Source organism: Arachis hypogaea, chromosome 14 (genome assembly GCF_003086295.3).
Source record: "Arachis hypogaea cultivar Tifrunner chromosome 14, arahy.Tifrunner.gnm2.J5K5, whole genome shotgun sequence".
Classification (NCBI taxonomy): Eukaryota; Viridiplantae; Streptophyta; class Magnoliopsida; order Fabales; family Fabaceae; genus Arachis; species Arachis hypogaea.
In genome coordinates this window covers 12,031,538-12,175,716 of record NC_092049.1, presented here as the reverse complement: position 1 = coordinate 12,175,716, position 144,179 = coordinate 12,031,538, and the positions used below count along the sequence as shown (strand labels likewise).

Genomic DNA, 144,179 nt, shown 5'->3' with positions numbered 1-144,179 from the left:
TCTTTTCTTTTTAAATATATTCCTATATTCTTAGTCACCACAAAATATTCCTATATTCTTGAGTGCTATGCTATACAATGTCTATTTTTGAAACATCATTCTATGATTTATTTATTTTTTTATATAATAAAATTAAGTAGATAGTGGGCGCTTCAGTGTTTTTAATTAAATACTTGGCCGGAGCATATTATCCATGTGATCAACTAAGAATTTATGCAACCAAGTTGGGTTGGTCTAGTGGTTAGCTCACTAGTCCGCTTAAGCAAGTGTCGGGGATTCGAATCCTGCATTGTGCATGCAGCAATCCATTGGCCAGCGGCAAACTCTTAAATGGGGTTTAGTATCACGACGAATTAGTCCTTGACCTGCCGGGTTGGGGGATACCGTGGGAAACCAAAAAACTAAGAATTTATGCTCATTTTACTACTAACTAAATACTTGGCCGGAGCATATTACCAAAAAAAAAAAGCAGTAAAATATATTAATATACAAGTGGTTCTTTATTATATTTTCATTATATTATATACAAGGCAGCACGTTACTTGATGCACATGCACAATTAAATGCGAATGCAAAGAATAAATGCACGGTTTGCAAATTGTGTCAAAAGAGTAAGGTTAAGTTTGGATAAATAAATTAATTAAGTTTTTTTTTTTAAAAAATAGTTTAAATAATAAATGATTATATTAAAAGTAATTTATAAATAAGTTATTTTATATATAGATTTTTAATTTTAAAAGTTTTTATTTTATAAAAATGTGGTAAAAAAGAGTAGTATTATGAGAGAAGTTATTTTTTTTTAACTTTTCTATAAGCTCTTAAATAGCTTTTTAATACTACTATTTTTTTATTTTTATAAGTCAAAAGCTCAAAAAAATTATTTTTGAATCTTTTCAAACGGACCTAAGTCCTTATATAGCCAAAACACCATAAATAATAAAAAAATATATGTTTAATAATTTATTTTATTATATAAAAATTGAATTTCTGTTTTTAACGATGGAGGTGATATGACATGTTCTTGAGGTATTTTTTAATTTATTTTATTTAATTCTTTAAAATAAATTAATTATAATTAATTAAATATATGAATTAATTAATTTAGTTAGATATTTAAATCTCACAATTTATTATAATTTGTATGATTGATTAATTATAATTAATTATAATTATTCTCCACATACAAGTCATTTTTTGATACAAGTTATTTATATTCACGCACGCACGTTACTTTTTCGTGCCATTACTTCTTCGTGCCGTTACTGTACGTTCTTCTTTTTCTTCTCTTTCGTTATCGTTGTCACCAACACCACCTCCTCCTCCACTGGAATTTCTTCTCCTCCTTCTTTTTTCTCTTTCTCCTCCATCATCAGTTATCTCGTTATCGAAGATAATGAATAATTCAAGTTCAGATTGTCAATTGAACCAGAACGAAAAATGATTATTGTTTTGAATCCAATCAAGTGGCTGAGGTGTGGTTCGATTCTAGTTAATTTTTTCGTTAGTACGTAGTTTATGATTTTGTAGGTGAATAATGTTTCATCGTTGATGGTTTGAATTGAATGTAATGTAAAAGTTCTGCATTAAAGGAAATATTTTCTTTATTTGCAACAAATTTGGGTGTAACACGAAGATATTTGAGTATATTTTTTAAGAATTTTCGGTGTATGTAAGCTGATAAGTTCTGCATAATTCAAAACTCTTCTTTTCCCTCCTCCTCATCTTCTGCTGCTTCTTCTTCTTCTTTTTCATCATCATCATCGTCATCTTCTTCTTTTTTTCTTATTCATCTTTTTTTTTTCTTGTTTTATCTTCTCAAATTTCTTCTTGTTTTACTCTTTTAACAAGAATAAAAACAAAAAAATCAAACAAAGAAGAAGAAGATTTTTTAGTGTTTGTGTGTGTGTGTTTTTTTTTTTAGTTTGTGTTTAATATAATAATATGTAAATATATATTCTTTTATTCTATTATATAAAAATCGGATTTCTACACTTAATAATAAAACTGACGTGACATGCTTTTAAGAATCTTTTTCGATTTATTTCTTTTAACTCATTAAATTCAATTCATTATAATAAATTAATTATATCAACTATTTGATTTAGTTAGATATTTAAGTATCACACAATTCATTTTTATCAATTAATTAATTGTAATTCAAATTGAGTGATTAATTTGTTAAGAAATTATTATTTCCTAATTTATTTATGGACAATACATATATTAATTATAATTTCAAATTAAGTTATTTCACATAAATGACTTATATAATGGACATCCTATTTATTATCATAAATATTGAATTAAATAAGTTATTATTATTTTTTATTTGAAATTAAATGAGAATAAAACTAAAGATACTATTTTATTTGAATTTTAGGGTTTAATAGGTGTTACATTCAAATATAAATAGCGACTTCTGGGTTTTAGTCTCCAACACATCAAAATTGTCTCCGTAGTTCTTATCCCATCAAAGAAGTTGCGATTTAGCCTTATCAAAAATACAGAAGGCTATATTTAAAGAAGATAAAAAAAAAAATTAAAACTCTCTCGATTATACTCACGATTTTAGATATACTTTTACACTCTCAACTATTTTTTTTAATAATTTAACATGAATGATTTTGAGGTTAAAGAATCCTAAAATTTTTTAACATATTTAACTATGCCTTTTTCTTCTTAAATAAATTCAAATTTCCATTTTTTTTTTGAGATAGTTCTTATATTGCATCAAGCAAGAATGAGAGAATGTGCATAAATATATAATGTAACACCGAATCACCGTTCAAATAGTGTATACAAACCTGAATGATGGATGTTACATTTATGTATATATATATATATATATATATATATATATAAAAGAATGGTTGTAATCATAATATTCAGAATTTAATAAAATTGATTGTTATTGCTTCTTATATATGATTCAAATGGAATAAAAATACATTAATTTTATACTAACATAACATATTTTTAGTGATATTTTTTATTAATTCAACTTAACAAATTTTGAATAATTAATTCTAGTAATAAGTTCTAACAATTATTTAATTTAATATAAAAGATATTATACTAATAGTAATACAAATTATTTTTAATTATATTATATGTAATATTTTAATGTAGTAATTAAAAAAAATTATAATAATTATTTTTGTTATTCATCAATCTCAATTTTTTTTCGTTGATATGAAATTGATTTGTTATATATTTTTGTTGTTACATATTTGATAGCTTTGTAATGATGATTTTCTTTTTAAATAATTTCTTTTACGTTCAATTAAAATTATAAAAGATTAATTAAATTATTATTTATTAAATTTTTAATCATTTAAATTTCTTGAATTAAGCAAACTAATCATATAATTTTTTATTCAACTATTTTATATGTATACAAAAAATCATTTACTAAATTAGTCACCCATATAAAATACATACATATCAGAATATAAAATACATATTAAAAATAAATTTAATAACATATATATTTATGTATAAATACATGCTAACTAATTATTTGTATATACATACATAGTATTTTTGTTTTTTATTTTATTTTTACCATGATGATTACTTCGAATATTACTTAAATTTTATGTTTTTTATTGATCGTTATTAGTATATTTTTTAGTATATTTTAATTATTATTTATTTACATTGTAAATTTCTGTAACAACTATCATTTGTAAAATTTAAACAAAAAATATATTATTCTTTTTGGTTAGGTGTGGCAAAACTTTTCAAGACAGAGAATTATTGTTGGGACTGTTTGAAATAGAGATTGAAAGGCAGGAATTTTTTTTTTTGTGAAGATGGAGGATGAAATTTTTCAGAAACAACTGTAGATTTGGACGGGGATCCTCATCCTATTAAATTTTACTTAATTTATAATTTTAGACAAGATGTATTTGTAGGTTATTTTAATATTTTATATTTTTTAAATTTTTAAAAAAATCATTAGAATTTTTGGAAAAATTATCAAAAGGAGATATAGAATAGGGTCTTGCGAGAACTACGAGAAACATAAGAGAATGGAAATAAGGGTAATGTTCTCCCACACAGGAATTAAGGACAAGGATAGGAAGAAGGTCAAGATTCAGGGACGAAGAGTTCGGAGGCATTTCCACCCCAGTTTCCGCTCTATTTCGCTAACATCTAACCCTACTTTTGGTACAAAATTTATGGTTATTTTAGTTTTTCTTTTGTTGCAAAGTATATTGTCATTTTATTTTAAGGATAAATCACAAAAAATGCATCTGAATAATTTTGTCGCTGACAAAAATGCACTCAAATTTTTTTATCGACAAAAATGCCCTCAAATAATTCAAAATCGCGATAAAAATACCTAATATTAAATATGTATTCTCAAAAAATATTTTAGAGATTGAATTTTGATGCGATTTTTTGAAAGTATGATTAAAAAAATGAGATGTTTTATCCTTAAAATTTGGTGATTTTTCACTAAGTATATATTTTTTTGTGATTTATTTGTCCACAACCAATAATACTTTTAAAAAACACAAAAAAAATACATAATTAGCAAAAAATTACCAAATTTTAAAAATAAAAATATCTCATTTTTTTAATCTTGCTTGCAAAAAAGACATCAAAATCAATCTCTAAAGCATTTTTTGAGAAATAAATATTTAATGTTAGTTATTTTTGTCATATTTTTAAATTGTTTGAATGTATTTTTGTCGATAGAAAAATTCGAGTGTATTTTTATCCGCGACAAAATTATTCGAGTGCATTTTTGGTAGTTTACCCTTACTTTAATTAAAAATTATACACATATGAAGGAGTTGTTAATATTATTTTGTACTACTTGAATTTACCATCTCATATTATATTATAGGTTGAAATAGTAAGTAAGACTAACATTTTATTTGGAAAAAAAATCTACTCAATTTAATGTACACATAGTGATAATTTGTTAATTTATTTTTTAATTAAATTTTTTAAATCATAATTTTTTTTTATAAAATTAAAAGCTTAAAGTAAAATATAAAAGATATAATTTTAATAAATATGGTACATAAATACTAAAATTAAATTTTAATTTAAATTAATTAAATATATTTATAATTTTATTATGAAAAAAAATAAATATAAAAATTATTTTTCTCAAAAATGAAAACATAATTTGCTCAAAACAATGAGCTATATGGACTAATTCATTATACTGTGAATATGAAAACCAAATCAAAATTAAGTATTTCTATATAACTTAAAAAAATTTTAGTTAAACTTTTGATAATTTTGGGAATTAAAATAAGTCAACTCGTAAATAAAAGTGACAAAAAAAACTTGCAAAAATAAATATTCTAAAATCACAAAATATAACTTATTTTAATAATTATATATATAATTTATCGTAATACTTAATAATATTTATAATTTAAATTAAATTTAATCTTTCTGTACAAGGCACAGAAAAATAAACTAGTCTGACTTATAAAAAAAAGTGTGAATTATTTTTTTAATTTAATTAATACAATTAATTTTTTATAATAATTTTCTTTGATTTAAAAAATTAATTCTAAATTGATGTGAATCACATCTCAAAAAATTCATCCTCATTGTTACATTATTCATAATTTTACAATCTTTCTCTTAAATGAAAATTCCAAATTTAATCTCTCTATTTATTCAATATCATAAACATAAAAAATTATTGGTTTATGACTTCTAAAATAAATAATAAATAATAAAAATTAAATCAGCATCAATTCTTGATTATAAATGTTATGTGTTAAAAATTATAGATATTATTATATATATGAAATTATAGATATTAAATTAAAAAATTTTAACAATTTTAGTGTACAGTTTTTATTTTTACATACATAATATTATAAAATAAAAAAATAAAATAAAATAAAATAAAATTAATAAACAAATTTTTAAAATTAATTATTAACTCATCATATTAAAATCAATAAATAAACACACGTATGAATATAAAATAAAAAATATTAAATAATTAAAATTAGAGTAAAAGACAAATCCGTCCCTAACCTTTTTTTCTGCGGACATTTTCGTCCCCGAGGTTTGGAAAATACTTTAATGTCCCTGACCCTCCGAAAAGTGGACATATTTACCCCTCCGTTAGAGTTGCTCCGTTTGCCCTGACGGAAAATGGTGACGTGGCTCCCGTGGCGCTGACCTGGCCGTTACGGGCTGCCACGTGGGATGGACTTTTGAAAAGAGGACGTATTAGTCCTTTCACACCAAAACGTGTAGCTTTTTAAAACAGGACATATTAGTCCTCTCACACCAAAACGACGCCGTTTCTCCCCCACCCCCAATCTATGAAATCCTTGAGCCCTACTCCTTCGAATTCAGTGTGAAGGTGAAGCGGGTAAAGGAAGAAAGGGAGAATTTCGACCCATGGCATCCGACGGAGCTCGACCACAAGTCTGACGGCCAGACCATCGAGTGGCTCCTTTGCCAGGCCGAGCCCTCAATCATCGCCGCCACCGGAACCGGAACCACTCCCGCCAGCTTCTCCTCCGTTTCCGTCTCCGTACGCGGCGGTGCTGGCTCTCTCTCTTCTCCTTCCTCAACCTCCGCATCGTCTTCGCTCGACCACAAGCCCTTGCTCACTCCCACTCCCTTCATACTCGGCAAGTGCATACGCACTGACGACGACGTCTCCGTGAGTCCTGTCGTGGGGTCCTTAGTGATTGCTATTTCAGATAAAACTGAGATTTTTTCTATGTGCTGCTTCTAAACTTTTGCCTTTTTGTAAATTGATATCTCTGTGCTCCAAAGTTAAATTATTTCCAGTTGATGGTAAAGTTACTGGCTTTGTGGTGAAGTTGCTTTCATAAAGTTAGGGAATTTAGTGTTTGTTGAGGAGGATTTGGATTTTGGGGAGAATGAAATCAAGTTTAGTTGTGAAAGGGAGGCTTTAGGTGAGGTGTGTATTTAGATGAGAAAGGTATTGGATCCTCTCACTGGAAATTGGCACTCTATCGCCAGCATATGAACCAATATGGCATCTTATGATGCAACAGTTCTCAACGGGAAGCTTCTCGTCAAGGAAGGCATGTAATCAGTGGACCGGAGAGTTTATCTGATCTCACTCCTTCAAGCTCTCAGGTGCTGTTTGCATAATTTTTCTTATTCTCTCAGATTCATTTTCTCCATATGCAATTTCTGATAAGTTGTTGATTCTATTTGAGAGTGTAGCAATTTTTCCAGAATTATAAGGAGTTCTTACATGTTCTTCATAAATTGCACAATCTGGACTGGTTGAATTGTGAACTGAGCCTGTGAAATTGAATTTGTGCTCTGTTGTTGGTGAATATGTCGCTGAATTGCTTGTTGAATCTGAATTTGCTTAGACTCTTGCCTCTCATTTTTCTTGAAATTTCGCTGATGTTGCTGCGATTTGTTACTCTGTTGATTCTTTGTTTATATGTTTTGGATGCATTGCTGATGATTCTGGAATTGCAGAACTGGAAGTGCTGAATTTTCTGCTTCTGGATTTAGTGAAGTATTGTTGATTGGAAATGCAGAAGGGGATTAAAGTGTGTTTGGAGGGGTGGGGGAGAAACAGCGTCGTTTTGGGGTGAGAGGACTAATATGTCCTGTTTTGAAAAGCTACACGTTTTGGTGTGAAAGGACTAATACGTCCTCTTTTCAAAAGTCCATCCCACGTGGCAGCCCGTAACGGCCAAGTCAGCGCCACGGGAGCCACGTCACCGTTTTCCGTCAGGGCAAACGGAGCAACTCTAACGGAGGGGTAAATATGTCCACTTTTTTGGAGGATCAGGGACATTAAAGTATTTTCCAAACCTCGGGGACAAAAATGTCCGCAGAAAAAAAGGTCAGGGACGGATTTGTCCTTTACTCTTAAAATTATGACTCATTGGCACACATGTGAAAACATTTAAAATATACAATAGATACATATCACTACACCAAATTTGGCAAATAGCAGCGGTTATGTATAGGATTAGCAGCGGTTTTTAACCGCTGCCAAACGGATAGCAGAGGTTGATAAATCTGCTGAAAGATATGTGCGGCTAAACCCTTAGCAGCGGTTATTAGTAACCGCTGGTACAACCGCTGCTAAATGATATTTTACAGCGGCATTATTTTGCAGCGGTTTCATCCACTACTAAATCGTGAAAATATGATTTAAGGGAGATTGCAGCGGTAACCGCTGCAAAATGCCATACGTTTACTAATCCTGTTATGAATATAGCAGTGGATTTAAAACCGCTGCCAAATGTCGAGTAACACTTTTTTAAAAAAAAACTAGAATTTATAATAAAATATGACAACTCTTTTATTCTTTATATGTTCATCTACTCAATTGCGTTAATTTATTAAAATAACCAACCGCCAATCCAAAAACAACACACGAAACGAAACATAATTAATTTTGCAAAGGTGAATCATTATAATGATAATTTGCATTCAGTGCATCCATTACTGTAAACTACAAATAAAGTCAACAAGATAAAAAACTACAAATAAATATCTCAAAAGTCATTATGAAAGTAAACAATAAAAGAGTATTCCGATTCCAACACTGATAAGTCAAATCATTAGTGCCCACACATCATCTTGCATGGGATGAGGTTGGTGCACTTCTCAAAGAATCCAAATCCGCAGCTATTTTAGGTGGCAAATTACCTCCTTGTTGCTGGATTACGTATGTCAACAAATTTTCCATTGTCTGTATTTTTGCCTTCCCTTCAGCTGCCTCTGTCTCTATTCTCTGTCTCTTTGCCTTTTTCTCTGCTGCTGCCGCCTTGAGTTCTGCTGCCTCCGCCTTGAGTTCTGCTGCCTCCGCCTTGAGTTTCACAATTTTCATCTGATACTCCTCAATCTGTACACCGTAGTCCGACTGCTCTGGAATGTTACAAAAATACCGACTCGGACATGTACCAATACCGAGTCCACGAACTCTTCCTAGGTGCTCCTTTCCAAGCACTTGTGCAAGGAAATCATTCTGTGAAAATTCCTTGCTAGAGGGGTCTTGGCTCTCAATAAGTTCAATTGCTTCCTGCAAACATGTGAGGTCCGGATTTACACTAATCTAAATTCAATGATAGTAATTGCAAAGGAAAATTTGAAAAAGTAATGAACATGATTTACCCCAACCAAACGCGCTTTTTCATTCATATACTTTCCATTCTTTTTTTTTATGACTCATGGTCCATCCCTCTCCTCTCCCAATAGGCCTTCCCTGTCGTTGCTCCTATAACAATCATCAACACAAATTTGTATTAAAGACAACACTGTATTACCAGAAACACGTCAATATTCTTGAACTGAAGTTAAATTAATTACTTCTTTGTGTCTCTTTCTTGCCATCATTTTAGAACCTCTGGTATGTGTGTATTGTTGCTTTGAACGATTAACGGCATTTTTTCTACACTTCTCCTACATACAAAATGAAGAAAAATAAATGTTATCGGGATAAATTGCTACACTGTTAATGATTTTATAAATCAGCCTTGAGCGTACAACTTCAGGAAACAAAAAATGATTTGGTGATGAACTTTTGGGTAGTAGTATTTCCACTATCACAATAAATTCAGCATATTTAGTAGTAATTCATTACCATTTAAAATCGCATACAATGAAATTTCAACTACATATTTGTTACCTTCGTGTCCTCATCCAACCGATATTGAAGAAACTTTTTCCAGTGATTTGCCTCTATTCCTGCTGGCTTACGCTTGATATTTTGCTCAAAAGTTAGTTCTTCGTCATAAACCTTATGGAACAAATGATTTCTTGAATTCCTCCAGCAACTTCCTATTCTTTGTAAAATTCCCGCTTTATCCACCCTCTTTTATCGTCCTCATAGTGAAATACTCGCTACAAGTAGTTCAGATCAAAAGACAACATATAATAATTAACCACCTCAAACAGACTAATGTATTATCAAAAGACATACTTTATGACATCAACAATTCTCGACAACAAAATTCACAGAAGTCAACTACAAGAAACCTAACATGCACTATCCTTCTCTAATTTACCAGACTAAAACAAATAAAATAGAAAACCAAAGAAATCCACCTACTAACGGAGAGTTGCATCACAAAAAAATAGCATCCCCACAGCTAGGAAACAATGAAATAATCTCTCAAGAAAAAATTAAAACCACATAAACATTCAAAATTTCAAAGTTAGGACGGTAACATAATCAACTTGTGCAAATGTGTTCCAAATTTATTTTTCTCAGACATTTTTATCTAACCGAAAATCATAAATAATAGCTAGTCACTCTCTAATTAATAGCAATAGAAGCAGCTTTAACATTCTCATGAGGTTTATAAGTTTTATCATTATTATTGTTATTATTATTACTATAATTATTAGTTACATTGCTATACACGAAGGATCAGATTAATTGGGGATTAAGCTGTATAATTATATAGTGCAATTTAAACTATACAAAAAATTCCTTCGAAATTTATCGAATATTCTATAAAAATTCGTATGGTCGATATCATGTGTGTGCGTCTTAATCTTTCCTTCTATTGTTCATTTAATATGTAAAAAAATTGCAATTTACACTGAGCATTGGTAGCGTCTTACTTTATCAAACAAAAGAGTAAACATTACCTTAACCTGGTCATACGCATGCTCCTTGGAAGCCTTGCTCATTGTCTTCCAACTCTTTGCACAAATTAGTAATTGTTGAAAATCAGACCGCAATGTCCCCAAGAACCCGCTCAATAAGCCCGCTGCCTGACCAACTTGTTGCAACTCTCTGTTATGGTGTAGAACGATCTTCTTTCCAGGAGGAAGTGCTAATGCCTCCTTAACAGTCAGCTCCATAGAAGAGATCACAGCACTTTCTAACAGCAATGAACAAACTTCAAATGTTAGTTTACTAAGAGAATATAATGCATGGAGAAGAATCATTACATTTACTAAGAAGCAAGTATCAGAAGAATACCTATGACATCAACAACCCAATAATCAGTGTCTTTTTTTTTTGCTGTTGGCATTGCCTTGACGTTCAACTTTATGTGCGGCAAATATGTTGTCTAGATGGTCATCGAATGACTCGATCTCATCCGCCTCCGAGTCATAGTCTTCATCTTCTGAATGGTCATCTACACCTTCATGTGAATCCGGTGGATGCTTTCTATTTTTCGCAGGAGCTCGAGCGTCCCCAATGTCACTTGACGAAGCTAGCCGTGTTTCATTGCGAGGTAGTCGAAACGGTATGGCGTTAACACGGGATTGTCAAGCACCGTTGCCGAAACGCGGAGGTGGAGGGGCGCTTGCACGTCGCTGTGCACTTGAAGTATCTGCTCCCGTATCATGCGTTCCATCCGTTTGCTAAAAACAAAGCAGTTTGAACATCAATTTATTTTATTCGAATTTCCCACAAATTATATTGAAGAAGTGTATATACTACAAGGCAAATGAACATTTTAAATAACTGGTGCATTAAATAACTCACCGGAGTAGCGTGGGTTTGACTATTAGGGCCAGCTATAGTTCCGAATGCATTACTAACGGTGTACCGAGGTTTCCTTGGCATTTGATTATTTCTTTACACAACACAAGGTCCTTAGAGAACCAACAATAGAACGCCAATGAAAAACCAAATAGTGCACAATGACTATACCAATTATATCAATCAAGTTTCAAACAACATTTAAGACATTATATAGCAATTTTGTTGCTGAATAATAATAAATAAATGAAATTAAATAATCATGAAAAGTTTGTTATCAACTTTCAAAGGTGCTAATAAAGGAGACAAACTATGTGGTGTTAAAGATGACATGGCAACAATTTTTCATCCCCAACAAACATTTGTCTAAGTAAAATGAGAAATTAATGTAACCTTGATTAAATCAAAGCAAATCGAGCATTAGAGAATTTGTTAAATAGTAACATCTGAGATGTAAATATCTATCGTATTAAAAAGGGTTCGAATTCTGGGTTAAACTGAGGGAGAGTGTGTATGTTCTGTAAGACCAAAAAAAAAGAAAGAGAGACAAATAGATAAAAGACATTAATAGATAAAAATAAATAGATAAATAAATGGGAAAGGAGAAATTGGGCCACAAAAGTGTTTGCCTCAAGTTAATTCGAAGATGAATGAAGAATTTTGAGAAGTTGGGCCCAAGTGTTTTCGCTCCAAAATCAAATAATTAACCAAATTAATCAAACTTAGTAAAATTAAACAGGAAAATGGACCAGAATCTGGAAGAATAGAACTAGAACAGGGCAAAAAGAAAGGGGACAGGGGTGCTGCAGCGGCGGTGGATGAAGGACGCTGATACAGGCGGCAGGCGCCGGTGTGCTGGAACTGTCTCGGAACTCTGTGGAAAGAAGAGAATCAAGGGCTCCTGCTTGTAGTGCTTGTGTTATAACTGCTTGTTCTGCTAGTGCTGGAACTCGGTTAAAAGAAGATAAAAAATTTTTGAAGGCACAATTTGGAGAATAAAAATGATAACAACGTGACCTAGTGCTTATCTTTGTTGTTTGGAACTATGTTGCAGTAACAACAGAAAAATATTACGAAAAAGAGCTAATGAAAAAGACGAAAATCTGTTACATAGAAAAAATCATCATCAAACTAATCATGAATTGCAGAAAGATATAAATTAATTACATAAGAGTGAAAAAGGAACAATGATAGAAAATTTATTCACCTTAGGTGACCGGGCAGAAATTATAGAACCAAAAATTACGGTTTCAGAATCACTACAACCCTTTGGTTAAATTTAAGAGCCTTATTCTCAATGATTAAAAGGACATGATTATTGTGCAGAGGAATAAGCTCAGTTTTCGTGCAAAATCTATCTGAAATAAGAATTATAAAGTGGTTCGGGGTGAAGGAGGCGCAGAGTAGGTTATGAAGAGGGGAGACACTGACTGCTAAAATATTGGGTGGTTTTTGAAATCCTAACAACTTCATCTCAATCAGATTTTCTGGCTTTTACTTAACTAGCTTATTTGATTTCAAATTTTGCTAAAATGTTGGGTGGTTTTTTGAAATCCTAACAACTTCATCTCAATCAGATTTTTCGGCTTTTACTTAACTAACTTATTTGATTTCAAATTTAAATTTTTTTGTTATTTGAGTTGAGTAGCCCGTTTCTCCTACTACTTAATTTAACATTTTATTTAATTAATTTATCCTTCTATTTAATTATTTGTAACTGAAAAAAAGCCTTCTGTTCAAAAATAGACTGTAAATCCAGAGAATATAGGCAAATTCGTTTTTTCTTTTACTTATCTTCAAAACAGACTTGATAATAACTTATATTTTAAATGAGTTTGGTCGACTATATAATAACAGATTTCACTTAAGTATACTTTTAAACTCATTATCTCCACTCTTCTTCTTTTTAAATTTTGGGTGCCAACAACAATCGTCTGTGGGTTTTATCAATTTCCAACTACACATTTGTCCAGCTACCACCATTTTCACTGTTAGACTCTAATCTCCTTTCCAATTGTCAAAATCAAGGTTTCGTTGTACTTAATTTTTCAAGTAATTCAAAATCTCAGTACTAGAGTTATTTAACTAATTTTTTTCATTCGTATGACAATATTGCTTGTTTTATCCTATTAGCTCCGGTTTCGTCTTTAAGAGTAATTGCTATGCTCCAAACTAAATCTTTAAACTCTATCCTCCGAAACTCGTTAGTTATTAAGTGCTTCACCTAATTTTTTAAATAGGTTTCTAAAATCTCTCCTACACAATAAGAAAAGTCCAAATGTATTTAAATTTATCGCATTGTGTCAAAGTTTTTATTGCCAAAAAGCTTTAACAGGGAAAGCTTTATTGCAATAATGCTAGTCGGTGTGCAGGTCCTCAGAGAGCTAATCAGTACAAATATTCAATTAAAAAGAAATACAACACAGCAACAACACAACAAAGAATCAAAAGAACATTTAAAACACAACAACAACACAACACCAATAGGAATATTGAAAACAAAGCATCAACGAAAGAAATATCTAACAATCAGCATTATCGGGTGCTCTAAATCGAACGTGTATGCTTAGATTGCCAAAGGGCAAGTCCCTAACGAAGGAAACTTCAATAACAACTTAAATCCAAATTCACAATCCCTTTAAATTTAAGCAGCAAGCAACTTCAGAACTAAAGCAAGCTTAACAAGGTTCAGCAATGAACTAAAGCAGTAATTTTTAGAAAGATTAACTAAGAAAAATCAACAAATCATACAATGAATCAATCCAAAAAAAACTATAATACACAACAGGAGCAGATTTAACTAATGATTTAAAATTTCAATCTCAATAGCACTGACAGCATCCAAAAATTGAACAAATATTCTAGGAAAGACTGATAAGACTGCAGATTATTACTTCAAATTAGGTTTTTACCTAAGGTTAATGAAAGACAGATAAGACTGCAGATTTGGCGGCGACGGAACAGTGGCTGGGGTGGAACAGTCGAACAGAACTGGCGCCGATAGGAAGACACTCGTGACAACAACTGGCTCTGGTGGTGGTTGCGATGTTGACGGCTGTCATTGCCGATGACAACGATCACAGAGGCGGCGTTCACGACGAGCTAATAGAAGGTGAATACAAGACTGGCGGCGGCTACAGGTGACGATGGTTGGTGGGGATTCGCGACGAGCAGATACGGTGAGGAAGAGAAGATTGGCGGCGGCTGGGGGAGCTGACAGTGGCTAGTGGGGCGTTGCCTGGGGGCTAATGTTGGCGGCGGTCTTTTCTCCCCTAGGTTAAGCAAACTAGGGATTTTGTTTTCTATGTGAGAGTGAGACAGATGGGAGAGAGGGTCGGGTGTTTTGGGGGGTGGGGTTTTCAATTTTTTTTAGAGAACCGGTCTTTTGATAAACCCGACCGGTTTAGTCGGTTCACCTAATTATCTTATATTATTGGTGTATAATATAATCATCTTAAATTAATTTTTGTGATAAAACTGTTTGGAAAAATTTTGTTGAATTTCATAAATTTTTTGGACATTATTTTATATTTACTAACTATTTTACATCTTTTTGATACACATTTCAGACTATTTTTTTTGGCATCATTGACCTATAAACATAAGGTGCGTAATTATTTATGTATTTTTGTTGTATTATTTGGAGTATTTTAGAGTTATTATTTCCCTTTTTTGTTTGTCGTAATACTATTCTCGATGTGTGTTCTAATTATTTATTTTTATGAAATTGTCATTTATTAATGAATATCGATATTATTTGACATATTGAATTAATGTTCAACTTATTGGTTTCTAATTATACCTGTTAATTCTTTATTATAAAAATTGTAAGACTTAATTAAAATAGTTTGGCTCAACTTTTTAGGTCTTTGATGTGTTCCTCCGCTGAGTACCAATTAATAGTCATTGTATTGATGATTTGTAATTTATCCCAGAAAAAATTTATGGTTTGTTTACATCAGTTTCTATCCCCTAATATTAGTACCAAACTAGTGTATGTTCCCGTACAATGTACGGGATCATTAAAAAAAATAAAAAAATTTTTATTAAAAGAGGATAAACACAAAATATTATTATAATTAATATTATAAAAATCTTCAAACACATTCAAAGTAACAATATATGAATATTTCGTAATTTATCTACTAAATGCGGTAGTACTAGACATAATGAAATCATATTTTTATAATTATATTTAAAGATAACTAAAAAATTAAAAATAAATACACAACACAAACTAGAGCATCAAATAAAAAAAAATTGTCAAGTAAAAAATAAAATAAAGAGAAGAATTAAGATAAGTCAAATAAGGTAAAATAAATACTGTGTGAAGTAAATAAAAAATGTATTGTAATAGAAGATTAATATAACTAATGAATATAACACATAAATGAGAAAAATTTACATAGGATCTCATTGAAAAACTTTCAAGAAAATTTTTTCCAAGAACAAACTAGTAATCAACTTTTATTAAAATATTTTAAAATGTATTTAACAAAAATAGTTCTATTAATCAACTTTTTGAAAGAGACCATCGATTTATGCACGCACCGAATTCTACTATGTATGCCAACACAGAATGAGTGGTATGGTAATAGTGTGTCATTTTTATTTCAGTAATTTACCTTTTATTTGTTTTATGCTTAAAATATTAAAAAGATTCTAAAATAATACTCTAAAATAGGGAGTACTTTTGAACTTAGTTAAAATTAAAGTTAAGTACCTTAATTGGTTCTTGACATGGCCAGACCTTCGAAATAGTTGTCCCTAATGATATTGTCGGCTTGTAATTTCTCTTGAGGCTTATTTTTTTCTTTTATTTTGAATTTATCCATCTTAAGTTACTAAAAAAAATTATTAACAAATATATGAAATTATATATTATCCAAATAATTAAGTTTAAAATTTTAAAAATTTAAATTATATTTATTTAAATTTTAAATATTTAAAAATTATAATTATTTAAATTTTATATAACTTGAGTAAAATATGTTATTAGTAATAAAAATTTAGGAGACTAATTTAAATAAATATATATAAATATACGTATTAGCAATTTAAAATATTATCAATTATGTACTAAATATTCGAATGACTTACTTAAAGTAAAAAATTAAAGTTTAACTAGAATATAAATTCTATTTAATTCAAATTATATTATATTAGATTAAAATAATTTGAAAAATAAATTTAAAATAGCACGGTGTACAAATCAATCATTTGCATAAAATTAAATTAGGTGGAACGGTTTAAACCAAATCAATATCATCCAAATTGTTTAAAATTATATTATTTTTATATTTTGAATAAGTTCAAAATGTACTACAAAATATATCCAAATTGGCGTACATTTCATCGTCGTTGTATACCTGTAATTATGTGCGTTTTTTGGTGTACAATAGATATGGACAAAACCTGGATTCTTAAGCCACGAGATAGCATAAAATATAGACGAGGACTTAATAAGTTCCTAGACTTTGCATTTGCAAATGCATCGTCAGATAACATGATAAAGTGTCCATACCCTCAATGTGGGTTTCAATTTATGCAAACATGAGAGGATGCGTACGACCACCTGTTGATAAAGCCTTTTCCCCTGGATATACTTTGTAGTTGCGTCATGGTGAAAAACCAACTGAGGAGAGATCTACTTGCACACCGATACTTGAGAAAGTTAATACCGAGGTGAATCCATATCTTCAAATGGTGCATGAGGCATTTAACTTCACAATGCCTCCTGGAGGTGAGGAGACCACAATAGGGGATCCTGTAGAAGACGATGATCTGGAGTTCCCGTTCTTGTACGATGGTCCAAGTCGCGAGACACAGAATTTTGCCGATCTTTTTGCGGATGGAGCGGAAGAATTATATCCCGGCTGCTCGAAATAATCAAAGTTGTCTTTTCTGGTGAAACTTTATCACATTAAGTGTATGTGCGGGGTGAATGACAAGGTTATGTCGATGATCTTGGACTTATTGCGGGATGCATTCGAGCAAGCCAAACTCCCATCCACTTTCTATGAAGCAAAGAAAACTATACGAAAGTTGGGGATTGAATACAAAAAGGTTGATGAATGCCCGAATGATTCCATGTTGTATCAGGGTGATGATGAAGACGCGACCAAATGCAAGCAGTGTGGGACTTCACGATGGAAGCAAAAAATGTGAAAGGATTCCGTTACGAAACTCAAAATACCAGTCAGGAAGAACGGAAAGCCTCTCCCAGCAAAAACTCTGTTACTTTCCTCTTATATCACGACTGCAACGGTTATTCATGTGTAGCAATACTTCAACTGACATGGTATGACATAAAGAGTCTGATAATAATGATGGGTACTTGAGGCATCCAAGGGACGCTGAAGCATGTAAAGAATTTGATGCAAAGTATCCATGTTTTTCCAACAATCCTCGCAATGTTCGTTTAGCTTTAGCTAGTGACGGATTTAATCCTTTCGGAAATATGAGTACGAAGTATTCTATTTGGCCTATGATTCTTATTCCGTACAATCTTCCTCCATGGCTTTGCATGAAACAAACATCTTTTATCCTATCTATGATTATTCTCGGTCCTAAAATGCCGGGTAATGACATAGATGTATATTTAGAGCCCTTGGTGGATGAGTTGAAGCAATTGTGGGATGGTGTTGAAACTTATGATGCTAATAAGAGGACCCCTTTCAAGATACGTGCGGCGCTAATGTAGACTATTAGCGATTTTTCGGGGTTAGAAAATTTATCTGGATGGAACACGTACAGTGGGTTAGCATGTCCGAACTGTAATGTGGACGCTAAGCCTCAGCGACTAACATTCAGTCGAAAATGGTGTTACATGGGACATCACCGCTTCTTGACTCAGAGCCATAAGTATAGACTAGGCCGTAGTTGATTTGACGGACAAGCTGAAAGCAGGGATCCACCGAAGAAGTATTCTGGAACAGATGTCTTAAGGCAGCAGTGTAACATGCAAGTATCGTTTGGGAAGAAATCAACTCTGACGCCAAAAGAAGACGCATTGGTGAAGATGCAGATCAAGATGACTCGTATTGGAAAAAGAGGAGTGTGTTCTTTGATCTCCCGTACTGGAAGGATCACATGTTGCGTCATAACCTTGACGTGATGCACATAGAGAAAAACATTTGTGACAATGTGGTCTTCACTATCTTAAACGATAGCATCAAATCAAAAGATAATCTTAAAGCTCGCAAAGATTTACAAAGTATGGGCATAAGGTATGAATTGTGGCCGGACGAAGGTGGTAAATATCCTTCAGCAATCTTCACAATGTCGAATCCACAAAAGGATGTATTTCTGAAGACTCTACAGAACGTGGTCTTTCCAGATGGTTACTCGAGCAATATTGCTCGTTGTGTTGACATCTGGCAACGCAAGTTGCATGGTTGAAGAGTCACGACTGCCACATTCTAATGGAACAATTACTTCCAATTTTGGTGAAGAATGCATTTCCAAGTCTGGTATCGAATGTGATTGCGAATTTGTCCTCATTTTTCCGAGAACTCTGTGGAAAAGCTATAAATCCTATGCAGCTTGGTGCCCTTCAAAATCATGTTGTGCAAACTCTGTGTCAGATGGAAATGATATTTCATCCATCCTTCTTCACTGTCATGGTTCACCTTATGGTGCACCTCGTTGATGAACTAAGACTTGGTGGCCTGGTACATTATCGGTGGATGTATCCAATAGAAAGGTTAGCGTGCTAATAAACGCATTTAAGAATTCTTTTTCCAATTTTCTTACGTATATACTAAACGTTATGGTATTTATGTAAAAGGTACTTGGGACGATTGAAGCAATACGTGCGTAACAGGGCACAAGCTGAAGGCTCAATTGCGGAGGGCTATTTATCCGAGGAGATTTTGACATTCTGCTCCAGATATTTGGATAATACTGAGACTAGAATCAACCGTCCAGCGCGAGTTGACGATCAACCAGTTGATATTACAAACAATACAGGATGTACTATGTTTCCTGAAATTGAAAAGGCTTCAGGGGCTGTATCACATGTTGCACTGACCCCAATGGAAAGAGATCAGGCACATCGTCATGTGCTAGTCAATTGCGAGACCGTCGCTCCATTTATTGAGTAAGTATGCACATGTAATCATTAAGCACGATTATAACCAATTTCAAACACTTAGTCATTGGACTAATTTCTTGTTATGTCATAAAGTAAATTTAGGTCAGAAACCAAGTGAAAATTACGGGATCAAACAAGGTCGCACTCTAAGATAGACCGTGTTGTGCATGCAGAATTTCCTCGCCGGTTCAAACATGAGGTTCGTTGAAATTTAAGATGACCAATTTATTTCTGCCCTAGAATTATTTCTTGTAAATTCCAATTTTTAATACGAACAAACTCTAATTTATGGTGCTAGGTTCCAATGGACAGTACCATACATTCGAAAGAAATGAAGTTGCTGGCATGTGGTCCCATGCTTCAGGCAAGACGGTTTGGGACATACAACGTCAATGGGTACAAGTTTAGAACTATCACAAAGGAAAACGGGTTAAAAACATAGAATAGTGGAGTTTATGTCTCATCCAATACAAGAAGTTATGCCAACATGCGTGACAACAGAGTGGCTGTTGATAGTGTTCCATATTATGGAAAAATTGTGGACATCATCGAACTGAACTACAGCAGCCATTTCACAGTGGTTTTGTTCAAATGTATTTGGGCTGATACAACTACGAGCAGAGGAATCAAAGAAGACCATTTGGGCCTTGCTCGTCCAATTCACACCGGTAATCGAGAAGAGGATGAACCGTACATATTGGCATCAGAAGCTCATCTCGTGTACTATGTACGTGATGAAGTAGACCAAGAATGGAGTGTAGTGGTTCATGTAAAACCACGAGACTTGTTTGACATGGGAGGAGAGAATGAGGATGTTGAAGCTACTTTTTCTCCTCAGCCCGGGTTGAACATGTCAGCAGCAGGTGACATCAGTGATTTACAGTTGACAAGGGAAGATGATATAGAAGACCCAGTAGCAGATGTTTCTGATAACATAGATTATGTGGCATAGTGAAAATATGACAAAACATGTGCAGCATTTTTAGAGTACCTGTGTGTGCTTGATAAGTTTAACAGTATTTATGATGTACGCAATTTACTGGTTACATTACTATCTGTGATTTCATATTTGAATTAAGTTTTTATTTCAATTTGATTTTCATGAATACCACCAGTTCCTCATCATCATTGTTATTGTTCTTAACATCCAATAAAGAAAATTATGACATCGAGTAAATTATCTTGAATTACAATATTGTTATCATTGACAAATATAGTTAATATAAAATGGTGTTGTAACAGGAGAAATGAAATCGGAGGATTTCTCATCATGCTGTGCAGGCACAACGTTCGCTAACAAAATGGCTATGGCCTCTCCATTCTCTTCATTGGAACATGCAATTACGGTTGCCAGAGACATATGGTCCCGTAAGTTGAATGTTAGGTCTTGGTTGGAGGCTTTATCAGGTCGATCTTGTTCTAATGAATACTTGAAAATGGTGAACGAAGCTACTGTGCATGTATGTTCATTAGCCGTACCCTTAAACACTTGAGTTAAACATTATTTGAAAAATAAGAATTTTAAGTTGCTATATGCTTATGACATTTAACCAGTGATAGTTATTCCGTTAATACTAAAATTTGTAGGAACTTCATGAATGGGGATCAAGGTACGAGGAGAAATTTGGCTATGTTTTGTGACATTTGTAGCTGGTAGGACATCTGAAGACATACTTGCTGAATTAAAGGTTGGAAATAAATTTCTACCACAGTAAGTGAATTACAGAGACACAATATGTTTTACAAAATAGACCATCAACTATACATTTTATTATGATGCAGATGCGCTTTAATAACTCGCATGGTGTTGAGTTGGAGATTGCTTCAAAAGAGGAATTGAAGTATATATAACGTGCTATTAGAGAGCTTCTTTCCAAGAAATCTGTCCAAACTACTAACGAAGGAGACGGTAATAGTTAATTTTGTATTTATTAATTTTGAAAGTCCTCTTCCCATAATTCCAAAATTTTCTTTCCTTAATAACTAGAATGACTTGGAAGTTATCATTATCTTTTAACTAGATTTATATGTTGTTGGTTGCATGTTCATATATTCAGTGTCAGCTGAATATTCAGGCGAAATAGTTGTTGACACTCTAGATGGAGCAGACACTGATTCAGAAGATGATTTAGATGCTATCTCCTCCGGTGGATATGACATCTCCAGGGATGTTGAGCTTAATAGGGTTCCAGAAGAAGACAATGAAATTTTAAACACCCAACACAGAGAAGATGCCGTACATGCTGCAAAAAGGGGTTTCAATCTGAACAAGATGCCATGGTTGGGAGATGACTTATCAGATCCGTTATCACGTCACTGCAGCACTTTTTTGACAGAGTATTTCTGGCCAGGTCAATACGATGTTGATGAGAAATTTTGACTCAAAACTTGTTTGTCTACTTTAGTAATTCTGATTTTTATGCTCCATTGAACTTTGTTTTGAGTTAGTGAATTCGGACGTTTACTTGATTTTTATGTTACCAGTTATGGTTAAATACAAACTCAAAATGGCTGATACTACAAGAGAAAACATGATTCGTAAATTCGGTTTTAGTTATTCATGTATAAATTTATTTTTTATGTAACAAAAAATTGAAAATTTATTTAATGCATTAATTAAGTTGCAGTATCTGAACCTTATTTTTTCATTAAAAAAATAGCGATGATTAGAACAGTTATAAGAAGGCAATAATGTTTATACAAAAGAAATTCAAGTTAAAAAAAATATTGCAGCGGTTGGAAAAAAACCGCTACAAAACGAGTATCAATGTATTCAACAACCGGACATTTAGCAGGGGTTACAGAAAAACCGCTACAAAATGAGATTATTTAGCAGCGTCCCCTCAAACCGCTACAAGAACCGCTACAAAACGGGTACATTTTGCAGCGGTTACAGGAAAAACGCTGCAAAATATGATCATTTGGTAGCGTCTCCTAAAACCGCCACAAGAACTGCTGGCAAATTGTATTTAGCAGCGGTTTAATAAAACCGCTACTAAATAACCACCGCTATCTGCCGGTTTTCTTGTAGTGATAATTTAAAATTTAATAATATTAATTGTAGAAATTTATTAATTATAAACATTACATGTATTAAATTATATATGAAAATATTAAATCTCTACATGCAAGCAAAATACTTAACTAAGTCTAACCAAGTTGTTATAACAACTTTTCAAATTACGCGCCTCTTTCTCCTTCTTCTTCTCTGTTTCCTTCTTCTTCTCCTCCTCCTCCTCCTTCTTTTTCTTTATCGTCATCACCAATAACACCAACATTTTGCAAACATCTTTATTAGTTCTGATTTTTTCTGATGTCATCATTAAATAATTTTGATTTATTTTTTAACTTATTTTAACTCATTTGTGTGTTAATTGAGACTCACATAATGCTGCTAATAGGGGTGTACGCGAATCGAATCGGATCGGCTCGAATATCATGTATATCCGCATAATTGAACCTTCTCTTTTTAATCATATTTTTATATAAAAAATTGAATAAAAATGTTTCTTTCACACTTTTAAACCTATTTATTCCTAAAATATTGTTAATCAAACTTTTTCTAAATAATAAAAATAAAATAATACAATATATGAATAATAAATACTAACTAAAATATACAAACAAGAAAATATAATGCCAAATATATATTTATTTATTTTTAATTATTATTGTGCGGATCTGCAGATCCGTGGATCGGATACGCGGATGCAGAGCAGATATCCGCGATCCGATCCTTAAAGGATGCGGATCGGATCGGATCCGCAATTTTCGGATCGGATGCGGATGTTTACCACGGATTTATGGATATAATTCGATCCATGAACACCCCTAGCTGCTGATAAGTATTGACCAACTTTTTTATTCCTTAAATAATTTGAGTTCTTTTTTTAGTTTAACTGAGATTCATTTAGATCCAAAAATGAATTCGATGTGTTTTTGTTAATGATAGAGTCTTTTTAATTATTTGTTCAAATCTGAACTAATTTCGGTTTATTTGTGTGCTAATTAAGGTTCACTTGATGTTGCTGATAAGTATTGACCAAATTTTTTATTCCTTAAATAATTTCGGTTCATTTATTAGTTTAATTGAAGTTCATTTGGATCCAGAAATGAATTTGATGTGCTTTTGTTGATGATTGAGTTTTTTTACTACTCGTTCAAATTTAAACTAATTGAATGGAATGGAGTGGAATAATCTAATGCAATTGAATAAAGTGATAATGAATAATTTCATTCTTCTTTGCTAAAAAATTTTGTCAATACTTATCAGCAACATCAAGTGAACCTCAATTAAAACAAACACATCGAATTCATTTTTGGATACAAATGAACCTCAAATAAACTAGGAAATGAACTAAAATTACTTAAGGAATAAAAAATTTTGTCAATACTTATTAGCAGCATCATGTGAACCTCAATTAACACACAAATGAATCGAAATTAGTTCAGTTTAGACAAGCAGTCAAAATGACTCAATCATAAACAAAAACACATACAATTTATTTTTGGATTCAAATGAACCTCAATTAAATTAAGAAATAAATTGAAATTACTTAAGGAATAAAAAATTTGGTCAATACTTATCAGCAGCATCAAGTGAACCTCAATTAATTCACAAATGAAACGAAATTAGTTCAATTTTGAGCAAAATGTTAAAAAGACTCAATTATCAACAAAACACATCGAATTCATTTTTGGATCCAAATGAACCTCAATTAAAAGGAGAAAAAGGAAAAATGCAGCAATAACAGCAACAATAATAAAAGAATGACGATTGAGAGAAAACATGCGAAGAAGAAGGAAGAAGAAGAAGAAGGAATGCGAAAACGAAGAAAGAGGAAAGCGAAGAAAAAGAAGGAAGAACACGAAGAAGAAAGAACGTGAAGACGAAGACGAAAAAAGATATGTTTTGCGTTATTGAAACGCACGTGTACGCTGATGTGATGAAAGTAATTTTTGTTGAATTTGGGTCAACTTGGTTAAATTTAGTTACCAAAATCACTAGAATATATAACTGGACTAATATAAAAATTATAAATATTAACAACCATTCGTATTAAAATCAAATTCAAATGCTTGTGAATGAGAAAAAACTAATGAAAGAATTATCGACACATGAAAGGAACTGTAAATGAAATAAATAATAAAAAAAATTGAAAAATAACACCCAATGAAGTTTTAAAAACAAATCATAAAGGCTCTGATTTTGAAAAAAAAAATTACATGTAAAAAAGGATTGAGCTATTAGACAAATTAAGTTGGACGCTGAATTTTTACTTTGGAATTTGACATATAGCTAAAAGTGAAAATATAATTCAAGTTTTGGAGTTACTGGAGTCTGGAGGCCAAGTAAAATGCAAAGAACCAATGAGAGTTTTAACTATAAATGAATATAATAAATTAAAAATATTTGATAATAAAAAAAATTAACTAAAAAAAGTCATAACTTATCTTATTTAATATTTATTAATTATTATAATAATTAATGAATATTAAATAAGATAAATTTTGACTATTTCTTTTATTTCTCTATCATTAATTTTTATTTTAGTTATAAAATGATTTACATAATCAATTATAATTAAATATGGATAAAAATAAAGAAAAAGAGAAATAAACGTATATTCACTAAAAAAAAGAATAAAATAATATTAATAACAATTATATGATATTAATCCAATTAATGACAACCATTATTGTATGCGGGTGAAGTATATGTTTATAAATATATGCAAGTGATATAAATAAAACTAAAGTTAAAAATTTTGGCAGTTTTAGGGTGAAAATTTTTATTTTTCAAACATTTTCAAAATATTGCATGGTAGAGACTAGAGACTATAAAATCAAAGAAAAAAGTTTGGAACCAAAATATTTTAGTCATAATTCGTGAAAACTTTTTTAAATTGTTTTTATTTAAATAAATTAGTTATATTTTAATTTTTTATTTCACTCTCTTATCACTCCCTTAATGACTTCTACATATTAATCATATTATTTATAATAACATTTTTAATTATTAGATATTAACCGAATCATATATTAATGTACCCTTTTACAATTTGATATTTGTAACCCCCGGTTAAATTAGTAGATAATTAGTCAATAAATTAGTTTTTAATAAGGAATATTAGAAATGTGAATATTATATCAAATTAGGAAAGAGCTCATAGAAAAGAGAATTTTGACACTAATTTCGAAAAAAAAACGGTCTAAAATTGGACCGAACAGGCCAAACCGATTGAACCGAGTCCGAATCGACCTGTCGGTCCAACCGGACCAACATATTAAAAGAGCCGAAATCCCCTTTCTTCTTCATTTCACTGCAATAGCGTGAAATGCTTCCAGGGAAGAGAGAAAGCTCCCACCGAAACCCTCACGTTAACTTCCGTACGCCGTAACTTCTCCGTCCGAGCTCCAATCGCCGCACCGTTTGCGGCCACGAGTTCACCGCGTCGAGCTCTACATTTCTACCAGAATAATTTTATAAGTAACTCATTATTTCACACTCATCCTTCATTTTCCCCAATTTTCGAGTTTTGAGAAGGGGTGTTGAATTTCTTTGATTTTTGATGTTTTAGGATCCAATTAGCTTGAGAAAAATGTTCACTCTTACTTATGTGAAGCTTGCATAAGGTGAAAATATGATAATTCTATTTTAATTTCATTGGATTTGAGCTTTGAGTATTAAATTAGATATATATGTGTTATAAATGTGTATTAGGATGTGAATAAATAATTGGAGCTCGAAATTGTGAATACTAGAATTTGGAGGAAGCGGATTAGTTGAGGTTTTGAGGGCTGTGTTTTTTTAGAAAAATTGTCTTGGAATAATACTTGAGAATCGACTAAGGTATGGTTTAGGTTTCTTACATTTAATATATAATGTTCTGTAAAAACTTAGGCTAGATGACCATAGGATAAGTTGGAATGCAGGTGTATATTTAATGTTTAGTAATGGGTTGATGAATATGCTTGGTTTGGTTTGGTGATTTGTTTGTAAGAGGATACTGGTTGCTAGTTGGATCTTTGAAAGGATATGTGATTGAATTATTGATTATATGGCTATATTTTGGTTTGGTTGAATGATGATTGATGAAAAGATATGGAGCTTGTTGATGATTATTGTTGGCAATTTGGATTGGTGGTAATAGGTTTGAAAATAATTGGAATGGAAATTTCGAATGAAAAATGAGGTATTTTGTGTTAAAAGCCTAGGATTTGTGAACTATGATTCTTAGTTGAATTTTAGTTGTTGGATTTGAATATTGTATGAGTATAATTGTTGATCTGAGGTAGATTTATTGTGGTGATTGTTATGATGATGAGGAAGAGTATGTTGAATTGAAAAGAAAGCAGGTTTGGACCCGAAAAGGGTGGCAAAGTCCGAGTTTTAGAGGAGATGCTGCCGAAATTTTATAAAAATTAGAGATTTTGTTTATATGATTATTTAAAAAGATTTAGACTCAAATGTTATATGGTTTGATTTAGAGTTATTAAGAAAATGAGCATGTTTTAAGTTTGATTTATTTAGAAAAGAATGAATTATGTCTTGAATTGGAACTATTGATGGACGGAATAGGAGGTGTGATAATGAAAGATAAGGATTGAATATGATTGATGTATGATGATGAATGAGATGCGATTGAGAATGATGTGGATGTTGATGAATTATAATTGAATTATTTATATGGCTTGAATAATTTAATGATCTGAGATACGAGGTTCCCTGGATTAAGTGCCGTGGCTTGCCACCACGTGTACCAGGTTGAAAACTCGATACTCTGTTGACCCTATGACGTAAGTGTAACCAGGCACTATATAAATTCCCGGGAATGTTACCCCATTGAGCAATATTGATTATTTGAGAAAAAGCTATGCATAGACTCTTGGGGATGCACGTCGTCGGACAGTCTAAGGACAATTCAGACTTGTCAGGTTGGCTGGATAACCGACAGATGAGCCTCATCAGCCATAGGATAGGCATGCATCATCTGCATATTACTTGAATTACTTGCTTGTACATTAATTGGGTATGCCTATATGTACTTGCCATGCTAAATGTGTATTTGTTACTTGCAGTAACTGTAACCTTCTTGTGTTTGTCTTTATTTGTCTATTTGTCTGTGAAAATGCATGATGGAGTTGGAGGTATGGAGGAATGGCAGTATGGGACTTAGATTTAAGGTTAAGTTAAGTTAGGTTTAAATATTCTTAGAAAACTACCTTTTATGGCTTCTATTTAATACTTTAGGCTCTATAATCTGAGTGTCGGCGTTCTAGGATTACCTCTGGCATTCCCAGGACCTTATATATTATGTGTGTGGCACCTTTACCATACTGAGAACCTCCGGTTCTCATTCCATACTATGTTGTTGTTTTTCAGATGCAGGTCGAGAGGCATCTCGTTAGGCGTCTGGACTCTTGAAGCGGAGTGGTTACTGGGTTATTTTGTTATGCTATGATGTATATATATGTACTTAGCTTTCTCTCCACATAACTTATTCTTTTTGATCCTCCTAGAGGTGTATGGAGAGACAGGGTTTTGTTTATGTACATTTGGGTTTTGGATATGTATATATATGTATATATGTGTGTATATTCTCCGGCCAGTCTTGACTTCGCAGGCCGAGTCAGGAGCTCGTTATTTTGTATCTTTGACTCTCTGTTCCTGTTTTGGGTTACTTTACACTTGACAGCGGTAGCTTTCTTAGCACGCAAGTTAACTCGTTTCTCGAACGTTGCGCTTTTATTTCGCGATTTCTATTTCCTCTATTCTTCAAGGCTCCTAGCATATTATAATTCTTCTGCTATTATATATATACGTTTTATTTTAGAGGTCGTAATACCACACCACTTCTGTTTTACGACTTAAGCGTAAAGCTCTGTGTGGTAGGGTGTTACATTATGGTATCAGAGCAGTTCGTTCCTATAGAGCCTGAAAGACGGACTGATTGTACTTCTGTGCATTCTCTGTGTATGTGTTTATGTGCTATTAGGATATCTGACTGATATATATGGCATAAACATTTGTGAGCATGCATTTGGAACTTAAAGCATTAGACCTGCGATATTAAGACTGATCAACTTAATATCACTTGTTTAGTGTGTATAAGGACCAGATGTCGACTCTCGGACGCGGTCGCGGGCGAGGTAGAGGTAGGACAGGCACCGTTACTCCTGTCCCCACAGGGATTGATCCAGTAGACTTTATGGCTGTCCTAGGAAATATGGCTGCAGCTATGCAGGCGACAACTGAGGCACTGGGTAATCAGATAAACCAGGGTAATCACGGGAACAACAATGATGAGGAGCAATGGGTTGAATTAGAAACTTATCAACTGCAAGGTGAGGTTCAGTATTGGTGACAAGGGACACGATGTATCCTGCAGGCAGGTGGCGCTATGATAGTCGGGAGATTGGTTATTTAAGAATCTTATTTTGCTTGATTGTTCTGAGAAGTCAGTACAGTTTATGCCGGAAATGTCAGAAGCGTCGGTTGTGGTGAATAGTTACTATTTGAACTCTGTGATAGTAAACTGTTCTGGAACTAAATGTCAGGGTATTATGTTATTAACTGCGGGAGTATCAGGTGATGATCAGAGTTTAGAGCAGATTCCCGTTGTATGTGAATTTCCAGATGATATTAATGAATTTCCACCTAACCGGGAAGTGGAATTTGCAATTGAGTTGGTGCCTAGAGCCGGTCCGATTTCAATTACTCCTTACAGGATGTCACCTTTAGAAATGGCTGAACTGAAAGCTCAGCTGAAAGATCTATTGGGTAAGCATTTTATCCGACCAAGTGTTTCTCCGTGGGGAGCGCCAGTGTTATTGGTAAAGAAGAAGGATGGGAGTATGCGCTTGTGTGTTGATTATCGGCAGTTGAATAAGATCACTGTGAAGAACAAATATCCGTTGCTTAGAATCGACGATCTAATGGATCAGTTATAGGGGGCCGGTGTGTTTTCTAAGATTGACCTACGATACGGATATCATCAGATAAAGGTTAGAGACGAGGATATTTCGAAGACTGTTTTCAGGACACGTTATGGTCATTATGAGTATACAGTGATATCTTTTGGGTTAACTAATGCCCCGGCAGTATTTATGGATTATATGAACAGGATTTTCTGACCGTATTTGAACAAGTTTGTTATTGTCTTCATTGATGATATTCTTGTTTATTCTAAGTCTGAAGAGGAACATGCTGATCACTTACGAACTGTATTGCAAATTCTGAGAGACAGAAAGTTATATGCTAAGTTGTCTAAATGTGAGTTCTAGAAGAGTGAAGTGAAGTTCCTCGGTCACGTGGTGAGTAAGCAGGGAATAACTGTGGATCCTGCTAAGGTGGAAGCAGTAGTGAATTGGGAGCGACCAAATTCAGTGACAGAGATCGAGAGTTTTCTAGGTTTGGCGGGATATTATCATAGATTCATTAAAGGATTTTCACAGCTCGCTTTACCTTTAACTAAGTTGACTAGGAAGGATATGCCTTTTATCTAGACTCCGGAGTGTGAGGAAATTTTTCAAGCATTGAAGCACAGGTTGACTGCTGCACCCGTGTTAGTACTACCTGAACCAAGTGAACCGTTTGAAGTGTACGGTGATGCATCACTGAAGGGTTTGGGGTGCGTTCTAATGCAGCACCAGAATGTTGTAGCATATGCCTCACGGCAATTAAGGCCGCATGAGATGAACTATCCGACACATGATTTGGAACTTGTTGCTGTTGTGTTTGCTTTAAAGATTTGGAGGCACTACATCTATGGCGTTAAGTTTCTTGTTTTCTCAAACCATAAGAGTTTGAAGTATCTTTTTTTGCAGAAAGAGTTGAATATGCGACAGAGGAGGTGGATGGAACTCCTGAAAGATTATGATTTTGAATTGAATTATCATCCAGAAAAAGCGAATGTTGTGGCGGACGCTTTGAGTTGGAAGTCTTTATATGCAGCTTGGATGATGCTATAGGAGGAAGAGTTATTGAAGGCATTTCAAGGTTTGAATTTGGGAGTTAGAGAAGAATTTGGAATTCTATGTTTGATTCATTTGCAGATTTCAAGTGATTTTAAATCAGAACTTCTGAAGGCTCATCGAGACAGTGAAGCGTTACGTAAGGTATTACCAGCAGTCGAACAGGGAAAACAGTAGAGAGTGTCAGAAGGACAGGATGGTTTGTAGAAGTTCAAGAACCGGATTGTTGTGCCAGATATTAGAGACCTGCGACAGAGAATTTTGAAGGAAGCTCATAAGAGCGGGTTTTCAATCCATCCAGGGAGCATTAAAATGTACCAACATTTGAAAGCGATGTTCTGGTGGCCAGGTATAAAGAATGATGTGGCATTGCATGTATCTAAATGTTTAACGTGTCAGAAGGTTAAGATTGAGCATCAGAGACCATCAGGGACCCTTCAGCCTTTGGAGATTCCACAATGGAAATGGGAGAGTATTGCAATGGATTTTGTGATAGGTTTGCCTAGAACCCAGTCTGGTTGTGATGCTATTTGGGTGGTTGTGGATCGACTGATAAAATCAGCTCACTTTCTTCCTATCCAAATAAGTTGCACAATGAAGGAATTGGCTCGAATGTATATCAAAGAGATTGTCAGGTTGCATGGTGTGCCTTCTACTATCATATCTAACAGAGATCCTCACTTTACATCAAGATTCTGGGGAGCTTTTCAACGTGCATTTGGGACTCAATTAAGCTTGAGTACTGCGTATCACCCTCAGACAGATGGTCAATCAGAGAGAACTATTCAGACCATGGAAGATATGCTAAGGGCTTGTGTTTTGGACCAGCCGGCGAGCTGGGACCGGTATATGCCATTAGTAGAGTTTGCTTATAATAATAGCTATCATGCGAGCATCAGAATGGCTCCATATGAAGCTCTGTATGGCAAAAAATGTCAATCTCCGCTGTGTTGGTATGAAACTGGAGAAAGGAGTTTATTAGGGCCTGAGATGATAGCTGAAACGACTGAACAGATAAAGAAAATTCGTAGTCGAATGCTTATAGCCCAAAGCCACCAAAAGAGATATGCTGATCAGAGGCAAAAGCCTTTGGAGTTCGAAGAAGGAGAACATGTCTTTCTAAAAGTTACACCAACCACTGGAGTGGGAAGAACCATTAAGACCAAGAAACTGAATTCCCGTTATATTGGACCGTTTGAGATCCTGAAGAGAATTGGGCCAGTGGCTTATAGAATTGCCTTACCGCCGTATCTTTCGAATTTGCACGATGTGTTTCATGTATCGCAGCTTCGGAAATATACTCCTAATGCAAGTCATGTTCTAAAATTAGAACCAATCCAAGTAAGAGAAGATCTAACACTCCCAGTAATTCCGGTGAGAATTGATGACATCAGTATTAAACGATTACGCAGAAGGGAAGTATCATTGGTAAAAGTAGCTTGGAGTCGAGCTGGTATCGAGGAACATACCTGGGAGCTCGAATCAGATATGCAAAAGGACTATCCACATCTCTTTTCAGGTAACTAGATTTGAATTTTGAGGGCAAAATTCTTTGTTAGGTGGGTAGGATGTAAACCCCGGTTAAATTAGTAGATAATTAGTCAATAAATTAGTTTTTAATAAGGAATATTAGAAATGTGAATATTATATCAAATTAGGAAAGAGCTCATCGAAAAGAGAATTTTGACATTAATTTTGAAAAAAAAAACGGTCCAAAAATTGAACCGAACAGGCCAAACCGGTTGAACTGGACCTGAACCGGCCTGTCGGTCCAACCGGACCAACATATTAAAAGAGCCGAAATCCCCTTTCTTCTTCATTTCACTGCAATAGCGTGAAATGCTTCCAGGGAAGAGAGAAAGGTCCCGCCGAAACCCTCACGTTAACTTCCGTACGCCGTAACTTCTCCGTCCGAGCTCCAATCGCCGCACCGTTTACGGCCACGCGTTCACCGCGTTGAGCTCTACATTTCTACCAGAACAATTTCATAGGTAACTCATTATTTCACACTCAGCCTTCATTTCCCCCAATTTTCGAGTTTTGAGAAGGGGTGTTGAATTTCTTTGATTTTTGATGTTTTAGGATCCAATTAGCTTGAGAAAAACATTCACTCTTGCTTATGTGAAGCTTGGGTAAGGTGAGAATATGATAATTCTATTTTAATTTCATTGGATTTGAGCTTTGAGTATTAAATTGGATATATATGTGTTATAAATGTGTATTAGATTGTGAATAAATAATTGGAGCTCAAAATTGTGAATACTGGAACTTGGAGGAAGCAGATTAGTTGAGGTTTTGAGGGCTGTGTTCTTTTAGAAAAATTGTCTTGGAATAATACTTGGGAATCGGCTAAGGTATGGTTTAGGTTTCTTACATTTAATATATAATATTCTGTGAAAACTTAGGCTAGATGACCATAGGATAAGTTGGAATGCAGGTGTATATTTAATGTTTAGTAATTGGTTGATGAATATGCTTGGTTTGGTTTGGTGATTTGTTTGTAAGAGGATACTGGTTGCTAGTTGGATCTTTGAAAGGATATGTGATTGAATTGTTGATTATATGGCTATATTTTGGTTTGGTTGAATGATGATTGATGAAAAGATATGGAGCTTGTTGATGATTATTGTTGGCAATTTGGATTGGTGGTAATAGGTTTGAAAATAATTGGAATGGAAATTTCGAATGAAAAATGAGGTATTTTGTGTTAAAAGCCTAGGATTTGTGAACTATGATTCTTAGTTGAATTTTAGTTGTTGGATTTGAATATTATTGTATGAGTATAATTGTTGATCTGAGGTAGATTTATTGTGGTGATTGTTATGATGATGAGGAAGGGTATGTTGAATTGAAAAGAAAGCAGGTTTGGACCCGAAAAGGGTGGCAAAGTCCGAGTTTTAGAGGAGATGCTGCCGAAATTTTATAAAAATTAGAGATTTTGTTTATATGATTATTTAAAAAGATTTAGACTCAAATGTTATATGGTTTGATTTAGAGTTATTAAGAAAATGAGCATGTTTTAAGTTTGATTTATTTAGAAAAGAATGAATTATGTCTTGAATTGGAACTATTGATGGACGGAATGGGAGGTGTGATAATGAAAGATAAGGATTGAATATGATTGATGTATGATGATGAATGAGATGCGATTGAGAATGATGTGGATGTTGATGAATTATAATTGAATTATTTATATGGCTTGAATAATTTAATGATTTGAGATACGAGGTTCCCTGGATTAAGTGCCGTGGCTTGCCACCACGTGTACCAGGTTGAAAACTCGATACTCTGTTGACCCTACGACGTAAGTGTAACCGGGCACTATATAAATTCCCGGGAATGTTACCCCATTGAGCAATATTGATTATTTGAGAAAAAGCTATGCATAGACTCTTGGGATGCACGTCGGGGGACAGTCTAAGGACAATTCAAACTTGTCGGGTTGGCTGGATAACCGACAGATGAGCCTCATCAGCCATAGGACAGGCATGCATCATTTGCATATTACTTGAATTACTTGCTTGTACATTAATTGGGTATGCCTATATGTACTTGCCATGCTAAATGTGTATTTGTTACTTGTAGTAACTGTAACCTTCTTGTGTTTGTCTTTATTTATCTATTTGTCTGTGAAAATGCATGATGGAGTTGGAGGTATGGAGAAATAGCAGTATGGGACTTAGATTTAAGGTTAAGTTAAGTTAGGTTGAAATATTCTTAGAAAACTACCTTTTATGGCTTCTATTTAATACTTTAGGCTCTATAATCTGAGTGTCGGCGTTCTAGGATTGCCTCTGGCATTCCCAGGACCTTATATATTATGTGTGTGGCACCTTTACCATACTGAGAACCTCCGGTTCTCATTCCATACTATGTTGTTGTTTTTCAGATGCAGGTCGAGAGGCATCTCGTTAGGCGTCTAGACTCTTGAAGCGGAGTGGTTACTGGGTTATTTTGTTATGCTATGATGTATATATATGTACTTAGCTTTCTCTCTACATAACTTATTCTTTTTGATCCTCCTAGAGGTGTATGGAGAGACAGGGTTTTGTTTATGTACATTTGGGTTTTGGATATGTATATATATGTATATATGTGTGTATATTCTCCGGCCAGTCTTGACTTCGCAGACCGAGTCAGGATCTCGTTATTTTGTATCTTTGACTCTCTGTTCCTATTTTGGGTTACTTTACACTTGACAGCGGTAGCTTTCTTAGCACGCAAGTTAACTCGTTTCTCGAGCGTTGCGCTTTTATTTCGCGATTTCTATTTCCTCTATTCTTCAAGGCTCCTAACATATTATAATTCTTCTGCTATTATATATATACGTTTTATTTTAGAGACCGTAATACCACACCACCTCTATTTTACGACTTAAGCGTAAAACTCTGTGTGATAGAATGTTACAATATTCATATTTATGATTATCATAGATAATAATAATAAAAAAAATTGTAATAATAATAATTTTTAATTGATGTTAATTGTAATAATTGCTATGACCACTAATTTATTGTATCACTTTATTATCATTAGAGGCAATCTATGTAACGTATAAGTATAAGACTTCTATGATCAAGAGGGAAAAAGCAGGACTTTAGTACATCTGAAGTACAATCCGGAACTTCGATATTTAAGAGCAAAAAATACGAGTTTAGTGCAATTGAAACTTTTTGAGTTTGAGTTCGTTTGGGATAGACCAAAGAAATTCACAACCAATCCTAATTATCATTTCAAATAGTATGGCATTTGAATTTGACTTTAACACGATGTTTATGTTAGAAATAGTTAAAGAATTTGAACAATAGACAGACTCACCCGGCGAGGTTATTTACAGTCAACCAATTTTTAAGAATATAAAAAATCACAATAAAAATAATGATATATGAGATATTATTTGTAGGTTCGTGATTATGCCATTCATAAATACTGCACATAACATCCATAATTACATGCAATTAACATCTAAAAATTAAATTAATGTTTATTAGTTATTACATTCATACACATATCATTTTTTAGTTATTGCATAATACATAACATCCATAATTTCATATTAATAATATTTATAATTTCGTACTCATAACATTCATAATTTCATATATATGAAGTCATAATTAATAAAACTTTAAAATTAATATTACCAAATTTTAAATTATGTACCTTATTGTATTCTTCAAATTATCTCATATGTGCACTACTAATAGATCATGATTTTAATTATTTTAATATTTTTTATTTAATATGTATGCTTATTTATTGATTTTAATATGATGAGTTAATTAATAATTATTTTAAAAAATTTATTTTTTAATTTTTGTTTATATTTTATATTTTATTTTTTAATAGTCTATATATAAAATATAAATTGTATAGTAGAAGTTGTTAAAATTTTTTAATTTAACATCTATAATTTTATAAGTATAACATCTATAATTTTAAACACATAATTTTTATAATCAATAAATTGGTACTAATTTATTATTTATTATTTTATTTTGCAAGTTAAAAACTAATAATTTTAGACGTTTCTGATTATCAATAAATAGAGACTAATCAAATTTAAGATACTTTTATTTTTATAAAATGTATTGAGATAATTTGATATTTTTTAGGATTAAAATTTGAAAATATCATAATTTAAAATTTTTATTTGAGAAAAAAAATATAAAATTATGAATGTTTATATAATAAATTATGAATGTTTATATAATAAAATTATGAATGTTTATAAAATATCATAATTTTAAATATAATAAATATATAATTATAAATATTATATATATAAAATTATAAATATATTATATAAAATAATTTTAAACATTATTTTTTTAGTATTATGTATGTTTATATAAAGATAAATCCTATAATACTTATAATTTAATCTCTAATTTTTACTTAATTTATTTTTTATAATATATTTTAAATTTTTAATAATTATTTATTTTTATATTTTAAAAATTAAAATTAATTTTTAATATTTTATAATAAATTAAATAAATATTTTTAAACACTATAACAATCACCTTACGTAAATTGGTGTTGGAGAGATATAATTATTATCAAACAATTTTAATGATTGTTGATTGATCTTTCTGACAAAGGGCAGCATCGAAGCAGGCATAGGTTTAGTTATTGCCATGTTTGAGATAGCAGAAGGGACAACTGTACTAACATGTTAATATGTACGGGCCATTGGGATTCTGCCCATTCTAGCTGCAACCAAAACTAAATAAACCACCACCCCTATGCTCTTACACTAATTTATATAAGGTGAATGCTATGATGCTTAAAAAGTGGTGTTTATTTACTAAAAAAGATTAAAAATAATATTTAATTTAAAAGATATAATAATAAATAATTTTTAAAAAATCAAAATTTACTGCAAAAGATAAATTAGGCAAAATTTAGACACCAATTCATAAGCATCATAAAATTGGCCTTTATATAAATATGGTATTAGATAAGTATGTTATGATCCTTAAAGTCTAAATCAAAATTAAATTTTTATTCAATTTTATTTGTAATTTAAAATTATTTTTAATATTAAAATTATTTTTAAAATTGTCTTTTTAATAATTTTATTCTTATCTCACTAATCCTATCCTCTTATCTCTCATATCTCAATTTTATTTTTATTTTCATTAACCTAATTAGATTAATCATCACACATACACATTCAAATGAAAAAATAGAGGGAATAAAAATTTGGTGTAAAAAGAAAAAGAAAAAGAGAGGAGAAGAAGAAACGACCCCGATAGGTCAAGGGTCATCGCTGTCGACGCAATAGATATAGAAAGGGAGTAGGAGCAACAACGACCGTAATTTTAGATCTTCTTTTTCTCCATAATCTCCACTGTTGTTATCGATTTTATCGCTACATTAAATGCAGGTAGATTCTCTAACTGTCCAAACATGTTTGTCTTTACAACAGCCGGTAGTAGAGGCTGTGAATTGTTTCCATTGCCGTCGTCGTAATATAGCTCAAAGGCAGCACATCTTTCATGATTGACGTCATCGTTAAGGCCACCAGAAAGAGAAAAGAGGAAGCGAACTGTCTCTCTCTGCCTCGTGTGGTCTCTCTCTGTCTTTGTTGTCTTGTCTTTCTCTCTAGCGGTGGCAACGATTCCTTCATAAGCCAGCGCCGTGCTATCATTCTCCTGCTTTTTTCTTTTTCTTCTCCCCCGTCACTACATCTCTCTATGTCCTAATTTCTTTCTTTCTTTTTTTTTTTAAAAAAAAAAAAGAAAAAAAATATTATGTGTTATTTTTATTGCTGAATTTGATGTTGTTGTTGTTGAATCTGAATGATGTGTTATTATTAGTGATGGATGAAATTGATAATTATTTGTATTTAAATACTGAATTATTATTGTTGAATGTTATGTTCTTGAATTTGATTGTTGGTATTTGGTGGGAGTAAGAAAGTGGTGATGGTGGTAAGAGTGGTGGTAATAGATGATGAGATTGGAATCAGAACAAATACAGAGACATTTTTGTTCATAAAAAGTCGAAAGAGCAATTTTAATACCAAATAAAATGTTAAGGATGATTTCGAATTAAAAAAAGGTTAGGAACTAGAGCATAAAAGTTTCTAGAAAAAAATATAAAATAACATAAATCAGTCAGTCCATCACCACTTTATTATGATCTAACTCTTTCTTCATTCTCCATCTTCCCCCCGAAATTCTCATTTCGCACAGTAACATCACAACTATATATATTCTCCTTCTTATTCTTTTAATTCAAAATAAAAAACTTCTCATCTTAAACTCATTCTTATCCTCTTCTAATAGAATAACAACTAGTATAGTAATAAAACTAAGAAAAAAGACATGACAAATTTTAGATTTTAGAGATAAAAGATCGTGAGAGGTGAAAATGAAAAAGAACTTAGGGTTCTAGTGCCTTCTTATCAGTGAAATAGGCTTTAGATTCGGGTTGGATTTTAAATTGGATAGCAAAATCAAACTCTGAACTGATTTTTTACCAGAAACGTAGAGTCATCAGCATAATCACGATTTCGACGAATCTGCGATTTTTTTCGACGTTTTTGTATAGAAACAACTCCACCAACTCAAACAATAAAAATGTGATGAAAGGAAGGAATAACTCGTGCTTTGTCTACTTAGTTATAATTACTTAATTTTCTTAAATGCACATTCTTACAAACTCATTACACCACAGGCAAAAGATTGTGATGGCCAATTAGCGGCAATTATGTAACTGCCGTTAAATAGAATGATTGCAACTATTTAACTAGTGTAAATTCTAAATGTATAGCATAATATGATAAATTGGCAGCAATTTTTAGGATAACTTAATTTTTTTAAAATGTATTTATACTCTTTAAATGCATTGGTCTTAAATGTGAAAGGAATGTATTATATATTTCTAAATTGAATGTTTGGATAATTTTTTCTTCTTGATGAGTTAGAATTTTTAAATTAAGTTATAGACTCATCACTCGTTTAATTAATTGTTAAAGTATATGAGTTTATTTTAAGAAAGTTAATTAAACACGTTAAACATGCTTAGTTTTAAGTTCTAGTTAAGTTATGGTGGCTAAATTTTAATTGAATTTTTTAAAACAAACATGCTTTATATATATATATATATATATATATATATATATATACCAATTTCTATTTATGATATATTATATTGACTAGAAATGTAACACTGAAACTTTAAGTCTTGTGGGGGAAAACAATAACAAAAATGTACTCAATTCCACTATAATATAAACTCCTTTACTTGTGTATGATGACAAATTAAAAGGCAAAAGCGAGCTAAGGTTAGTTATAAAAGGAAAATAATACATGAACACACACATGGCTTAATTTTCTTGAACTTGAATTGCACTTAAAGGAGGGTAACATAGGATCTCTAAATAATCCCCAAAATAAAGGCCAAATGGATTGATCAAGTTCCATTATCTATCTACCACTCGGAAGTAAAGTCATTTAAATAGCACATGGGAATGGGCCACGTGTCCCTAGAGCCAAGGGCCTATACCTATTATTCCTGTTTTTCAGTTAATGCGGATCAAGAAGTTGGAAAAAATAACAAGATTATATTTATTTATTTATAAATTATACAAGTGATGAAAGGATTAAACCCGCATGCAAGGGATCTTATTTTGCAACCCCCAATGTGCATCTTGCATATATGAATTATTAATTATTATGAAGTAGTAACTAAGATCCTCATTATCTTCATAAATTGAACATGTCTATACAGTTTCCATTTGAAACGGGTCTGTATTGTCTTTTGCTTGCTCTACTTTAATTTTCTTAAGTTTCTATTCATGCTGATAAATTGCCTGGAAAGTAAACATTATTTATATATAATAGGGTAAAGTACTAAATTGGTCTCCTAGGTTTGGGCGTAATTCTGTTTTGGTCTTTAAGGTTTAAAGTGTTCTATTTGAATCCAAAAGAATTTCATTTAGCATCAATTTAGTCCTATAGTGAGGTCAAAATTAAATAATTAACAAAATGTCCTACATAACAACAGTACAAAAACAAAATCGATAATCTGGAGAACAAGTACAAGCTTCAGAGGCATAAAATCAACCATTGATACATCAATACATTTATTTATTATTTTTTAATGTATTGATGCATCAATGGTTGATTTTGTGCCTCTGGAACTTGTACTTGTTCTCCAGATTATCGATTTTGTTCTTTAACTGTTGTTATGTAGCACATTTTGTTAATTATTTAATTTTGACCTCATTGTAGGACTAAATTGATGTTAAATGAAACTTTTTTGAATTCAAATAGAACACTTTATACCTTAAGGACCAAAATAGGATTACGCCCAAATCTAGAGGAACAATTTAGTACTTTACCCTATATAATATATGTGTAAGTGTGAATATATTAGTAACGAAATGGCGTTATTAGACTCTATTCAAATAATGATCTAACGCTTATTATAACTTTTAATTTTGTGACTGACACAAGTATATTTAAGAAAGTTTTGACCTTGACCAATTATTAGACTCAATAATGTAGTCAGTTTAATTACTTATATAAATATAACATTAATAAATTTAAAATACTAGCTAGCTAGATCCAATAGTTTAAAGGAATTAAAAGGGTGCTGTATTAAGGTGCATTTTACTGTTGTGACTATGCTTTCGGTATCTGTAGCTCACTATGCTAATATAACTATTACTATTGAAATAGACGATGATGGTTTGAATGTTTCATTTTACAATCATGATTAGGAGACAATAAAAAATCAATTAAAATAATTTAAATTTATTTTATTTAATATTTATTATTTTTTTAATCTTCTTAACATTACAATTATTTTTATTTGACTCCTTTAATAAGTAGAGTATTTTTTACTTGGTTAAAAATAATGATAAATTAATTATTACAACTTTCAGTTGCGTCAAATCATTTTACGATTCGATACTTGTTTTATAGTAATTATCTAGGTTTAATCTTTTAGAAAGGATAGAAAATTTCAATCAATCGTAATTTTCGAGTCAAATGGGACGATAATCAAATCAATATACGTATAAAAGATACGAAAATTAAGATAAAATAACATACCTCAAGATAGATATTCTACCTGATATTTATAGTGTATTCAAATATAATAAAAAATTTGTACCAGATCTTCGCTAAATTTAACAGAATGTAATATAATTTAAATATTTAGTATTTTTGGACGGTAACATATACAATATTATTTTTTCATTTTTTTTCTATTTATGATGATTTAATCATACATATGTGAGTTTACCTATTTTATTACTGTGATAGAATTTTTTTTGGTTGTTCACAGTATCTTCTAGTCTGATGGGGCAATGACTAATTCGTCGCAGATCAGAGTTCCATTTAAGGGTCTGTTACTGGCCAATGAGTTGTTGCATACACAAGACGAAATTCGAACTCCGACACTTGCTTAAGCGAGGGAATGAGCTGATCACTCGATCAACCCAAGTTAGTTACTGTGATAGAATTTTTAATACACCATTATAATTCATTTGATAAATCATGATTAATAAAATTAAAGAAATTCAAACAATTGTTACATATTCACCATATATAAGTATAATAACCATGAAAGCCCAGGCTATATGAATTAATTATAAAGATGTGAGGGGAATATTTTCTGTAGATATTGTGGTGTATCTACTAATAATATACGTACACATACACAGTGCAAATGGTATTCCATGGCGTGCATATAAAATTGAACAGCTAAGCCTATGATGTAGGCACTGTGGTTGCTGGTCGGGTGCAAGCTAAGAACCCCACACCCTATCACATAATATATAATGTATAAAGTCATTTTGTCCTCTTCTTATTGGCTTTCATTTCTTTTTTATTCTATGTAATTGCACCTCACTAATTGTATCTACGATTAACAATACCCATATCTTGATCATTTAGCTAGCAAAAGTAGTGGGTGGGAAAGTGATTCAAAATTTTCAAGTGGACCCCTACTTTGACCTCAGCTTGTTTTAAACTTTTAATTAAGTGGTCGTGCTTCACTACATATGCACATATTAAAATGTGAAAAAAATTTATTTACACAGTAAAAATAATTATTATAAGGTGAAAACTCAGGTGCAGTCGACTTCACGTGAAGTTGATAGGTGAGAACATTAGATTAAAATTTAGTCAAATTAGTCAAATCATCTAACGCTCTCAGATATCAACTTCACATGAAGTCGACTGCACATGAGTTTCTACCTTATTATAAATTTATTTTTAATGTGTATTTTATATTTTAATATATATTTTATTTTAATAATTAATTTTAATAGTTAATTTTAATATATACTTAATATATATAATTATATAATATATTGATTACTGATTCAAGAAAAAATGTGAGAAATTTAAAAAATAATTATAATTAATAAAAAAGTGATATTTAAAATAAAAATAAACATAGAAATTAATTTTTAATTAGTTAATATTATTTATTTTTTAATTGTAAATTTATTTATTTAATATTTATTTTTTTAAAAGAATTAAAATTTAAAAATAAATTATTTAAATTTTAAAATTTAAAATTTAAAATTAAAAAGTAACGAAAAAAATACAAGAACCAACTTTTAAATAATCAATCTATAAGGTTAAAGTTGCCAATGAGTAATAGCTCAAATGGCATAATCTTTCCATACTCAATTAAGAGGTTGCGGATTTGAGTCTCATATCTTTGGTAAAAAATAAATAAATAAATAAATACATCTATAAGGTTAGAGCTAAAATTTAGAATTTATAGTGTAAAATTTAAGATTAGAAAAAGTGAGCCGAAACAATTTGGCTCCCTAATTAAACTCAAACGTAATTTTAGAAAGTTAGCAGATATTGATTGCGAAAATTTGGCTCCTTACATAAATTATTTTTATTGAAGATGAAAATTAAAAAAATGCAAATCAATAAAAAGAGAGGTGGGATGCACGATCATAGCCGTCCAACAACACACATAGTGGGATTAATTTAATTAATTAATTAATGACGGTAATCAGCTAGCATGAAGGGTTGGCATTTTAAGAGTCACTTGTTTAAATTAAATTAATGAGAGGGGTGCTTCACATACATGTGGCGTGGTAGTGGCAAGACAAAAACGAATGTGGTTTTATAATGCTCTAAGAATCCCAGTTCACTTTTGTTGTTTTCTGCTGCTCAAGAACGTGACCAACCCAATCCACTTTAATAATCGCTATTATAACTTGAATAATATTAATTATTTAATTGGGTGAATAAGGTAGAATATGACGTTTGGTTATATCAATTAGGGGTGCACAGACCCGGCCCGGTCCGAAGGACCGGCCCGGTCCCGAACACTTTTGGAGCTAATTTGGTGTGATTTCATCGGGTTTAGGGTCGGATAAGGGTCTCAAAAATAGACTCGGTCATTATTTTGGGTCGGGTCCGGGCCATAGTTCGGGTCACCCGAAGTCGGTCCGGTGGCCCGGTCATCATACACAATTAATATTTTGTGTTATTAGTGATGGATCATGACTATTCTTATGTGGAATTTAAATATTGTAAATCTTAATATTTTGTGTTATTAGTCATTATAAGACTATAAGTTAATGTTTTATGTTTAGAATGCATAATATTGTGTTATTTGTATGAATTTAAATATTTGGTATTATTAGACAATATTAGTATTGATTGTGGTTATGCTTTAATTTTGAAGAAGGGTTGGTTCTTGTTATATTTTTCTAAGTGAATTTTACCATGTTAAATAATGGTTGGAGTCTTGAAAATTTGGATATTTTTACATGCTAGCTTACAAGAAGGTATCAACGTAATGTAATGTTAACGGCCCAATTTTCACCCAGTTTTCACCCGGTATAATTGTGGCCCGAAAGTGTATTGGTTTTATCGGGTCTAGGGCTGGATTCGGATCTAATAAATAGACCCAGTGTATATTTCGGGTCGGATCTGTGTCACATCAAACCCGGCTTCACCCGGCCCATGTGCACCCCTAATATCAATTCATTACTAGCTTAAAGATGCACACTTCAAAACACTTTAGAATAAAAGTTGGATGCACAATATTAATAATAATAATAAATTAAAGAAGCTACGCAGTGGTGAACCAAAATATATATGATGCTCACTTGAAAATTTCCAAATTACATGCTACTATGATTATGATGTATCCGCAGAAATTAACTATGCGATTGCGATGTATGAAACATAATAACCACGGGTGCAGTACATTATTCAATTTGAACTTTATTTTTATAAGAAAATTAACTAATTTAATTTGGTTGATATGTGATTATGTTTCCCAACACATGTTTTAAGGAGTGTACACGAAAATTCAGGCCAGATTCAACAATCCGTGCTTAAAACCTAATTTGGGTACTCTCTGTTTTTATTTTAATTGTGTTTAACAATAATTATCTGAGTTATATACTTATATATTTATCCTTAGAGGAATTTGTTTGGACAGACCAAGTGTGTTAGGTCTAGTTGGGGATGTTTGAATCGTAAAAAATTGGATTCTCAATATATTTTAACACAGGAATTTAGATCCACAACATATAAATTTTAGTGTATAACACACAAATTTTAGTATACAGTAAAATTTTTTTAAAAAATTATATATTTAAAATATTGACATCTAATCAATAAAATATGCACAACACATAAATTTTAATATACAATATAAAAATTTTGTGCATATCATAGAATTTTTTATGTGTAATATAAAATTTTTGGAAGATTACATATTTAAAATATTGACTCACTTAACTAACAAAATACATTTGCAACAAAATTTGTATTATGTACAAAAATTTATGTGCTATATACAAAAATATGTGTGTTATGCATAAAAATTTGTGTTATATTAATAAATTTGTATTATATACGAAATTTTATGTGTTATGTTTTAAAAATTTGTGTATTATATCAATAAATTTTTGTACTATCCAACAAAAATTTGTGTATCACAAAAATAAAAAAATAATAATATATACACATTTTTTTTATTGGATTTTATTGAATTTTATACCAATTTAATTAGATTTAATTATAAAAAAAATTATACACGTGGCACAAATAAATAAAAGGCCCTTTAGATTCTAACCAAAAGAAAAAAAAAAGGCTCCTTATTAGATAGATAGAAAAAGATAAGGGAGCAATGGTGTTGTCTTACCTATATATATGTGGTAGATTCTCAAAATGTCTCATCAAACATAAGAGGTCGGTGATTCTCTCTATGATCATTGGCCCTTTGAAGAAAAACTTCAAAATTATTATAAAAAGTAAAAACAAAACCAAGGGCCAGTTCTTTGTCCCCACAACATGGCCACATCATAGTTTAATTTTTCACACATGAAAACAAAATAACATAGTAGTGGTGGTGGAAGGGGAGGAAATTAAATTAAATTAAATATATTATAGAAACGTTTAGAAACCTATGCCTTCTTTGTCTAAAGTGAAATTGATAAAATAAAATAAGAGCCTTCAAAAGTGTCTTATCATGTTTTGTATCATTTTATCAACTAGACAAGATGATTCTTTCAGCATTATCTTTAATTTGAACCTGTTATTACTTATATATTTATAGTTAGATACACCTAAACCCAATGCAAGACCTAATTAACTTTTGGAACCAAATAACCGGCATACACATTAATATGACCCTTTACATGAAGTTACTAATAAGCCAAGAGATTTATATATATATAATATATGCTAAGTTTTGTATTTAGGGTTTTCTCACAATTTATTAATGATTGTCCATTATCACTCCGACATGTTATATTAGAGTATCTCTAGCTAGTTAATTGCATCCCACAATCTCATCATAATCACTTTTAGATGTTTGATTTTACCCCGCAAAAAGCCGTCCTTAGTCTCCATATGTGGATTGTTTAACTAATTAATTTGGCTCTTAAAATATTATTTAATTACACTCCTAATATATATATACCTATATCATCTATCATATCTAGCTTATGAGCTAGCCAGCTCTATCATTCATCAATAATGCTTTATATATCATCAAGTTGTGACCTCACAATATGATGAAAAGTGACCATGCTTTTAATTAGAGTAATAATGATAAAACAATCAAAAGTGGCTCAAATTTATTATTTATTATATATTATTAATTTTATAACCAAAATATATTATGTATCATTCTTTTGTTACGATTGAAATCAAATTTTTTTTTGCAAGATTAAAAATTTTTCTTTTTCTCATTCTCCTCTCCTTTAGGGTGCTCTCTCTCTCATTCTTTCGTTCTTATTTTATCTCTCTTATATATTATTATCAATGATTAATTATAAATTTAACAATTAAAATGTATGATATGACATTTTTTAATTATAATTAAAATTAGAATTGAAATATAACTGTATGATATTACTAATTTATTAACAAATAAAATATATCACATGATACTCTCTCATTAAAATTGAGATAAAATATTTTTCTCTAAATTTAGTAAATTTTCTTCTTCCATTCTCTTATTTATCCCTCTCTCCTTCTCTGTTTTTCTTGCTCTACTCTTCCCATTTTATAGATAACTTATAATTTATATTTTATATTACTAATTTGACAAGCTAAATGTCTCATAAGATATTCTTTCATTACAATTAAAATAAAATATTTTCTTCCAAAATTAACAAATTCCTTCTCTCTTTCTTATTTTTTATCTTTCTCTCATTCTCTTTCTCTTTCATTCTCTATCTCCCTCTCCCTTACTATTTTATAGAAAATAAAATTAATAAAATAATATAATTTAAATAAATTCATAAAATTATAAAAAATATTATTATATACATAATTTTATTTATTTTTTATTTATTTTTAAAATTTTATTATTTATCTTTTTAATTTATATTTATATTTATATTTTTTTAAATATTTATTACATATAATTTGGAGAGAATACTAATATTGTAATTAATAATTAGAATCATTATTCAATTATGTAAAAAAATGATTTTAAATTAATTTTATAACTATTAATGTAATTTTTTATACTAATATCTAATTATATATAATATTATTTTTAAGTAACAAGTATAAAAATTAATTATTTTTATTTATACAACAGACTTAACATCTAATTAAATATAAAAGTATATACATTAAACTTTTTTAAGTTTTTTAATATCTATAAAATTAATTATTAGTATAAAAAATTAAATTCTTTTACATGAAAATAATAACTAAAAAAATTATTATTTAATTTTTTTATTTACAAACAGTCAGTCTTTTTAGTTGATAAACATTTTTATCTTTTGCTATCTTTTTATAAAATAGTTTAATTTTATAAATTTTTTTATACCATAATTTATAATATCAAAATAAAATTAATATAATTTTAAAAGATTTATATTTTTATAATATTATTATTAACAAAAATACTAGTTAAAGTAATAAGGACTTAACCAAAAATAGAGAGAGAAATTAAAAATTTTAGGGATAGATGTGAAGTCAGCTCAGTTTGACTTTGAATATGGAGTAATAATAAGTGGACCTAAGTGCTCTCAATAGCATAAACACATACATTCACTCACTCAACACGCGCAGGATCTAATGTTCAATCGATAATAATTAAGATCAAAAGAATTTTTATTGATGAAAATTGATATACTTCGAATATTTATTATTCCTCGGCTCCATTCCATTGTCTTTATTATCAGTTACTATTTAGTAGTATAGAGTATAGACGTAGTATTATATATAAATGTGACGATATAAATTAAATAAATAATAAACTTGCTTAATGGCGGTTACTAAGGCTATATTTGGTTGGAAGGAAAGAAATAGAGAAGAAGGAAATAGAAAAGAAAGAAAAAAAAGGAAAAAAATTGAGTGAATTTTTATTTTTTTTAGATGTGTTTGGATGGAAAGAAAATAAGAAGAAAAGAAATGTTATAAAAAGATAATTTTACCTTTATATTAGAAAATATATTGAAAAAGTGAAGGGGTAGTATTGGAAGTAGAGAGAGAAACATTAGTTTTCTCTCCATTTTCTTTCCAATGTTGGAGAGAAAAAAAATTAGTGGGCCCACCAGTTTTTTCCATCCATTTTCTTTCCTCTCTAATTTTCCTTCTCAACCAAACAAAGGAAAATAATCATTTTCCTTCCCATTTTCTTTCCTCCCTTTTCTTTCCTTCCATTTTCCTCTCAAACAAACATAGTGTAAGGGAGTTTGTAGTGCGATTCCGATGGGTTTTGAGTCAAAAATTTATCTGATTTGAATACTAATTTGATTTGTGATGTAGTTTGGATTAGATAAATTTTTTTAAAAAATTTTGATCCAATCCGATATAATTTTAAGCAGTTTGAATTGGATATATTTACAGTTTTGTAAATTAAAAAAATTAAATATATATAACAAATCTTAAAATCAAATTTTAAATAATCAACAATGACATAACAAGTCTCAATAATATTTTAAAAATTAATGATAACATAACAATAAAAATAAAATTATAGGTTAGTTAAAATAAATAAATAAATCATATTTTGAACATAAAATATTTATTAAATAATAATAATACATGAATAATATAAAAATGGATAACAAATTGAACAAGTTATAAATATAATTATAAATATAATAATAAAATAATAACATTATAAGTTTATAACACATTGCACGATTTTGATTGGATTTGATCGGTTATGAAAAATAAATCTGAAATCCGATCTGATCCAGCGGTTTGTAAAAAATAGAATCCAATCAAATCTAAATTAATGCGATTTTAATTGATCTTCAGTTTGAATTGGATTGAATAAACGGTTTAATTTAGATCGATTTAGATTTAAACCCTCCTGGCCATTACTCCTCCCGCAGATGAAAGTATATATATTTTAAAAATTTAATAAGGGAGTTATTTTTTGGACAAACATCAGTTAATTTTTTTTACTAAATTTTAAAATCTAAACTTTAATTAAATTCTAACTTTAAATCTTAAATTTTTTGGACAAAAAAAAAAAAAATAGTTTTACAATAAAACAAAAAAAATGCTAACATAGGCTACTTAAAAAGTGATTTCTTATATTCTTCGTACGATGACATAATTAATTAATCTAAATTCCCGATGATGACGTGTAAATAAAAGGATTACTATGTAAGTTGTTTATCATTTTATCATTGCTATCACCATGACTTGGCATGCACATGTTCACAATTGTAATTAAGATTTATACTAATATATGCATAACACAAAGAACAAGCTAAGCAGAAGAAAATGACAAAATTATCTTTTTTCTTTTTTAGAGAAAAACAAAGAGGATGAAAGAGACTAATAGTATTATTTCATAAACATGATTTTGATACTAATTGAACACTTGCCTTGCTTACTTTGCGTATGGATGCAAGTTTCATAGCGTTTAATTAGAAAATGTATATTAAGTTATTAACAATTACAACGGTGCATTCCTTCCATGAATTTGTCTATGAATGCAGTTTTTGTCTACGGTATGCAAAATCTTGAGAGTGACACTAAAAAAAATGGTGATAAATAATTGTAAAAGCAAAAGAAATGGTTTAGTTTTAATTAATTTATGATGTTGTCTATTTGGATAATCATATTTTCATATTAATTTAATTTCTCTTCTAATAAAATTTTGATTATCATAAATACGTTTCAAAATTTTTGCATAAATTTGTAGTAGTAAATCATAATGAGAAATAGTAAATAAGTATTGTTGTGATTAAATTTTAACTAAATTTCTAAACAAATTACTGGTTTTATTTTTTTAATAGTAGATGTATAAAAGTTTTATGAAACACATTAACTTTTTATAAATACATAAAAAATTTTAATAAAAATACAATTTTTTAAAAAATATATAAATTATTAATAAAAACACAGAAATTTTATATATATAACAAAATATAAAGAAGTAAAAAAAAGAACACATTGAAAACGAAAAAATACAACAATAACATAATTCTTTAATCTATCTCAGTTTTTGTAATTTTTTAAGACACTTAATTAAATAAAATTTAGTTAAATAATAACTTATACACTTCACACTATTCAATTATACACTATAAAAATACGTGTATAGAATTTTACAATGTGGCATATAAGTATTAGTAATATTATAGAATCAATAAATATTAAAATTACTGATGATAAATTTTTTCTCTGTAATTATAAATGATGCGAATAATGAGCATGCTGTCTTAGTGTGTAGCTTTGCTTTAGGAAATATAGATCATCTTTATTCGATATTTCTTTTTCATCGAAATCTATTACATAAAGGGAAATGATTAGACACGTGTAATTAGATGTGTTTTAATGTATGCTAAAAGTTGGCATGTACAATGAATGTATATAGCTAGCTATAGGATAATATGATATGATATATATCAATATCAATATTTTTAAAAAAATAAAAGTTTGGAAAAAGTTTTTACCCGAAAGAATTATTGACAGTAGTTTTCACATGTCCCTTCAAATTCATAGACTTCATACCTAACATAAGACAGGCATTATCAAATATCTAATCTAATGTGGTATATATAGGGCCACATATTTAATTCTTTTTTTATAGAGAAAATACGTTTACATTATTGAAATTCATTATTATTAATTATTTTTTTACGTATATATATGGCACATGTGCCATCAATCTTTTCCTATATAGGGCCAGAGTTAAATTACTTTTTTTGTGGTTAAAAAGATTCAAACTTTAGTCAGATAGTGTGTGATGGAATATATATGGTCCTGTTTATCTAATTTTGGTATACCAAATTAAACAACACTACTAAGTGTCCATAAGACCTTCAATAAAGTTCCAATTGATAACTGTTTCATTCTATCTTCACTCCCATCAAAACACTGTTACATTCTCCCATCATTTGTTTTTTGCTTTCAACACCACGTTAATTAGCATAAACATCTTGCTCATCAACCTTGTAATGCAATTATATATTAGTAATCACAATTTCTAAATAACATTAATTATTTTTCAAAAATATTTAATAACAAAAAAATTAACCCAAAAAAATTAAAATTTATTTTATTTAGTATTAATTAATTATTAACAATTAATGAATGCGAAATAAGATAAATTCTGACTGATTTTTTTTTATCTAGTATTATCGATTATTTTTAATGTCAAAGATATATTATGAAAATGAAAATAATTGATAACAAAAAAAAATTAGTTAAAAATAGTGTAATTTTACTTTATTTAATTTTTATTAATTCTAACAATAATCAATAAATATTAAATAAGACAAATTCTAATTTTTTTTTATTTTTTTAGCATTATATTATTATCGTTATGAAAATAAAAAGGAATAATATTAAACATGATACATGAAATTAAGTAACAATAATAACTTATCTCAATCAGAACATTGATTATCCTGGTAAACATAGCAATAATATAAGTACTTGTGACATATTAATGCAAATTAAACATCACAAAGAATTAAAGATAGAGCCGCATTTTCACTAATAGAACCATTTAATTTAGTTTTAACATAAAAGACCAATGTAATTTTAGTCCATACTCACTCTAAACTAACCATATACAGGGTTCATTTGTTAAACTTTCATAGAGAAATCAGTACTTTTATTTAAAGAAAATAACAACTTATTTTATTTTTGGAGTTATTTCTTTATACTTTCAAAAAATGTAGAAGTAAAAAATAAACAATTTTCTGTGTTTTTTGAGAAACATGTTGAAACCTGTTTCTGGTAGCTGTCACAACTAACATAACTAACAAATCAACTAATAACACAGCTAATTTTAGTTTGTCCCTAATTAATTTGAGAAAGCTAGGTGGGTGTAGAAAGAGATTTTTGTTAGTGTATCTATCAACTAATGATCTTGAATAGGAATGTGTTGACTGTTGAACACAATGCAGTCTCTAGCTAACAATGGACTGATTTAAGACAAAATATTTTGACTTGTTATGAAAAACTGGATAAGCAGTTATAAGAGTATTGTGCTTTGATTATCATAGAAAATTACAAATTTGATTATATATATACAGGGTATGTATTCTTATCTCAAGAGAACAAGTTTTAGAATTACATTATCTCCATTATGGACAAGATATATGAATTTGTCAATTATCTTTACCTGTATTTATTACATTATAATAACATAAATATAACTTTTCATATCATCTTTAGGCCCGTATACCTATTATTATTATTATTATTATTATTATTATTATTATTATTATTTAAAAACGCTAATATGCAAAATACTCTCTTTTGGACTATTGGTTAACTCATCATGTAGGCACAACACCTCCTCTACTTGACGTACACATACATCTATCTCTCACACTCACTTGAACATGGCTTTTAAAGCCACTTTTTACATTCTGATTGATTTGATCATTTAATAATTTTTTAGGATTCTCACATATCGGAATGATTTGGATTTGGGATAAAATGGGAATTGAATTTATTAAATTTTAATTGGTTTGAAATTGAGTTTTTTTTTTTGTAAATAAATTAAATCCGAATTAAATTAGTTCGAATAATTAGATACTTGATTGAAAATAAAAATAATATAAAATTTGAAAAAAATAAAAAAATTTCTAAATAATAATAATAATAATAATAATAAAAACACTCTATATCATTAATTTAAATTTATATAATTATCATAGTTTGAAAGATTTTTGGGTGAAGAGACAAAGATATATATATTATTGGATTTTATTTATTTTTAATTAATATTAAACTAATCGAATAATTGAATTTGTTTAGATTTTGTGATTCCAAAACTAATACCTAAACCAGGTAAAGTTGGATTTAATTGAGTCTGATCCGATTGTAGTTAATTATCTAGAATCCAAAATCAATATAACGAAATTGAATCGATTTTAAACAGATAATCGAATTATCTATATCCATAAATATTCTTTTTTTTTTTTGAAGAGTTTTTGTTCATTACTCTTTATCAAACCACCATTATACTAATTTCACTTAATGTCTTTTTGCATATAATGTGAAGTCTATGTAATACATTTTTACTCCGTCAACAAATTATTAAATTTTAAATTATAAATCTTGATTAAAGGTTAGATATTACTGATATTATAAATGATTTTTTTTAAGATCAAATTATTAAATACTAAATATATAGAAATAATTATGTATCTAACAACTAGAACAAAATGTACTTTTAAAAGTTTTCATGGAAAAAAATTATCTGGAGGGAAAAAAAACACCCTAAATTTTGTAATAGGTGCTCGTTGTTTGGGTTGAAAAAGAGAAAACTGAATTTGTATATATGAAATTGTTGGAAGAGGTAATTAAGGGTTTTGTGGAAATTTGGAGATAGTGGTATGGTTATGTGAATATATTGATTTATTTATAAAGAAGGAAAAACCCTTACATATAGCTAGTTACATATATGCCAAAAGATGCATGAGTGGCATGTTCAAAAACATTCTTTTCTTTATGGAAAGATAGAAAGAGAGAAAGAAATGAGAGTGAGGAGGTGATTGAATGGGTCGAAACGTTTCTCCGAGAAATGCGGCTACTTGCCGCCTCTTTTGTTTCTTGTCAATTGTTTCATGGAAATGACCATTCTACAACCCCTTTCTTCTTTTTCATTAAGCAAACATATATAATCATTATTAACAAAAACAGTGGCACAATTTGACCCTTGGATCGTGCTTCTTCTTATATCTCTCACCTCTACACTTGTGTCTTTTTTTTTAAACTGTCATTATAGTATTATTTGTGAAATTGGACGGAAGCTAAGAGTAAGATGGAGGTTAATTAATATTTAAAGGAACCAATAAGCATGCCTTGCTTACACTTGTGTTTAGTTTATTAGTATTATTATTATACTAATACACAGAGTCCTTCGTAGGTACCCATTTGTTTTTTAAAAATGGGTTCTCTTTCTCTCTCTCTGCTGAAGTTGCGTGTGTGGGAGTGGGATGGAGGTGTTTATGTGTGAAAAGTCAGCGTCTTCTCTCTCTTGTTCTTGTTCGTATAAACCTCCTCATATCCTCTTTTGTTTGAGAATCGAGAAAAGAAAGAAAGGTGTATGTGTATAAAGCTACTGTAATTTGCTTTTTGGTGCTTCTTAATAGCCATAATAAGTCTCCCCACAAAAACACTCTAATCCTATATATCTATATATTCATAACCCCGTAACGGCGTAACCAACTGAATTATTCAATATTCTTGCATGCTTCAATTCTTCACGTCTTCCAGATGACAACAGAATAGAAGCAGTTGGTTCTTGATTGTTAACGGAGAAGGTGGAAAAAGCATGTGCAGCAGTAGCGTCAGGGTACCAATGGAGAATAATAATAATAATAATTACAAGCATCAGGGTGATTTAACCGATATACTCCGTGGAGGACCATACGGCGGTGCTGCCACTGCTTCCGATGAACCGCCCTCTTCATATCACTGGCAACAGCAACTTGAAAACGACACCAACGCCTGCTACTTTGGGGATCCATTCTCAACCATGAGAGATCCTTTCCTTCACCAGCTCCACATCCCTCCTACTTCTTCCTCCTCTTACTTCGAAGAACCACCGCTACCACCGCCACCGCTGCCGCCGCCGCCGCCTACCTTGCCTACTCCATGTTATAACAGTTATGGTGGTGCACACCTTCAACATGACATGAGATCTTCCTCCTCCTCTTCTTCTTCCTCTTCTTCTTCAATTAGCTGCAACAACATATTCTCCAACATGATTCAGATCTCTCCCAGCACTAATAACACTTCTTCTTCTTGTTCCTCTTCGTCTTCTTCAAAATTAGCCATCTCTTCCTCTTCTTCTTCTCCTCCTTCTATGCTCTCAAATGTTAACGCCATGGTCAATGCAACATCAATCCCCTCCAACAAGCAAGATTGTCATCTTCTCGACAACGCTTCCGCACTTCAGATCTCATCTCCGCGCAATCCCGCTCTTAAGCGCAGGTATTCTTCCTTGTTCTTCTTATGAATTTTGTGAAACCAAAAAGAAAAAAAAAACCTTATGAATCGCATACAAATTAATTAATTATTATTATTTTTCGAGAACTCAAGAATTAAATTTTTAATTTTAATTTTGATGTAGTATATATAATTTTGGGGCCGGGTGTTACTGTAGAGAAAATAGGGTTTGGCATGAGTTAGGTACTTGTTGAATTCATTCATTTAAGTGTATTTTTCTTTTCCTTATGTTTTCCAAATTTGTTTCCGTTGACTGCACACACACACACAGACTCCGCTTCAATTAGTTTCGTTTGGAGGGAGATTCAATTGTTTCTTTGTTTCTTTGTTTCGTAGGGTTTAATCCACCTGAAAAGGTACAGTTACCTGCGCTATAGCTATGCAAAAACTGAGCTTTCAAGCAGTTAATTGTTTCGACTAGCTACTTTTCTTTTCCCACCTGAAATGTCCTATTCATTTCATCGTCATCCACCATCATACGGACAAAAACTTAACCCCCTTGCTTGCTCTTCAATTTTCAAAAATAATAATTCATTTATTCTTATTTTTGAGGTCTTAATTGATATGTCATGTAAATGTTACACTATATAATATGTATAACATAAAGTAATTAAATTAAATTAAATGTATGTGTTGTATGTGCAGGAAGAATCAGGCGAAAAAGGTGGTGTGTATTCCTGCACCAGCAGCTGCAAACAGCAGACAAACTGGAGAGGTTGTTCCTTCAGATTTGTGGGCTTGGAGGAAATACGGTCAGAAACCTATCAAAGGTTCACCTTATCCAAGGTAACTACTTCATTCACATTCTTAATTTCTTTTTCTTTACCTCATTAATTACAATAATATTCTTGGTAACATCCATCAAATATTAATTAAATTGTAAAAACACGCTAGCTAGATGCAACAAATAATAATGCACATATTAATATCAATATGTGTATGTATTCTTATAGTAAGTTATATAATATTGCTGACCTAAACTGAAATCATCAATTTCTTGCAGTGTACTACTGTGTCTCTTCCATGTTTCTTGACCATTCAACACTCACACCTTCGAGGTTTTAAAAAACACAACCACATACTATTCAACAAGCTTCAGTTAATTTCTTTAGCAATCTTTTTTAATTAGAAAAAACACAAATTCATTCAACCCAAAGTTAAAAGCAATATCTCCTTTTAATTATTATTGATTGAAGAAATGACATTGTCAGTTTATCAAAATTATACAATTTGATTATTGTTGGTGATAGAGAGGTTAAATTTATGTTTCTTAAGATGAATAAGGCTGTGACATTAATTATTGTTTATTTTTATTATTATCAGGGGCTATTATAGATGCAGCAGCTCAAAGGGTTGTTCAGCAAGGAAACAAGTAGAGAGAAGCAGAACAGACCCAAACATGCTTGTTATTACTTACACTTCAGAGCACAATCATCCATGGCCTACTCAGAGAAACGCTCTTGCTGGTTCAACAAGGTCTCAGCCATCCAAGAACAACACCAATGCTAATATTGCTTCTTCAAAGAATTCAGAAACCTCAAAGGTTTCTGGTAATAATAACAAGCCAAAGGAGGAGAATAATAATCAGCAGCATGAGATAGGCAACAACAACAGTCAAGGAGGGAGTGGTTCAGTAGTGAAGGAAGAGATGGATCATCATCATAGCAATCATGATCTTGAGCTTGAGTTGGATAATGATGAAGAATTCAGTGATGGACTTTCATACAAGCCATCAATGATTGAAGAGGGTAGTAATAACAATAACCAATCTTCTGAGGATTTCTTTGCAGATTTGGGTGAAATTGAAGCTGATCCATTGAACCTGTTGTTCAGTAGTCATCAAGGTTTCAATGCAGGTGGTGGTGGTGGTGGTGGTGGTGATAATCAAAGGGAATCCAAGGCCTTAGATCCATTCAATCTCTTTGATAATTGGTCTTCAGGAGACACTAATAACAACTCCTCATCATTTGAAGAACCTAATAATAAGGGAAGGTTATAACAAAGACCTTCAAAAGCACCCTCTAGTAGTTAATCATACTCCAATTACATTGTGGTGCGTGCAATATCATCATTATTGAAGGTCATGTTATATATACACCTCTCTTATGTTATGGTTTTCTTTAAACTGATTCATTTTTCCAGTACTAGTCAATTATGTATTTATTATTTTATTATTATACAATAAAGTGTATTTTTTGTTGAAAACGAAAAAATTGCACTTTATTAAATAAAATAATGAATACATAATCATGTAATTGATCATCAGTGTTGTCTTTGAAATGGGTCATGCGGCCTATGGAAGAAGATTTGATGATTTGAGAGAGAAATTTTCAAACCTTTTTCTTTTCTTGTTATTTACCAGAAGAACAAGAGTTACAAGAGAGTGAAAATGAAAAGGAAAAAAGAGAGAGAGAAAGAGTGCTGGTTGATTGGAAGCAAAACCAAAGGAGTGCCCACATTCCTTTTGGGAATATTGGTGGATGGGACAGAAAGCTGAGGAACAGAAGGTTTGAACAGTTGATGGCAAGTACAGTCACTTATATATGAATTGTATTGTGTGAGAGACATGATTCGAAAGCTCAGTGATGAGGATGGAGTAGATTAGATTGATGATAAAAAGGAGGATTCATCTTTTCAAATTTCAAGTGATGGTGCCACAATTATCTGAACCCTCCATAGCTTCTGATCTTCACTTTCCTCTCATGTCTCAAGTTCGGAGATTTTGCTTTGCTTGCTGAGATGATCATCAACAATTTGATCAAAGAAGACAAAAGCATAATATAATATAAATAGGGTTAATTAAATTAAAGTTATATATTATATTTTTTATAGTATAATATAAAGCTTGACTTTTCATATCAGTCATCTTCTACTAATCTAGGGATGTGTGACATAAGGGTGGGAAAATGCATGCTTTGGTTCCTCGGCTTTCTGTTTTTCTTTTATTATCCACCAACTTGTGTTCCTTGTTTTGAATTTATTATTAATTTCTTTCTTACATTGCTAGTTAAGTTGATTACTGCTTATTATTATTGTTTCATATATACTATTACAAGAAAAATTGTTTATTTTGTATATTCATGTACGTGGACCTTCTTATCTGTTAATTATTATTATGATTTTAGATAACAAGGTTCCAGCAAAACGAGGTTGGCAATTAATCATTTTGCATGTGCATGATCCCTTGTTTGTGAATTTAATATTTTAGGGTCCTCGATTAGTTAATAATTATAATATACTATTAAGTTTGGATGATTATTGTAATGCATAACATATATAAAAATCATATAACAGCTAGCGAGGAACCTGCATCTTCCTTAGTATTAATTTTATGCCTCATCATTTGTAATTTGTCAATGCTATATATGTAGTAAGTAGAATATTTCAGTCACATAAAAATTTTACTGCTAGGTTTATATAAATAAAAAATAAACATATTTATGAGATAGAACAGAACTTTACTAATTAGGTGAAAACTTAGGTGTAGTTGACTTCACGTGAAGTTGATATCTGAGAGCCGTTAAATGATTTGACTGATTTGACTAAATTTTTATTTAAAGGTTCTCAGATATCAACTTCACATGAAGTCGACTTCACCTGAATTTTCACCTACTAATTAATGCAAATATTTGTAATAAATTACTGGATTATTTAATTTACTAATTATTTTGGCAACAGGAGATAAATTTCAGGGTTTTTTTTTTTAATTAAAATTTCAGAGATAAAACTGTTTTGGCACATTGATTAAAGATTTGCATTATTTTTCTACAGTTGTGAGGGTGAATTATTACTTTTTTCCGGGAACAGCAGTGATGTATATGATCCTATTTAGAAATGAGACACCCTTTCTATTGTAAATGAACTTTAATACTGTATGTACCAAAAACTGTAATAAAATTTTGTAGTATAACATAAGCATTTATTGACACAATGTACATCTACACATTATTCTTGTTCACACACACATCACCATAAATAATTGTTGGAAATTTCGATAGCCAACAAGTTAAGGAATGTCATACTATATTATTGTCCTCAAGTTCTTTGATGGTTAAAATTTTTATTTTTCTCCCTAGTAAAAAAATTTAAACTTGAGACCTTATTGAAAGGACGAATATCAACTATTTTTTAACTAAGTGTTGCACGTACTTAAGAAAAAATGAAAATTTTTAGTGTCATTAATTGTAAAAAAAGAATAATTAAATTTGCGAATAAATATAAGAACCGACTTTAAATTGGTCAATATTAGTTAGTTAACTTTCTATTATTGTTAAATTATTTTTTTATTCTCATTTTTGAAAAGTTTTGGATTTATGGATTAGAATTTAGGATTTAGAATTTAAACAAAAAATAATTTAAAAATATTGAGTGATGTTAACAAAAAACAAAATTGGTTTTTTAGTTGAACTAAAAAATTATATATATAATTGACACACTTATTGACTTTAAAAATTATTAAACATACACTTTTCTTTTACAAATTAATTACCATATATAGCTCTATCAAAATAATTATTTTGGTTATTCCTAAGAACCTACTTATTTTTCTATATTTGTGATAATATAAGATGAACCTATTTACAAAAGAAATTATTATTGGAAATTTAAATATAAACATTCTTCATGGCTTCATGCAATTGCAATATATAGACATATGTGCATGTTAATGTCAAATGCATTATATGATTAGCGGTTATATGGTGAAGGTGCTACTCTGATCTATCTTGTGTCTAAAATGTGACATTTTATGCCTCAACACCTTAAACTCAAGCCACATATCTCCAATTCATAATGGAGACAACTTTTATTTTGCTCAAGCTAAGTTATTGGCTTTGGTCTTGTCAAATCCATGAACTTTATTAGTGAATTCCATTCTCACTCTCCTTACAAAATAATGAAGTCACTTCCCTAGACAAGCTAAGGAAAAATAAAATAAAATAAAGTCCAATTGGTGCTTTTGCAGATATATGGGGTTACCTTCTCCTATTAATTGATTGACAAGTAAGAGCCATTATAATTGTATTTCAAGGAATAATAATAATAATATGGATCAGCTGCGCGCTAATAATCTATTTTTTTGTGGGAGTAACTGTAGTTCATGATTTTGAAGAAAGAAATGGGAGTTGTCACCTGACTCAGATCATGGTGGATTTTATATTCATTATATATGTCAAATAAAAAAAAAGGATGTAATTTGGATATTAATGGATATTAATTATTTTCTTATTAAAATAAAAAAATATTTTTATATTCTTTTGTATAGCGATCAATTTATGAATCACTTATTCAAGTGACTTTTAAATTATAAATAAAAGTTGAATTTTTATTTTCATAAAATTAAAATTATATTTTTTACTAATTATCCCAATAATTATAAAAATAAGGTATTACAGATACAACTGTTAAAATGGGCTAAATTCATCAAATTAATCTATTAATATGACTTAAAATGGACAAATTTTTTATTCTAAAATAGGTCATATCATTTAACATTAATAAAATCAGGTTAGCCTGTTAATTTTTTTCTTAAAAGTACTATTTCTTGGACAAAAATAACCCAAACCCAATAAAATAGATCATACATGTGAGAATTTTTTTTACCTAAAATTACGCATTTTGTGTTTTTAAATAAAATAATAATTTTTTTATCAAATAAATAAAAATCTAATAAATGTGCCCATCTATTTAGCCCAACGGATTTTCATTAAGACAGACAGACTTCATATTCATACTTATGAATATTTGATGTATGACTAACCTAACATGATTAAAATGTATTGGACCTAATTCAACTTTGATCCATTTAACAACCCTAACTATAAGAATTCGTTTTTCAAATGATTGGTCTTAAATATTCCTCTCAGCCCTCTTAGGGCGGTGAATTAACTTTTTTTTTATTGTGTATCAATCTAAATACGATTTGATATAAAATATACATTTTATTATTTAAATTAATTAGTCAAATATCATTTAAAAAATAAAATCTACAAATAATAATACATACATCAAATATATGAATAATAAGTATATATATTGATATTCATTATTGATGGCTAAAATTTATTGGTTTTGGACTTTTGGTTAAATCTCTATTAGACTTGAGATGTTCTTTGAAATTATATTTTAAAAGAAATTATGAAAATATTTTAGATTAATTATTCCTCGAAGAGGTTTCTGCTTATATGAAAGCAAGCGTATACCCATAAATACTGAAAGAATAGAAAACAATAAAATAATATTATTATTTTTTTTGGTAGACATTATTTGACTATTATTTTATAAGTTGGTTGGCAATCATATCTGAGCTATAGCATATAAAAAGGGATTAAATTTTCAAGTTCACATGAATTTGAATATTTAGTTGAGTCTTTTTTTTTTTTTTTACTATATTTAGTTGAGTCTGAATCGGGATACTAATCAATAAATTATAAGTAGAATTCGCTCTTAATAAATATAATATTTTATGATTTTATTTACGTTTTATTTATCTCTCAAAATTGTCATAAAATCTGAATTTCAGAACCAAAATTTTTTATTATAATTGCTTCATTATAATATTATTTGATATCTCTGTTATAATTCAAAGAAAACCGAATTTTCATTGAATATAGCAATATATTTCATATACTGTAACTAATAATTCTAAATGCCAATTTCATTATAATATTACTTTCTTTCTTTCTTTTGCTTCCCTCTCTAATCTTGTTGCCACAAAATGATTTTAGTTGAATTTTTTGTTGACAGATTGTTGAGTTTAAAAAGTTGGTTCTCTATTTAAATCAGAACTAATAATGTGGTGATAAATAACTTTTGAAGACTAAAGTAGTCACGATTATGTTTTAATTAACCAAGAGTGCCAGAAATTTTTCGTGGGGCTTATTAGTAATCAATATCTTAATATATTTAGAAAACTAATATGACAAATGATAAGTTGATAACTCTTTGAAGTATTAATAAAAATTTGGGGTAAGTACGATTTTGGTCCCTAAAATTTAGCGCTAGAATCGATTTCGTCCCTCTTCTAATTTTGGATTTAAAATTGTCCTTAACGTTTTTTTTCGTATTAAAATCGTCATTTTAATTTTTTTTGGACAAAAATATCCTCACCACTACCAATATAATTACCTCCTCCACCACCACCACCACCAACTGCCACTCCACTACCATTATCAACATCATCATCACCATCATCATCATCAACACCCACTGCCACTCCACCACCACCAACACCACCACCAACGCCGCCGCCGTCCCCCTCCCCCCTTTCTCTTTCCCCTCACTCAGGGACGGTTCCAAGTATATTGGTGTGGGGGCAAGCGCCCCCACTACAATTTAGAATTTTTTTTGAGTAGTATATGATAATAATATTTATTTGCCCCATTAGATTATTAAATTTGACCCCATTTTACTCAACTTTTGGTACTTAATCGTCAATTTAAAAATTTTATATTAGATATTTGTTAGAATGATCAATTCTCATATTTAAACGAAATTAGTGTTTTTTTTAAATCAACTCAAAATAATATTATTTATCTTCTTTTTAAATTAGCTTTAATTTTTGCGTAACAACTATATTAATTGAAAGAACTTTTTTTAACTATGAATATCAATAAGAGTCGGCTTCTAATTGTTTTGGGAAGTAAATTTTTAAATAATTGTTTAGTAATATATATGGAAAGAGAAAAAGTTTTATGGTAGTATTAAGAGAAAAATTATTTAATTTTTTAAAAATATAAAACCTAAAAGAATAGAATTTTAAATTATATATTATTATTTAAATTACTATTTTAGTGTTTTAATCTGTATATTAGATATTTTGAACGCTAATCATATTTTATAATAACAAAATATAATCATAACAATAATCATACTATATGTATATAAAAAATAATTATCTGTATAAAATATATATTAAAATATAAAATACACATTAAAAATAAATTAAATAATACATGTATTTATACACGGCTATATAGTGGTTAATAAATAATTTAATATTTAATTTTTTATATATACATAGTATTTTTATTATAAAAATTATTATCATGTTATATTAATTTTGCCTTCACTATCAAAATTTTCTAGATCCGTCACTGTCCCCACCCCCACCCCGACCCCGCGTCCCCTCCCCTCCCCCTCACTGCCTCCCCCTTCCCCCACCCAACGTCCCCACCTGTCCCCTCCCCCTCCCCGTCTCCCCTTTCCCCCACCCTGCGTCCCCACCCGTCCCCTCCCCCTCCCCCTCCCCATCTTCCCTTCCCCCACCCCACTTCCACCTCCACCTCCACCTCCACCTCCACACAGAGAAGCAGAAATAGAAAATCAATAAATTCAAGCACAAATTTAACACAAGCAGAAACAGAAAGCAACAAATCAACAACAATAATATTCCACAACAAAAGAAGAAGAAATTCAGAAATTCACAGAAGAGGAAGAAGAAGCGGCGGGCGGCAGTGCGGCGGTGGGTCGGCGGTAAGAAGATGAAGAAGAAGAAGAAGAAGAAACGGACGGCCGTGCGGCGGCGGGCGGTGGTGCGGCGACGGGAAGAAGACGGGCGGCGGTGCGGTGGCAGGAAGAAGAAGAAGAAGAAGAAGCGGCGGGCGGTGGTGCGGCGTTCCCCTTCTCTCCCCCCTCCACCCTCCCCCACCCCCTTTCTCGGCCCCCCTCCCCCTTTCTTTCTTTCTTTCTCTCCCCAGTCCCCATCCACCCCGCTTCTGTGATCCCTTTCTTTCTTTTTTTTTTATTTTATATTTATTTTATTTTAAAATTTTATTTTTTATTAAAATAGGGGTAGTTTAGGAATTAAATTAAAAATTTTATTAAAAAGCACGATTTTAATATAAAAAAACATTAAAAACGATTTTAAATCCAAAATTAGAAGAGGGACGAAATCGATTATGGCGCTAAAATTTAGGGACCAAAATCGTAATTACCCCTAAAAATAATTATAAGAGGCAAGGTTTTGTGCAAAATAAAAATAATTAAGCTTATATATTGCTTATCTTCAAACTCTGTTTGCTGTTTAAAAGTGAAGGCAGTGAATGTAGAAATTTTTCTACCAACGATTCAATTAAACATCTTTTGCAAAATGACAAGCTCGTGTTGAATCAAGTTAAACATCAATCATTTCAAGATAAATATAAAAAAAAAATATTACACTACTGAACCAACTTTTAATCGGTCAATATTAGTTAATTTTAGAATTTAAATTTATAATTTATAATTTAGATTTAAGATAAACAAAAATAATTTTAAAAAAATTACATGACTCTATCTAGCTCAAAAAAATTAATTACCTATCATTACCCATAAAAAAAAATTATGTATCATCGATTGTCGTGTATACACTAATTTGATATGATGATTCAAGAGTAATTTGATTTTAATGTCAAATTCCACTTTAATTTGAGTACCCCTCTCATTGTGTGGACTTGAAGTTATATGTATACTTGGTGCGTGGCCATCGTCATCATTAATCATGTGTTAGATTATGAGAAGAAGAGCATATTTTTGGGTGGAGAATTTCAAAGATCAATAATAAAAAGGGAAAGGCATTTTTCACTTTTAAAGTTATATAATTCCTTAATTTGTTTTATATAGCCAAAAAAAGAAGAGGAAAATTTTATAGTAGGTTATCTCTTTTATTTTTGTTTGGAAATTTCTCATATCTTTTCATATAATGAAAATTTTATTTCTTCAACTTCAAACTTATAAGAGATATATTGTGCATACATGGAACATTTGACTTAATTCTTACAAAAGAGATGTAAACACCACATATTTTTACCTAAAATTTTAAGCAACTACACATAGAAAAATTATCTAACTATTGTTTACCAATAGAAGTAACAGATATTTTTTAGAGTAAATAGTTATTTTTTATCATAAAAGATTCGAATGTTGACAAAATTAACTATGAAAAATTGAAAATAAAATTATATCTATACAAGATAAGTTTTGTTCGATAAAAATAACCAATAATTAAATTTTTGTTAATAATTCTGTAAATACTCATCTCCTATCCTAAATCGATTCATTCCTTTCTCTCTCTACAATTATTGCTGCCTACCATACCTCCTTCGAAAAAGCCTAAGAGTTTGGTGTGGTCGAAGGTGAAGCGATTCTCAACGAGGATAGGGTTGGTAGTAGGGGTGGTAGTGGGGAGAGTAGGGGCGTGTTTTTGCGATACCCGACTCCACCCCACCGTCCTTTTACTCATGTATGTATTACCCACCCATCACTACTCGCAGGTACTAAATTGCAGTACCTTAACCTGTCCCTGTAGGTACCTATCCCACTTCTACCCGCCTCTATAAAAATTAAATAACATTTTAATTTTTAAATATTCATATATAAATTAAAACAAAAATTTAAAATTCATAGATAAATTAAAATGTAAACATAAAATTCATACAATATCATTATGTCAAATAACTTGACATTAAAAAGAAGTTAGTGTCAGATCACTTCAAATTTAACACCATAATAAAGAAATTATAATATTAGATATAAAAGAGTTTTCAATCATTATTCTTGATCACTTTTCACATCTTCATTATCATTAAAAATTTACAAATCAAGATTTAAACCTGAAAATCAAAAGAAATAACAATAACAAATTAATTGGTACTATGTAAAAAAATTAACATAAATAAAGATTAAATAATATATCACTTTTACTCCTCAAAGGTGTCCACAACCAACTTTGGCCACACATCAAAGCTTCAATTATGCCTCATTTGAGCTTTTTGCGATGAGGAGAAATTACACGACCACTTGTACTAAAAGCAGATTTAGAGACAACAGTGGACACCGAAATAGCATATATATCTTTAGCTATTTTTGCAAGAACTTTAAATTTCATCTGATTGTTCTTCCACCATTTCAAAATATTAAAGTTATGATCATTTGGAGGGTGAATTTCCTCCTCAAGATAATGATCAAACTTAACATTCACATATGAACTCCTTGTCATTTTTCATCTTTTAAGATACACCATATAACCATCATCTTCAAATAGACTTATATTTCCATTTTCATCAACTTCTTTTGTACCAACACCAACACCAACATGTAAAACATCAGAACTTATTTTTTGAGTAGGGGTGTACGCGGATCGGATCGGATATGATATCCGCGTTTTTCAGTGTCGGATCGGATATCGGATATCATATATATCCGCATAATTGAACCTTCTCTTTCTAATCATATTTCTATGTAAAAAATTCAATAAAAATATTTCTTTCACACTTTTAAACTTATTTATTCCTAAAATATTTTTAATCAAATTTTTTCTAAATAACAAAAATAAAATAATACAATATAAGAATAATAATTACTAACTAAAACATACCAAACAAATAAATATATATTGTGCGGATCCGCAGATGTAGAGCAGATATCCGCGATCCGATCAATTTGCGGATCGGATCGTATCCGCAATTTTTGGATCGGATGCGTATATTTACCGCGGATCTGCGGATACGAGCCGATCCATGAACACCCCAATTTTTTAGTGTATTCATTAACCAACTCATTACACAATTGATGAAATGTATCAACATGCTTGAAATATTCTGTTGGATCTGGATACATTTTTTTAAAATTGAAACTCAACCCCAACCATCTTGTACCTAGGATCTAAAACAGCAGCAACACCCATAAGGCCATGAATTTCATCCCAATACTTTTCAAATTTTTTCTTCATTCTAGATGCCATATTAGCAATTAGTGGATTAGTAGAAATTTTTTATTCATTCAATGACACGCACTTTTATTTTACAAACTAGAGTAAAATAAAGATTAGAAGTCAAAATTTAGACCTAGAAAACAGTTGAGTAGCATCATAAAACAACTTCAATCTATCACATATTTTCTTCGCAAGTTTCCACTCCTCATTACTTGGCATAGTTTTATATTGGGGTTCCTTCTGCCTTAACCTAGGAAAGATAGCTTTATACAACGAAACAGTTTCTAACATCAAATAAGTTGAGTTCCATTTAGTCGGACAATCAAGAACTAACTTTTTAGTAAATGGAATCGCTGTTTTAGCACACAAACTCACAAAAGTTTCATTCCTTTTCTATGTTGCAGTCCAATACAATACACTACTACGAATCTTTTCTATACTTTCCTTAACTATACTTAAACTATCCTTCACAATCAAATTCAATATATGAGCACAACAACGCATATGTAACAATTTACCCCCAATATCAAGAATGAAGAATCTAAACGCCCCAGCAGTTCATCTATCATAGCATCATTAATAGAATAGTTACCCAATGTAATAGTGGATAATTTTCTATCAATATTCTATTCTAACAATATTTTCATCAACGTTTGAGTGAGAACTTCACTTGTATGGGGACAAGGAACATAACAAAAGCTGAAAATATTAACACACATGCATGCATTTTAAATTAACAAAACTCAACATATAAAGAAAACACAATGTATAAAAGTTTATAAAATATTTAAAGTACCTCAACAGGCGTATATGCAACTTCCATGAACTATCAATATAGTGAGTCGTGACAACCATGTATCCATTTTCTTGATTGAAAGTCCACATGTTGCTAATTATTGCAACTCTACTATCATTTTTATCTAGTTGAAGAGTTAACTTAGCTTCTCGTCGCCATACATCTTCAATATGTCTTTTCTGACTGTGTTTTGACTAGGCATTTTAAATATTGGTTGCATTGAAGCAAACGTTCGCCTCAATCCATGGTGGTCCACACAACTCATAGGATACTCATATAAGACAATCATTTCAGCGACACACTTTCTTGTGCATGAAGGATCAAACACAAAGTCATCTTCATTCACTTTTTGCATTTGTGCTTGTTTTGACAATGATTCAACAATTGATGATTGCCTAGAGTTGGCCACTTTTATTCTCTTACAATATGAATCCACATGGTTCTTCAATGACTTGGTACCATTATATTCCTCAGATTTTCATTAAGAACACTCTTGCAAAACTTGCATTTTGCCTTCCATTTACCTTCAACTTTCAAACGATCGATCAAAATACTCCCAATAAGCACTCTTAACATGAGCCTTATTGTCACCTTCAATAGGAGTTGGTCCTTTGCGAGTTAAGACATTATCTGTTGTTTATGGAATTTCTGAAGTTAGATTAGCATTACTTTGAACTTCAATTTCATTATCATTAGGAGCAACACTGTTGTTTTGTGTGTCTTCTCTAGCATTACTAGCCATGAAATAATTTTAAAACACCTACATCAAAAAAATTAGCTGCATATTACTCTTTTTAACATAAATTCCAGTTACAAGTACAGAATTATAAAATTTCAGAGTAAATGATGATAAAATAAAAGATAAGCAAATATATGAATAACAGAGTTTTAGAGTTATAGATTATGAGTTCTAGAGCAAATATATTACTCTTTCTAACATAAGTTACAGTTACAGAGTTACAAAGATCCAGAGTCATAGATGCAAATTCACAATGGGGGGAGAGAGAGAGAGAGAGAGAGAGACAGAGAAGAACTTAGAGATTCAGTGTTTCTCAGGACGCAACGACGACAATAGGTTCACAACTACAACGACGGGCACAAAGTGAAGAATGGAGGACAGCGACGGGCTTACAACGAAGAACGGAAGATGGCGGCGAAGCTCAGATCTCAGACAAGGATGGCGGCGAAGCTCAGATCTCAGACGAGGACGATGGTGAAGCTCTCCTCTCAGATAGAGGATGGCGGCAAACTACTCTCAGACGAGGACGGCAGCGAAGGTGCGAAGCTTTGCTCTCACAGACGGATGACAACGGCAAAGCTCTGCTCTCACAGACAAAGGACGACGATCGGTACGGGTAGGTGTTGGAGAAGAAGCTCGATGCTCTCCCTACTCTCAGTGTCTCACTCATTGGAGAAGAAGATTAGGGTTTGATTTTCAAATTGAAAAGTGATTGAGTGAAACACTGAAACTAAAACCGTAGGCACAACACACAAAAGTTATGTATATATTTATTAATTTTTATATATTTATATATATACTCTAGGATGGGTACGGGCGGGTTCACCCTGATCCCGGCCTGGCCTCGCCCCGTTGGTGCACCCGTCCAGATGAAAACCCTCCCCCGCACCAGGTGCGGGTTATTACTCGCCTCGACCGGGTAGGGGCTGGTCGGGTACTCCTGCATCCCTAGTTGGTGGCATTGGCGTTGAAGAGGTGAAAGAACTTGTCGGGATTGCGCTCCGATTTGAGTTTGTCGAGGGCGGGGGCTAGCAAGGATTTTGATGGAGAGGTGGCGGCAGTTGATTCAGAGATAGCTGCAGATGCGGTGGCGGTTGCAGCAGGGAAGAAATGACAGAATCTACGAGTGAATCGCAAGAAAAAAAGTAGATGAATCAATTTAGGGTAGAGAGAGGATATCTATGGAATTATAAAAAAATTTAATTATTGATTATTTTTATCGAGCAAAACTTATCTTGTATGGATATAACTTTAGTTTTAATTTTTTATGATCAATTTCGTCAATGTTCGAATAATTCATGAACAAAAATGGCTATTTACTCTATTTTCTATGTATACCTATGTAAATAATTCAACGAATTAACACAGTAGAAAATAAATGAAAGAAACACCATAATTCATCAATTCTTATATATACTAAAAGTTTCGATAACCTTGTTTGGCAAGATACTTTCATCTGTTGAAAATTGGTTAATTAATCCTTTTAATTTTGGACAAAAGAAACCAATCTTCAATCTTTTTTTTTTGGTAATTATCAATCTTCAATCTTTATTAAATTGAATTTTATTTATGGACCAAGTCCAAGAAAGGACCCAAATTCTGAAAGCATGTTTATTGGGTCCAACAAAAAGATCAGAAAGTAAATGGAAAAGTTTTATCCAAATATCCAATCTCTATAAATGTGTCCAAAACCTAAAAGTACATATTTTAGACATTTAATTAAAAGTAGAAAAAGAAAAAAAGGACGATATCTCAAATTATTTGATACTAAATTATAATGATAAATTAGAATGTAAAAATAAGAGATTAATGTTGCGATAAGGATGAAAATGGATGACCATGAGCAGATTATCTTTTCCATGCTGAATGGCTACATTATCAAAATCCTTACATTTAATGATAGTTGAAAATAATAGCCTCCTTGCATGTATAAATAGACAACCTCAATACATGATATGGACACATCAATAAAAAGCATTTCTTCTCTCTCTACGAAGTTTTTCTTTCTCTTCATATTACAAATATAGTATTAATATATAAATCAAAGTTATTATGGTAGGATGATATTAATATTAGTGAATATTAATACTAGAGTCTTTCATTTATATTTCTTTATTTTATCTTCCTTATTTAGTTATTTTATAACACGTTATCAGCATGAGACTCTGATCAAATTTTTAGGAAGACTCAGGTAACAAATTTTTATTATGTTGAAGCTCTCTCATCTTGAATTTAATGCTCTTGATATATCTGGAAATAATTATTTATCATGGATACTAGATGTTAAAATCCATCTTGATTTAATGGATTTTGAAGATACCATTAAGGCTGAAAATAATGCATCCCAGAAGGATAAAGCCAAAGCCATGATTTTTCTTCGTCGTCATGTTGACATATGATTGAAAAATGAATATCCCACATTAAAAGATCTTGCAGATCTGTGGAAAGGCCTTGAAGAAAGATACAATCATCAAAAGACAGTGATACTTCCTCAAGCCCGATATGTTAGAGAAAATTTTTTCGACCTTCCATACCTCGATTGTGTTCCTGCAGCAGCAGTATCGAGAAAAAGAATTTAAAAATGTTCTTAGTTAATTTCTTGCTTTCTTGTTACTGAACGCCAACAATGAGTTGCTCTTAAGAAATCATGAAGCGCGCTCAGCTGGCGCCGCCTCATTTCCTGAAGCAAATGCGGCAAATTATAACTCCAGAAGAGGTAAATGACAAGGTTTTAATAACAAAAAAAATCATGGAAGGAAAAGGAATTATGTTCAAAACAGAAGATCTCACCAGAAGTGGGATAAAGAAAGAAACAATGGGCAAAGTAAATCAATTGAGGATAAATGCTTCCGTTGTGGTGGAAAGGTCCATTGGTCACGTACCTGTTGTACCCCAAGGCACCTAGTTGATCTTTATCAAGCATCCTTGAAAAAAGATGACAAAGGAAAGGAAACAAATTTTGTTTCAAATGATGAAAATTCCACCACTCATTATAATGTATCTAATTTCTTTAAGGATTTTGAAGGAAATATTGGCTATTTGATCAATGATGGAATAGTTTGATATGTGTATGTGTTTGTTAAGTATTCATGTGAATAATTTTTACTGTGCATGTACTTTTGCTCATTTTATTATTATTATTATCTGTTTTTTTTTTTGAAGAAAAATTGTAAAGACATATTCTGAAGATATTTGCCTTGCGGATAGTGCAAGTTTGCACACTATTCTTAAAAGTATTATATATTTTATCCATCTTGTGCCAAAAGAAGAGTATGTTAATACTATTATTGGCTCAGGCAATGTGATTGAAGGCTCCAGAAGAGCTATAATTTTGTTTCCCGGAGGAACAAAATTCATAATAAATAATGCACTATTGTCTACCAAGTCTCTAAGAAACTTGTTGAGTTTCAAAGATATTCGCCGAAATGGATATCATATTGAGACAATGAATGAGGAAAATCATGAGTATTTATGTATCACAACTCATGATTTAGATAAGAAAGTTATATTAGAAAAATTGCCCTCACTTTCATCTGGGTTATATTATACCAAGATTAGTACAATTGAATCACATGCCACTGTAAACCAGAAGTTTACTAGCCCAAATGAATTCATAACTTGGCATGATAGATTGGGTCATCCGGGAACAACCATGATGAGGAGAATCATTGAAAACTCTCATGGACATTCACTAAAGAACCAGAAGATTCTTAAAACTAGTGAATTTTGTTGTGCTGCATGTTCTCAAGGGAAGTTAATTTTAAGGCCATCACCAGTAAAGATTGGATTTGAGTCTCCTGAATTCCTAGAAATGATTCAAGGTGATATATGTGGACCTATTCATCCACCATGTGGATCTTTTAGATATTTTATGGTCCTGATAGACGCATCTTCGAGATGGTCACATGTGTGCTTATTATCTTCTCGCAACCTGGCATTTGCGAGATTACTGGCTCAAATTATTCGATTAAAAGCACAATTTCCAGAAAATCCAATCAAAGCAATTCGTCTTGATAATGCTGGTGAATTTACTTCCCAAGCTTTTGATGCTTATTGTATGGCTAATGGAATAAGTGTTGAACATCCAGTAGCTTATGTTCACACACAAAATGGGTTAGCAGAATCGCTTATTAAACACCTCCAATTAATTGCTAGACCCTTGCTTATGAGAACAAATCTCCCAACCTCGGTTTGGGGCATGCTATTTTACATGCCGCAGCACTTATTTGTTTGAGGCCAACGAGTTACTATCACTTCTCTCTTATGCAATTAGCTTTTGGCCAACAGCCAAATGTCTCTCATTTAAGAATATTTGGGTGTGCGATATATGTTCCCATTGCACCACCTAATCGCACCAAAATGGGACCCCAAAGAAAATTGGGGATATATGTTAGATATGATTCTTCCTCTATAGTGAGGTATCTTGAGATACAAACTGGAGATGTGTTTAAAGCCCAGTTTGCGGATTGTCATTTTGATGAATCAAATTTTCTAACATTAGGGGGAGAGAATAAGCTTCCTGAAAAGGAACTTAATTGGAATGCATCATCGTTGATGCATTTAGATCCTCGATCAGGGCAATGTGAACTAGAAGTTCAAAAGATTATACATTTGCAAAGAATAACAAATGAATTACCTGATGCATTTTCCGATACAAAGAGGATAACCAAGTCGTATATACCAGCGAAAAATGCCCCAATTCGAATTGATGTCCCAGTAGGACAAGCAGCAACTGAAGCAAATACACGCCAGAAGCGTGGCAGGCCTGTCGGTTCCAAAGATAAAAATTCTCGAAAGAGAAAAGAGGTAAATACGATTCCTGTTGAAAAAGACATAGTAAAGACACCTGCAGTTGTCCAAAATTCTGATATAGTGTTAACGCCAGAAGACGTTCAGGTACCTGAAAATTGTGAAAATGATGAGATCTCAATAAATTATGTCTTTACAGGAGAGAAATGAGACCAAAATAAGACAATTGTCAATGAAATATTTGCATATAATGTGGCATTAAATATCATGCATGAAAGTAAGGATCTTGAGCCAAGATCAGTTGAAGAATGTCGACAAAGGAATGATTGGCCAAAATGGAAAGAAGCCATGAAGGCTGAATTAGACTCACTTGCAAAATGTGAAGTCTTTGGATCTGTAGTCCATACACCTGAAGATGTAAAACCTGTTGGATACCGATGGGTATTTGTGAGAAAACGAAATGAGAAAAATGAAGTTGTGCGCTACAAAGCCCGACTTGTGGCACAAGGTTTTTCACAAAGGCCCGGTATAGATTATGAAGAAACGTATTCCCCTGTAGTGGATGCGATAACATTGCATTATTTGGTCAGTTTATCTGCATATCATAAACTGCATATGCATTTAATGGATGTGGTAACAGCCTATTTATATGCCTCATTAGATCGGGATATCTATATGAAAGTCCCTGAAGGACTAAAGATATCTAAACCATCCAATAAATATTCGTAAAGGTTATACTCAGTCAAATTGCAAAGATCTTTATATGGTCTGAAGCAATCTGGACGAATATGGTATAATCGTCTTACTAAGTATCTGGCCAAAAATGGATTCAAGAATGATGATATCTGTCCATGTGTTTTCATAAAGAAATTTGCATTTGGATTCATTATAATTGCTGTGTACGTTGATGATTTAAATATCATTGGGACTCCTGAAGAGATTCCAACAATTATAAAAATTCTAAAAGAAGAGTTTGAGATGAAAGATCTTGGAAAGACTAAATTTTATCTCGACCTGCAGATCGAGCATAAGAAAAATGGGATCTTTATTCATCAAACAACATACACAGAAAAGATCTTAAAGAGATTTTATATGGATAAGTCGCATCCATAAAGTACCCCAATGATTGTAAGATCTTTAGATGTGGAAAAAGATCAATTCCGTCCTAAAGAAGAAAATGAAGATATCCTTGGTCCTGAAGTACCATATCTTAGTGCCATTGGAGCGCTAATGTATCTTGCTAATTATACAAGACCCGATATATCATTTGCTGTGAATTTACTAGCAAGATATAGTTCCTCTCCAACCAGAAGACATTGGAGTGGAATCAAACAAATTTTTCGATATCTTCATGGAACGGTTGATATGGGATTGTTTTATCCCTATGGATCCAAGTCACAACTAGTTGGCTATGCAGATGCCGGATACTTGTCTGATCCACATAAAGGGAGATCTCAAACAGGATACCTGTTCACATATGGTGGTACAACTATATCATGGAGGTCCACGAAACAGACGATAGCAGCAACCTCATCTAATCATGCTGAAATACTAGCAATTCATGAAGCTAGTCACGAGTGTTTTTGGCTGAGAAGCCTGATTCAATATATTCTGTCATCATGTGGATTGATTAATCATAAGATAGCTCCAACTGTCCTATTTGAAGATAATACAGCATGCATTGCTCAACTTAAAGGCGGATACATCAAAGGTGATAGAACAAAGCATATTTCTCCCAAATTCTTCTTCACTCATGATCTTCAAAATCAAGGAACAATTGATATCCAACAGATTCGCTCAAGTGATAATCTGGCAGATTTATTTACAAAGTCACTCCCAAAATCCTCCTTTGAAAGATTGGTACATGAGATTGTGATGCGCCAATTTCGAGACTGTACTGATTTGATGTCGGCAAGAGGGGGAGACTGTACTCTTTTTTCCTTGGTCAGGTTTTTTCCCATTGGGTTTTTCTTGACAAGGTTTTTAATGAGGCAGTCCCCATCACTAAAGGATATTGTACTCTTTTTCCTTCACTAAGGTTTTTTTCCACTGGGTTTTTCTTTAGTAAGGTTTTAACGAGGCAATAATCCTTAATGGTCATCCAAGGGGAGTGTTGCGATAAGGATGAAAATGGATGACCATGAGCAGATCATCTTTTCCATGCTGAATGGCTACATTATCAAAGTCCTTACATTTAATGATAGTTGAAAATAATAGCCTCCTTGCATGTATAAATAGACAACCTCAGTACATGATATGGACACATCAATAAAAAACATTTCTTTTCTCTCTACGAAGCTTTTCTTTCTCTTCATATTACAAATATAGTATTAATATATAAATCATAGTTATTATGGTAGGATGATATTAATATTAGTGAATATTAATATTAGAGTCTTTCATTTATATTTCTTTATTTTATCTTCCTTATTTAGTTATTTTATAACAATTAATTTATTTTTCTCATAGTTATCAGACTCGGCTCGACCGAAAACCCAGTCATCCGGTCATTTGGCCAGATCGAGCCACTCGTTGAACCGGATATGTAATGGCCCCGATGAAACCGAATTCGACCCGACGGGTTTTCATGAAACCCAGTGTTTCGGTCCAGTTAATTTGACCCGGTCCGGTTTTTTTTTTTAAACCTGAAATGGCGTCTAACACACCCCCACTTCTCTTTTCCCTTTCAACGAAACCCTAATGCCCAAATGCAAAATCTGAGACTCTGAATGTGAGTGGAAGTGTGGAACGGTGGAAGCCCCCCTCACCCAGCCAAGCTCCAGCCTCGCCTCTGTGGTCTATGCTCTCTCCGTCTCACTCGCTGGCTCCTTCGCCTCACCTTGACCTCGTCGCTCTCTCATCTCTCCCCTCAGCTCGACAGTCGTCACTCTCAGTCTCTCACAGCCTCACTTCGTCGCTCTCTCAGTCTCTCATCTTGTCCCCTCACCTCAGTCACCGTCGCCGTCCCGTGCCCCTGCGTTCTGTTCGTCGGCGGCAGAAGCAGACGGAACCAGTCAAGCAACAGCTGCTCCCTCCAGTGGTGGTGGTCATCATCTTGTGTCGCGGCAGTCACGGTGTTGGAACCCGTCAATCAGGTGAGCTCCCTTCAAGTTTTCTACTCTGTTCTTTCACTAGAATTGATGTTGAATCTGGTGGTTATTACTGTTGTATTTGGTTTTAGAGTTGTTGAACTGGAGAGAATTAGAAACTTAGAATTGTTATTGAGTCTGGTTAATGTTGCTGATATATTTGGTTTGAGTTGTTGAAATGGAAAAAATTTGAGTTAGAAACTTAGAATTGTTATTGAATCTGGTTAATGTTGCTGTTGTATTTGGTTTTAGAGTTGGTGAACTTGAGAAAATTTGAGTTAGAAACTTAGAATTGTTATTGAATCTGGTTAATGTTGCTGTTGTATTTGGTTTCAGAGTTGGTGAACTTGAGAAAATTTGAGTTAGAAACTTAGAATTGTTATTGAATCTGGTGGTTATTACTGTTGTATTTGGTTTTAGAGTTGTTGAACTGGAGAGAATTAGAAACTTAGAATTGTTATTGAGTCTGTTAATGTTGCTGATATATTTGGTTTGAGTTGTTGAAATGAAAAAAATTTGAGTTAGAAGCTTAGAATTGTTATTGAATCTGGTTAATGTTGCTGTTGTATTTGGTTTTAGAGTTGGTGAACTTGAGAAAATTTGAATACTTGCTGGATAACAGAGTTGCTTGTTGGATAATATTTTAGTTTAATACTTGAATATTGTTGCTGGATGATAATGTTTGAAACTTTGAATTGAATACTTTGGTGGTTGTTGCTGTGTTGCTTAAAAACTTATTTAGGTAAATTTTTTGTTGTTGAAAATCTTTTATTTCTTTTGCTAGAATTTTAAAAATGTCTTCATCTCAAACACCATTAGAAACGCCACCATCTCAAGAACAAGCATCATCAGTAACTCCTTGGACTTGATTTACCGATTGTATTCTTCGTTCGTCCTTGTTGATTTAAATTGAGAACATATTTTATACTAGAAACCACTTTATTATCTTTTTTAGATCATTAGTTATGTTTAAACATTGATATTAGATTATTAATGTTTGTAAAGACTTGTATTTTAAGTTATAAGATATTATTTTAATTTTATATAATTTTATATTTTTTTAATTATGACCGGGTTAACCTATCTACAAGAATAAGGGGGATATACAAAGTTGCGAAAACTATAGAGGGATTAAGCTTATGAGTCATACTATGAAGTTGTGGGAAAGGGTGATAGAACGGAGTTTGAGAAAAGAGACACAAGTAACAGAGAACCAATTTGGATTTATGCCAGGCAGATCTACCACTGAAGCGATATACATATTAAGAAGGATGATGGAGAGGTATCGTAGTAATAAAAGGGATCTACATATGGTGTTTATTGATTTGGAAAAAGCGTATGATAGGGTACCAAGGGAGGTCTTATGGAAGGTTTTAGAAAAGAGGAGAGTAAGGATCGCATATATTCGGGCAATTAAAGACATGTATGATGGGGCCACAACTAGTGTGAAGACCCAAGGTGGTGTGACAGAGGAATTCCCTATTGGTATAGGATTACACCAGGGATCATCCTTAAGTCCATACCTTTTCACATTAGTCTTGGAAGTACTCACAGAGCACATCCAAGAGCTTGTGCCATGGTGCATGCTTTTTGCCGATGATATCGTCCTTATGGGAGAGTCAAGGGAAGACCTAAATAAGAAGTTGGAGTTATGGAGAGAAGCTCTAGAAGTGTATGGTCTGCGCATAAGCCGTAGCAAGACGGAATATATGGAATGTAAGTTCAGTCTGAGAAGGGAAAATCCCAATATAGAGGTGAAGATTGGAGAAAACACCCTACGAAAAGTTAAAAGTTTTAAGTATCTTGGGTGCATCATATAGGACAATGGAGAGATTGAACAGGATGTAAATCATAGGATCCAAGCAGGTTGGTCAAAATGGCGGAGTGCATCTGGTTTTATATGCGACAAAAAAGTGCCTTTAAAACTTAAAGGTAAATTCTATCGCACCGCTATAAGACCGGCTATGCTGTATGGTACGGAGTGTTGGGCGGCTAAAGGGGAGCACGAACATAAGCTGAGTGTGGCAGAGATGAAGATGTTGAGATGGATGAGTGGTCATACGCGATTGGATAAAATAAGGAATGAAGATATAAGGGAGAGAGTTGGAGTAGCACCCATTGTGGAAAAGATGGTTGAATCGCGTCTCAGGTGGTTTGGACATGTGAGAAGAAGACCGATAGAACATCCAGTCAGGAGGGTGGATGAGATGGAAGATGGACAAAGGGCGAAAGGCAGAGGAAGACCTAAGAAGACTATCCATGAGGTGGTCAAACGAGACCTACATGTAAACGGTCTCTCTGTAGACATGATACATGACAGAGCACAATGGCGTCGTTTGATTCATGTAGCCGACCCCACTTAGTGGGACAAAGCTTTGTTGTTGTTGTTGTTGTTTGTTTTGACCGGGTTAACCGGGTGAATCAGTGACCCACCGGTTGAACCAATGACCCAGTGACCCGGTCATATGACCAGGTTGATTATCGGTTCGGTTCTGATAACTATGATATTTTTTTCTATTTTACTAAAACTTAATTTATTTAATATTCTAAAGTATTAGAGACCCATTACAACAGCACATGCATTACTGATTCTAACGACGTTGCCATGTTCCATGACAAAGTGAACAACAATTTTCATGGTTATTAACAAGCCACGCTCCTTCAACATTTTTCAGCTCAAGCTTTGATTTGATGCAGTTGTCGACCCAGAACTCTTTCATGGCATCGTCACGCGCCACGCGAGTCTTATCACTCACCCGAAGGCCCTTTTCTTCTTCTTCTTCTCTCAAATTTGATGCTGGGGTTTCCATGGTTCAGGGAGCTTCCAGAGGAATTGGCCTTGAATTTGTGAGTTCTTTACTCTTTCTACATTCCCCATATTCTCAAAATTTTACCTTTTTATTATCTTACTATTTTGCTCCCTTTATGTTATTGATAATTCTGTTCTTATAATATTGTGTTGCTATTTAAATCATAGTTTTAGTATTACTTGTAAGAATTGGAGTTGTTTTACTTTTACCGTATGTATAAGAGTTCTGGGTTTAGAAATTGTTTTTGTATAAAAAATTATAACTCATCGGTGTTGTTTTCCATCAATTGCTCCCTTTGATTTGTTCTTTGCTTTTGGACCAATTCGGCAGTTTCAGCATGAGAGAATTGCCCTATTTCTTTAGAATAGACAAGTCCTTCCACAATTCTCAGCTTTATCAGGTGAATAATCTTGGGTGCATAGTAACACTGCCTTCAGTTTCTGTCTTGTACAGGTAAAACAGCTGCTAGAGAAAAATGATAAAGGGCATGTTGTTGCTACTTGCCGAAATCCTGATGCTTCAACAGGTCTTGCCCAGCTCAAACATAAATTTCCTGATCGTCTAAAACTTTTGCCCTTGGATTTGACTATTGAAACTTCAATTCAGGTCATACGCATGCATATGGAACATTCCACATATCCATCCTAATCTATCATCAATAGAAAATTATTAAATCTACTTACCTTTCCCCTTAGTCCAACCTTAATGGATTAGGCTGGCATCTGGTATGTGATGGAATTTTCAGTTCCCCTATAAGCCTACTTGCTGACGAAATTATCGAATTCATATCATCTTTTAGGCACTATGGTGGCTCACTTCTAGATCTAACTAATTCCAAAACAGAATAAGTTGCTAAGCTTTGTGTTTCATTCATAATATTTCAGGCATCTGCATCGTCAGTTAGAGAGACATACGGCCATCTAAACCTTCTCATTAATGCGTCTGGCATTCTTTCCATACCTCAAGTATTACAACCAGGTAATGGTTTTTCTTTCATTCTTTGGTATTGGACTTGAAATGGAAGCTTCCTTTTGTGACTCAGGCAAAAGCTGATTTTATAATACAGAGACATCACTCAACAAATTGGAAAAATCAGCCTTGATGCTTACGTATGAGATTAATGCCGTCGGTCCCATCTTAGTTATCAAGGTAACAGACATAGTTACATTTATCTGCATGCAATTACATTACTAGTGGCTTTGAGAGAGCATCTTTGTTGAAGATCATTGCTATTAACAGAAGTTCAAGATTGATAAGGACCTTTGGAGAACCACACCACAAAAGCTAGCTATTATGTTGGAGAGTTCTGTTCAAGGCCTTAATAGACGATTAAAAGTTTAAAACTCATTCTTGTTCAATGTAATCCAAATTGACATGGATCAAGCAACACCATAGTGTTCTGTTTATCATGGGAGGATTTCTTTTAATAGATTCATCAAGGCCATTTAAGAAATAAAGATTTGAACTATTTTATCCAATGACAGCAATCATTATATCTGTCTAGTCCTGTATTTTATTTATTTCTTTCCATTATTCAGTTTTATGAACATATATTCTGAAATATGCTATTATTCTTTGAATTTAAAAAATCAGCACATGTGGCCTCTTCTAAAAGTTGGAGGTGGCTTTGGCACTGAAAGAAGTACTGCAGTGGTGGCCAGTTTGAGTGCAAGGGTTGGATCTATTGGGGACAATCATCTTGGTGGTTGGCACTCGTATCGATCTTCAAAGACTGCACTCAATCAATGTAAGACTTCTACTTTTTATTTTATTTTTTTAAATTCTTAAATGATCATTGTCATGGGATTTTCAATATGATAACTCTCTTAGTCTCATCATGCAGGTATGTTAAGATTCTACACAGATGTAGCAGATGAGTTGCTAGTTGTAGTTCTTGTTTTTCAGTGCCCTTAAAGTTGAATTTGAAATTTCCAAAACTGTTTGAATGGCAACCTTGATGAACTTTATATTTCTGTTGGCAGTGTCAAAGACGGCTGCGGTTGAATTTGCAAGAAAAAAGGATCCAATTGTCTGCATTTCACTGCATCCCGGCACAGTTGACACCGATCTCTCGAAGCCATTTCAGAAGAATGTTCCAAAAGAGAAGCTCTTCAGCAAAGAGTTCTCAGTGCAAAAGCTGCTAAGCATCATTGACAATGTCAAGAGTAATGACAATGGCAAGTTCTTTGCTTGGGATGGCCAAGAAATTCCTTGGTAACCCATATCAATTTTTTTTTTAAAGATTTATTTAAGTATAAGATGTAATAATGATATCAGTGACTAGTGTTGAATTCATTGATTCATTGATTATTCCTGAACATATGCTTTTGGTGAATATCAATAACACTCTTGTTTCACAATAGTATAATGCACTTGGTTCATTGTTTCACTACATTAACATTGTTTAATGCTAATTCCGTTATCATTATTTATTAAAAAAAAACTTCCCTTTGGAGTAACATTTGCTTCGGTTAATTTCTTAATTGAATGAGAGGATAAAACCTTAACATGTACAGTTATTAAGAAGATTACTTCAATATTCTGAAACAGCTTTATAGCTTTCTCTCCTATAAAATGCAGAAATGGGAACTTAACCATTTCACACAAATCTTGGCATTGAACAAAGATAAGAAACAAATCAAATGGCTACTCTTGTTGTTCCCAAAGATTCTTCTCCAATTGAAGATGCTGAAACTATCAAGAGGGCATGCAAAGGTTTCATCATTCTGCAATTCTGTTCTTTCAAAATCTCAATTGTTGCAAAATACATATAAATCTAATAATTATTACCATGCTTATTTTATTTTGTATAATATATATAGGATTAGGGACTGATGAGAGAGCCCTGATATCCATATTAGCACATCGAAATGAAGCACAAAGAAAACTTCTTCGGCAGGCTTATTTAGATCTTTATCACCAAGATCTTATCCAACAACTTAAATGTGAAGTTTCAGGAAAATTTGAGGTAATACAATCTTACACTTTGTACTAGGAATCATCCTTAAACTTTCTTGCCAAAATTAAAGGTAATGTCGTCTATACTTCTATATCTATATTATATATAATGATAGTAAAGGATCTAAAATATATTTTATTATATTTAATCTATAGATTTTTTTTTTTTTACTATTTTCAAGATTTAAACCCAAAATCCCTTTGTTAAATTATTACTTTCCATCTCATCATTACTATTTTTTTTCAGGCGGCTACACATCTATATAACCATATAACCATATAGGCCTAAGCCCAAATTATTTCAAGCGCATTAAATGCTGAGTGAGAAACACGCGCCACACAAAAAACCTCTCGTTTTCTCATTCGCGGTTCATTATGAACGAACGTTACATTTTCAACACGAAACCAATACCTCAAAAAACTCACTCTCTTCGAATCTCTCTGAACATCACTCAAACTTCAATCACAATCTTTGCGGAAACCACTGCTGTAAACGAATCGGAAGAAAATTTCGCAAGCAACAACCAGAAACAAATGAAAACAGCAACAAAGACTACAAAAGGTATGAGAAAATTACTGTTCACTCAAAATCTTGCAATGTCGCGTTTCGCCTAGTTTCATTTCAATTTTACTAGTTTGATTTGCTTCGTTTAGTGGACTGAACTATTGTGAATGATTTTTACAATATAACTAGGGCTTTAAAATATAGTTGCTTGTTCTTATTGGTTTGGATAGTTTAATTAGAGCTCTGTTAGTATCTTCAGTACTTATTTTCCATCGAAAAACACTATTCTTGTTGATTGAAAATTGATAATGAAGGATTAACCACATGAACGTATTTCGGTTCGGTGGCTTTTGTGATTTTGGTTCTTTGCATGAAAGATTTTCGGTTCGGTGGTTTGTTGATGTATTGAATGAGTTTTGTTTAAAAAAATTTACATTAGAGACAAGTCTTTCACTTTGATAATCCATACTACTGTAATAGTATTTTTGTTAATTGAAAGCTGATAATCATTTATTAACTAGATGAACATTTTTCGGTTCGGTAACTTTAATTTTGGTTCCGTGCATGAAGAATTTTCGGTTAGGTGAGTTGTGGCATTCTGATTGACTTGTTTAATATACATATGGTTGTGGTTGTTGATGTATTGAATGAGTTTTGATTAGGACAATTTACATTAGAGACCACTCTTTCACTTTGATAAGACATATTACTGTAATAGTATTTTTGTTGATTGAAAGCTGATCATCATCATTTACGAACCGAAATCAGCTTTCAATCAACAAAAATACTATTACAGTAGTATGTCTTATCAAAGTGAAAGAGTTGTCTCTAATGTAAATTGTCCTAATCAAAACTCATTTAATACATCAACAACCACAACTATGTGTTTGTTAAACAAGTCAATTAGAATGCCACGACCCACCAAACCGAAAATTCCTCATGCACAGAACCAAAATAAAAGTTATCGAACCAAAAAATGTTCATCTGGTTAATAAATGATGATCAGCTTTCAATTAACAAAAATACTATTACAGTAGTATGGATTATCAAAGTGAAAGACTTGTCTCTAATGTGAATTTTTTTAAACAAAACTCATTCAATACATCAACAAACTACCGAACCGAAAATCCTTTATGCACATAACCAAAATCACAAAGGCCACCGAACCGAAATACGTTCATGTGGTTAATCCTTTATTATCAATTTTCAATCAACAAGAATAGTGTTCTTCAATGGAAAATAAGAACTGAAGATACTAATAGAGCTCTAATTAAACTATCCAGACCAATAAGAACAAGCAACTATATCTTAAATCCCTAGTTATACTGTAAAAATCATTCACAATAGTTCAATCCACTAAGCGAAGCAAATCAAACCAGTAAAACTGAAATGAAACTAGGCGAAACGCGACATTGCAAGATTTTGAGTGAATCGTAGTTTTCTCATACCTTTTGTAGTCTTTGTTACTGTCTTCGTTTGTTTCTGGTTGTTGCTTGCGAAATCTTCTTCCGATTTGTTTGCACCAGTGGTTTCCGCAAAGAATGTGATTGAAGTTTGAGTGATGTTCAGAGAGATTCGAAGAGAGTGAGTTTTTTGGGATATTGGTTTCGTGTTGAAGATGTAACGTTCGTTCATAATGAAGTGCGAATGGAAAAACGAGAGGTTTTTTGTGTGGCGCGTGTTTCTCACTCAACATTTAATGCGCTTGAAATAATTTGGGCTTGGACCTGTATGGTTATATGTTTATATGGATGTGTAGCAGTCCTGATAATCTTAATGTTAACTCATTCTTCAATGATTACTAATCCTTTTTTTTTTTATGATAATTTGGTTATATTATAAAAATAAACTATATAAGATAATAAATAAGGGTGTGTTTGGTTTAGTGTTAAAAACACAAGAAGCACGTTCAATCTTTTTGAACGCTAGAATTTTTTGTTTTGCAAATTTTTTTTCTCTAAATGCAAACATCAATTTACATTATTGTATTTTTAATAGAATTTTTAGTATTTATTGTTCATATAAATTTTTTAATCATTTTGGTTGATATATATATATTTTTTTATAGAATTTTATTATTATTTTATTTAACTTTGTATAATTTTTACTATGCCGTTCGTAAATTAATATATATTTTATTTATTATTGTTATTTTTTAGAATATAAGTTATTGATTTTAGTAGAAAAATTAATTAAATACAAAAAAAAGTACTAAAGAAGAGTACTAAAAAATTATAACTTAAAAAAGTACTAAATTTTAACATATAAATTTAAGTTGTTTTAAAAAAAATATAATTAAATAATGTTAAAATAATATGATTTTAAATTATATAAATTCATGTCATTTTTTAATAATTTTTATCTAAACATAATTTTGAATAGAGGAGTGTTAGGGGCTAGCAACTTTTGTGTTTTGTAACCATCAATTGACCATCAATAATGTTTTTAATGGTGTGAGATTACATCTAATGATGGGAGATCACTCACTTTTCTTTTGATGGTTAAGTGCTGGCCACAAAACACAAAAGTTGCTGGCCCTTCAACTTTCTCTTTTGAATAATGAAATCCAAACAACATTCATTTTACTATAATTCACCTTGATACAAAATTACCAAATATAAATTATGTTAACACTGACTTACTTTTTATTAAAATCAAGTTTGTAAAATCAATTTATACAAACTCTCATTTACAATCTTTAATCCACCAAACACACATTAAAAGAATTTACCATGGGGTAATTTGAGCTGAGTTCAAAGTTTATAAGCAGAGAAGTTTATGCCATTGGACAATGGAACCAGCTGAAAGAGATGCTGCATATACTAAAGAAGCATTGGAGAAAGCAACACCAAATTATTATAAAATAATTATTGAAATTGGTTGCACTAGAACTTCAGAAGAGCTTTTGGCTATAAAGCGTTCATACCAATTTCTATACAAACACTCCCTTGAAGAAGATGTGGCCTCTCACACATTTGGTGACATTAGGAGAGTATGTGGACTACTATTCTTTATCTTGAATATGAATATGAATATTTAAAGCCATTCACCTTTTTGTGTTCTTTTTTTACCTTAACAATTATGATCCAAATTATGAGGTCTATGATTTTTTCATGCAGTTGTTGGTTGCAATAGTAAGCACTTACAGGTATGAGGGACATGTGCTTGATGAGAGTGTGGCTATTTCAGAAGCAAATATTATTCATCAAATAATTGAAAAGAAGGATTTTAGCAATGATGAAATCATTAGAATCTTAAGCACAAGAAGTAAGAAGCAGCTGTGTGTCACTTTCAATTCCTTTAGGAACATTTATGGCTCAACAATCACCAAGGTAATGTTAGCTTTAGTTGTTTGACACAAAAACAATGGGGACAACGACACAAAATTACATTATTTTTTAAATGGATCTTATATTGGTGTATTGCATAAATGTGAACTAGAAAGGTGAAATATTAACTATTATAGATCAGGGCATTTCGGTGAGGCGAAAAAAACTTTTTGATGGGAATAAAAAGAGAACAAAATTTTGATCAGCTCTTTCTCACAAAAGTGTTACTCTGCGTGTTATGATGTCCTTCATTAAAATCTCCTTGCAATTCACATGGATTTTCACTCCTACTGAAAAGACTTTTCACCCCTCTCCCAAAAAAACTCCTCATTGAATTGCATGTTTTCATATATGTGTAAATCACACGTGAGAACTATTTTATGGTATATACTATATACACTATGGCTCTTCCATATCTAAATTTTTCGGTCCACACAATTAATCAATTATATCTAGTTTAGTTATAATAGACAAAGCTTCAAATGAGAGTAGAATGAGGATATAATGGAAATGCAATTTCATTAATCAACATCATTAACACATCGAAATACTATGCTCAGGTTCAGTATAAATTATTATATATGAGTGATTGGATAACCTTATTATTTGAATTTGTATTATGAAAGTTAATACAATGGTGTGTCATTTGGTAATTGTAGGGATTAGTAGCCAGTCCAAGTGATGAATACTTAGATGCATTGAGAACAACTATTCGTTGCATTAAGTACCCTCAAAGATACTTTGCCAAGGTAATTACTAAACTCATTAATTAATTACTTTTGGCTCAATAACCTTTATTTAACTTAGTTGTTTGCTACGGTACGATGATAAATTCATACGTATCGATACGTTTAAAATATAGACAAATAACAATAAGACATGTGGAATTTATTTTTCACGTCAGCATTTAATTTTTTCTTTTTTCTTTTTTAAATATATAGTATATCACCACTTTTATTAAAACACCCTTTTAATTAAATAAAAATAAAAAATATTTATTTATTTAATTTTATAAAAAGACTTAAACATCCTTCCTTTATTTGATTAGACAAAAATACCCTTTTAAATTAATCAAATTTTAGAATTCAATTAATCCTAATTTTATAGTTTCAAATAATTGAAACAACAAAACAAAAAATCAAAATTGTTCTTCATCTGTGTTAAACATATTAAAAAAATAAAAAATCAAAATTGTTCTTCGTCTAGCTTCAGAAACCTTCAGTATTCTTCATCTTCTTCTCTCCTCTTCCTATCCTCTCTCTCTGTCTCTTAACCGTTTCCAGAAGTCTCCTTCTCTGGAATCCGTCCATCGGAAAGTTCAGAAACTTGCCGTCGTTGGAAGATCGACGCTTCTCCGTCGTTACCTCGGGGTTCGACTCTAGGGTTCATACTTTGGGAGCTGAATCGTGGAGAAGGATTCAGCACTTTTCCTCCCCTCTGAAGCACACTAAAACGGCAAAACCCTAGCAATAATTGACTGCATTGAGCTCGGTAGCTAGCCACCCACGGAATTTAAAGAACCTAAAGGAGAATGAAGGCTAAACCACTCAACTGGGCAAACGCTGCGTCTTTCTCCTCTATGAAAGTTCTTTGAATGCCCCTTCGCCCTCCATCGTCGAGCCCCGTCCACCCGTCGTCGTCCAACGCCTCTCCTCTATGGAGGGCGAAGGGGCATTCAAAGAACTTCCATAGAGGAGAAAGACGCAGCGTTTGCCCAGTTGAGTGGTTTAGCCTCCCTTCTCCTTTAGGTTCTTTAAATTCCGTGGGTGGCTAGCTACCGAGCTCAATGCAGTCAATTATTGCTAGGGTTTTGCCGTTTTAGTGTGCTTCAGAGGGGAGGGAAAGTGCTAAATCCTTCTCCACGAATCAGGTCCCAAAGTATGAACCCTAGAGTCGAACCCCGAGATAACGACGGAGAAGCGTTGATCTTCCAACGACGGCAAATTTCTTAACTTTTCGATGGATGGATTCCAGAGAAGGAGATTTCTGGAAACGGTTAAGAGAGAGAGAGAGGATAGGAAGAGGAGAGAAGAAGATGAAGAATACTGAAGGTTTCTGAACCCAGACGAAGAACAATTTTGATTTTTTATTTTTTTAATATGTTTAACACAGATGAAGAACAATTTTGATTTTTTGTTTTGTTGATTCAATTATTTGAAACTATAAAATTAGGATTAATTAAATTCTAAAATTTGATTAATTTAAAAAGGTATTTTTGTCTAATCAAATAAAAGAAGGATGTTTAAATCTTTTTATAAAATTAAATAAATAAATGTTTTTATTTTTATTTAATTAAAAGGGTGTTTTAATAAAAGTGGTGATATACTATATATTTAAAAAAGAAAAAATTAAATGCTGATGTAAAAAATAAATTCCACCTGTTAAATGTCTTATTATTATTTGTCTATAATTTAAATGTATCGGTATTTATAAATTTAGGGTGTGTTTGATTTTGCGTTAGAAGGAAGAGAAGCACGTTTGAGTGCATTGAACGCTTCCTCTTTTGTTTGGATACCTTTTGTTTTTAAACGCCAACGTGATTTTAGGTTCTTAACATGCGTTTATAAGAAGCTAGAAATTGTAGCTTCTGCGTTTAGATAATCACGTTAGGATTTGATTTATTTTGTTTTATCAATTCTACCCTTTACTTCCTTGTTTGTAGTCCATTTTTATTATATTTTTTTATTATATTTTTTATTAAATTTTTACTTTTGATTTTGTATAAAAAAATATTTTTGTTTGACTTTATTAAAATTTATAAGTGTAATTCTTGTATATTAATTTATTATTATAATTTTGCTATAATATAAATTATTGATCCCATTAAAAAGAACAAAATAAATAAAAAATTAATTATAACTAAGAATAAAGTCATAAATAATTAAAATTTATAGTTTAAAATAATATTAAAAACAAGAGTACTGAGAGTATTAAAAAAATTATAAGTAATATAATTTAATAAAGTATATTTTGATATATTTTTCATATATTATTTTTGTTTTTGATATAAAAATATATTTTGTCAATTTTTATATATTATTTTTATTTTAGTAAGTAAATATTAATTTTATTATAAAATTAATTAATAATATTTATTAAAATATCTAAATTAAAATGATAGAATAATATAAAAAATTTATTTATCTTAATGTCTATTTTAGTAATTTTTCATTTAAAAGTAATTTTGAGTAGTATAATCCAAACAATATTTACTTTCCTATAATCCATTTTGATATAAAAATTACCAAACATAAATCACTTTAACACAAATTTATTTTTCATCAAAATCAAGTTTACAAAATTATTTTTTATCAAAATCAAGTTTACAAAATCAATTTTATGCAAACTCCCATTTACAAACTGAAATCCAAACACATGAAATCCAAACACACACTTAATCATGTACCGTAGCAAACACCTTTAACTTAAGATGTGATACAATGACTTTTATTTAGGTGTTACGCAATGCCAAGAATGAATTGGGAATTGATGATGATGGTGTTAGCCGAGTTATAATCACCCGTGCAGAGGAGGATCTAAAAGAAATCAAGGATCTCTATTTTAAGAGGAATAATGTCACCCTTGAAGATTTTGTAACTAACAACATATCAGCAGATGGAGATTACAAGAATTTTCTTCTTGCTTTGTTAGGAAGTAATTTCTAACTATCATCTAGGACCAGCTTTAATATTGAGAGACAAAATTTCTGATATGTTTCAGAAAATAATAACAATAAGATATAAACTAATAAACTCTCTTAAACTTAGACCATGGTTGGTTCATGTTTCTTTTTACTGTTATAGTGAAAATTATTCATTATCGTTCTAAGTCCTTATTATGTTCATATAACTTTTGTATTTGAGAACTAAAAAACACATTATCATCACATTTCAATGAAAATGAAGCTATGGAGGCAAGTGATGAATGATTCTACAACCAAAAAGAAAAAAGAGAATTGGGAATCAATCCAATACAACAGTGGCACCCAAATCTTTGAGCTTCTGGAGAATGGGATCAGCTTCGTCCTTAGTGAGACCCTTCTTCAAGACGCAAGGAACCTTCTCGACCAAATCCTTCGCTTCCTTAAGCCCCAAATCGGTGAAAGCCCTAACTTCCTTTATGATCTTTATCTTCGATGCGGCGTCGTATTTCTCCAGCTTTATATCGAACACCGTCTTCTCCTCCGCCGCCGCTCCCGCACTAGCATCCGCCCCCGCACCACCAGCACCTGATGCTGGGCCAACTGGGCCGAGATCCGCGGCTGGGCCAGCGAATCGGTCGAGGCCCAATTTGAGCCTCCAGAGGACGGAGAAGTCGTGGCGCTCGAGCCTGTCGAGACGGAGGAGATCGTCGGCGATGCGCTCCAGCTTCTGGGAGCGTGTCTCCGTGGAGACGTGGCGGCGCGTGGAGATGACGGAGGAGGAGGGTTTGGGGGGGAGAGTGAAGAGCCTTCTGAGGGACCTCAAGCTGTGTGACATCTTCACCGAGGCTTTTGGGGTTTGGAGGCTCAACGGCAACAAACAAGGTGGCATTGAGTGAGGGAAGGCGTGGGAATTAGGGTGAACCTGGGCTATTTTGGGCTTTTCAGACCAACCCAACATGCCCAACCTTTTTTTTTCCTAGCATTTTTAGATCCAAAACACATTTTATTTCATCTTCTCCTTTTCACTCTTTTAATCATCACAATATTACAGATAGAATTAGAATAAGAAGAGTAGATCAAAGGTAATGTCGATGCTTGAATCAAGAAAATGTGATTGGATCATACTGGAAGGGTCTTAGCAGGAACAGAAAGGCTCTTATCTTGGCAAAAAAAACATTCAGTTAGAAAATGTGATTATTGAATCAGATAGTTTGAATCTTACACAGGCAGTGAAATCCAGAGGAGCTATCTTGGAAGACATTTGGACGCTGTTTGATGTGGAATAACATGGGTGTCAAGAGAGGATAAAAAAGGAAATGCAGAGTTTAAATCATCCCCCAGGAAGACTTTTGAGCAGCAGAGTAAGCGATACCCGAAAACCACTTTTGAAACCTGTACTCAAAGGGGTCCTGGAACCATGGTTCAACCAAGGTGGTTTCAGGTCTCACGCGCAGGTGGAGATGGAAACGTAGTTGGGGCTTGGAGCTTCTGTTTTTGAGTCTGGCTAGGGTCGCACACGGATCGGATCGGATCGGATCGGATATAGCTTAAAATTCTATCCGATCCGCACACTGCACTCATCGGATCGGATATGATATCCGCATTTTTTTAGGCCGAATCCGATCCGATCCGATCCGCATACTTGCGGATGCGGATCGGATCGGATCGGATATCGGGTATATCCGCATAATTAAAAAAAAAAACTATTTTAAGATTCTATTTGACTATTTTTACAAAAAAATCCAAAAAATTCATTTTTTTATCTGTTTAAGCCTATTTACTCCTAAAATATTATCAATAATAGTTCTTTTGAATAACAAAAACAAAATAATAACACAAGATTTAAGTTTAATTATTCTAAGTTGAAGTACAACATAAAAAATTAAAAACAAAATATCATAAAATTCATAAATAACACACTAAAATTCATATCACATTAGGGTTTATTTTCTTAAACTATGTTATTTATATGTGATATGCGGATATGCGGATTTGCGGATCGGATCCGCAGATATCACTGCCAAATTCGCAATCCGATCCGACTATAGTGCGGATCCGATCCGATCCGATCCGATGGCTCTGCGGATCGGATAATATCCGCAAAATTCGGATCGGATGCGGATAATTACCGCGGATATGCGGATATTATCCGATCCATGTGCAGCCCTAAGTCTGGGTTAGGTTTTTGGGCCGGGTCTAAAGATATGACAAATCATGAATATTTTGAATTTGAATTTTACTTTAGAAAATAAAATATAATATCTCATCATTTATTTTATAAATAGAACAAAAAAAATGAATTTAGATTTTCTAAATTTTGAATTTTACTTTAGAAAGTAAAGTAAGATCTATGACCATTTATTTCATAAGTGGGACTAAAAAAATATGAGAGAAAGTATTCAATAATAAGAGATGTTACTTTATTCTCTAAAATAAAAATTTAAAATTTAAAAGATTCAAATTCAAAAAAAATATATGAGAGAGAAACTATTTAAAGGTCAGACATCACATTTTATCTTTTCGAGTAAAAATTTAAAATTTAGAGAATCTAAATTTGAATATTTTATATTTCATTTGCTGTTGGAAATTTCATTTTAATTAAAAAAAACTACTATTTTTCAAGGTTTTTTTTCATCATTAATATTCTAAGGTGATGACAAAGTAACTTTGACTGCAAATTGAGTTTTGCTCACCAATAACTGAGATGCTGTGTAAAACATTTGAGATCCCAAAGTACAATGCTAAAGAATCAAATATGTTAGGTACTAGACAAATGACACAGCAAAATATAGAGATGGAAAATTAGAAATTTGTATAAAATATGGAAACAATTGAATAACTTTCTTTGAGAATTACAACTTCTCTCTATTACAAGGAGACTACAAAACACTCTCTCTTGACAAAAGGAGAACACACTTCTCTCTATATATATATAGAAGAAAACTACTCAAAGAAATATTATGTTATTCTATCTGGATGACTTGATTGAAATGAATTAAAGAAAAACTCAATTTATAGGTGAGTCTCTTCAATATGAACTATCCGTCAATTAGAGGTATATAATTCTTCTCTTTTTCAACCACTAAAATTCTAAGGTTATAAATTAAGATTGTTTATTACCTCTCATTTTATTTAGTTATTGTTTATTTATATATTTTCTAAAATTAGCTTTACTAATTTTCACAATCTCCCACTTAAAACTAATTTTGATAAATTTTCAAAATTCATGTTGCTCATGTATTCCATAGGCCGTATGAGGATCTACACCATTCAAACTTTTCTGTGTTGATTGGTTTTGTCATGGCATCTGCTAGGTTATCTTTAGTGTGAATCTTCTGCATATCAACACTTCCTTCTTCTACTACTTCCCGAACAAAGTGATATTGTACTCCAATGTGTTTTGTTCTTGAATGAAAGGCAGGATTTCTTGCAATGTGCAAGGCACTCTGACTATCACAATACACAGAAATCTTCTGTTGTTTGTGCCCGAGTTCTTCTATCAACCTTTGGATCCAAATAGCTTCCTTGCATGCTTGTGTAGCTGCCATATATTCAGCTTCTGTAGTAGATAAAGCTACAACAGTCTGTAATTTAGATAGCCAGCTCACAGCTCCTCCTGCAAGTGTAAACACATAGCCTGTAGTAGATTTTCGTTTATCAAGATCACCTGCAAGGTCTGAGTCGACATATCCATTGACAATGAATTCTGATCCTCCAAAACATAATGCAACATTTGAGGTTCCTTTGATGTATCTCAAGATCCTCTTAACAACATTCCAATGCTCTTTACCCGGATCTGCCATAAATCGACTTACCACCGCAACTGCTTGAGCAATATCTGGCCTTGTACAGATCATGGCATACATAAGGCTTCCCACCGCTGATGCATATGGTACTCGAGACATTTCCATCCTCTCTGCTTCACTACTAGGGCACATACTTGAGGATAATTTGAAATTCATAGGAAGTGGGGTTGAAATTGGCTTACATTCTTGCATATTGAAGCGTTGCAAGATTTTCTTCAAATAATTCTTTTGCGATAGCCAAATCTTCCTATCTTTTTTGTCTCGGTGAATTTGCATCCCTAAAATCTTGTTTGCTGGTCCCAAGTCTTTCATATCAAACTCCCTAGCCAACTGTGCCTTCAATTCTTGGATTTGATCTTTGTTGGGACCTACCACCAACATGTCATCCACATACAACAGTAGAATGATGAAATCATTATCACCAGATCTCTTGTAATAAGTACAATGATCTGAACTAAGTCTGTTGTATCCAAGGCTAATAATGAAAGAATCAAATCTCTTATACCAACACCTTGGCCCCTGCTTTAGACCGTACAGAGATTTAGTTAACTTGCAAACCAAGTTTTCTTTTCCTTGTTCTTCAAAACCTTCTGGTTGGAGCATATATATCTCTTCTTCAAGTTCTCCATGAAGAAAAGCAATCTTTACATCTAATTGCTCTAGATGTAAATCAAATGCAGCACACATAGCCAAAACTACTCTAATAGTAGTTAGTCTCACCACCGGAAAAAATATTTCGTTGAAGTCAATACCTTCTTTCTGAGCATATCCTTTGACAACCAATCTTGCACGATATCGTTCCACCTGATCATTACTATTTCGTTTGATCTTGTAAACCCATTTGTTACCAATGGCTTTCCGACCTGCTGGAAGTTCAACAAGTTTCCAGGTATGGTTCCTATGTAATGCCTCAATTTCTTCTTGCATTGCTGTCATCCACATAGAAGCGTCTGGATTGCGCATAGCCTCCATAAAAGTTGTTGGCTCTCCATCTTCTGTCAAAAGACAATATGCATCATGGTTTGTCAAAACATAATTTGAGTGCCATGATGGTGTTCTTCTTTGTCGAGTGGATCGACAAACTTCTATGTCATTAGCCTCTGCTTCTTGTTCTTCATGCTGTGGTTCTGCTTCAGAAAGATCACCTTCTCTGCATTTTTCATCTATTTGAACAGTGGTTATCTCTTTAATAGTGCTGTCATTTTCTTGTTCTTTTTGCAATTCATCTTCTACAAATATCACATCTCTACTGACAACTACCTTGCGGGCAGTGGGATCCCACAGGCGATACCCCTTAACACCGTCAGCATAACCCAAGAATATACATTTTCTAGACTTTGGGTCTAGCTTTGTTCTTTCTTGGGAATTGTACATCACGTACACAGGACAACCAAATATATGTAAAGAAGAATAATTAGGTGGCTTACCTTGCCACATCTCCATTGGTGTCTTTAACCCAATTGCAGTTGATGGTGACCGATTTATCACATAACAGGCGGTTTTAACAGCTTCTTCCCAAAAAGACTTGGCTAAACCTGCAGTTTGCAACATAGCTCGTGCTCTTTCTAGGAGAGTCCTATTCATTCGCTCTGCTACACCATTTTGCTGAGGCGTATATGCAACTGTGAATTGTCGTTGAATACCTGCTTGCTTGCAAAATGTTAGAAAATCACCATCAACATATTCTCCTCCATTATCTGTCCTTAAACACTTGATCTTCTTTCCAGATTCAAGTTCTAACTTTGCTTTGAACTCTTTGAACATCGCAAACACGTCTAACTTTTTCTTGATCGGGTACACCCATAGCCTCCTAGAGTAATCATCAATAAATGATACAAGATATTTTGCTCCTCCTAGGGACATCTCCGGCGATTCCCACACATCAGAATGAATCAACTCTAATATGTGCTTGCTCCGAGCAGTTGATCTACCAAACGTCAATCTATGTTGTTTGCTTGTAATGCAGTGCTTACAAAACGGTAAGTTTACCGATTTGAGCCCGGGAATGAGATTACGTTCTACAAGAATCTTCAAGCCTCGTTCTGACATGTGGCCTAGTTTGCAATGCCATATCATCGTCATTTCTTCTTGGCTTGTTGAAGCAACTGATGCCTCTGCCTCTTGCAAAGTATCTCCCATAAGCATGTATAGATTTGCTGTAATCTTTTCTGCTTTTATTACCACAAGAGCTCCTTTAACAACTTTTAAGATCCCATCTTCAATATGGGTCTTACAACCAAGTTCATCCAATTGCCCAATCGACAACAAATTCTTCTTCAAGTCTTTCACGTGTCTTACTCCTTGAAGTGAACGAATAGAACCATCAAACATTTTTATTTTGACAGTACCCATTCCAACAATTTCTAAGGCATGATCGTTTCCCATAAACACAGATCCTTCCAAGACAGGTTCATATGTACAAAACCAATCACGATGAGGAGTCATGTGCCATGTTGCTCCTGAATCAACAATCCAAACATCAGTGAGCTGTTTACTGCCTTTAGAACCAATTGTTGCTTCGCCATACAGGATTTCTCCATCATCAGAGGTACTTGCAACACATCCTTGAAAACTTGATCCTTCTGGAACCTTCTCTATACTCTTCTTATTCCAACAATCTTTCTTGAAGTGCCCTCTTTTACCACAATTGTAGCATTTGACCTGCTTCTTACTTTGTGACTTTGGTCTACTTTGACTCCCACTGAAACCACGCTCCATTGATCTCCCTCTTGTCATCAACAAAGCCTCTGCTTGTTTTGAGCTTTCTAATCTATCTTCCTTATTCTTGCGCCTAGATTCTTCTTCAAGAACCGCAGCAGCCATGTCATCAAAAGAAAGATAATCAGTCAAAACATTATTAGTTAAGTTAATGATAAGCTGATCATATGAATCTGGTAGACTTTGAAGTAAGAGATCTGCACGTTCGTTTTCCGCTATGGTATATTCCAACGATGAGAGTTGGGAAAATAACGTATTTAGATTGTTGATGTGATCCGTTGCCGATGTGGATTCACTCATTCGAAGAGTATAAAGTCTTCTCTTCAAGAATATCTTGTTGTGAAGTGACTTGACTTCATATAATTTGGTGAGAGCATCCCAAATTTCCTTTGCTGTCTTTTTCTCTGCTACACTTGATAAAACCGAGTCAGCTAGTGCCAAGTGTAAGTTTGCAACAGCATTGTTATCCATCTCCTTCCATTTTTCATCTGTAATTCCAGTGGGTCTTTCTTCAATTGCTGTCACGCAATTGTCTTTTCTCATAATAGCTTTTATCTTTAATTTCCATATGGAAAAATTACTCCCACTGAATTTTGGAATTTCATACTTTGCTGTCATTTTTTTTTAGACGGTAACTCGCAGCGAAAAAAAAAATATTAATCAGCAACCTTTGGCTCTGATACCACTGTTAGGTACCAGACAAATGACACAGCAAAATATAGAGATGAAAAATTAGAAATTTGTATAAAATATGGAAACAATTGAATAACTTTCTTTGAGAATTACAACTTCTCTCTATCACAAGGAGACTACAAAACACTCTCTCTTGACAAAAGAAGAACACACTTCTCTCTATATATATATAGAAGAAAACTACTCAAAGAAATATTATGTTATTCTATCTGGATGACTTGATTGAAATGAATTAAAGAAAAATTCAATTTATAGGTGAGTCTCTTCAATATGAACCATCCGTCAATTAGAGGTATATAATTCTTCTCTTTTTCAACCACTAAAATTCTAAGGTTATAAATTAAGATTATTTATTACCTCTCATTTTATTTAGTTATTATTTATTTATATATTTTCTAAAATTAGCTTTACTAATTTTCACAAAATATAGTTAATCAGATTGTCACTTAACACTAATCACGAGTGATAATATTTTTCCTAATAAATAGATACGGAACTGAAAATATCTTAGGACAATAATAATACAACTAAATCTGCCACCAATCCATATTGAAATAGCTAATAGACCATTTCATTCTCATTCAGTAAAAAACAGTGTGGCGTTTGATCTGTTTTTCTTTTTCCCATAATAAATGTTTAAATTTTCATACAACCTGTTCCGCAGAGCAAGCTGCAATCTCATGCTCCTCTTTATCAACATTATCTGAATCTAAATCCTGTTTTGAACTACTCTTAGAAAATCGATTATTCACCCTCCTGTTCTTTAAAATCACTTGTGATTTCTTCATCAACTTGATATACTTCTTCCTAACACCCAACAAAGGATGCTTCTGAAAAGCTGATCTATCGAAACTATAGGCTTCCTTAAGAATAACTGAACAAGTGTTGTTCCTAAAAGATAGATAAAACATATGAGGATGCCGCTCAAATGCTCTGTGCATTTTCTGTGGCAACCCAAAATACTTTTTGAGGCAAAAGAGCTTCTTCCTCTCTGCAGAATGTTCAACAAAAAGCGAAAGCAATTCATGAAGAACCCCAATAAGTCGTTTCTCAGCTATGTCACTGTTTGGATCCAAGTTTGAGAAATCATCATAAGGTGAAATATAAGGAAGCTTTTGAAACTCATCTAGCCAATTCTGAATCTTTGTCCTCAACCTCAAACCTTTTGATGGGAATAAGGGAAATTCAATGGCCTCCATTGTTCCCCCAAAGATAAAACCTTTTTTCATCACATTCTCTTCCATTACAGAGAAAATCTTTTCTCTTCTTTCAACAGCCAATGCCTTCAATCCACCTTCCATCTCCACAAACTTGAAAGAGTCGTCAAGATTTCGTTCTGGATACTGCAAAAAGTCTTCAGGCAACCCCAAATACCACTGCATCCCTTGAATTATCTTTAAAGGAAGAACGTTCTCTCTGGTCATCAATATCATCTTCTTCAACCTGGATTGTAAATCCTCCCTGCAATCTTTGTATACTCTCTTCTCATCCTTGTCAATCTCGGCTGCTTCTGGTGTCAACCTGAACCAAGGAAGATTGTATTGAGGACCTGTAAACTCCTCGAAGATGGATGGATACTGTCTCATAAATCTGGCAACCTTCATGGGCACATCCAATTGTAATCCCCTCTTCGACACATCGGAGATAGGGATGCACTCATTGGGATCCCGAGCAATGCAGTTTTTTAGGGCAATTATTGGCTTGAGCAGAATGGACTGGTGGATGTCCTCAATCGAGTCATAGTATGAATCTTTCTTCCATTTCATGTACACATTGACATAACTATACCTCTGGATATGTAAAAGACGATTAACAGAAACCTTGCCATCAAAGGAGATGATTGATTCTCCAAAGCGCCCAAGCAACTTTTTGACTGTTTTGACTGCAGGTTTGTTAAAGACAAAGAACATTGATTGAAAGCTTATTAGCAGCAGGAGTACTTGCCAGTAAATGAACCAGGAGAAAAAGGGAAGTCTTGGTTTCAAACTTTTGATTGGTAATATCTTTCTGAGGAAGCTTGGTATTGAGCCAACCAACTACAACGACAGAGAGAAAGAGTGTGTTTAACCTGTTTATCATAAAAGCAATGAAAATGATTCAGCCAGAGATGTAAAGAATGCGTATTCAAAAAATTAATGAAATTGTGAATCTAAAGCTTAAGCACAAAAAGCATCTAAAGCCATTCACCAAAACTAACATTATGCCAAGACCTATTATCCATTGATAGTTGATAATATTTCCAACTTGTCAACATTGGTTACAATAACAAAGAAGACAATAAAGCACAATCCTGCAACATTCAAAAACACCAACAACATTTGTACCTCTATTTTTTCATACGATCACCCGATCAAAGAGATTTAACATATAAGTCATCAAATATCAGGAAATCATATAAATTTAGAAAATACCAGAAGAAGATCATGCACTATTTGCCTTAACTAAAAATATTTAGCCATCATATTACAAAATACATCACAGGTAAGACTTAAGAGCATTATATTATAGTAGCTAGAACATGCAACAAACCAAAAGTACAATAGTCAACTAGATATACATATGATTTAACACTCCTTTATCATATTCATTTATATCATAACTAGACAAAAAAAAAAAAAAAGAAATGATGGTACAACTAGATAAAGCCAATCCTCTAGAGTTAAGGATCCACTCGTAAAAGTAAGACGGATCAATGCAACCTAACCCTATATATATATATCATCCCTTATACACAAGGTTGCAAGACCGGACCGGTCAATAAACCGGTAAAATCACTGGTTCAATAGTTCACTGGTTCGACCGGAATTCAACCGGCTTAATTAAATATTAAATAAAATTATTAAAAAACCTATATAGAATTTTAAATATATAAATTCAATAATTTCTAACCTAATACAATTCAAAATTTCACAATTTCACATAATAAATTATCCATGATTTAATATTAGAAGTTCACAAACAACTTCAAAACATCAAAATTCATAACTAAAAACAACCAAAATGCATATAATGACAAACACATAATGTTCTACTATCAAAAGAAATATTTAACAAACAAGTTTTCAACTAATTAAAGGTGCAACTCATCACAAATCATAATCATCCTTAAGTATTGTGAACAACAAAGAGAAAGAATTGTAATTTCATCCACAAGCGGGATTAATTGCACCTTCAAGAAACTCCAGTGAGTTGAAGCCTTGAAAGTGGGGATTAAGTAAAACGATTCAAAGGCAGCATTTTTGCGGGAAAAAGAGAAAATAAAGAGAAAAGAATCTTCGATCAACTTTAACAAAACACAAAGACGTGGATAACAAATAACATGAATATAACTATATAAGTGATGAACAAATGAAAGCTCAACTGTCATGAAAAATGTTGCAACTGTGTATTAACCTTTTTTTTTTTAATTTGGTGTACTACTTTTAATATTAAACGTCATTTATCTTTTTTATAACTAACAGAAAATATCTTTTATACTCTAAAAAGGTGCATTAAAAAAATACTAAACGTCATTTCTCTTTTTTATACTAAAACATTTCTTCTGGAAATTTCTGTAAGATATTCCATGCGCATATCACCGTGGATTAATTTCTCTTTCATTCTTATATAGCAGGGAATGATTACAAACAGCCTATGACAAACAAAATTTTCGCTAACATTAACTGGTAGGGAGACACAAAGGTTACTAGAGTAATACAAAATTAACGCAGCAAACTCCACAATAAAACTAAATCAGCAAAAAAATAAAAAATAATTCAGAAAAAGGGGACACCAGACACAGAGGGGAGTGACGAATTAGCTCAGCAAACTACACAGCATAACTAATTAACTATTATCACAGTGCTTACCGGCGACGAAGAGGAAGGAGAGTGACGGCGACGATAGAGGAGACGGCGCGACACCGGCGAACAGAGAGAGAGGGGGCTCGAACAGAGAAGAGGAGATGCGGTGGCTGTGGGTTCTGCGGGGGCTGCAGTGGGTGCGGGTGCTGCGGTGGGTGCGGCGGCTGCGTTCTACGGGGCTGGGGGGCTCGGCCGCTAGGGTTCTTTTCATCTTTTGTTTGTTCTTTCAATTTTGAGAGAGGAGAGGAGAATAGGGGTGGCCACTGTCGGGTAGGGGCATGCTCTACTCGACCCGGCTCCGCCTCCGTCGTACAACAAGTTGCATAGAACTCGTCCCGCTTTTATATTCGCGGATAATAAAACGTTGAACTCTAATTTGTTTCTGCGGTTACCCGCCTCGCTCCTACCCACTCCTATAGTTATTAAAATTCAATAAATAAAATTAAATTTCAAAATTTATATAATCATCATCACATACATAACACAAATTAAAGTAAAAATTTAAATATGATACAATATTATTAATCATTTACTAATTATTTTGCATATATTATACATATTATATATATATTATATATATAGCGCAGCGGATAGGGGATATTACCTAAACTCGATCCCGTTCCGCCTCTCCTAAGAACTCGTCCCACTAAAAATTCGCCCCGAACAGGTAAAGGCGGGGTGGATACCCGCGAGTTCGGGTGGTATTGCCATCCCTAAAGGAGAAGAGAGGAGTGAGACTGGGGCGTCTGGACTGCGTCGGTAGAAAACTTAGGTGTTTTTTTTTTAAGCTCAAAACGGCGCCATTTTAAAGGAGACTCCCAAACTGAAAAATTTTTAAAGACTGGCCGGTTTCATCGGTTCACTAATTAACTATTGGTTCGACCGATTTTTTAACTGGTCTTTTGCCAATATTATAAGTTTTACCTGAATTTCAAAGTACCTTAGTTCTTATTATTAACAAAGCAAAAATAGTCACAACTTATATATTATAGTGCATCATATCTAGCTATCCTATTTATCTTAATTCAGTGCGTCACAAAATGAGAAAATTTCTATATCTAAGCAAAATATTTAATTAAGTCAAATCAAATTATTATAACTTTTTAAATCATGCATTCTTTCTTTTTTCTGTTTTCTTTTCTTTTTCCTTCTTCTTTTCTTACTCTTTGTCTTTTTCTTTTTCTAAATTTGCGCAGATTCTTCTTCTTCTTCCCTTCTTTTCCTTTTTTTTCTTTTTCTTCTTCTGTGCGTCTTTTTTTTTCTTTTTTATTATCGTCATCACCAACAATACTAACATTTTACGAATATTTTTATTAGTTCTAATTTTGTTTGTTGTCATAATTAAATAATTTTGGTTCATTTCTTAATTTATTTCGATTCATTTGTGTGTTAATCGAGGTTCACTTGATGCTGCTGATAAGTATTGACCAAATTTTTTATTCCTTAAGTAATTTCGGTTTATTTCTTAGTTTAATTGAGATTCATTTAGATCCAGAAATGAATTCGATGTATTTTTACTAATGATTGAGTCTTTTTTTAACAAAAAGTAATGAAATTATTTATTATCACTTTATTCAATTGTATTAGATTTCATTCTATTCCATTCAATTTGTCTTGAAAGATATTTGTCCATTATATAAAATTAAATTCAGAAATACCTATGTCTAGAAGAAGAAGAAAAAAAAACCTACGTGTACGAATTTGTAAGAAGGAGGAGGAGAAGGAGGAGGAGGAAATGGAGAAATAGAAAGACCTGTGAAAGAAGAAGAAGGATGAAAGGAGGAAGAAACGGAAAAATAGAAGGAAAAAACGAAGACGAAGAAGTTGCATTATTAAAACTATATACTATATACTATCAGAGTGCCATTTATAAATTGCAACAAGCTGAAAGCCAAAAGAAATTCTCACAAAGAGTGCAACGTGATTCTTTTTACAAATAAGTTCTCTTGGGAATTCCATTTCATTGAATAAATATAATACTTCAAGCGCATTAGCAGTAGTTGAAAATAAAACTGAGACAAAGAGAGACATACAGAGGGATGACACATAGCGTAGCAGTGACGATTTGAGAAGAGGGACATTGCAGCCACCTGCTGCCACGACGGCGACAGCGAGGGCGTTGACTACGGCAACAACGTCAAGAACAGAAAGTCTTCTCAATTCGGTGGTTTCTTGGGAGGGGTTTTCAGTTACTTTGCTTAGTGTTAGAGTTTGTTGGGTTGATCCGGATCTCTGTTTCTGTCTATGGGTCGGGTTTGTCCGGCCCATTCTGTAACAAAAAAATATTTTTTTGTTATATGAAGCCCATAATTTTATTTTTATTACCAAAGCCCAAAAATAATTTTGAAAAATTGTATGAGTCACGAAATTAGACTAGAATAACATGTATATTCGAAAATGATACTCAATTTGGTATCTCAATTTGTAAACAAGTTTTAGTTTAATCTTTATATTTTAATTACTTCTATTTAGTCTATTAATTTTACTAACATGACTTATATTAGTCATTAAAACAATTTTTAATGGAATGCAGACATGAACATTTGGATATCACATTAGACTCTGTAATCATTTTAATTTTAACATTTAAATAGTCTAAAAATATTATAGGTGATGTTTGTTAAAAAAAATTTTCCTAAACCAAGTGATACAGTATTGTTTTGGAACTATTTAAGTACCAAAACTAAAACGATGTCATTTTACAAATTCTAACGTGATATTTGACTATTTATATAAATGTTCTATTAATATTTATGTACCAAAAATTATTCTAAGAACTAATGTTAATCACATTTATAAAATTTAAAGATTAAATAAAAACAACTAAAATTTCAAAAACTAAAATTAAAACTCACGTATAAATTTAAAAACTAAATTGAGTATTAACTCATACCTTTAATAAAATGATATAATTAGTTAAATATAATCTCATCTACCACTAACATATATTTCTCTGTATATATGACTACGATTAATATATATTAACCATATCGGTTCAACTAGGTATCCTTTAAATATGGTATAATTTTCAGCCTTTTCTTACAGTAATTCAAAAAAAATAAAACTAACACATCTAAAAATTATAAATAGATTTAGTGTCTTTAAGAATTAAATTTATATTTAAAATTCAAATTAAATCAAACTAACATTTAAAATTTAAATCTTAAATTTCTGTTTTAAATTTAATATATTTAATATAATAATATTTTATAATTTAAATACACATATAAAATTTAAATTACTCAAAATTTAAAATTTAACTTTTAAAATTCTAAAGGTTTTGATTAAGTTCTATTTAGTAGTGTGTTAATGATCAAAAGATATTATTTTTGTTGCATAGTTTCATAGTCAATTAGCTTGCTGGGTTGGTTGCATGGGCTGGTTACACTGAAATTAAAAGAAATACATCTATTTGTTGGGATGAGAATAAAGATAAAAACTTGTACAAGTAATTAGCGTGGATTATTACGATTCAGGACGTGTACTTAATTAGTTTGAGTAAAGAAGCAAAAAGTAATTTAGAGTTTATAAGAGAAGATGTAGTTGGTATAGTCATAAAAAATTGTGTTTTTATTTTTCAATTATAACACATCTAATAGTATGATATTATATACAAAATATTCTTAAAACACATCTAAAATGATAAAAATCTAGTTTTTAGATATAAACGTTTTCAAAATCGTTAAATTCTAGTTTTTAAATAAAAACGTACATAATACAATTAATCTTTTGATTTTTGATTCAATAAAATGCATTTAATATTTATTATTTAAATTATTGGTTGGATTTTTTTGTTACTTTTCAATGATAACACATCTAATAGTATGATATTATATGCAAAATATTTTAAAACACATCTAAAATCGCAAAAATCTATGATGTGTTATAATCTAAAAATAACAACACAATTTTAAATTAATTGTTGATTATAATAATTTTAAAAACTAATAAGTATCGAAAAAAATTCTAACTAATAATTTAAATAATAAATATTATATTCATTTGATCGAATAAAAAATCAAAAAATTAATTGTATTATTAACGTTTAAATTTAAATATTTAAAGTTAGCCTGATTTTGGATGTGTTTTAAAAATATTTTGAATAAAATATCATACTATCATATGTGTTATAATTGATAAATAACAACAGAATTTTTATGACCATATCAACTACATCTTCTTTCTTAAACTCCAGATTTTTTTTTTGCTTCTTTACTCAAATTACTTACTTAGAAAGTACTTTATTTACAACAACTTTATTAATAAAATTAAATAAGATCAATCTTATTCCAATTAAATCAGCAGAGTGTTTTTATGTTTAAATTAAAATATAATTAAAAATATTGAACATGATATTTCTTAACAAATTACATAAATACATGTGTGAAAAATAATGATACCTTTCACCAATACAAAATGAGAGAGTGCTTCAGCTGGAAGGTGGTGATAGTCTTCACCAATGAAGACGAGATGGAGAATTCAGCTGTCAGCGTCCTTTTTGGTTTGGGATTCACTAATGCATGTGAATGTTCCGTAGAATAAGGAATTTAAAAAACTGTATCTATTACGTGAAGTTACGAAAGTAAAGCAAAGTCACTGTAACCACCAATGAAGTGGGTGGGTTTTAAAATTTAAATTTAAATTAAAATCTAATTATAGATATGTATCTACAAAATAAGAACATGCTACACTAAAAAAATAATTAAATATTATTTAAATTTAGTTAAAAACTGATTAAAAGCTGATTAATATTGTACAACTAGCATTTCCCTAACCATATATAGTAACATGGGAACTAGTACGTAATTACGTATAATTAAGAATGTTATGGGTTAAAAGCACCAATTATGACAACTGATTGGTTTGGTTTACGTAGCAGTGAAAGTCTTCAATGCCATCCCGCGATATGATTATCATGCATGTTCCTGGATCGCTTAATTGTTGGAAAATAATCCACAGTAAGATGCCTCCACATGTATATATAATAATATAATGACGACAAATATTAGGTAATCACTTTTTTTTTCTTATATTTGAGCTACCAAGAACACTGAAACAAGTTTGAAGCTAAGGCAAAGGATTTTCAACAACCAAATATGGTCCTGTATGTACCATTATTATTATTTCACTAATTTTGTTTCTCCTAGACAAATATATATGGAGAAGATTGATGCCTCTTGAGTGAATTTGAATCCCCAATTGAATTTAGAGAAAGATGTCTCTATTAATTCTTCAAATGTAACGACCCACAATATTATCTAATAACTTTGTCCAAATTTTTCAAAGAAAGTATCACATTAGAACCTTTATCTAATTCTTCAATTTTTTTTTTCTTGGGTTTGTGGGTTAATTAGAACCTTTATTTTACAGTATATATAAACAATTATTATCTACATAAAGTTTATTTTTCTTTTTTTATGTTATAAAAGTTATTCATTCCTCCAATATAAGAAAAAAAGGAAAGATTGCTAATGAGTAATAGCTCAAATGACATAGTCTCTCCATATTCAATTAAGAGGTTGCGGGTTCGAGTCTCTTATATTTAGTAAAAAAAAAAAAAAAAGAAAGATTAGTTTAAAAAATTGTTAGGAAGATTTTATTATTAAAAAGAATTTTTAATAATAAAATTATTAACAATCATTAACTTCTCTTTTAACAAGTATCATATTTAAGAGGAAAGACCATATTTTTTTATAAAAAAATAAATACATTCTTAATAATTTCTTTACTTATTTTTGTTAATTTGTATGTTAATGTCTGTTATATTCTCTAAAATTTTTGCTGATTAATTATTTTTTTAATTTTTTATTTTTTCTGTGATTTTCCATCATTTTTTCTCTAATTATCAATAGAAAATAAAAATAAAAAAAATTGTAAAAATTAGTTAAATTTTGGGGCAGATAAAATTTATTGATATCAAAAATTCTGAAATGAATAAAAAAATTATATTATGATATATTTTTTTCAATATTTACTTATTTTTAGCTATCATAAATATTAAAAAAATTTGTGATTAATGATTGTGAAATTAATTGTATTGTCTAATAATTAATTTCTGATAACCGTTCTTTTAGTGTTATTTATTTTAAAAAAATTATCCACATTATTTTAATTATAATCTTATATCTTCTATTAGTTTTTTCCCTTCTTTAACATTATCAAGAAAACATTAAAAAACCAAAGGTCACTCCCTCTTCTCCAACCCCTCTCCCCACCCCCACACACACGCAATAAAAAAAAAAGGTCACAAATAAGACACATACACGCAATAGAAAAAAGAAGGTCAGAAAGAAGACCTAACGCAGTGACCGTGCATCCTCTCTCTGGGGTCTCAGCTCACTCAATCGAGAAACACACCGCCCAACTTTTTACAGGGTTAAACCCAAAAGCATCCTACAAGATACAAACTTGTTGTCATCTCCAGTGGTCCCGGCGTCTCCATTTCGTTCAACAGGTAAATTTTCTGACAATCGAATAACAAGTTAAGGTTTTGCCTTAACTGTTGTAGTCCCAACATAATCTTCTCTTCACTCTTTTTTCTTTTGCTTTTCTTTTCATTTTCCGTAGCTTTCCTTTCGGTCATTTCATCAACTAAAGTTTTGTCTTCTGAAAATATCTAGTTAATACCTTTATGTGAATGGGCTCAATTCAACTATCCTTTCTGATTATTTTTTTGCCTAATACTAAAATTTTTGTTGCTCTCGCATATTGCTGAGTCTTAATTTGAACCAATATAAGAGATTGTCATATATTTGGACATGCATGTATCATTCAAGGCAACGTTCCTCCCCGATTTAAAAGGAAAAAAAGAAATGTTTGATTTCCAAAACAAGGGATCTCTGATACTTGGATATGTCCAACATCTGATTCTTATTAACTTCTTTTTTTATACTTTTTGTTACTAGATTGTGACAAGTGGGTAGTTGCTACTTTTGTTAATCATCTTGATTAGGAACCTACATTTAAGGTAACATACTAAAATGTAAGTTATTAACATGAGAGAAGTTTAAAGGATAATAACAGAAAACTATTTTTTATTAATTTTTTTTTAGCAAATTAATTAATTCAATTTCACTGAGGTTGTATTAGCCGTGTGAAATTCATTAATTTTGGTATTACTATATTGTATCCAATAAGAAAAAATATTAAGCAGATAATTTAAAATATTTTTAAGAGTTAAAAAAAATCATATTTATAATTTTTGAATATTCATTTTGGTCTTTTATATTTTATTATTGATCTAATTTTTGTATATTTTTTTTTTCATATCGTTTGTAATGCATATTCTAATTAACAAATTTATAATTTATGATTGTTTGTTTAAATTATTATTAGTAGTAGTGGTTAGGCTTCTGAAACTTCTGAACAGTATAATTAGTATTAGCAGAAATTTAATTTACTAGAATAAATAACGATATTTTTGTTCATCTATTTCTTCTTTTGTTTATCAATGGTTGATGTTTCTTCTTTATGTTTGTTCTTTATGTTTCTGGATTCAATTTTATCACCTGTTTTTCTTGAATTTGTTGAAATCTCCTATTAGAGTTTGCTTTATTATAATGCTCTCTTTTGCAGTAAGAGACAAGATCTTTTGTTTGTTCTTGAATCTTTATACCAAGTCTCTGTATCTGATAAAGTTGAATGGCGATGGATGCCAATAGAGAAGATCCAAACAGGTATAGTGCTGAGCATTAGAGAAGATGTTTTCTTTGCTGTATTTTTAATTCCATTGAAGTCTCATCTACTTTTCCATTCAATATATTTTAGATTAACTTGTGAAAATTTTAATGTCAATTAAATATCGATATTATGCCATCTATAGTTTTTTTTAAATTCTTTCTCAGATATTTTTCATGTTGTAATTTAATTTTATTACCTTTTCATTTATATGTAGGCCAGATTTCAGAAGTTGTCGTAATCTGTAAAATATGTTGTATAGTAGTTTTTCAAAGTGATTTGTTGGGTATTTTTCATAAATATGCTTTTAATTTGTTACTTTTTTATTTTTTTTGTATACTTAGTTAGTTGGTTTCTTGGTTAAAAGTCTCAGTCTTAGATTCTAATCATACCATTATATGCTAATAGGAGGTTTTTAGCAACCCAGCAATATTGGCCCTACGAAAAAGAACGGATTTTTAGATTTTGCCTTTTCAATAACCAGGTAACCAAATATATTATAGAATATTATATCATGCATGTTAACCGATTAAATAGGTGGGTTAAATCCTTAACTTCGAATTTAGATTTGTTTTTAATTCATATTCAGTTAGTGGTCTTTTCTACTTTTCTCCTCTTGATAGTTTCTTTTTCCTGTTAGATAAGTTTGATTAACTAAACCCTGAGTTTCTGATCTTTCTAATTTGAAATGGGTGTAGACTACAACAACTCTAAAAAAATTAGTTTTGATAAATTATCAATGTGCATTCAAAATAAATAATATAATGTTTACTAATCATACATATATTGATACTGACTTTAAAAATTCAGCATTTATTAATACGTGAAAAGATGATTCGAAATTTATGTACATGATTTGGTTTCAGATCCATCAAGATAATAGCAATTTCTTTTTCATTGTTTCTTTCAAAACTTCAGTATTTTTTCTTAGACATTCAAAAAGATCTCATATGTATTAGTTACTTAGTTATCTATTTTTGTGATGCTCATTATAATGCCAGTTTATTTACGTGATTATTGTTCTCTTGTGTTGCTCAGTTGGTAATAATGGTAGATTTAAAGATATATATACCTCTCTTTGCTAAATAATTACGTAAAATTATGTGAAACATTTTTAGCATGTTTTGTTAGACATGAATTAACTTTAGGAAGAAATTTGAATATAGGGTGACAGAGCTCTTCCCCCAACTTCTGTTTCAACTCATGGCGACTGGCGAGGGATTAGGGCCAATGTTCTATGTCATTGACGAGCTAGATAATTGTTTAGTGTTGGAGGTGATAAGAAAGAATGATCAATTGTTGATAACTGACACCTCATTTGAACAGATTACATCTTTCTATTTTATCAATAGAGGGGCATCTGTTCAATTTAGGTATGTTGGTTTCGGAATTTTTTTTATCTCATTGTGGAATAAGGACAACCAGCCCATCCAAATTTACTTTGATCCTGACTGCTATGTGCCTGAGCTAATGGACCCAAAGACACTTGATAATGTATCAAGAGTGTTCCACATAAAGTATGCCAGGATTGATGAGGACTCATCAGCTGATGTGATGGTTCTATCTGGGTCTGAACCATCTGATGATCAGTTTTCATCAGACGGTGATGAAAACAATGATCAAGATGAGACACTGGTAGGGGATAATCCGCATAATCTGATAGATTTGTCTAGTGGAAGCAGTTTATCATTGGAGGTCAACGAACAAAGTAACGTGACAAACGAATTGTCTGATCATAGGTAATGTTAGATGTAACTTTTTTTTCCTTGTGTTTTGGATTTTAATATCATGGGATAGCTTGCTATTTTTTATTGTGGTGACTAACATATTTAAATTATTCTGAATTAGATACGCTCCAGAGGTTTATTATGAAAAGATCATCACAGTTTCGGATCTGGGTCAATCTAGATTGGTAACTTGATCTCAAAAGAGTCATTTCTTTTATTTTTTTCTTCTTGCAAGCTTATTGAATATTCTTCCTAAATCTGTTATTCATTGTGTATGAAAATACTATGTTTATGTTAACTATGAATTATTCATTGCAGTATCTGACTTCGAAATTTGTTGCGTATCTTAAACTATTCGGAGATGGTTCGATTTGGACGATCACTGGTCCAGATTTCAATGTAGAGAAGAATGTGTTATTTTTCCACTTACTGAAAAGTGGAGGAAGAGGTGGAGAATAGAAGTTTGGGGTCGGGTGGAGTGAATGTTGTCGAGTATACAATTTAAAGGAGGGGGACAACATTACCTTGAAACTCAACTCGATACCTAACCGCCAGATAGAGTTGTCGATTCAGCGATGTTAGGCCTCCTATATATAACTGTTTAATAGACATTTTGAACTATATGTTAAGTTGTTTTGGACATATTTTGTTTTTTGATTAATGAACAAATTTATATATGTTGTAAATATTTTGTTTTGGTATCAATAAGTATCTTGATGTTATGTGTTTTTAAGATTATACGTAATAGTAAATTACATCTTTATTGGACTTCTTTTTTCTATTTTTTTAGTGTCTAACAATTGTTATTATATTTTATTATCTTTTATTATCTTAGAAAATATAGTATACTATTTATTAACATATTGAATAATTGTTGTATTCTATCATTTTATTTTAATATAGTGATAATTTTACAATTATCCAAATTTAATACAACATATCTATTTTTATAGAATACATTTTAGTTATATTCTTAATATTTTTCTTTTAAAATTATTTAAATTTCGTAAACCCGTGCATTTCACGGGTTATCACGCTAGTATTAACCATATATAATAACATGGGAACTAATACGTATAATTAAGAATGTTATGGGTTAAAGCACCAATTATTGGTTTATGTAGCGGTGAAAATCTTCAATGCCATCCGGCGTTATGATTATCATGCATGTTCCTGGATCGCTTAGTTGTTGGAAAATAATCCACAGTAAGATGCCTCCACATGTATATATAATATAATGACGACAAATATTAGGTAATCACTTTTTTTTTCTTTTATTTGAGCTACCAAGAACACTGGAACAAGCTTGAAGCTAAGGCAAAGGATTTTCAACAACCAAATATGGTCCTGTACCATTATTATTATTTCACTAATTTTGTTTCTCCTATACAAATATGTTAATGTTGCAAGTGTGAGAAGTGTTGAAATTAGTCCCACATCAAAGAAAGTAAGAAAGAGTGAAGAGTTATATAAGATGAGAGACTCATTAACTTACTACCTTAAAGTTTTGAGTTGGATGTGGTGTTTTCTCATCTTATGTTCTCTCACGGACGAATACTCGTGGTGGAGAACCTAGTGTGAGGAGTGTTAAAATTAGTCTCACATGAAAGAAAGTAAGGAAGAGTGAGGAGTTTATAAGATGAGTTTTGAGTTGGATGTGGTGTTTTTTCATCTTATGTTCTCTTGCTTGATTCCTCCCCAAAGTCTTTCTAGTAATCGAAAACTCTCCATGGTGACCCAACAAAATATATATGGAGAAGATTGATGCCTCTTGAGTGGATTTGAACTCCCAATTGAATTTAGAGAAAGATGTCTCTATTAATTCTTCAAATGTAACGACCCACAATATTCAAAGAAAGTATCACATTATACATGAACTCTGTTTCAAACCATTGGCAAGTTATATTATATGTTGTTTTTCCAAGTTTCAAAATGATTTCAGTGACTGAGGAGACTTGCAAGGAGCCAATATTATACATATTATCCTTTCATCTTCACTTCTTTCACTCATTTAATGATTTTCATAATTTAAATCATCAAGCGTCATTTGAACAAGTTTGACCTATATTTTTGCCTAAAATTTTAAATATTCTAAAGTGAATAATTAATAAAATAATAAAAAATGAGAAACGAATAATTTTTCATATCGATAATATTATTATGTGTGTAATTCAGTGCTCGTTCTTAAATGTTTTTTACTTAATACTTCACTCTTTGTTAATTAAACAAATATTTATTCTCCAATAATTATATTTTATTTTAATAATTTATATTTAAAATTTAAGATTAGGATTTATGATATTTAATTTTGTATTTTTTTATCTTTAATAGTAAGTTAATTTTGAAAATCGCTACACTATTTTTTTTTAAATCGTTGTAGTATTGTACAAAGCTTTGTTGTTGTTGTTGTTATTGTTGTTGTTGTCGCATTCGGTAATGTTTTAATAATAATTAAACATTTATTTTATTTTATTGGTTCTACAGCAACATGTTTATTTTAGATTAGACATGATATCTCTTTACCTAACTAATGTGAGAATTAGAAGGTGAGATTTGAGGGTGAAGAAGGTTAGAATAAAAAATAGCATACTTTTTGAATAGATGTAACATGACGACAGATGGAGCGATGGCGTGGATTGTTGTTGTTCAGTTGTTGTTGAAGAAACAACCAAAACAAAAGATATTTATACTATGATTTTGCTAAGTGGATTCCATTTTGGTATTGTTGAAAGGATAATAAAATCAGCACCACTTTCATAAAGTTCTGTCAAAAATGTTACTATATCCATAAAATCCTTTTAGTGAAGTGTGTTCAAAAGAGAAAAAGAGACTCAAAATATAATTTAACACACCGCCGACCTAGTAGGATGACATCAACTCAACAAAGATATTTCTTATATTTGCTTTTAGAATATCATCCTAGTTATTTTTAAAACAAAAGTATTCTAAATTAATATTAATTCAATAAACTAATTAAAAATTATTCAATAGCTAAAAAGATAAACATAAAAAAATAAAAACCAAAAATAATAATAAAAACAATATTTAAAAGTGAATCAGAATAAAACTAATTTAAAATTTATTATTTAGAATATAAAATTTTAATATTTAAAATTTAAAATTTTAGAATTAAAGATTTAAGATTTAGGATGGTTGAAAGTATCAGGTGACTAACCACGATTAGTGACTAGTGACGGTGAATAAAATTATAATATTAAGATGAATGGAAAGATGTGAAAAAAAGGTAAAAGAATATTTTTAAAAAAAATGTGAATAAGTGAATTTATTTGTTTGTTGACTAAAATGGATTGATTAGATAGTTGGCTCTTAGCATGGATTGATTTGGTTAATTATTAAAGAAAGAATATGCAATACATTTTTTTCTGGAATTTGTCTATGAATTGTGAAGTAGTGGAAGTCTTTTGTGGCCTTTTTAATCTTGAGATTTATTTCATCAATAAAACGTATGCAACTTGGAGCAACACCTGAATATCAATCAAGAAAAAGTGTTGTGCCACAAAAACGGAAATTGAATAGATTTGCGATTCATTTTTTCTGGAAGAAATAATATCTCTACATGATTCGTTGTTTCAAGGAATGTGCTCTTTTTTATTTTTATATGCAATTTGGCTATCTTATTCCTTATCTAGTGATAGTGGGGAATGAATGAAGAATCCTTTGATCAATCTGGGAATTAAGTACAAAATATTATGATTAGACACATCAAAGAGAAAAAACATAAGCAAGTTGGATAGGTTTAGTAGTTAATTCATTAGTCCGCTTAAGTAAATGTTGGAGTTTTGAATTTCATTTTATACATGTAATAATTCATTGACTAGCAGTAAATCCTTAAATAGAATTTCAATATATGACGAATTAGTCATTAACGTACTGAATTAAAAAACACCTTAAAAAACCGAAAAAAAACAAAAAAATATTATCTCATAAAACAATAGTTAAATATCTATTTTTAAAATATATATAAAATTTAAATTTTTAATATATTTATCGTGTACTTATTAAAATTAAAAATTTTAAAATTTCTAATAGTAATAATTTTTAACATTGACACATATATATTAGCTAAATTCAAAATTCACAATTTTTTGTTTTGTCCTCTGCAACCCCAAACGAGCAGGCAAACAAGGAATCTAGCATTTCCTGAATGGTATGACTTTAATTATCTCCATCTAATTCCAACTACCAAACATTTGAAATTGACCTTTTACAATAATTTTTGTGAAGCATACTTTTAAGCAGAGCTAAACAAGCATTGCGCAAGTGAGGAATGTTTAATTGATTTGGATAAACAATACGTGTTTCTTTTAAAATAATTGGTTAAGTTTAAACTAATTGTGGGCTCCATTACATAAAATTTAGAGGGTTAATTATTTTCTACTAACAATGTGACTAGTACACTCAACTTTTGTTAGATGCTCTTTCTTTTTAATTCACTTTTCTCTTTCTCAATCACTCACTTCTCCATTTTGAAAGGCCTTGTTAGTTTTTATTTTTTAAAATCGTTAGAAATTCATTAGTCTTTATTTTAGTAAATTATGTAGCATCATCACCTAATCTAGTAATGATAGATAGTAAATTAAGCAGGAAAATTGGTGTGATTGTGAGCATGATCATTCATAGATCATAATCTTGGTGTGTGTGGTGATCCTGTAAGGTTTCAAATCGACGACAGTGTATGGCATTTTGCAATTGGATTTGAACTATTTTGAAACTCAACTTATTGCATTCACTTTAGGGAACATAATATAAGATAATGTAACTCTTCGGGGGCCCTATTTTTCTCCTAAGAATATAAATTCACACCATAGTGCGATCTATGAACACCCAATACACAAAGATATAACATATCTTTGATATCCAGATTATCCACCCACTTTTCCTTGTCCACATACATTATGGTAAATTTCTAATTGTGTTACTTAATTTTCCTAAACTATTAGTTTATGCATTTAATTACTTTTTCTATATTTGGTCAAAGTTCTAATATGCTGGATTCCTCATTTAAAAAAGTAAAAAGTGCTATATCTTTACCTAAGCAGATATACGTTTGGCTTGCTGCTTCTTTCTTCTTTGCATTTCTTTTTATCGATATAGCTAAGTTTTAGTTAAAAATTACAAAAACGATCGATATAGCATAACATTTTTTATACATAATATAAAATTTTTTGCACACAATACAACTCGATATAGCACAAAAACTTGTTATACATAACACAATTTTTGCTGCACTCTCATAAATTGTTTCTGCCGTTGTTTTTTTTATATACTAATTTTCTATTTTTTATCTAATAATTTTGTGGAGTTCTAATGATACTTGTTATTATTTTATATGCATTTTATTAGTTGGGTGAGTAGGTATGGGATACTTTAAAGATTTCTGTATTACTTATTACAAATGTGTTGTGTATTAAAATTTTTGTGTTTAGTAGTTTTGTAGAAAAAGAAGAAGATGATGATAATAATGATAATAATGATAACTAAGAAGGATAGATAAGAAAGAAGAGAAGAAATCAAACAAAAAAAAGAAGTCGAATTGATGATAATGAAGGAAAAGAAAAAAGAAAAACAAGGAGAAGAATTTAATATTGGTTAAAAAAGAATTTAATTTTGATGCACTTTAAATGTAAAATCATTTTACACGTGCATCCAATCGTATAATATCATATTAGCAAAAATAACAATTTTTTATATTCCCCGCATAAATGGTTATTCAAAGAGAACGGTTATAAAAATGCTAACGTTTTTGTTGAAATATTTTATCAGTTTTATTAGAGAATTAATATTTTTTTCAGCCAATAAATCAAAGAGTTTAATTTTGATGCACTAACAGTGTAAACAATCACATCTGTTCTTTTAGATGATCATTCACGCGGTTAATGTAAAAAGTAGTTATTTTTACTGATTTGACGTTACGTAATTAAATACACGTATAAAACTACTTTACAGATAGATAGTGCATCAAAATTAAATTTAAAATTTTCAAAAATTTAAATTTATATATCTAAATACAAAAGAATTGCACATTTTAATATCAAAATTAAGAAGCCAACATTTTCTTTCAGCCATCAAATTGCATGTCCGGAATTTACATTTTAAAATTCGCACCTCCAAAATTATAAATCCAATTTTACAAACATACACAAAAGCTGCAAAGTCCATCCCTATCTCAGTTTATAGTTTCTTGGCTGATATTAAATCATAGAAGTTGACTTTATCAATTGATAGGATACAACAAAATTAAAAATAAAATGCGAGTTGATTCAATTAGGAATTGATGTGAATAAGTACAAATAAGCCACAAGCGAATTCCACTATACTTTATATGTATATTATCAAAGAAAAGAAATAAGAAATCCACTAATACTGACATATGATCTACGCAACCTTAGCCCTCAAACATGGCTCTTTTGGTGGCCCATTGATCGAGTTCAAATCATCACTGTTTAGTTCAAAAGGATTTTATTTTATAACGAAACGCAATATAATGTTAATAGAAAGTTCCAATTTTTATTTGTGTAATGGAAGTTGCCATCATATTCTGTTGTGTTTTGTTTTGCTTTATTTTATTTTATTTCTTCTGCACTACACATAGGCAAGTTTAATTTCATGATAATTTGTGGGGAATGGGAATTATTTACACGTCATATGGATAGGATACAATAATACTTGCAGATGAATTGACATAACACAAGCAAAAAACATTAATAAAAAGAGTAAAAAATATCTAGTAAAGAATAATTTGACTTATTTGAGAGCGTAAAGAATAATTTGACTTATTTGATGGATAATTTTTAATCTGCATATAGTATTTTTAAACTAATTCATATTGTTATATCCAATAATAAGGTCCCCAACATGTAGATTATAGTAATAATTTATTAAAAAAGTTGGTAATATAAGTTTACATCTTCAAATAATATTTTAGTCTAACACAGTATTTATACAATTGTTAAAAATATAATTATTTATGTATTTTTTTTGTCAATTTAAATTTTTGAGAAAAATTATTTCATAATATGGTATCAGAATTTTGATAACCGAAAAATCTATAATTCTCTCCTATTATCCCCTAAAAGAAAAAAAAGTTTAATTACTCTTTTGGTTTCTATAGTTTTACCAAATTTTTAATTAGGTCTCTATACTTTTTTTTCTTTTCAATTGGGTTTCTATAGGTTATTTTTTTTTTCAATTTAGTCCCTACCGTGACAAAATCGTTTGAAATAGCAGAATATTCTGTAAAAGAAATCGAATATTCTCATGATTGGATTAAAATACCTAATTAATGACACCTCTATTTTTTAAAATACCAAAAATACCCCAAAATCAAAGAATCCTAACAAGCCCTAAGTTATTATTCTTCTAAATTCCCAATTGGATTTCTCCTCCGTTGCACTCTGCTGCCGTTTTCCGTGGCATCGTCGTCGTTCGTTGCTGGGTGGTTATTGTCCCTCTGCATCGTCCACGGGTCCATAGGTGCTCTGCTCTGCTCCGTTCATCCGCCTTGTCCATTGCATCGCCTCGCTGCGCTTCGCGGTGCCTTGCCTCAAATCGCTGCTCCTCGGCCCCGTTTATAGTAGGATATGTGTGTTGCAATGCCTTTTTTCTTAGATGTAACTTGAGTAATTTGTGTAAACCTCGAGTAATTAGTAAATAATTAACCAATAAATTAATTATTATTCAAAAAAATTAGAAAATTAAATTTTATAGTTTAAAAAAATAAAAATAATTAAAATATGAACTTTAACACTAATTTTAAAGATTTGGCCTAGAATTAGACCGAACGGGTTAAACCAGTTGGACTAGGTCCAAACTGAACCCATGGCTCATCATATAAATACCAAACTCAGCCAATCTTTCTTCCTCATGGGCCTCATTCCATGAGGAACGCTGAATCAAGTGGGGAGGGGCTGAACATGGAGCTCAAACCCTAACTCCAACTTCAAATTCAATTATCTTTCAATCCGGAGTTCCGATTGGCGCACTGTTTGTGGCCACACGACTACCGCAATGAGCTCTACAAAACTCACCGTACAATTTAGTTGATAAGTCACATTTTCTCACCCAGCTGCTCCTCCTATAATTTCAAAAATTCTTGAGCCTTGGTGTTGAGATTTCGTTGAATCTTAATGTTTAGAAGCAAATTAATATTGAGATATTGCTGAGTCTTGCTCCAATTTTACGTTAGCAAGGTAAGACAACGCTTCGTTTCAGTCGTCGTGGTCGACGGAAAAGAAAGAAATGAATGAATGTTTTTTTGGGAAAATGTATAAGAATACACCTACCGAGACGGAAGCCAAAAGTTCTCTTTTCGGTAATTACTAAGGATAGCACTCTATTTTATTTAAGTAAGCTCATCTACCATTACTGGCAGTAAAGCCTCCATCCAGTAGATCTTAAGCTAGGATAGGCCGGTGAGTGAGAATTCTGCTCATTGCAGTCACCTCCGGAGTTCTTCACACCTGGATAACTTTTTTGTTAAGGCCCCAGCTCTTAGCCCGATTCAAATGCCGCTGATGCGTAACACATCTTTTGTGTCCTTGAGCATATAGGACACAGCGCCGTCTACATACATTCATACTCTAACCTTTGTGACAAATATGTGGTATAGTGAAATCCCTATTGATTGAGTAATGTTTATTGGTATTAGATGTGAATTATGGGTTTTGAGGCATATTGATGGAAATTGGAGGATAATTAGTGGTGTCGGTAAGCTAAATTTTGGGTCGCGGTAACTGAATTTCTGTTTGGTGCACTATTTGGGGCTGTGAACATTTGCAAAACGGTGATAACTTGTGGTGTTCTGAGTTAGGGAGGAATCGACCAAGGTATAGTTTTGGTTTCTCGTAGATAATATATATGCTTTCTTTGTACGCAAGTAAATGTTATTCCGGAGCGTTGCACTTTTAATTTTTCGCTTTTGTTTTAACTATTCTTCAAGACTCTTCGAATATTATATTCCTTCAATTATATTATGTATGTATATTTTATTTTAGATATCGTAATATCACACCACTTCTATTTTATGACTTAAACGTAAAACCCTATGTGATAGGGTGTTACAGCTTGCAATGGATGCAATTGTTAAAATGATTGGAATTATGTTAATTTATACAAGTATTCCGAGTAAACGTTATCCAAGTATGTTTTTGCTTGCAAGTGTTGGTGGAGATGTTGATGTGTGCTATTGCTTTCAGTTTAACCGTTCTATAGAAAGTGATAGGACACCGAAAATGAAAATTGAGAAGTAGCTAAAGAACACAGTGTAGTCAAGTCTCAAGAGTGAAAGGAAACAATTAAAAAGTAAACTCATTGTTAAGAGTCATGCTGATCTCTTCAGTTTTATTTTATGTTATTTTAAAAATATGATTTTTTGTACAAATCTTTGTCTGATAAAAAATTAGTTTTGATTATGAGTTTTGCCTATATTAATTAGTTGTTGAATTTTAGTTTTTATTGTGCTAAAAAATTTTGATTATGAGTTTTGATTATGTATTTTGTCTATAATTAATTAATTATGTTAGAAATAAGAGAAGAGGTGAGGTTGGGGATAGGGTGTTTGATTAAATGCCTTTGAAAGAGTTGACTTGAACGGAAAAGGTTGATGGTTTTTCTGTGTTAAAAGAAAGTGTAAATTAGTAAATTTACATTTTATAAACATTTTTTTAATGTTTACTGTTAATAAGGACTTAATTACAAATTCTAATATGGTATAGAAATTCAATTGTAAAGAAAAAAAAAATATAGAAACCTAATTAAAAATTTGGTAAAACTATAAAAAATGACAAAGTAATTTGACCAAGAAAAAACAAAGCATAAAACAAATAAAAAGAGAAAAAGAATAGTTATGCCCAAAATTCGAACAAATCTAAAAAAAAAAATTATTATTTAAAAAATGAATTAGAGATATAATTATTTATATATTTTTTATTAATTTAAATTAAAAAAATAATTTTATGATGATCATATTTATGTTTTAATTCTTATATAATCTAATCCTTTTTTTTCTATAAGTCTTCATAGTTTAATTTCCTACAATTTGAATAATTTTGATCTTTATAAAATTAAAATAAAATATATTGAACTTATGGATCTATTCGTTTTCAAAAATAAAACAGAGAAAACTTTTATATAGAAATAAAAATGTGATAACTAAGGCTATAAAAATCTTGAAAGACCAATAATAGTTAATTTCAAGGATCAAAAACAAATTTTGGACATTATTATCGTCATGGCTTTTAGAGATATCCATTGGTATTACTTGAATTTAATTTTGAAGATCTTCAAGCGATTGGTGCTGTGATGTGTTAATAGATTAATTTTATGCTAAATTATTAAATTCAAATGGGTGCAACCGTGAAAACAGTGCATAAATATTTTAGTTCAATACGAAGTAGTATAAATTTTTTAAAGACAAATGCTAAGAAGTAGGGGCAATACTTTTTAGTAGAAGAAAAATAAAGAGTTAATTAATGTTGATTCAAATACAAAAGTTGAGTTATTTAGTTAAATTTTTATAATTTTATTAAATTTTCAATTAAGTCTTTATATATTTTTTTAATTAGTTTTATATATTATATGTTTATTTGAGTGTCATTATTTTGATAACAAAAGATCTTTTTTAAATAAAAAAAATTATTTTTTAGTGTGTTTGATAGATTTTTAGTAGTAAAAATAAAAGTACTAGAAAAATAAAAAAATATCCTTTTTGAAAAGTTACAATTTACATCTTTTTTTTTTAAATTAAAGATATTTTTTCTTTAAAAAAAGATGTTTTTCATGTAATAAATAAACAAAAAAGTACTTTTATATTATTAAATCCAAACATAAAATTACTTTTACTTTTTCATAAGATCTTTTAAAAAAAGACAACTCAAAAATAGATCTTTTCTTCACCCAAACAAACCCTATATCAGATTTTGTAATTAAATCTCTTGCGTGATAAAAATATTGGAATTAATAGAATATTCAAAACAAATATACATAATATTTGACTGAATATTTTATTTTATTTAATAAAATATTTAGTTTGTGATAGTATACTTATTTTAAAAATTTAATATGGTATAAGGATCTAATTAAAAAATAAAAAATTTTAATTAAAATTTTAATAAAATTATCGATGGAGTAATTAAATCAATACAAAATAAATATAAAAAATATTAATCGGCTAATATTTTTTTATGAGCGTGGCAATAAACAAATTCAATATTTTGAAGTCAAATTTAATAAAAGATCAGATAATTTGGTGATCTTGTGTTAAAGTAAAAGTAATAAAAAAGAGTAAGGAAATAAAATTTTGATTGAGTGATAGATATAAGGTTGATATTACAATTTGAATTTGTATATACCTGAATAAAAATGGGCTCACAACAAAGTATAATGTTAATTAATTTTGGTTGATTGAGTAGTCAAATTATTCGTTTATTTAAGTAAGTGTTAAGATTCGAATTTCGTTTTGTGTATGCAATAATCCACTGTTTAAGTAAGTGTTGGGAGATTCTAATTCGACCTTGTGTGTGTAATAATTTATATTGGTCAACGACAAACTTTTAAATATATAGTAGTTAATGATAGGCTTTTAAATGGAACTCAGATATACAACAGATTAATCTTTAACCTGTCAAAATAGTAGGTTACCGTGAATAACAAAAAAAATATAATATATAAAGGGTTAAAGTTTAGGAACAGTATAAAGCCATAATTTTTATTTTTTAGTATTTTTTAATGCATTAGTTTTTTTATTTTATATTTAAATTATTATCGAAATAAATAAATAATTTTAGATGTAATAAATATATAATCATAAATGTTATATATATAAAATTACAGTCTAGCTATACATTCAAATATTTTTGGCAATCAAGTCCAACTAAATTGACCAAAACTTAACAAAAATCAATTTTATCACACTAGCATGTATCACACGCGCTTTCAATAATGCAACTTGTTTCTCCTTCTCCATTTCCTCCTCCTCCTCCTTTTGAATTCGTGCCTGATGCTATGTTTTCTTCTCTTCTTCTTTTTCTTTTTCATTATTTTTCTCTTTTGTTATGGTTATCACTTATCACTAACAATACTAATATTTTGCTAACATCTTTATTAATTCTGATTTTCTATAGTGACATCATTAAATAATTTCGGAACCGAAAATATTATTAAAACAAAACCATTGTATAATATCAAATGAACCGAAAATTGTCCATTATATAAATTTGAATTCAGAAACGCGTCTCGAATGAACCGAAAATATTATCAAAACGAAACCATTGTATAATACCAAATAAGCCGAAAATTGTCCATTATATAAATTCGAATTCAGAAATACTTGCGTCTCGAATGAACCAAAAATATTATCAAAACAAAACCGTTGTATAATACCAAATGAACCGAAAATGGTGTTCATAAACAACTGAATTTAGCAATTCCATTCCATTCAAAATTGAATAATCCAAACCTCGTCCATTTGATTCGATTCAGAAGAAAAATCCAACTCGCTCTCATTCAGAAGAGGAGGAGGAGGAGAAGGAGGCGCGTAATTTAAAAAGTTATTATAACAATTTGGTTAGACTTGGTTAAGTATTTTTTTTAATGTAAAAATTTATTCATAAAATTATAGATATTAAGTTAAATAAGATAACTTTTTGTTATTATCTCTCTATCATTATTGGATTTTAACAGAAGTTAGATCCTTTATCACTTGCAAAATTTGTCCACCAACAAACTGAGATTTTTAGTCAATAAATTATAACTCAAATGATATGGTCTCCTCGTACTCATTTAAGAGATCGCGAATTCGAGTCTCCCTATCTCTAGTTAAAAAAAAAAATGGGCTAAGATTTTTATCTTAACAAAATTGATTGCATTTTATATCATTAAGAAAATTTGTTTATAATGTTAATTTGAGATATAAATATTAAGCTGATGAATATTAATGACTTATTTTGTTTGTGTTTTTGTTTTAGTATTTTATGTTTATATTGAAAATAATAAAATTATATTTTTACTTTTTTACAAAATTTTAAAAATAAAAAATACTGAAAATAAAATCCTAAACCAAATGATTTTTTTTAATAAATAAAATAAATTATTTATTTACTGATAAATTCTTTGTTAAATTATTTATAATTTTTTTTTATTATTTATCAATTTATAGTAACAATCGTTGCTACCATCAACAAAACAAGCAATAAAAAAGATCACTTTATATTTAAATTATTTCTTAAAAAAATCAAACAAAAGAAACCCTCAATTTGTTGATGCTTGAAACTACATTGAAGTTTTTTTTTTCCCTAGAACGATGAGACGGATGTGTCGGGTGAAATATTTATAATTTTATACTCCATATATAGAATTCAGGTGTTGCAAATTTTGAAATTATACTATTAAAATTTGGATAGAGCTAAGCTCAAAACATATCGAATCATTGTGAAGCCTAAATAGGTATCTATAAATACTCAATAAAACAAGAAGTATGTTGTCGTCTTGAAATGAAGACAAAGCCTTCATTTAAATTAAACCTAATAATATGTATTTTATACGAAATATTTGATTGGGTATAGTATATAGTATATACGCATTATTGATTTGTAATGTAATTAGTTAGAGAGGACAATACTAAAATTGAGGGGAATGAAATGAAGGCCGGCCACCTCTATTATCCATATGTTGTGTTTACTTTACACAAATCCATTTTGGCCATAAATTAATTTTGCCTTTTTCTTTTTATTAATAGTTATTAGTGTAATAATGTCCCCTCTCCTCTCTCCTCACTCCTCACTCACACACTCACTCTCTCCCCTATAAAAGGGACTAACATGGTTGTGTAGAAGAAGTATTATTAGTAGTAGAAAGTAGTGGTGATGATGATGGAGATAGGAGTGGTGGTGGTGGTGGTGGCCATTGTAGTAGTAGTAGTATTAATGGTTATGAAGAATGTGAATTGGTGGCTGTATGAATCCAAATTGGGGGAAAAGCAGTACTCTCTGCCACCAGGTGACATGGGATGGCCCTTCATTGGCAATATGTGGTCCTTCCTCAGAGCTTTCAAGTCCTCTGATCCTGATTCCTTCCTCTCTGCTTTTGTCTCCAGGTATCTTGCTCGCTCCGATCTTATTGCGGCTTGTTAGAAATATAACTATTTATATGTTTTCTACTATCAGTTTAAGCTTTTAAGAGAAGGGATTCGTCGCGAGAATCTTATTACATGCTGGGGATAGTTTTAATTTGTATGTGTGTATGCTTTGAAACTGGATGATAGGTTCTAGCTAGTAGTAAGTATAGGCTTAAGGCATGTTTGGTTTGAAAATCTAGATTATAATAATTTAATGAAAAAGTTACAAGGGCAAAGGCCTTTTTTTTCTTTCATAAACTATGATTTAATCATGCATTTAGTTGTATGGTTCCACAGCTTTGTTGTGTTGAGCAAATTAAAGCTGCTAATGTTCGTGGCCCTAGTAATGCAAGATAACATGCTTTTTCACTTTATTTCTTAAGATGGCAGAAAAGCTTGGAGTATTGTGAAATTACCATAAACCTATGTGCATGTATATCTTTCTAGATTGACTTTTTTTTTCCCAAAAACAACTTCCAAACACTTAATATTATACCTTCATTTATTTTTTTTTTACCTTTTCTTTGACTCAGATTATAATGTTGGAATTAAAATAAATAAATAAAAGATACAAAAAGACAGAGGAGCAACACTTATATTACATCAGAAAAAAAAGAAGAGACGCACTTATTTGTCATTTTCCTTGTCACTTAACACTTTGATTCTATGTTGTGGCATAGAATCCACCATATGTCAACAACACTATACTCCTACTTTCACCTTAATTACTTTATTGCTTTTAATTAATTATTTATGTACATTTTTATTCACGTTATATAGGAATTTTAAAATATATATATATATATATATATATATATATATATATATATTTTTTTTTACTTTATTCAAAATTTCACAATATAAAAAACTTAATCATTTATTTTAGATTTAAAATTTATTTATTTATTCTTTTGTCATATATTACATATAAAAATATGAGGAATGCTAGGGACCAGTAACTTTTGTGATTTGTAGCTATCAAATAGCCATCAATGATGATTTTAATGGTGTGAGATTTCATCTAATAGCTCACTTTTCTTTGCTGGTTACATGCTGGCCAGAATTTAACAAAGTTGCTGCCCCTAAACTTTTCCTAAAAATATATTTAAGTTTCATAAATTTAAACTAGATAAATTTTCAATATAAAAAGAAATCATACTACATAATTATAAAAAAATTAACCATTGGTATAAAAATATAGAATAATTTTATCTTTATAATCAAATTTCATAATCGATATGATTAAACTAGATTCGTATTTATAATCAGACTTTACAAAAAAGAAAAAAGAAAAAAAAAGAATCAGTTACACAAAGCTTTTTGTTTTAAAAGAATATTTGATTTTTTTTTACCAAAGATACGAGACTCGAACCCGCAACCTCTTAATTGAGTATGGAAAGACTATGTCATTTGAGCTATTACTCATTGGCAAAAGAATACTTGATTTGCCAAGAAGCAATAGCTTAAATGACATAGTCTCCTCATACTCAATTAAGAGGTTGCGGGTTCGAGTCTCCATATCTTCGGTAAAAAAAAAAAAATACTTGATTTTCACATTCACTAATTGAATAATCATTTAATTAATTTTTTTTCTTTTTAGGAAAATATTAAAATGAAAAGATATTCCGTTTTTAAGTTTTGATGTCCGGATACGTACGTCAGGTTATGCAGTGTGGGCCTCCCATTATTTGGAATTGCTTAGGCCCTATTTTTTTTTTTTTTAGTTTCTTGTGGCTACGGTTTAGGGCCTGTCACATTATTGTCTTAATTTTTGGGATTTTGTGGATTAATTTGAGATAAATATAACTTAATGATGATTAATAAATTTTGGAGATAAACTTCAGCATAAGAAATAATAAAATAATTAAAAGTTCTAATTTTGTCAATTTTTTATTTTTTTAGTATGGTATACGTAATTTAGATATATGTGATTTTTTTTCTAAAAAAAAAAAGTTAACAAATAAGAATTTATTTAACTAATTTTATTGTTGGGATAATTGAATTTCTCGGGTATTTAACATTTTTATTTTTTAAGTTTTAATCATTATTCACTAGAAAAGTTACCTACCTAAATATATGATTACCTAATATTGGATATTTTTAGAATCCAAAGCAAAAGGTCATATGTTTATATTTGTATAATTTTTTAATATAATAATAATAATAAAATATAATTAGATATATATGTAAAACATTTATTATACTATAATTGCATACAAATTATAAATCCATAAAAGTGTAGAAATTACGGATTAAAATTCTCAGAGTGAAATTCATTTAAAATTGAAAATAGAGTGCATTGCATGTGAATCCAGTCCAAAAAACAAATGAAGGGAAGTAGACATGTTACTTTATCATTCTAAACGAAATCTTATTCAAAAAGATCAATTTTCCATAATGGATAGTAATGTTATGTTACATGGCATAAAGTTCTTCACTATTATGTGCTCTTCTGTCATATTCCGTAGGAATAGTTTTCTCTTTTTTAGAAAAAGTGGAGAATAATTATAATTCATGAAGCTTGAGGGGAGCAATGTTTTCAGTACCATTTGGCAGTGCTACCAATTTGAATCTGAACATATCTTTTGGTCATGCATAATTTGTTAAAACCTTATATCAATTGAGTTTTTACTTTTATTTTTATTTTTTAAAAATTGAGTGAAAGAAATTCAAGAAACAAAAAAGGAAATGAAGTACAAAATGATGATGGAGACAGTATGGGTCTATTAAGAAGATCTCACTTTGACCACCAAAAACAAATAACTCATTTAAAAAATAATTTATTTATTCAGATATAGAAATTTATTTATTTATTTATTTTTTATTTATTGAAGTATTGTGTATGTTATAACTCGCTGTGGTTGAAGAATATTATGGGCAGTGACTCAGTGATGCACTAGGAAGAAGCATCAAAATATATTAGTATAAAGTTTCTATATTTATAGGTGTTTGCTATAGTATCTAAAAGTTATTATCTAATTGCTAAAAAAAGTTAAATAATTAATTTTAAAATTTAAAAATATAAAAATTAAAAAATTCTAAATATTTAAAAGTTATTATAAAAGATAAGTTAGACACTAAATGAAAGATACTGTAGAATTAATCTTATTTATCATATGATGATACAAAATTCAAATGATTCACCTTCTTACTAGTATAAGTGATGAAAACTTTATGTTGATATTGACTTTTGATTGGAAATGATGTTAAACAAAAATCTGTTAGAATTAAAATAAATTTAACTTAATTGGTTTACACTTGATGTCTTTGAAAAAAATCCTGGCTTCATATTTTATAGAGATAACGTTGGGATAAAGATTTTTACTTGAAATTCAATCAAATCTGAATATATAAATACATAAAATCCCTTTAAAAATTTTCATATCTTGAAAGATCCCCCTTTTCTTTGTTTTTATGCAGCTGTTGCTGGATCACATAGTGTTATGTTTTATCTTTTTTGGATAATAATGATTTTCTTTGTTCTGTTTGTTCTTTTTCTGCATCACACCCCAAAAGTAGAAACCTCTTGTCCTTGGTACAACTGGTAGTAGGGTTATCAAAATAATTTTGATAAGTTAACCTAAGAACACTAACTATGAAATGTAATTGATAAGGCTTAATATAAAAAAACAAGTTAGTTATGTAAAATTGTACCAAAATTATATTATTGCATTATCTTGGTCTGCTACCATGTGACACTAATATAGGACTATTTGTGTTTGAACTTTAATACTCCATGTATATTCAATAACTAACATTTTTATTTTCCAATTAAAAATAAAATATGCACAGATTTGGAAAAACTGGAATGTACAAGGCTTTGATGTTTGGGAACCCAAGTGTGATTGTGACAACACCAGAAACATGCAAAAGGGTGTTAACAGATGATGAAAAATTCAAACCAGGTTGGCCTAGATCAACCATTGAGCTTGTTGGCAAGAAGTCATTCATTTCCATGGCGTACGAAGAACACAAGCGCCTCCGGCGTCTGACATCTTCGTCCATCAATGGCATGGAGGCGCTGTCGCTTTACTTGACATACATTGAAAAAAATGTGATAAGTTCTTTGGAGAAATGGACCAAAATGGGACAAATTGAGTTCTTAACTGAGATAAGGAAGCTTACATTTAAGATCATAATGCATATTTTCCTAAGCAATGAAAGTGAACCTATTATGGAAGCATTGGAAAGGGAATACACTGCTCTTAACTATGGAATTAGAGCCATGAAGATTAATATTCCTGGATTTGCATACCATAAAGCATTCAAGGTAATTGTTATTATGTTCTTCTAATTTGAATGAAATAAAGCACTGCCACAACAGTTTCAAAAAGGTTAATGGTTAAAGCTATTTGAAAATATTTAGTTACCAACTTCTCATGTTAACAACTTTATTTGTTAAAGATAGTGTATGTTAATGAAGCTGATTAGAAAGATAGTCAAGATAATTTAAATAATTCATTGGAAAATGAAAATACTTTTGCTCAGTCTATGGAAGATAAAGAAGATAATCTTTTTCTTTTTTTAAACCTTTTTGGTTTCTAATCAAGCATAATAGAGGGTAGTTATACTTATTTATTATCATTGTGCACATTCTTCAAACCAAGTTAAAGTTTGTTTATGTAAGATTCAGATTGTAACAGAATGTAGAACTATCAAAAACGGATTTAATTAGAATACTGGAAGTATGAAGAAACAAAAAAATGAACACTGTCACACTAGCTATTATCATAGATTTTAACTCTCACTACTTGAATAGTTATACAAATAAGATAATCTAATTTCACGACAATGTAAAAAGTTTTATATATATTGTCAATGTATCACAGTTAAACTCATTCAAAACGCGACATTTTATCGTCATTTAAGGGTGTTTCTTTTTTTTCAGGCTAGAAAAAATCTATTGTCTGTATTTCAATCTATTGTGGATGAGAGAAGGAAATTAAGGAAGGAATATTCGCCTATGAAAGCCAAGGATATGATGGATTCTCTGCTAGATGCTGAAGATGACAATGGAAGAAAGTTGAGTGATGAAGAAATCATTGATGTCATGCTGATGTACTTGAATGCTGGCCATGAATCTTCAGGACATATTACTATGTGGGCAACCTATTTCCTCCAAAAGCACCCTGAATATTTCCAAAAGGCTAAGGTTTCTGCTTGCTTAATGAATTTTTCATATCCATATGGTTCATTTCGAATTCGAGTTTAATTTTAATGCGCTGATCCTCGAATAGGAAGAGCAAGAGGAAATCATAAGGAGAAGACCTTCTACACAGAAAGGGTTGACACTGAAGGAAATTAGACAGATGGATTTTCTCTACAAGGTAGATTATTTGTTGACCGTTGATTTCGTCGTCTTAATTTCAAATGAAAATATGTTAATGTTAATTTCGTTCTAGGTGATTGATGAAACAATGCGTGTGATTACATTCTCACTGGTGGTTTTTAGGGAGGCGAAATCCGATGTCGTTATGAATGGTTAGTCCATGTTCTTGTTAGTTGTTAATACTTAATACTAGTTTCTTCTACTAATATCACAACAATTTGCTGTCAAAACATAAAAAGGAAAAGAAGAAGAAGAAAGAGTACTAATAACTCTATATGGAATTTGGATGAACACACAGGTTACACCATTCCAAAAGGTTGGAAAGCTCTTGTGTGGTTCAGATCAGTTCATCTTGATCCTGAGATATATCCTAATCCAAAGGAATTTAATCCCCACAGATGGGATAATGTAAGTTACATAAAACTCTATGTTCTTCAATTCTTGTCTGAATTGAGTTTGTTCCATGTCATATTATTTAACTTCGATAATTTTTTTTTTTTTTAAATAGAATGAACATAAGGCTGGAGAATTCCTTCCCTTTGGAGGAGGAAGTAGACTCTGTCCTGGGAATGATCTTGCTAAGATGGAAATAGCAGTTTTTCTTCACCATTTCCTTCTTAATTACCAGTCAGTAATTCTTAGAATTTAATTTGTATGTACTGAATTTGATTATATATTAGCATAGTGAGAGCAAAGTATTTCTAATAACTACTTTTCTGTTTTTCATATATGCAACAGATTTGAACAGCTTAATCCTAAATGCCCTGTGAGATACCTACCTCATACAAGGCCAATGGACAATTGCTTGGGAAGGTTAAAGAAACGTTCAACATCAACCTAAAATGGAAGAACATAGAATGCATGTGACATGACCATGGCTATTTGTAGTGTGAAAATTCATCTTCATGTTTGCCCTCAGATAAATCCACAAGTCCAAACCTACTTTGAGCTAAGATATCATAGAAGAAGGAGGGAGGGGAATTTCACAATCTACACAAATGTAAGAAATAAGAAAATTTATGAAAGTTCCATCTATCATCATTTATGCACTACTTAGTAATGTATGTGGTCCATCTAGGTGACTGCAAATGTTCTGAAAAAATGGACACATGTAATTTTAGTTTCACTAGCTGCTACTCATAGAAAGGAATTGAGTATAGTTTCTTTCTATGGTTCTCATTTGCATATTTCTTCTTGGTGCATGAAATTCATTAATCTAAAGTTGTAAACTATAGCCCAACATTTTTAATGTAATGGGTAATGGGTTGGTGGTGACTTAATCTTTTTAAGTTAAAATCAATAGAGAATAAGTTAAGTTCAATAATAATTCTCAGACAAGTCATCTAAAATCTTGACATCATTATTTTCCCAACTTAGTATTGATGTCCTTGTTTCTCAAGAATGATTACTCATTTCATGGTTTTTCCGGGAAGTAAAAAAAGTGACAATTAAACTACCCCTTCCACAAAAGGTTCAATCCTCTCAGATAATATTAAGAGCATTACCCAATTCAGTTCATATGTATGAATGCGGAAAAGGGGGCAAAGAAGTCCACTAAAATAAATGTCCTTAGTAACTAAAGTGAGGAAACAAGAAAATATTTGCATGTGAATTATAATTTCAGTTTATTTGATGTATAGTTAAGCATACATGTATTTACCGTACTAAAGTTATAGAAATTGTGAATAGGCACAGATACAGTTAGGAGGTGACTTACAAACTTACAGTGTCTAAAGTCTAAACTATGGCCAGTGTGCTTATCATTAGTAATCACTTAGGAGGAGAATATAAAATTATAAACAGGGTAGAATGCTATTAGCACCCTTTTTTAAACAATATCAATAAAAATACTATTTAACAATTTTATATTTCAATTAAAATGATTCAATTATTTTATTTTATATTACAAACTTTATAGTCAAGGGGATTTCATAAAGACACCCAAAAAAGAAACCAAGGATGATATGACCTTCAAATTTGTGACTATTAAATAAAGTTCGACAGCAATTAGAATCTACGTGGGATTGGTAGGGGAATGTGGGGACTGAACCTCCCAACATAAACCACACACTCCTAATAAGAGGGAGTTGTCTTCTACCAATTTAAGGAATATGGTAATAATAAATTCATAAAAATATCTTGTTTGTTTTCCTTTAATTGGAAAGTAAAAGACAGCTGGTTCCAACAGAAATCACAAAGCAGTCAACACTTCCAACAACATGGAGATTATATTTCAGTCTTGCTTTTCCACTTAACACGGGTTAAACATATGTCAAATAATGAACTAAAAAAGCTGTTTATGTTATTTGAAAAAATATCAACAGATTCCCATACACCTAAAATCTGCTTTCTACAAATGTTACATACAATGATCAACCATTATGCAACAATGACGGGAACAACAGCTCTGAAGAAATTACATGAAAGATTTAAGAGATGTTTCTATCTACAATAAGGATTTTCAAGATCCAAAAAAAAAAAAAAAAAAAAAGAATAATCTCTAATAAATGTAAAAACCTGCATATAGCCACTAGAAAAACCTCCAATATAGATGTGTAAGATATAGACATTAGACAATGCCCAGCAGAAGATAAATATGTATCTGGCTGTCAGTCCTACTGATTGCCATGGTAGATCGCTCTTCACGTCAATTCTTCAACTTCGATTAAGCATGGATCATCTACAAATTTAAATATGTAAAATGAATTAAAGCACAAAATTTATGTACAATGTCTCCAAAATGATAAATCCTCCATAACTAGATCACATATTTGAGACACTGTCCCTCCCTTATATCCAGGTTAAGATGACATTTGCTAGGCATATTTAAACATGAAGCTCTAATTCTAAATTATTTTTCCCCCAAGTTTTCATACAAAATAATATTCTAAAATCTAAATGTTCCAGCGGACGTATTAGAGTATCTCAAAAGAAGAGGAAAAATAATGAGTTTTACCATCTTTGGGGTGTTTCGACCCTTCAGTGTTTTCATAGCAGCATCTGCAAAAGCTTGTGCCGCCTCTGCATCAGCTTCTGCTGTCTCTGCCTCTCTTGCTGCCTCTTCAGCTTCTGCTATGGCAGCTTCTGCTTCTGCAACTGCTCGAGCAGCAACTGCAGCTGCCTCTTGTGCAGACATCGACCTTATCTTTGCTAATTCTAAATCTACCTGAGACTTCGTAAGGACATTGGTCTCTTCCTTGTCACCTCTCAAAGAGGCTTTCTGCCTCCCATCCATTAACAAGCTTGAGCTTCTTCTTCTGTCAGAATATGCTGGCGTAGGTGCAATCCTATATCTGCGTTTTACCTGAAATATCAACTCACCCACTAAGATCTCTGGTTGAAAATGTTAAACATAACTGCGACAAAATGAAAAGTATAGCATCCAGACTCCAGAATAGTGGATTCCTGAAAATAATACAACAAACAATTGCTTCTAATTCATTGCAGAAAACAAAGAAATCTTGCACAAGTCCATGCATGAATTCACAGTTAAAAGTCGCATGTAGATGCCCAAAAGGGCAAAATCCCATTCAATTTACCCAACTGGCAGCTGTATGTAAGCAAAGCAATATATCAATAAATAAGAGGAACAGCAACTGCGACAACAACTGATATCAAGGACATGAACTAGGTAAAATTCAGAGGCTTGGCATCCATTTCAAGCCTACATTTTGTAATTTCTCATTTTAGCAGAAGTGTAATATGTAACTCAGGTGGACACTGGGTAAAAGTATTCATGGTAGGACACTAAGTGGCCTACATTTCAGTTTGACATTTCTCCATGAACAAGCGACTAAAATTAGGGAGATAGGTAGAAAATTGTATGGTTAGAATTACAATTGACACTTTTTCTTCTCTCCATCTTAACCACATTCTGCTTTTGTCAAAAAGAAATTACAATTTGCACCTTTCTTTCGTGAATGTAAATGCATAATATTGTGCGAAACAAAACCAGTATTAGTCACCAGGTGAATAAAAATGCATTTATTGTTTCATATTCAAGTCATCCAAATATCGTCCACAACAGATGGATATGAGATACCTTGATCAGCTTTCCACATGCTGTCAAATACTTTAACTTTGCTGACAACAACCTTTTGAAGTCAGGTGGTGCCCAATATTGGTCCTACATATTACAATCCAATGACATTTAACTAATATCGAAACAAAAAGAATATAATATCTCATGAAATGTAAAACACAGTAGTATCATACAAAACAGAATCTATGATAATTTATAAGTTAATAACAAACACGAGGATTTCACAATTTACAAACAGGGTTAACGTCATTGCTCAACCACATAACGTTCGGTGCATGGAGAGTTCAAACGGTGTCACATTTTTTAAGCATCATTTCCACCACAAAGCATATTGATGATTCCAATTTCAAAAGATGCTTAACCGGTAACCAAGAAGAAAAAGGGAAAACAACCAATCCCACTAAGGGATATATATATATATATATGAAAACAGTCAATCATCTAGTCTAAAACTAATAAATTGAATCATATATACGTCAAATAAAAAAGTTTGAAGCCATAAATCATAAACATATCACAATAATAATCACAAAACACTTAGACTGAACAAAATAAAAAGGCACTTAAAACAGTATAGAAATTCTTATCCAATTAACACAAACTAAAAGCCCTTCCATTCTTCCACAAGGAGGATTAGAGAAGAATTTTAAGACAATAAGAACATACATATTAAGAGGAAGACTAGAGTGAGAAGGAATATAGAGAATTGTATGGTATTTTCAATTTCCAACTCATAATAATGAGACTGCATAACACATCAGGGCCAAGAAAACCACATTAGCCAAATTTTGTGACTGAAAACAGATCTTGTCTACAATCATAAATTAATTACACGAACTAAAAAATCATCCCAAAAACCAAAATTAAAAAAAAAAAAACAAATGAATAAAAAGTAGAACAGGGATTATACTTCAAAATAAGAATAATACCTCTATGAAAGCTGCAATAGTTGTCTTATTAGAACCACCAGTTTCCTTCAAGGTAGTTATTGCCTCCATTATAAGGTTATCCAATCTGTAAAATTTAAACATGATATTCATAAACAGATACCATTAACAATTGCGCATACAACTTCAACTACTAAAGTTCCACTTTTTTCTGCAAACCAGGTAGAGAAATTATAGTGAAATGTTTTAACAAATTTGAAACAAAATAGAGAGTCCAACCTTACAATAGACCTTTTTGGACCAGAAAATGGCACCACCTCTCTAGAAACTTGAATAGGCTTAACATCAACAATATCTTCATCACTTGGAGTAAAAGGAGGGACAGCGAAAGGGTTCTCGTCGTGTTTTGGGGCTTGATGCACCCTTCTGATAGCCAACCTAGACTTTTCCCTAGAACTCCATCCATTTGCCATCACACTCAGATTTCTCCATTTATCCTATCCAGTATAGCCCATATCAGCACCACACATATAAGTCAATTTGTATAATAACATTGCGAACATAGCGGAAATGGATATTGTCACTCCTATTTTTATAATGCTACTCTTCTTTCTGTAAATACATGCAAACATACAATGTGCAAAAATCATGTGTGAAGAAGTGGTATTATCAAAAATAGGAGTGGCAATAACATTTCCCTAACATAGATGGTCCAATACAAATTCATTATGATATGTATAAAATTTTGCACTTCTTGAAAGTATGACCTTCAACTTTGAGAAATAAAGCACCAACAAAGACAAAAGTACCAAGATACAGACCTTGAGATCCACATTGGACCGCAGATACAAAACACCACTAAATTCTGGATCCTTGAGTATTGTACGCCATTTACCAACCCCATGCTTGACAACTCCAGCTTTAAGAGCTGCTTCCTCTTCAGATGTCCATTTCTGCTTAGGAGCACCCATCAGGAGTAGCAGAGAACTACTCTCTTGGCTGCAAGGGTACGTTTTACAAATATTAAATCCACCTTAAATATCAAAAACACAAGTTTTCAGAATCTGAAACTGTAGAAACTCTAACTGCAAAACATTTCCTATCCAATAATGAATCTTAAAATGTTCTTAACTATAAATACATAATTTTATATTCAAACTTCAACTTTGGGGGCATGGCTTAAGAATCACTCATCATCCTAATAATAGCATAAAACACATGCCCTAGGTACTTACTCAACCAAAAATTATAGATCCAGCTTCAAAGCTTTTAAACCACATCCAATTCTTCAATTCCACAAGCTCCGAAACATTCAATTTCACGAACAACATGTTTTACCAAACCATCCAACAAGATCGTGCTAACAAATAGAACTACCCTAATGCTCGATTCATAATTTCATTTCTAGAACAATACCAGAACCAGAGAACATGCAATGCAAATGAAAACCAGTTCCGAATCAAATAACAGACCTAAGAATTGAGCATCATCGGAAAAAGAAGAACCCGATCACAAAAGCGTTAAGCATGATTTTACACAACAAATATATAGAAAGAGGTTATGATGTAAAAAAAACCCTAATCGGAGAGAGAGAGAGAGAGAGAGAGAGAGAGAGAGAGAGAGAGAGAACCTCAATTGGGGAAGAAAGTGACGAAGAAGAAAGAGAAGGTGAAAGAAAGAGGCGTTAGGGTCGCCAGTTTGGTGTGAAATTGCATATCCTTCTCAGCCACTCGACTCTCGTCCCGCGCCAGACGCCTCAGCCCTCAACCGCGGACCACACGACCAACTTCTACGTTCAACTCACCTTTCTATCTTCTTGTCTTTTATCATTTTCAATAAATAAATCATCTTTTAGTAATAATAAAGACTTGTTTGGATTCCATTTTAGAAAATATTTTTTTTATAAAAAATATTTTATAAAAATAAAAATAATTTTATGTTTCAGTATTTTATATAAAAAAAATTATTTATTAATTATGTTTGGATAAAATAAAAGTATTTTTTTGGTTATTTATTATATAAAAAATATTTTTAAAAAAATTTAAAAAATATAAATGGTAGCTACTTAAATTTTATTTTAATTTTTTTAATACTTTTATTTTTATTATTAGAAATTTGCTAAACTTACTAAAAAATAAAAAAGTTTTTTTTATTAAAAAAATTATCGACTCGTACTTGGAACCTCTTAATTGAGTATGGAAAGGTTATGCCATTTGAACTATAACTCATTGGCTGATTTGATAGAATTAAGTATTTAACGAAAATTGTAATTTAACCATTTTTAATTATCAAATGAAGATACGTGCAGGTGAGTTTTTATCTATACCAATATATCTATACCAATATAAAAAAATAGTAATACATTTACGGACAAAATAATTCATTTTATAGACACTATTTGCCCTCAAATAATTCATTTTACAAATCAAATTTATGGACAAAATAGTAATAATACATTTTTGTTTATAATTAAAAAAAAGTCATTAACACATTAAATAACTGCTGCAATCGTGAGGAAATTAAATAACTGCTCCACTTACAAATATTTCTCACAGTTGTCGATCCTTTTTTCTACATCTTGCTATCTTTTGATTCTGACATGCATTTACTAAAAAAGGGATACCTGCAAATCATCGTGAGAGAATTTGACAAGGAAGTTGATACAATTTTTATTCCAACTCCATTGCCAAATACAGGTACCTTTTGAAAAATAATAATAGACGTTATGATAATACAAGTGATTGGTATTTTATATTTACTGTTTATTTTATTTTTGAGTACTAATTTTTAATTTTTAAAAGAAAATTCAAAGGACAAGTACTTTTTATCTTATTCCATTTTTACATTTAAAGTTTGTATTTTTTTGTATAATTATAGATCGAGCACCACTACTCAAATATATTCTATAGTACTAAAATTTATCTATAAATATATTCTATATTTATTAAAATTTATCAATATTTTTTTTTGCATTGTTTGATACATATTATATATTATTAAAGTCTATGTTTATTAATTGATACATATTATTAAAGTCTATGTTTATAATTTCCTAAACTATCTAAACTATTAATTATGTAGAGTATTAAATTTGACATTTATTTATAAAGAGTATTAAAATTGACATTTACTAATTTTTTAAATTATTGCAAAAAGATTAATTAATTTAATATTATTCATCTGTCATATGATTGGCATATAAAAGATGTAAAAAAATTTATACTTACCAATGGTAGAGTAAAAAATCTCTACGTATATTTTGTTAATTTTTTTCTTTATTTTTAATATGTTCTATATTAAAAAATATTATTTTTCATTAATTATTAGATTGACATATAACACAATAAATATAATAAATATAGTAAAATACGAACTTTGTTAATTGATTTTTTAAATATTTTGGCAACTTAGGATAAGAATTTTGTTAATTGATTTTGTTAATCTCTTTCTTATTTTTAATCTATTTTACATTGGATAATATTATTTTTTATTAATTATTAGATTGACATATAACATTTAAATGTCTTAAGATAAGAACTGTGTTATATATTTTTTCGTTATTTCAACTTTCATGATTATTTAGTTCTCTTTATTTTTCTATGTCATAGGCCAAATAAGTTTTAATTTATTATTTTTCTTTTATATATATATATTCTATTTTAAAAATTATTTTATTTTTTTAGGTTTTCGAATATGTTTTATTGTATTTTTCTTTTACTTTAAAAATTTTATGGTCGAAGATATTCTGTTAAACGATTCTAACCATATGATCAAGGAAGAAGTTCAAGATAATAAGTTTGAATTTTGGTAATTTATTGAGTCTAATTGAAATAAACACATTGAAATACAATAAGCAGAATCGTTAATGCAACATTTATTAATGAATAATTACTAAAAGAAATATTATCTATACCAATATATAATGGGGATATGGAATTGTGGTATCCAATTTTTTCTTCTTATTTTATTCTTGTTTTCTTTTTATTAAAAATTGGCTTTATCCCATGACAGAACTTAAAAATAGATTTCAATAAAAAAAACTGCTACTACGTTTTCAATTCTTTTTATTTTATTTTATTTTATTTTTTTAAAAACTGGCTTTAACCCACGACAGATTTAAAACTGATTCACTTTCAACCCACGACAGAATTTAAAGCTAATTCAGTTTCAATTAAAAAAAACTATTAATACGTACTCAATTTAAATACGATTCACTTTCAATAACAAAAACTTCTGCACCTTCAATCGTACTTTACTCAAGAGAGTTAAATATCTGTTTCACTTTCAATGGTGCTCTTGCAATCGTTTTTCTTCTTTGCGTCTTGCTACCTTATGTTCTGACAAATATAATTGGAAAATTCAACGAATCAGCAAACATATTATATCAACTAATATAATTTCTATCCTAAATCCATTGCCAAGATTAACTACAATTAGACAAATGGTAAGAGCCATCCATCATCATCATCATTTTGTTTCAGGTAACATAAAACTTAACATGTATTATGATAATTTAATTTTTTCGGCTATAAATTCAATTTTTGCTTAATATCTGTATTCTACTCTTTGAAAAATCTAGAATTGAAAGCGCATGATAATGGAGTTGGTCCAAATAACAGACGATGTCATAGTAACATAATTGGTTGGTATTCTATAACAAAATTAATTAAATTAATATACACTATTTATATATTTCTGATGCTTATTATTTAACTTAAAAAAATTATATATAATAGAGTACTCCTTAATAAAAAATACAAAAAGTTACTAGAATTTGGTGTCCAATTTTTTTTAGACTTCGTATATCCTTACATAATTTATTTCATAAAATAAATTTAGTGGACAAAATAATAATTTTTTTTAATATTCCATCTTTATCATATAGTATATAAATAATTAAAAAATTAAAATAAATAATGTATTCATAAAACTAATAATAACAAATAGAATAAAGAGAAAAAATATTAACATATCGCCTATTTTTTGCCACGTGTATTTTTAAATTTGAGTGATTAAATATATTTTACAAAGTAATAAGTATAAAATGAAAATAAATTTGTTTCTCTAAATTATTAATTTAATAATATTAAATATATAATAAATTTCTAATGTGAAATGTTAACATATAAACACAAAAAATAAAGATAAATTAGAGTATAACAAATAAACTATTTTTTTTAAAATATTTCTGCAATCTTAACGGACAAAATACTCATCATATTGTTAATTTATCATAATAAATTAAAAAAATAAATTTAAAAATGTCACAAATTAATGGACGATATTCAAACTTTGAAAAAAATCAATAAAAAAATTATAATAGAAGAATATTATTTTTAAAATATTCTCTATTTTAGAATAAAATTAAACAAATTTAAAATAATTAAAATCACCTTTATACGCGACATAAAAGTTAACTTTAATCATGATAACTAATTTTACTTTTATGAATTCAAATTATGCTTATTATCTGTATTGCTCTTTAAAAATATAGGTCTGGAATCATATTATAATGAAGTTGTTCAAGTAAAAGATGTGGTGATGTCCTAACTGGTTAGTACCCTATATATTTAAAACATGTAATAACGTCGTTTTAAGTCATTTTGCCTATACATTAAATCTTAATATAGAAGATTAACAAAATTAATTAACTTAATTTACGCGATTTGATTTGATTTCTGAGAACTAATTTTTAATTCTTTTAAGATAATCTACAACATATTAAGTTTGTATTTTTTTTTTTTTTGTATTAGTATAGGTCGAGACATACACCACTGCTACTAATTCAATGCCTCAATCAATCTCTTATAATGAACCAGTTACAAACAATGCTAAAAGTCATGCAAATATGAAGTTAGTACTCACTTACTCTACTTATATTTTTAATATTTTATCTTCATCGCATAATATTCATTTAAAATATTTTTTGTATTGAATAAATTAAGAGGTTTGATATTGTACACTACTATATAAAATGCCTAATGTTAAACAAAATTATGAATTCTATAATAAAAAAAATAAAACAAATAATTAACAAATACTATAAATTTTAAATTGGCAATACATTCATAAAACTAATAATAACAATAACTTTGTAATAAAATTTTGGTAACAACATATATCTTTTAAAATTAAATAGTAAAATTAGAAAAGATCTCCCTTAAACACAAAATAACAACTATTGAAAAATAGTACAAAAATATGTCTTATTTTATCTCATGTATTTATTAATGTATTGTATAAATTATATGGATCCTTTTTATTATAGAATCTTTACCCAATTAAAAATTTAATAGATAGTAAAATTTGGTCATGGAAAAATGTGTTCTAATTTTTTAAAAAATATTAAAATACTATATTAAATATTATAAGTCAATAGCTAACTAAATTAAAAATATAGATAACATTGTATATATTTTTATGAGTTATCGGACAAATTTTTATTGAATAACTAATTTAAGTACAAACTAAAAAAATGCTACTACAAATATATATTATTTAATGGCAATAACCCAATACACATAACATCATTTAATGATAAAAAATAAATCTTAATTAAATTGCAGTAACTAAATAATAAGTCCTTGATGATAAAAAAAATTATCAAATTAAAATTTAATAATGTATGAAATATAACATAAACACCAAAAAAAAAAAACAAAATAAAATACAATGAATAAACTAATTTTTAAAAATATTTTCGCAATTTTAGCGGACAAAATCTTCATCATATCGTTATTTTGTCATAATAAATTAAAAAAATTAATTTAAAAATACTATAAATTAATAGACGACATTCAAAACTTTTAAAGAAATACAATAGAAGCATTATCATTCTGAAAATACTTTTTGTATATTTTAGAATAGTTGAGAATAAAAATTTACTCTATCGAATATTTCACCTCATATATTACCTAGAACTTTAAACTATGACGATTTTATATTACCTCTTTGTTGTGTGGTTTTATAATTTAACATTTTAAAGTGTTTTATAGTAATTTTAATTTCAACAAAATATGATATAAATAAGATCACGTCAATATTAAAATAAAAAATATTTATCTAATAAATTAGAAAAGTAAATAATATATTAACAGAAAAATAAAATTAATTTCTTAAAAACAATAGAAAAGCGGCTGAACAGGCACGTTAGTGCCTGTTGAGCCACTGGTAATTTATAATTTATATTAGTAATTTGACAAATTAAAATGTGTCACCAAATATTTTTATTATAATTAAAATAAAAAATTTTCTTAGCTTCCAAAATTAACAAATTCCCTCTCTTATTCTTCTTCTTTATTTTTTTCTCTCTTTTCTCTCATTCTCTATTTTTTTTCTACCTTTATGTTTTACAAATAAAATTAACAACATAATATAATTTAAATAAAAAATATTATTATATACATATTTTTTATTTAATTTTAAATTTTTACTGGTTATCTTTTTAATATATATTTTCACTTTTTTCTTTTAAATATTTATTACATATAATTTAAAAAATAATAATAATGTTGTAATTTGAAGTTAGAATCAAGACTCAATTGTTTTAAAAAAATGAATTAATTTTATAACAATCAATATAATTTTTTTATGTTAATATCTAATTATATTTTTATATATAAAAAAAATATTATTTTTAAATAGCAAGTATAAAAATTAATTATTTCTATTTGTGTAACAAATTTAATATCTAATCAAATATAAAAATATACATGTTAAATTCTTTCAAATTTTAGATAAAGAATATTAAAATTAAGTAAAAAAATTAAATTCTTTCCTTTGAAAATAATAACTAAAAAATTTATTATTTAATTTTGTTTAAGACTCTGATATTTTTAATCGACGGAAACTTTTGTCTCTTACGACCATCTTATAAAAGTAGTTTAATGCTATAAATTTTTCGTGTCATAATCTATAATATCAGGACCGACATAATTTTAAAAGATTTATATTCTCGTAATACTATTACGGATAAAATACTAGTATTTAAGTAAATTATTTAAAAAGATGGTTTTAAAACCCCAAAAAGTAAGAAACAACAAACTAAAAACAGGCCTTAGCTAGCACCCTTTTTCCTAAGAAAACCAATACAATTAGCATCTAAATCGAAGCAAATATTAAGAATAGGAGCTTCAAAGATGTGGATTCCTAGTATGTTTTTCCTGGCCAGCTTGTCTGTGTTTTTCCTCACCAAAAGTATCTTCCCATTCCACGTTAGAGTAAAGTACCAACCCGGTCCCTGTCCATTTCCCAAAATGTCAAGACGATCCTTAACCAAAAACACGTTCCATTACGGTCCCTGACCCTGAACTCCGGCTGCCAACCCGGTCCTTCTGTCACAGTCACGGCGGAAAGTCGACGAAAAATGCTGAAGTGTGAAGGCTAGGGTATGACAAGGATGGCTCGAGTTGTGACGTGGAAGAGAGAATCCTATCTGGCAATATGAAATGGACAGGGGCCTTTATGTCATAGCCCAGAACACAAAAACGATGGCATTTTGAGGGTTCCATGCGTCCTTTTTAGACGAGTCTGGTCGTCAATGTTCCCTGTTTTGTGTATGGAACTTATACCACCATGAGCAACAGCAGAGATCGTGGGATTGGAGGAGATGCATCGGACGATGAGGGTAGGAGCATTTATGTGAGCTCCGTTGGTAGTGCTGGAGCCAGGATGAAGAAAAGATTCGTTGCCCCGAAATGCAATTGTGGGATTCATGCAATTCTATTCATGTCATCAACAAAGTCGAACCCTAAGAGGTTATTCTTTGGATGCCCAAATTTTAAGGTATGAAACAGTTAATTATCTTGCTAGTCATGCCAAGATCTGTAGCAGGCATCTCTGCATTAATAATTTGAGTTTGCTTTCTTTTTACTGTGCAGATTGCACAAGGTGGTTGCAAATATTTTCAATGGTTGGATGAATATGTTTCACTATTTGAAGAGGAGCAAATAAATAATGGCAGTCCTTATGCTCGGAATCGAAAGCCAAAAAATTTTTTGGATACTGATTTTTGGATGGAGGAGAAAGTGACAAGGTTAGAGGATAGAGTTTCTGGGATAGAGTTGCAGATGAAAAATTCTAGCCAGGATAAGTGTAATAGGTGGTTTAGTTATCCATTGATAGTTATTGTATTTGTCTTTGGAGTTGTATGTGCAAATTATCTCGTTTAGAGTGGATAGTGGATAGTTAGTGTATCTTGTTTGTTTTGTGTTGGAAGTTGCTGTTGCTGAATTAGATGTATTGTATCAGTTAACAGTGTAAATCTGAGTTTATTAAATGAAACAAGTGTGTTGGTTGTTTGGAAAAGAGACATTATGTAAATGTGTTATAATCGAATCCTTTCATACCATGAAAAGCAATTCAGTAATAACTAACAGTAATATATAACATTAACAACTACAAACAGCCACCAAATGTCAACATGTTGTTCACAAAATAACCACAAAAGTGGGCAATTTATAGCCCTATACCAACATCAGCAACACCAAAATAAAAAGATTATTGTTGACCCTTAATTCACATATGCTATGAAAACACAAAGCAAAAAACTGTTTGTGGTGGCTATATGTAAGCTAGTTTATCAAAAAGTCAGCATATTCTTTTAACTTGATATAAACCTAGGACTACACTTCTAGTTCTTCCTAGGAGGCCTAAATCCAGGAGTGGGGATAAACTTGAATAGTCTTGATGCAGTTCCGGAAGCTGCTGCAGCCATTGTCTCGGCACTAAGACCATGTGGGTTGACTTGGTTTAGGCATCCTTGATCCAGTAGGAACATTAGTATCATTGTTGGGTGGAATTTCCATGTTGGTAGGAGTGGGAGGCCTGAAGTGAGGTCCAATAGTTGGAGGAATTTGATTCACCACAGAACCTTGAACAAAGGTGGATGAGATTGGTGGCCTCACAATTGGTTGCTTCATCCTTTGTGGAGGTGGGTTATTGAAGGTGGGGGTGTCAGATGCTCCCTGCAAACCAACAAGATTGCATTATACCTCACACAAAAAGTAAGACTAAGACATTGCCTTTGTCTAATTCAATTGTGAACTACACTGGGCACTTACAACTTCTGGTTCGGGAGCAGACTGTGAA

At 30.9% G+C, this 144,179-nt stretch overlaps 7 protein-coding genes and 2 long non-coding RNA genes across 14 annotated transcripts; 6 read left to right on the top strand and 3 right to left on the bottom strand.

Moving 5' to 3' along the window:
• Nucleotides 1–25,858: 25,858 nt before the first annotated feature.
• On the top strand, nt 25,859–28,195 carry LOC140178815 (uncharacterized). The gene is made up of 2 exons (XR_011871746.1): nt 25,859–26,031; nt 27,928–28,195. It is a non-coding gene; the product is annotated as an uncharacterized lncRNA (long non-coding RNA).
• Nucleotides 28,196–32,336: 4,141 nt separating this feature from the next.
• LOC140178814 (uncharacterized) lies at nt 32,337–34,745 on the top strand. Its single transcript, XR_011871744.1, has 4 exons — nt 32,337–32,509; nt 32,601–32,655; nt 32,744–32,872; nt 34,408–34,745. It is a non-coding gene; the product is annotated as an uncharacterized lncRNA (long non-coding RNA).
• A 19,098-nt stretch (nt 34,746–53,843) lies between these two features.
• Nucleotides 53,844–57,929, top strand: LOC112741534 (probable WRKY transcription factor 14). Of its 3 annotated transcripts, none has more exons than XR_003171495.3 (4): nt 53,844–54,916; nt 55,577–55,717; nt 56,255–57,011; nt 57,294–57,929. XR_003171495.3 is itself a non-coding variant. In XM_025790553.3 (3 exons), the coding sequence occupies exons 1-3, from the start codon at nt 54,255–54,257 to the stop codon at nt 56,928–56,930; spliced, it is 1,479 nt and encodes a 492-aa protein (XP_025646338.1). In that variant the 5' UTR covers nt 53,844–54,254; the 3' UTR covers nt 56,931–57,929. The 3 variants fall into 3 exon arrangements, 1 of the variants encoding a protein (XP_025646338.1); XR_011870631.1 differs by having other exon boundaries at nt 53,845–54,916; nt 56,255–56,984; XM_025790553.3 differs by having other exon boundaries at nt 56,255–57,929.
• A 20,617-nt stretch (nt 57,930–78,546) lies between these two features.
• On the top strand, nt 78,547–81,163 carry LOC112741531 (uncharacterized). Of its 3 annotated transcripts, none has more exons than XM_025790549.3 (6): nt 78,547–78,840; nt 79,257–79,409; nt 79,688–79,781; nt 79,870–79,952; nt 80,397–80,550; nt 80,786–81,163. In XM_025790549.3, exons 1-6 carry the CDS (start codon nt 78,685–78,687, stop codon nt 81,019–81,021), a joined length of 876 nt encoding a protein of 291 aa, XP_025646334.1. In that variant the 5' UTR covers nt 78,547–78,684; the 3' UTR covers nt 81,022–81,163. The 3 variants fall into 3 exon arrangements, with proteins under 3 accessions (XP_025646334.1, XP_025646336.1, XP_025646335.1); XM_025790551.3 differs by having other exon boundaries at nt 80,647–81,163; XM_025790550.3 differs by having other exon boundaries at nt 78,561–78,840; nt 79,241–79,409.
• LOC112741530 (annexin D8) lies at nt 80,840–89,426 on the top strand. 2 transcript variants are annotated; one of them, XM_072213766.1, is made up of 7 exons: nt 80,840–80,980; nt 81,384–81,518; nt 81,626–81,771; nt 85,037–85,258; nt 85,386–85,598; nt 86,255–86,344; nt 89,051–89,426. In XM_072213766.1, the coding sequence occupies exons 2-7, from the start codon at nt 81,446–81,448 to the stop codon at nt 89,258–89,260; spliced, it is 954 nt and encodes a 317-aa protein (XP_072069867.1). In that variant the 5' UTR covers nt 80,840–80,980; nt 81,384–81,445; the 3' UTR covers nt 89,261–89,426. The 2 variants fall into 2 exon arrangements, with proteins under 2 accessions (XP_072069867.1, XP_025646333.1); XM_025790548.3 differs by having other exon boundaries at nt 80,885–81,017.
• Nucleotides 89,427–89,445: 19 nt separating this feature from the next.
• LOC112741532 (uncharacterized) lies at nt 89,446–90,196 on the bottom strand. Its single transcript, XM_025790552.3, has one exon. The coding sequence runs from the start codon at nt 90,194–90,196 to the stop codon at nt 89,558–89,560; it is 639 nt and encodes a 212-aa protein (XP_025646337.1). The 3' UTR covers nt 89,446–89,557.
• A 6,806-nt stretch (nt 90,197–97,002) lies between these two features.
• Nucleotides 97,003–100,710, bottom strand: LOC112741529 (protein WHAT'S THIS FACTOR 9, mitochondrial). Its single transcript, XM_025790547.3, has 2 exons — nt 100,304–100,710; nt 97,003–98,523 (listed from the first exon to the last, which is right to left on the bottom strand). The coding sequence occupies exon 2, from the start codon at nt 98,363–98,365 to the stop codon at nt 97,100–97,102; it is 1,266 nt and encodes a 421-aa protein (XP_025646332.1). The 5' UTR covers nt 98,366–98,523; nt 100,304–100,710; the 3' UTR covers nt 97,003–97,099.
• A 22,634-nt stretch (nt 100,711–123,344) lies between these two features.
• Nucleotides 123,345–130,488, top strand: LOC112741528 (ent-kaurenoic acid oxidase 1). The gene is made up of 8 exons (XM_025790546.3): nt 123,345–123,811; nt 127,625–128,102; nt 128,721–128,984; nt 129,070–129,159; nt 129,235–129,313; nt 129,460–129,569; nt 129,670–129,788; nt 129,900–130,488. Exons 1-8 carry the CDS (start codon nt 123,582–123,584, stop codon nt 130,000–130,002), a joined length of 1,473 nt encoding a protein of 490 aa, XP_025646331.1. The 5' UTR covers nt 123,345–123,581; the 3' UTR covers nt 130,003–130,488.
• Nucleotides 130,489–131,441: 953 nt separating this feature from the next.
• On the bottom strand, nt 131,442–135,927 carry LOC112741527 (telomere repeat-binding factor 1). The gene is made up of 7 exons (XM_025790543.3): nt 135,721–135,927; nt 134,912–135,089; nt 134,370–134,587; nt 134,133–134,217; nt 133,204–133,287; nt 132,118–132,465; nt 131,442–131,841 (listed from the first exon to the last, which is right to left on the bottom strand). Exons 2-7 carry the CDS (start codon nt 135,059–135,061, stop codon nt 131,827–131,829), a joined length of 900 nt encoding a protein of 299 aa, XP_025646328.1. The 5' UTR covers nt 135,062–135,089; nt 135,721–135,927; the 3' UTR covers nt 131,442–131,826.
• Nucleotides 135,928–144,179: the final 8,252 nt, after the last annotated feature.

What these genes read in the sequence shown, in the direction of transcription:
- LOC112741534 (XM_025790553.3), top strand. Translation starts at nt 54,255, where the DNA reads ATGTGCAGCAGTAGCGTCAGGGTACCAATGGAGAATAATAATAATAAT. An exon ending in AATCCCGCTCTTAAGCGCAG is followed by an intron (nt 54,917 to 55,576) that starts GTATTCTTCCTT and finishes TTGTATGTGCAG; the next exon opens with GAAGAATCAGGCGAAAAAGG. An exon ending in AAAGGTTCACCTTATCCAAG is followed by an intron (nt 55,718 to 56,254) that starts GTAACTACTTCA and finishes TATTATTATCAG; the next exon opens with GGGCTATTATAGATGCAGCA.
- LOC112741531 (XM_025790549.3), top strand. Translation starts at nt 78,685, where the DNA reads ATGCAGTTGTCGACCCAGAACTCTTTCATGGCATCGTCACGCGCCACG. An exon ending in GAGGAATTGGCCTTGAATTT is followed by an intron (nt 78,841 to 79,256) that starts GTGAGTTCTTTA and finishes TGTCTTGTACAG; the next exon opens with GTAAAACAGCTGCTAGAGAA. An exon ending in GTCCCATCTTAGTTATCAAG is followed by an intron (nt 79,953 to 80,396) that starts GTAACAGACATA and finishes TTAAAAAATCAG; the next exon opens with CACATGTGGCCTCTTCTAAA.
- LOC112741530 (XM_072213766.1), top strand. Translation starts at nt 81,446, where the DNA reads ATGGCTACTCTTGTTGTTCCCAAAGATTCTTCTCCAATTGAAGATGCT. An exon ending in TATCAAGAGGGCATGCAAAG is followed by an intron (nt 81,519 to 81,625) that starts GTTTCATCATTC and finishes TAATATATATAG; the next exon opens with GATTAGGGACTGATGAGAGA. An exon ending in CTCAAAGATACTTTGCCAAG is followed by an intron (nt 86,345 to 89,050) that starts GTAATTACTAAA and finishes ACTTTTATTTAG; the next exon opens with GTGTTACGCAATGCCAAGAA.
- LOC112741532 (XM_025790552.3), bottom strand. Translation starts at nt 90,196, where the DNA reads ATGTTGGGTTGGTCTGAAAAGCCCAAAATAGCCCAGGTTCACCCTAAT.
- LOC112741529 (XM_025790547.3), bottom strand. Translation starts at nt 98,365, where the DNA reads ATGTTCTTTGTCTTTAACAAACCTGCAGTCAAAACAGTCAAAAAGTTG.
- LOC112741528 (XM_025790546.3), top strand. Translation starts at nt 123,582, where the DNA reads ATGATGATGGAGATAGGAGTGGTGGTGGTGGTGGTGGCCATTGTAGTA. An exon ending in CTCTCTGCTTTTGTCTCCAG is followed by an intron (nt 123,812 to 127,624) that starts GTATCTTGCTCG and finishes AAATATGCACAG; the next exon opens with ATTTGGAAAAACTGGAATGT. An exon ending in AATATTTCCAAAAGGCTAAG is followed by an intron (nt 128,985 to 129,069) that starts GTTTCTGCTTGC and finishes ATCCTCGAATAG; the next exon opens with GAAGAGCAAGAGGAAATCAT.
- LOC112741527 (XM_025790543.3), bottom strand. Translation starts at nt 135,061, where the DNA reads ATGGGTGCTCCTAAGCAGAAATGGACATCTGAAGAGGAAGCAGCTCTT. An exon ending in GGTCCAATGTGGATCTCAAG is followed by an intron (nt 134,588 to 134,911) that starts GTCTGTATCTTG and finishes TATACTGGATAG; the next exon opens with GATAAATGGAGAAATCTGAG. An exon ending in CCAAAAAGGTCTATTGTAAG is followed by an intron (nt 134,218 to 134,369) that starts GTTGGACTCTCT and finishes TAAATTTTACAG; the next exon opens with ATTGGATAACCTTATAATGG.